General features: G+C 35.7%; 4 protein-coding genes and 1 long non-coding RNA gene across 17 annotated transcripts; 2 read left to right on the top strand and 3 right to left on the bottom strand.

Moving 5' to 3' along the window:
- Nucleotides 1-8,457: 8,457 nt before the first annotated feature.
- LOC125666222 (uncharacterized) lies at nucleotides 8,458-12,638 on the bottom strand. The gene is made up of 3 exons (XR_007366595.2): nucleotides 12,558-12,638; nucleotides 8,733-8,819; nucleotides 8,458-8,559 (listed from the first exon to the last, which is right to left on the bottom strand). It is a non-coding gene; the product is annotated as an uncharacterized LOC125666222 (long non-coding RNA).
- A 34,147-nt stretch (nucleotides 12,639-46,785) lies between these two features.
- On the bottom strand, nucleotides 46,786-70,425 carry LOC125665898 (cyclin-dependent kinase 13-like). The gene is made up of 10 exons (XM_048898859.2): nucleotides 69,776-70,425; nucleotides 63,640-64,308; nucleotides 62,815-62,961; nucleotides 55,416-55,552; nucleotides 53,793-53,963; nucleotides 51,430-51,619; nucleotides 50,749-50,910; nucleotides 49,567-49,761; nucleotides 48,991-49,122; nucleotides 46,786-48,743 (listed from the first exon to the last, which is right to left on the bottom strand). The coding sequence occupies exons 1-10, from the start codon at nucleotides 70,423-70,425 to the stop codon at nucleotides 47,489-47,491; spliced, it is 3,708 nt and encodes a 1,235-aa protein (XP_048754816.2). The 3' UTR covers nucleotides 46,786-47,488.
- Nucleotides 70,426-70,880: 455 nt separating this feature from the next.
- LOC125665901 (inositol polyphosphate 1-phosphatase-like) lies at nucleotides 70,881-101,530 on the top strand. Of its 2 annotated transcripts, XM_048898867.2 has the most exons (8): nucleotides 70,881-71,018; nucleotides 71,102-71,161; nucleotides 80,836-80,934; nucleotides 84,293-84,561; nucleotides 94,359-94,476; nucleotides 94,747-94,893; nucleotides 96,232-96,400; nucleotides 99,259-101,530. In XM_048898867.2, exons 4-8 carry the CDS (start codon nucleotides 84,346-84,348, stop codon nucleotides 99,755-99,757), a joined length of 1,149 nt encoding a protein of 382 aa, XP_048754824.1. In that variant the 5' UTR covers nucleotides 70,881-71,018; nucleotides 71,102-71,161; nucleotides 80,836-80,934; nucleotides 84,293-84,345; the 3' UTR covers nucleotides 99,758-101,530. The 2 variants fall into 2 exon arrangements, with proteins under 2 accessions (XP_048754824.1, XP_048754823.1); XM_048898866.2 differs by lacking the exon at nucleotides 80,836-80,934.
- A 6,312-nt stretch (nucleotides 101,531-107,842) lies between these two features.
- On the bottom strand, nucleotides 107,843-108,490 carry LOC125665384 (uncharacterized). The gene has a single exon (XM_048898028.1). It carries the CDS (start codon nucleotides 108,488-108,490, stop codon nucleotides 107,843-107,845), a length of 648 nt encoding a protein of 215 aa, XP_048753985.1.
- Nucleotides 108,491-111,381: 2,891 nt separating this feature from the next.
- Nucleotides 111,382-143,020, top strand: LOC125665899 (tyrosine-protein kinase-like otk). Of its 12 annotated transcripts, XM_056151125.1 has the most exons (9): nucleotides 118,430-118,486; nucleotides 119,499-119,647; nucleotides 126,188-126,476; nucleotides 128,463-128,626; nucleotides 133,017-133,140; nucleotides 135,058-135,218; nucleotides 135,630-135,954; nucleotides 137,787-138,050; nucleotides 139,390-143,020. In XM_056151125.1, the coding sequence occupies exons 3-9, from the start codon at nucleotides 126,392-126,394 to the stop codon at nucleotides 139,713-139,715; spliced, it is 1,449 nt and encodes a 482-aa protein (XP_056007100.1). In that variant the 5' UTR covers nucleotides 118,430-118,486; nucleotides 119,499-119,647; nucleotides 126,188-126,391; the 3' UTR covers nucleotides 139,716-143,020. The 12 variants fall into 12 exon arrangements, with proteins under 12 accessions (XP_048754820.1, XP_056007103.1, XP_056007106.1 ...); XM_048898863.2 differs by lacking the exons at nucleotides 118,430-118,486; nucleotides 119,499-119,647 and adding an exon at nucleotides 111,382-111,741; XM_056151128.1 differs by lacking the exons at nucleotides 118,430-118,486; nucleotides 119,499-119,647 and adding an exon at nucleotides 111,466-111,741 and having other exon boundaries at nucleotides 137,790-138,050.
- The last annotated feature ends 1,159 nt before the right edge of the window (nucleotides 143,021-144,179 follow it).

Here is a 144,179-nt window from a genome sequence, read left to right as displayed (position 1 = left end):
AATAATAAGGCAGGCTAGTTTCAATTACAGAAGGAAAATAATGATAATAAAAAACAAGAATATGATACATTGTTTGTGATTGCTACACATTCTACCTACAAATGCGCACATGTGAGCTAAATTTGCCATTCTTGATTGCTCGTCATCCTGTTAGCGTTTGGTAAGTAAGAGTCTTGGTGAATTTTGACTTGATAAACAGGACGCAATGTAATATTACACCTATGTTTTAGCTGTACCTCGTACATGGCAGAAGTGAGGTTCATCCAAATAAACTGAAGACGAGAAACAGTACTATTACCACTTGTAGAATTAGGTCAAGTAAAACCTGCAGACAATGGACGATATAAACATCCTTAAAAGACTATTCATGAACGTTAGTGTCGGGGTCTATTGGTTATTCATTCCGCCAATCCACATGAAGGTGCCACTACGTAATCTGAGGTGGGTGTTCGTCCTATTATCCAATATTGTCATCCTTATAATATGAATGACGGTATGACCGTTTGACCGAGCGAAGAGTAGGCACATTCATATGGATTGGCTGAATAGATAACCAATAGATCGGGACACTAACGATCATGAATGGCGTTTTCTAGATGTATATGCTCTATATTGTCTGTGGTAAAGTTAACATATGACATCATATTGACGTGTTCCAAGTGACTGTCAATTAGAAATATTCTCTCACTTTAAATATATATATCCGTAGTCAAAATCGGTGTGCCAAGAACGGTCTATAAATCGGTATGAAACACGTCAGACAGCATTTGACCCAATGATAGGTTGTATGGACAAACTTAATCATGATAACGAGCATAGAATTTGCAAATGCTGACTTTAAACGAGATTGTTGAAACCCCTGAGACATCGTCTTGCTTGTCAGTAACATCCCTCTACTTAAAAACTTGCTCTTGCGTATCGAATCAGTTAAGAGATATAAACATCGTATACAGGTGACGATAGAATATTACTGCATAAATACGGGAAATTGACAACGAAGCTGGAATCATCCCGTTTGTCATACATGTCGCGCTTCGAAATATATGTTCTGCGTATGATCAGTTTTTAAATCGATGCAAGATACTGTAAAAACAAAAATTGACGTTACAGGGATTTCAAAACTCTCGTTGAAAGTCGACATTTCGCAAATTATATGTTCGTTATAACGATATAGTTTGGTAATACAACCTGTCACTGGGTCAATTGCTGTCTGACGTGTTAATATCAATTGTTAGTCCGTTAAGTACACATTTTGATAACGGATTACTCCGTTTATGTGATTAAGATGTAGGACTCACGGCTGGTAAGATCAGTCGACGGGGAATGCTTACTCCTCCTAGGCACTTCTCCCTTCTCTGGTATACCCAGGAGTCCGTGTTTGTCCTACTCTTGATTTTGTATTCCTTAGTGGAGTTTGAGATTTAACACTGTATATAAATATATTGAATAACAGATTCAAATTGTTTTCATCTGAAGATGGTTGTTAAAATTCAGCATGCGCTGTCAGAGTATTGAATACACTTTGGAACTGAATATCTGTCATCTTATTAGCAATCTCTGTGTATGTGTAGCTGTGGTTATAAAATCCTAACAAGTGCATAGTAGCATACATTCATACCGATTGTTATACCGTTCCTGACACACTGTTTTGACTACGGATAACTCCGTTTACCTGATCAGGATATAGGGTTCACGGCGGGTGTGACCGGTCGACAGGGGGTGCTTACTCCTCCTAGGCACCTGGTCCCACCTCTGGTGTGTCCAGGGTTCTGTGTTTACCCAACTATCTATTTTGTATTGCTTATAAATTATGAGATTGATGACTGCTCGTTATATTCACCTTTCATGTACATACGTAATTTGTAGTAAAACTTACTGACACTTGCATATGCCATCCATGATTCGAATTCATGAGGTGTCATTGAAATATTCCAAGTCAGAAAAACGCGATAGCTTCACAGTGATGGCGGCATTTTCTATAGCACTATGGGTGAGCCTTTTCATTTTGCATATTATGAAGTTAATGGCAAGTTCACTGTGAGTGAACTGTGAGAGGTTAACTAACCGCTGTGCAACTGAGTCCAGATATCCCATTTATAATACATGTATTTATAAAATGTTTAGAAATTCTATTGTTTACTCTAAATTCATTGTAAATGAAAAATGGATTCAATTCTAAAATTTTATCATTTTTTTTATGAAGAGGTGAAGAACGAACAATAAATTTCATTAGTTCTTTAAAGAATAGAACAATTACGAGAAGGACAAACAGAACCTCCTGGATATACCAGAGGTGAGAATAGGTACCTAGGAAGAGTAAGCATTCCTGTGCACCGGTCACATCCACTGAGAGCCCTATATCTTGATCAGGTAAACAGATTCATAATCAAAGTCATTACCATTTGAGACTACATAGAATGCCCTAAATCAGAAATCATGATAACCTAAAACAATACCGTCTGTGTATTTGTCGATTAATTAACACCAAACCGCTCATCCTTATGTCTTCTGCGTAAATATCCCGATCAAATGATAGCAGTTTACTATTAACACTTGCAGAAATCGATCAATAAACACCTGCCTAATTATGACATCGGTTGCGGATTGACGAAAGGGATTTGCAGTTTTCAGTCTAGTTATAAAACAAGTGAAAATGAGAATGTTTCGAAGTTACTAAACTTTCTCTCAAAAGCGATCAACAGATACTCCATGAATCGGCGGAGCTGGTCCGGCTCTTGTATTAATTCTGTATCATTCTAGATGTTAGCCGTCAGTTTTACGTTGACAGTGCCAAAGCACATCCAAGGTAACCACTTCTAAAACCATTTCTTTATCTACAGACCCAGAAGCATATTACTACATCCTTTGAACCGTTCCAATCCCAGTAAGAACAGTGCTGCTACCACATCAAACTGTCCCGTTCTAACCGTTCCGTGTTCCGTTCCCAGTTCAAAGTGTTCCGTTCCCCTACCAAGGTGTTCTGTTCTCATTTAAACACGTTCGTTCCCTGAAACCGTTCGTTCCCGCTAAGTTATTCGGAACTCACTCGCCAGTAAGCTATTGTAGTTTAAGATGGCGCTTGATTATATCTCATCTATTCGACACAATATTCTAAAGTTGTACAAGAGTGAAGAATTCTGCAGTTCAAATCCCTAGAAGTTTACAGACAAACAAGATATGATTATAACCAACCGATTATAAAGTATCCCAAATGAAGTACTGGCTTTTTTCTTACTAATACTAAATCCATGCCAATTTTGACTACATTTAAAAAATCTAGATCATGAAGGCTTTGGTTTTGACATTTTAAAAAAAAATCCCCATTTTTTCCTTCAGTAAAACTTGTGTCACTTGGCCTTGATCCAAGTTTGTAGGTCCCAACATCCTCTTATCATTTTCAATTATCCCATGTCTCTATCAGTCTTGATTCTAAAGTTACATAATTTTTTATAATTAAGGTCAAAGGTCAAGGTAAATTGGGATACTAGTTTGTAGGTCACTACACTTTCATCATTTCTGAAGATTCCATGTTTCTATCAGTCCCAGTTATAAAGTTATACCAGAATTAAGGCGTAGGTCAAGCTCACTTGAGTTACTTGACCTTGATACCAATTTGTAGATTCCGTCATCCTTTCAGTATTTCTGAAAATACCATCTCTTTATCAGATCTAGTTCTTAAGTAATACCAATTTTATTCCAAGGTCAGAGGTCAAGGTTACTAGAGTTACTTGACCTTGATATCAGTTTGTAGATTTTATCTTCTTGTCATTAATGAAGGTCCCATATCTCTATCAATTCAAGTTCTAAAAGTATACGAGTTTGTATGTTCAAGGTTAGAGGTCAAGGTCACTGGAGTCACACTTGACCTTGATACCAATCTCTAGATTTCATTATCCTTTCATCATTTCTGAAGACCCCATGTATATATCAGACCTTGTTCTTAAGTAATACCAGTTTTAAGTTCTAAGGTCAAAAATCAAGGTAACTGGAGTCACTTGACCTTGATAGTAGTTTGTAGGTCCTGTCATCCTCTTACCATTTCTGAAGATTCCATGTCGCTATTAGTCCCAGTTTTAAAGTTATAACAGTTTGTATGTTCCAGGTCAAAGGTCAAGTTCACTGGGGTCTCTTGACCTTGATACCAATTTGTGGATCTCATCATCCTTTCATCATTTCTGAAGACCCCATGTCTCTATCAGACCTGTATCTTAAGGATGTACTCTACATCGTCACAATGACTGACTTACTTTTAAAACATGGGTGGAAATATAAATATCAGCAATATTTGTCTATTCATTTAAAAAATTATTGCCTAGCTGAGTAGCACAGTAAATTATCACGTCGACTGTAAATAAAAGGGGAAAAAGCACGTCGACTGTTGAACTGTAGATTACGGGTTCGAGACCAGCAGGGGTTTTAATTTTTTTTTTCACATTGCTTTCTACTAAAACTGCATTTGTTGACTAAATAAAGTATTTGAAAGTTTTCAATTTCAAAATAGTGTTGTACATATCCTCCACTTTTCATCCATATCAAATTTCTCTGATGTAGCATACCTCCTTAAGTAATACTAGTTTTATATTCTAAGGTCAAGGTCACTGGAGTTACTTGACCTTGATACTAATTAGTAGGCTCTGTCATTCTCTATTCATTTCTGAAGACACCAGGACTGTATGTATCAAATTTGTCAAGTTATAGCTGTTGAAATTTGGAATTAATTTTCCCCCATATTGTTCTATGTTAAACCCCACCCCCATTTGATCCCCCTAAAATGTACCATAACCTCCTTCAATCTGAAAACAAAAACATTTCTGCACATCTAGATACATTGGTATATCATATCCTTGACTATCTATTACTTTCATCAACTGGTTACGGAGAACGGTTTCGGACAGTTTTAGGCGCGAGAAAGAAGAGGAAGAAGAACCGAGCAAAAACACACAAGTCTCCACACTTCGTTTGGGAGACTTAATTACCAGTTTATCACGACATGATAGAGGATAGTTTTGTTTTCGTGTAAAAAGCACATTTACTTTCATCAAGATTTTGAATGGACATCAACTTTCAGAAGAAAATATGCGAAAATGGATTATTTATTTTGAAACCAGTAAATAAATGAAAAATGATAATGTTACTGTTGATGAAAAGAAAAAGTTCGTGCAGTGAGGATTCTTTTTTGTTTGTTTTTTTGTTTTTTTTTTTGGTTTTTTGTTTTTTGGTGTCGATAGGAGATTTTGAAACAAATTTTCCTTGAAGATCTACTTTAGGAACGTATTACTCTTAGACTAATATGAATTTGACATGTTTCAAAATGGTGAAAATGTTGGAAAATTAAAACGAATTACTTGTTCGAATTTCAACTCGTGTGGTGTTATCTTCAAAATAAGGTGTGATTTATTATATACCCCTTATGCATTTTAAATCTACATTTATAAGATAGATGTAATCTAAATAAGCAAAAACACAGACATACAGGGAAATTATATTTTGTGTACGCAGTTTTGTTGGTGACGCAGTCAATATTTTCCACAAGAAACATTGCGTTGATGCATTGTGACGTCATCAGTTTCAGAGGATACTGATACGGAATCAGAAAATATCAGTGTGGTGATACGGAAAACCGGATTACACTCTGTGAAATCTACAGTATCGTAAAAAAAAAAAAACACCCACGAAACATTGATGGGTATACAATAAACGGGATGATTTCAGCTTCTCCATTGTCAACTTTCCCTATTGATGTAAAATATTCCATTATCACCTCCATATGGTGTTTATGTCTTTCAACTGATTCGATACGCAAGAACTTGTTGAGTGTATGATCAGTTTCTAATTCGAGGCAGGATACTGACAAACAAATTGATGGTGCAGGGGTTTCAACAGTTTCGTTTAAAGTCAGCATTTCGCAAATTCTATGGTCATCATAACATTCTAATTTGCCGATACAACGTCTGATTGGGTCAAATGCTGTCTAACGTTTCATACCGATTGTTAGACCCTTCTTCTTAGACTGATTTTGATTACCAATAACCCCGCTTACCTGATCAAGATATAGGGCTCACGGCGGGTGTGACCGGTCAAAAGGGGACGCTTACTCCTCCTAGGCGCCTGATCCCACCTCTGGTATATCCAGGAGTCCGTGTTTGCCCAACTCTCTGTTTTGTATTGCTTATAGGATTTATGAGATTGATCACTGTTCTTTAACTTAAAATTCACTTGGTTGGTTAACTTATTTTCTAGTTTTTTCTACCCAACATCTATTAACATATAATAACACGATAATAATTAGATAGTGACAAAGTATTTAATCACACAATACAACTATTACACGTATAAACGGCGGAGTTACCCTCGTCTTTTTAAACATACGCATTGCATCGCCATGCATGTACACGTGGCTTCTTTTCCCGTGTGTTTTCCCCCTGAAAACTCAGCATTTCCTACAGTGTGGGTTCTCTACTTTCAGCCATTAGATTCAATTCCACAGTCATATTATGGTCCATACTCATTTCATAATCAAATAGACGAATATATCACCACATCTTCTAGATGAAATTTGGCATACCTGCACGCAAAGCAAACCTGACCTATCCTAAACACAAAATGTCATTGAGTTTTCAGATAAAAAAATCAATAATACATGATTTAAAATATTTTCTTGAATGATTTCACATTTTACAGGCCTGTAAACAAAAACAACAAATCTTAAAGATTGAAACAAGACATACTGAAAATGTTTATAGTATATCACTGGCAACACATACTGATAATGTTTATAGTATATCACTGGTGGTTAAATCAATTGTAGTTATCTTATTTCTTTGTAGTTTTACAAGTTCTAGCGTGTTCGCAATCTTTCAAAGACATCGATGTGTCATTTCAAATCTTGTCGATTAACAAAATTTTAGAATAACTTAAAACCAGTAGGGAAAGCCGAGGATGTAGGTTATATCAATTAACAACTCGATTCAGATTTAGTTACTATTAAACTGAAGAATGAAAAGGTGAAGATAACAAACAGTGATCAATCTCCTATAAGATATACACAATAGACAGTTGGACAAACACGGGCCCTGGTATATATCAGAGGCGGGATCAGGTACCTAGGAGGAGTAAGCATCCCCAGTCGTTAAGTCAACCCACGCCACGAACCCTACATCTTGATAAGAAAAACGGAGAAATCCGTAGTCAGAATCGGTATTCAAGGACGGCCTTATCAAACACATCAGATAGCATTTGACCCATTGTCAAACTAAAATCTTATCCTATATTGTCATACTCGATGTGACTTTGTCCACTGGAAAGTGGTAAACGTATATTGTGGTTTGGAAACGCCATATGTCAATGAGTTGAAATAGATTATTTTCATCAATTTTAGATAGCCTACCATGGATTTCCATGGTGGGTAAAAATCATTTGATTTACTTACTTCTTGATACATTAACCATTCTTTTCGCCTTTGAAAGTCTACATAGACAACTTCTGTTTTATCTTTATAAAAGATGTACCGCAGGACAGGCTTATACATATGAATGTTAAATCCGCCCGCTTACTCGTTATAGAGTATATACATGACTGGATTTAAGTAACGTCTAATTCAAATTACATTGACCACAGAAAGCTATATTAAATACATGTAGCTCAACATCTGTCGAACAAAAAACATACAAATATGAATACAAATAAGATATCCTTTAAGTACTGTATATGTAGTTTGACAATGCAACCTATCATTGGTTCAAATGCTGTCTGACGTATTTCATACCGATTGTTAGACAGATAACTCCGTTTACCTGATCAAGATATAGGGCTCATGGTGGGTGTGACCGGTCGACAGGAGATGCTTATTCCTCCTAGCACCTGATTCCACCTCTGGCGCGTCCTCACCCGTGTTTGCCCAACTGTCTATTTTGTATTGCTTATCGTATTAATGGGATTGATCACTGTTCGTTATCTTCACCATTCATGTTTCATTATGATGCATTATATTGCCCTTAAACAAAATATTCAATACATTTTGTGGATGGAAATGAAAATTTGAAAAATCAAACATATAAACCAAAACCAAAATACCAAAACCAAAACTCATAATCACAATGAAAAAAGGAAATCAAGGTTACGCTAACACTCAATACCAATGTATAGAAGTTTTGCTATGATATATATATATATATATATATATATATATAATGTATATATATATATATATATATATATATATATATATAGGACACACACACACACACACACACACACACACACACACACACACACACACACACAGAGATATACTTTGTACAAAGCTTGTATGGACTTCTTTCGACAATGTCATTAGAAGGGGATACTTTTCAAGAGAATTGCTCTAATTCTTGTCCTCTCTAGTGATAAAATCTTGTATGTATGAGGTACACTATAATAAGACGAGCAGCTGTACAATGAGGAACGCTACATCATTACTGTGATAAATTTACATAAAGTAAAATATTTAATAATGAAACTATAAGAGAATCAATCGTATGGTCAGGTCCGGATGTGGATAAATCTTTGTCTTTCACAATCCTACAAAACAAAAACATCAGAGATAATAACTACAAAAACATGTTTGATAATCTATGTTTAATGCAATAGCTGTGTAGTATGCACGGGGCACTTAGCATCTTTAATATATATCATTATTGATTAACGAAAAAACTTATAATGTTGATAAAGCTGATAATAAAACTTCCTCATACTTATATTTTGGCTTTGACGTTCTCCTATGGGTCAAAATTCTCTTCTCTTTGATTCCCAGTAGCGAATTGCGTTTTGTACATCTTGTGCTATAAATACAATATGACACAGTGATTATAAATTCATGTCAAATTGCTTTATACTTATATATCCTGCAAGCTAATCTTAACTGATTTTTGCAACACGTGATGAATTTGTTCCTGACAGTTCAAATTGTCTTCTGGAAAATAGGAAACGTTTTAAGAATTCTGAATCGAGGAAAGATTGAGCACAACTCTACAAAATTTCGATAAAGTAATCATTCAGCCCCTTAAGGCTATCAAGAGAAGGTATAGGAGTTGTCTTCTAAAAACATGTGCACGATACAGTTTTATTTTCATAGAAAACGTACAACTATTCTGACAATAACATTATCATTCCAAACTTCGGCTTCTACACCGTCTACTACCCATAGTTATGTAGCAATATCCCATAATCACCTACATAACATTACTGTCTAGTTTTAAAGCGGACCTCAAAACGCATCCTTTAAGATTAGCTTTTAATTAGCAATTTTGTGTGTGAAAAAAACAACAACCTCCAGTTGCTATTTGAACTGTAGTTTGTTATTATACTTATGTCCTTTATATGTATTTAATTATTCCCAAGGGTTGTTTTGAATTGTTTTATAGATTATTAGGGTAATTATATCATTATATTAGCACTATATATTAATAATGATAATTATGCATTTTAATTCTGACACTACGAATATCTTATTCATATGTACACGTATGTTCACATCAATTTCATATTGTCTTTTCTCTCACATTTGTGAAGCGCTTTAGATAATTAATGTTGATAGGGCGCTATATAAATCTTTTAATTACAATTATATATGGTGTTTATGTCTCTCAACTGATTCTATATGCAAAAGCTTGTTCCTCGTATAATCAATTTTTAAATCGAGGTAGCCGACTGAGAAACAAGTTGATAACACAGCGCAGCACAATTAAGGTTCTAGTAAGGAGGCATGTCCTAATCTAATAGAATTGTGTATATGACATCACACATAAACAACAAAAAATCGGAATCCTTCAAAATATCATGAATTAAGATAATTAATGTTCCTAAAATGCACGGAAGTATAGCACTACACAACAACTTAGTATTAAACTTTTTTTTTTTTTTTTTTTTTTTTTTTTTTGTCGTTTATGTAATCTGACACCTTGAGATATAAGGAAAAACTTGATAGCCATGCACTCGTCATTCTGAAGTCATCATGATGCATTCTGACGGTAGTCGGACGTTTCGGCCCAAAGACACGTCGGCCAAAAAGTTGGACACTTCGGCCCAAAAAATTGGACACTTCGGCCCAAATTTTAGAGACATTTCGGCCCAAGACACTTCGGCCCTCATTTTTTTGGTATGAGACACTTCGGTTATTTTAGAACAATGCCTTTCCTATAAGTTCACTGAAATATTTTAAATTTATCCCGTTGGAAAAAGATCAATGCTTTATCTATAGATAAGGAGGCAGATAGGTGGGTCCTACAAATCGATTTATTGTACTCTCAATGCATTACGGTGGGTTTATTAAAGTGAACCAAAGAAATATTAAACTATTTGAAAAGTGCTGCATTCCTAAAAAAAAATTTAAAATATCTTATTTATTTCAAATTAAAATGCATTTAATTGACCGGCAAAAAAATTAACATGTAATACAATATTATTGCAACAATCATCAATCGAAATCGTAGAACTCAGCGGCGTTTTCATAGCTACAGATGTTGTTTAAAACGTTCATGAATTCAAGTCTGAATTTCAACCTTATTATGCCTTTGCAATATCAGAATTCATGGACGACCTCAATATAACAGGTGTATATGATAAAACCACGTGACGCCGAATCACGTGATCAGTCTAAATATAAGATATAATCGTCCTGAATATGTATTTTAGTCCATCATATTTTCATTCAATATCAGTAAAGTTCCAAAATATTCCAGCAGTCGTAATAAATGATGTTTTTCAATTGCATATTTTCGCCGAAATGTCCCTTGGCCACCTTAGGTGCTGCGAAGGGATTGAACAGTCTGATTTAAAGTCAGCATTTAGCTTATTCTATGGTGATCATAATTATCTAGCTTGCCAATACCTATCATTATGTCAAATTCTGTCTGACGCAATTCACACCACTTTTAAGCTGTTCTTTACATACTGATTTTAATCAAGACATAGGACTCACGTCGGGTGTGACCGGTCGTCGGGTAATGCTTATTCCTCCTAGACATCTGATCTTCCGGTATGCCCAGGGGTCCGTGTTTGCCCAACTCTTAATTTTGTATTCCATATAGAAGTTATGAGTTTGATCACTGTTCGTTATCTTGACCTTTACTCATGATTATAAATCGAAATTCGATTTGATTTCTCTTTGTGCAGTTAAGGAGCTAATCGACAATGCGTTTTCTGGGGACCATTTTGTGGTTGATTATTTATGAAATTGATATCCATCAATATAGATTGATTTGCAGCAAGCAAACATTTTAAATTAAACATCAAAGTGGTAAAAAAAATCTTGTATTCTTTATTTTATTTGTTTTCTATGTCCCCGTTTAGATACAATCGTTCATATTACTGGTGTGTGGATATCAATGAGTGTGAATTATGTCTTCATTTGTGTTGGAAAATGTGATCGGCTTAAAACAAATGTTATTGACCGAATGAAGTTGTAATCGTAAACGTTTCATATTGTTTCATATAAGCAACGGATAAATATTCTATGAATCAATGAAAATAAAGAATTACCCACGCAACTCCATACTTGCAGTTTTATCTGATACAAGTTTAAAATTGTATTTATTTCCATTCATTAGTTAAAACTAACAAATTATCAAATAAAATACATAGGTCATCACACTTTTTAAAATGTGAGACGTACATAAACAGAATCATATCACCGTCAGAAAATTGCAATTTTCCTTAAACGGCGTTATTAAAATTCCATACAAACTGGTTATGACGATATAGTAGCATTCATAACAATTTCATGAAACTGTATCTTCACAAAAATATACCATATGTTTGTAAAAATAATAAAGGAAATCTATCGCATAATAGACTCGATAAAGAAATCAATAGAAACAGGGTTATTGCCCCTGGATTCAATATTTTGAAACGTATCATTGATTATTCATCTATAACTTAGATTTTTGAAATATTTTATTTTTAACACGATTTTTTTTTACAATAACTATAGGAAAAGACTCCAATAAAATTGATGTTCCTATCATGCATAAATCTAAATAAATTATTGATTTTGCAAAATCTGATGACATCACAGAAGGGTGGAATTACTTTAAACAGCAAAAAAACCTATCCCCGTTTGGCACACTTGGGTGGTTGGATGTGTGTGTGTGTGTGTGTGTGTGTGTGTGTGTGTGTGTGCATGTATATGTACTTGAGGACAACTGAAATTTAAAAGCTTCTTTATTCATTATTAATGAAAACAAAAGTCCTGAAAAAATTCTTCCCAAGTCTTTCCCTTGCTGTTTTAAAGAAGGGTTCAAGACGCATCTGATCTAACAGAAGACTTAGCAAATAGAGTTTTTGGAAAATGAACAAAAAATAAAGATCAGAAACGAAAATAAAGACAATGATATTAAATCGAACGATTGGATGATGTTGCTATATGACAATAGAATTAACAGTGCATTACATGTATATTCGTTCAAGCAAGTGCATGTAAACCTATGAAACATTTGAAAAAGAATAAAGAATTGAAGTAATTTTTGCAGCAAAGATAAATAGTTATGTTTTAATACATAAAACCAATGTCATGTACTTACGAAACAAACTGATATGCCATGAACGAGGATCCGCCATCAATAATTCCGTTTGAACTCCAATTTCAGAGGTTGAAATGTGACCTAGAATTTAGAACAGAAGTGAACCGCCACGTAAAAATACATTCACAAATACATTTCCCAATAACCTTTGGTTTTCGTTTTGAAAACTGATAGACGCCAACTTGTGTGCTATTTTACTGTACTTACCGCCCGTTACCCTGTGACTTGAGAAGATGTGCTTCTTTACGTAAGTATAACTCTCGGGAAATACACGAAAAACATAATGAGTCTTGAGCACTGGTTTTGTATTTTGCTAAACACCACTGTGATTCATTCAAAGCACAAGTACTTTGAAGTTGATATTATAAAGATGCTAGAGTTCCTCATTGACAATAATTACCTAGTGTATGGTAATCAGCTCTTCCAACACTATGTCGGAATAATCATGCGGCAGCTCCATTCTAAGCTGACCTCTATTTTGTATTCATATGGGGCAGAATTTAGTCAAAATCTTCTGCATGAGCAGAAAAGAAATATCTTGTTGTGACCTTTCATTCGACATTTAGGTACATTTGTATATAGACGACGTTTTATCTATTAACAATAATCATTTTCATTCATATATCGATTCGAAATTCGATATATCTCAGTGACTTTGAAATGAAAAACACCATAGAATCTTACATATCTGCTCTATATTTGGATATTTTATTGAATATAGATGTCAACGGCAAACTAACATAGCAACTTAATGACAAACGATATGACTTCAGCTTCTCTATTATAAAATTCAAATTTCTATGTCGCAATATTCCATTATCACCTGTATATATTGTCTATGTCTCTTAACTGATTTGATATGCGATGGCATGTTCTGCGTATGATAAATATTCTAATCGAGGCGGGCTACTCATCAATAAGTTTATTCTATTGTCATCATAATGATCCAATTGTGAAATACAATCTTTTGCGAGGTCGAATGCTGTCTGACGTTATTCATACCATTTTAGGCCGCTCTTTATAAACTAATTTTGCCTACGATTTACTTCGTTTATCTTATCATAATATAGGGCTCACAGTAGGTGTGACCAGTGAGCAAGGGATGTTTACTCCTCCTAGGCACCTCATCCCACCTCTGGTATGTCCAGGGGTCCGTATTTTCCCTTCTCTTAATTTTGTATTTCTTTTTAGGATTCATTAGATCACCTTTCATCTATCACTTTGCGCTATCTTCATTTGTTCATACATATACTTTATGATTTAAATCTACACGTTCAATCCAAATATGGCACACCTGCCCTTGAGGTCTGTTAGGACGAGATGATAAAAATCCATATATGACCAACAATTTATGTATTTGGAATGAATACTTACTTGTCTTCGCCGTGCCCCCTGAAGGTGAAGGCTGTATAGAATGCACTCTGAAATGTTAATGTAAACGATGTATTAACATGTAACATTTGATATACTGCATTTCAATACTATGCATTGCAGTACGTTCTTCCTAATATGATACTCAGATGTGTGATACACTAACGTTACACAATAGAATAGGATTAACACAAAATAATATGGGATTACAAAGATACGATAAGATTAACACAAGATACGAAGGGATTACAAAGATACGATAGGATTAATACAAGATACGATGGGATAACAAAGATACGATAGGATTAACACAAGATACGATTGGATTACAAAGATATGATAAGATTAACACAAGATATGATAGATTAACACACGAAACGATAGGATTAACACAAGATTCGATGGGATTACAAAGATACGATAGGATTAACACAAGATACAATGGGATTACAAAGATACGATAGGATTAACACAAGATACGATGGGATTACAAAGATACGATAGGATTAACACAAGATTCGATGGAGTTACAAAGATACGATAGGATTAACACAAGATTCGATGGGATTACAAAGATACAATAGGATTAACACAAGATATGATAGATTAACACATGAAATGATAGGAATAACACACGAAACGATAGTATTAACACAAGATACGGTGTGATTACAAAGATACGATAGGATTAACACACGATACGATAGTATTAACACACAATACGATAGGATTAACACAAGATTCGATAGGATTACGAAGATACGATAGGATTAACACAAAATATGATAGCATACACGCACGACACGATACAATAGGATTACTACACAACATGTTACGATTTGAAAATAAAACTTGAGATACGAGAGGTGGAATGATTGTCTAAAAATGAAAGTGTCTGCTTCTGCATGTTCATGTTGAAGTAATATTGAATAAAGTTAAATGTATAATTAAAATTAATTCTAACATGATCATTTCATCATATTCCTGCAAAAATAAGTTCCATGTTTCTAACCTTTGCAATTTGAATAAAACCAGGGACGTTTACTGATACATGTATAAGTATATGAGTCCGTATTCTGAAGTAAAAGCGTGAATTTACGCCCGTCATCACTCAAGTGATCAAAGTCACAACACACAAATCACAGCAGCCAACCTGTCTATTCAACTGAAGTACTGTATCAATTTATCAAGACGTATTGCGTCAAATTTTCTGACATATCTTTTTATCTTTATTTTTTGAAAAGACATATCAAGTGAATTATCATTATCACCACAGTGCTATCTACTCAAAAAGGAGTTAAATACTGCAAGGGGCATTGATAATGTCTGCCGAATTCTGCCATTTTACTTGTATTTCTACACAAGCTGTAGCTGAAAGTGGTAGTACGACCTTATGAAAATATGAATTTTACGTTAAAAGTGCTGCAGTTGCTTCATATTAAACAAATATACAAAATCGTTATCGCAATATATAATGGGCTTGATTTAAGTTATATATATATGGTATCCTTATCTGTCTTTAGTGTCAGTAAATAACACAAATGCTCCGGAAACTATTCAGTGTTTAACTTCAAATTATTCATCATCGAGGGCAATATTTCTCTTCCTTTATAGTTATCTCAATATGTGTTGTAACATAAGTTGCAAGCAGTGTTATTTTTACCTAGTAATTTTCAGGGTAGAAATGGTTAACTATGACACCCCTATTCCTGCAGCACGTATCTTAGATTTGAATTAATAAACATAGAGGTAATAATTATGTTAACTGTGAAATATTAAGTTTTTATATCAAATACATGTAGCATCCAAAATGTCAAATTTTATATCAAATAATTGCCATTTCTATCATATATCATTTTGAAGCGCATACAAAGTAAATTAAGAAAATCTCATTCTGGGGTTATCAGTCGTATATTGTTATTAAAAACAGATTGTGCAATATGATGGTTGTAGCGTTGTTTGTGATCACCCTTCCAAACATTAATGATGCCAAATTCAATACCAATGCATCTAAGATTTTAAAGATCTGTAATTATTGCTTTCACTATAAATTCATTGAACATGCAATATTGATAAAATCTTTCTCGCTAAGTAAGAGGGTTGTCTAAAGATATCATTATTATCTATGTAGCAATATTCCATTATCACCTGCGTATGGTGTTAATCTCTCTCAACTATTCGATATGCAAGAGCTGATTCTGTGTATGGTCAGAATTTATGAGATTTATCACAGTTTGTTATCTTCACCTTTCATTATATATATATATATATATATATATATATATATATATATATATATATAAAACTCTAAACACTTTGTTGAAATTCTGACATTTCTCAAATGTTTTTCGCGCAATATCAACTTTGACGTTTATAATACTTACTAATACCAAATATTTAATTGTATGCATAGTCATATTTTAGGATGTGTCCACAAGATCGGGTGAGTATTTGTTCATTTTATTATGAGACTCTTACCTTTCTCAAATGTTTTTCGCGCAATATCAACTTTGACGTTTATAATACTTACTGTGACGTCATAGCACTTTCGTGTATGCAGTCGTTGCTATGAGAGATAAACACGACTGAAGAAGACCGGTAACACGGTCGAAATATTTCAACAAAGTGTTTAGAGTTTTTTCTATATTTTACTTCCAAAACAGAGACTTTTAAATATATATATATATATATATATATATATATATATATATATATATATATATATTATATAAAACACTTGATAATTTTAATGAATTATATAATAATTATTTTCCCCTTAACCAGGAAACTTTTTTTTTTGTAACAGATTTTGTAGTTTAGCTGTAGTGGTAGTTGCTTTTCTATTTAGTTTTCATTTCTATGTACATATTCTATCGTCCTGAAGATCAGAATTCGTTGTTGTTCGTGTCATCGATCATTTATATATATCAAATATATGATATAATATTTTAAAATTGTAATACCTCAAATATATATATCATAAAGGATATGCATTCTATCATTAAAGAATCGGAACACATATTTTATAAATCCAGACCCCTACGCAAAGCTAATATGCCTTGAATGATCACCTAACAGTAATCGTACATGCATAAAAGCTATAAAATACACGCTACAAGTTAACCCTATATTTTTACAGACATGCCTGATATAAAGAATTATAACTAGTACTGGACACAGCTGAACATGTAAATCTTTGGTTGATATATGCGCATACAATAATCACATGATTCAAATCTTTCAAGCATATTTCAATACATAACATTTTACCGATTTTCACGGCTTTGTTGAGATTTCATTGGAACATTCGGGTGTTGTCCTCCCTCCATTTTTGTATCCCTGTTTATCTCAGACCGGGTCTTCATTCCACAATAGCAGGCAAAGATCACTAAAACAATTTTTACAATGTTTGCCTTTTAGTGAGTAAAAATAGATTATTTAACTAATGTAATTTTGCACACCATTCATATATATTTTTCCAAAGATTCGAATATTTTTAAGGAAAATTTATGAACTTCACTAAATCAATGTTTACAATATTGCCTCATATTGAAGAGTAGAAACATTGAACTATTGTAATTTCACACACTATTTATGTATATTTTTCGAAGAATTCGAATACTTTTAGAAAAATTTATGAACTTCCCTTCAGGATTGCAATGTATTTTCAATATCCATTTTCACTGTAAGAAAATTGTGCAAAATACAACAATATGCGTACTTTTGCAACATAAGATTAACCTCTTTATCTAGCGATAGAACGTGTATATTTGGACGTGTGCTTTCTAAATTTTGCAGTCATCAAAACATAATATACCCAAGAGTTTTGAATTTTAAATTATAAATAATGTGATAAATGCAACTTACTTTTCAAGCCCTATTTTGCAAATACCCTTCCTAAATATAAGGACACCAACTATTCCCATTTTTCAAAACAAATTTCCCTTTAAGATATGAAAGCACGTATGACAATAACTGTATAGAGTATGTTTCAATAATTGACACTTACCTGTAGAGTATCAGCTGGATGCAGTGCTACTAAATGTCACGCGCAATATATACAGGTATGTTCGTTGTTGCTAATTAATCATTATCTACAAATGTCACGTGATTGATGATTGATATATCTATGCATATGGAATCCAGCCCCTTTCGTGAAAAGTTGTCTAGTAATAAAACTGGATAGTGTTGTATATTCCTTTCGGCAGACTCAATGAATTTCTCTGACATTTTGTATAGTAACTCATAGTTCTTCTATCTACATGTATTTCTAGTTAAAACAAATTGTTGTCTGTTACCTGCTTTTCATTAAATACATGTGTATTGATGATAAACAAGATTTTAAATTACAAAAGGGGAAGGATAACAGTATTGATGAAAAGAATACATCATGTATGATTGCTACACACACTATTTATCTATGATAGCTACACACACTATTTATCTATGATAGCTACACACACTATTTATCTATGATTGCTACACACACTATGTATCTATGATTGCTACACACACTATTTATCTATGATAGCTACACACACTATTTATCTATGATAGCTACACACACTATTTATCTATGATTGCTACACACACTATTTTTCTATGATAACTACACACACTATTTATCTATGATTGCTACACACACTATTTATCTATGATTGCTACACACACTATTTATCTATGATAGCTACACACACACTATGTATCTATGATAGCTACACACACTATTTATCTATGATTGATACACACACTATTTATCTATGATTGATACACGCACTATTTTAACTACTAATGCGCAAATAAACATGTCTGGTCCAGTCGGTCTTGAGAAAAGGATTTTAAAAGATTTTCACTATATATTTGTATATGTAAAACTTCGATCTCATATTGTGGCCCCATCCTCCCGGGGGATGACTTTAAACAATTTACATTTGTACTATGACAGGAAGCTTTTATCTTATGTAAATTTCCACTTTCCTGGCCCAGTGGTTCTTGAGAAGAAGATTTTTAAAGATTTCCAAACATATTTGCATGTAAATCTTTTAACCCCTATTGTGGCCCCATTCTACCCCCCGGGGATCACGGTTTTAACAAACTTTAATCTGTAATATGTCAGGAAGCTTTCATATGAATTTCATCTTTTCTGGCCAAGTGGTTCTTGAGAAGATTTTGAAATGACTCCACCCTATTTTTGCATTTTAATAATTATCTCCCCTTTGAAGGGATACGGTAATTCATTTGAACAAACTTGAATTCCCTTCACTCGATGAAGGCTGCATTGTGGCAAGTTTGGTTGAAATTGACCCAGTGGTTCTGGAGAAGATGAAAATGTGAAACGTTTACGACGACAGACTACGATCAGAAAAGCTCACGTCGGCCCAGGTGAGCTAGATAGAATGCACTCTCTATAGTTGCTACGTACACTATTATAACGATCAATGCGCATATGTGAGCAAAATTTGCAATTTTTTATTGTTCATCATCCAATTTGCGTCTGGTGAAGTGAGAGTTCTGGGGATTTTGACTTCTATATGCAGGACACAACGAAATCTTATGTTTACGTCTTACGCTGTAGGTGCGCCGCGTTCATGGCGATGGCTATTCATCCGAGTTAAACGAAGGCGAGTTTTCACAACTATGTCAAATAAAACCTGATAACTTTACCTTAAACAATACCTGGCATAACATCCGTGAAATAGGATTCATAAAGGTTAGAGTCTGGGTTTATTTGCTATTCATTCAGCTAATCCCTATGACTGTGCCTACACTTTTGGAGTGTTTTCAGTACAACGTAAATTAGGATTTGTGTTTGTTTTAAATTCCACAAAGCAATGATTTATCGCTGAATCCTGTAGCCCCATCTTTTAATATGAATAACTGTGTGGCCGTTGGATCATGTGAAGCATGAAATGATCATTGGCGGGTCCCAAGTGACAGTACATTAGAAATATTCTCTGGGGCTATACTCCCAGTAATATCCAAATCTTCCAAGACTATTTTCACATAAAATATGAAACGGGAAAAGGGTTCACTGAGGCTTAAGGGGATATGAAAAAGCATGTGATGTTAAAGTTTGAGATTGCTCGAAGAGATGTTACGGTATGATCAAAATGTATTTTACACTTTGCAAAACGACTTTAGGCATTTGATCCGCCTATTCATTTGACCCATGATAGTCTGTATTAGGAAATTAAATCACTACAACGACTACATCATTTGCGAAATGCTGACTTTAAAACGAGATTGTTGAAATCCCCTGTAATACATGTATCAATTTATTTTTTAGTAGCCTGCCTCGATTTTAAAAGTTGTCAATGTCAATTTACGCAAAATATCCAGTTTTTCTGCAAATTCATTTCCATTTGAAAGTATATTATCTGCTATAAAACACGTATCTTGATAATCTTTAAAAATACCCTCTGCGAAATCCTTGATTAATTAACACCAAACCGCCTATCCCGACGTCTGAAATGAAAACAATTTACTACTGGTAGTTGTATTTAATTCAATCAATGAACACCTGCCCACCTTAATTCGACAGTCGCAGGATGAAGAAAGGGGCTTGCAGATGTTTTCTGTATAAGCTATAATACAATTGATAATGAGAATTTTTAGAAGTAAAATAACTTCCTCACAAAACTGACCGACAGATACAGGATGAAAGGGCGGATCCTGGTTTTTTTTTTCCTTGGAGGAGGGGATCATGCTCTATTAATTGTGTACCAATATGATTGTCGACAGATACAGGATGAAAGGGCGGATCCTGGTTTTTTTTTTCCTTGGAGGAGGGGATCATGCTCTATTAATTGTGTACCAATATGATTGTCGACAGATACAGGATGAAAGGGCGGATCCTGGTTTTTTTTTTTTCCTTGGAGGAGGGGATCATGCTCTATTAATTGTGTACCAATATGATTGTCGACAGATACAGGATGAAAGGGCGGATCCTGGGGTTTTTTTTCTTGGAGGAGGGGGTCATGATCTATTAATTGTGTACCAATATGATTGTCGACAGATACAGGATGAAAGGGCGGATCCTGGGGGTTTTTTTCCTTGGAGGAGGGGGTCATGATCTATTAACTGTGTACCAATATGATTGTCGACAGATACAGGATGAAAGGGCGGATCCTGGGTTTTTTTTCCTTGGAGGAGGGGGTCATGCTCTATTAATTGTGTACCAATATGATTGTCGACAGATACAGGATGAAAGGGCGGATCCTGGTTTTTTTCTTCCTTGGAGGAGGGGGTCATGCTCTATTAATTGTGTACCAATATGATTGTCGACAGATACAGGATGAAAGGGCGGATCCTGGTTTTTTTTTTTTCCCTTGGAGGAGGGGGTCATGCTCTATTAATTGTGTACCAATATGATTGTCGACAGATACAGGATGAAAGGGCGGATCCTGGTTTTTTTTTTCCTTGGAGGAGGGGGTCATGCTCTATTAATTGTGTACCAATATGATTGTCGACAAATACAGGATGAAAGGGCGGATCCTGGTTTTTTTTTTTCCTTGGAGGAGGGGGTCATGCTCTATTAATTGTGTACCAATATGATTGTCGACAGATACAGGGTGTTAGTCGTCAGTTTAACATCAACAAGTCTAAAGCACATGGGGGTCTCCACTTCTAGAATCATTTCTTTATTATCACTTTAGTTTTTTTTTTTTTTATCAAAATAAAAAAAGTTGATATGTGCTTACTTGGAAAAATACTTGACATATACAGCTTTTTATATACCTGAACAATAGCATGAGGTTAATTTTCCTGTGTTGAATCTAGAGGGAGTTAATTTTCCTGTGACGGATCTAGAGGTAGTTAATTTTCCTGTGTCGGATCAAGAGGGAGTTAGGGGAGTTTTAAACCCTTCTGCTCTGGATAAATAACGTAAAGCCAATGGCCATTTTTGCCGTTTTAAGACCTTTTAAAACACTCCCTTTATTTGGTGGAAGAGGTATATATAATCCTGGTTCCAGTCTCTTCTTTGATTTTGTTTCTGGGTCATTGATAATGTGCAGTGAATGATGCAACCCCCCCCCCCCCCCCAACATCTATTGTCACACTACTCAGTCTACTAAGTTTCATTCATTGTCTGTCATCCCATCCTCAGTGGAAATTGACTTGAGGTCTTTTGATGAATAATTCCATGAAAGTGTCAAACGATTTACAGAGGAATCCAACAACTACTAGTGATAATAAATCAACAAAATTAATGATAAATTTTAAATCAACGAATTACATTTGCGTTCCCTGATGCAAAAACGTACATAAAATAAACAAAATGTTTATTCGGCATACAAACCTACATATATAAATACCAAGGATAACCCATGAAAGCTCGAAAGCTTATTTCCAATGGGGTCCTTTGATGCACAGATGTTTGCGCTAGGGGGTCATTTATGTGGGAGGAAACCGGAGTACCCAGAGGAAACCCACGTGTCCCAGCGGGCGACCGCCATACCCTCTTACATACAACCACTGCCAATCACGAGGATCGAACTCGGGTCGCATCCAGTGGCGGATTTAAAGGGGCGCGCGCATCCGGCGCGTCCCCCCCCCCCCCCCATAAATTTTCAAATTTAAGATAAATCGTGGTATCTTGTTTACAAAAATGTACAAAACGATAAAAGAAGCAATAATTTCTTCCATTCCCGGAAAAATGAATAACAAAATCTTTTTATTAATTTCTTGAAATACTTTATTGGGAGAAGTTAATTTTTTCCAAAAACCCTTAAAATTTGTGTCATTTTTATTAATTTCACCTTATCAAAAAAAATGATAGAAAATAGTACAAATGACTAAATAGTTGACATATTTCAAGCTCTATAAAACCTGTAAAATACAGGAGCTTCCTGGGGCCCCACCAGGGCTTTACCCAGGACCCACTGGGGACCTCAAGGCGGCCCCCAGACCCCCTATCTCATAAAGTGGCGCCCCCGTAACCACAATTCCTGGATCCGCCCCTGGCATTGGTAAGAAGCGAGAGCACTACCTCTGCACTACCCGGACACTATATGTATGTTATTAATGGTGCACCATCATAACCGTTAATGATAAATCGTTAACTATATATTAAATTAAAAAAAACTCCATTCATTAGAGAACAGATGAATCGTTCATTAATGATAAAAGTTGAAATTGTCAAATATATACATGTACAGTGCCGTCCATTAATACTGTAATAAAAGAAACCGATTTACATGATTGATAAACGACACATCTATCCTTTAATTTATCTTTCTGAATAAAGAAAGTTGATTTCATTAGTGGTTTATGAATTAGTGGATACAAACATATACAAGAAGCCCATAAGTCTCATCGCTCACCCGAGCAGCGGTTCCTAGCAACACACAATTACCATAAGTCACATCGCTCACCCGAGCAGCAGTTCCTAGCAACAAACAATTACAAGTACTTGGCAAATTGCAGCAAATTATTGAAAATGTTGTTTTAATGTGCAATTAATAGTATCATAACTTGTATATCCATACAGATTCATTACAAACAAAGCCTAGCACTTCTAAGCACTTTAGGTACTTTGATTTCATATTGCATACGAAATTGGTTGGACTTTCCAGATGAAAGGTATGGCACTTCCAGCTTTCCCCCTCCAGCTGCAGTGACAATCATTCTTTTCCTGTTATTGAGTAAACAACTTCAAGGTATACAGAGTTACGTAATTCATTTACAGAAATTCCCCCTGTTGCCTGTACCACGACCATCCTCACAAGTCAATGTTTTGTGATCACGTACTCTCCACACAAAACGATGTACACCACGACCTTCTCTCTTATCATGATAAAGAAGGCATGGACATATTGGGTGTGAGTGCTAATTTGTTGTTTTTCGATGAAAATGGGCCTGCGTTTGTTTTTCACAAAGGCTCGGTTTTCTGACTAATGTATACCACGCACATTGTGTGTCTGAAGATAAATATGATCATTTAGTGTAATGTGTTTAATTATATCTGTTTGAATATGACAAGCAAACCGAAACAACTTAAATTAATATTCTTTTAATTACATCAAAAGGAGTGACGTCCCTTTTGTATTCATAATGTTTTGTTTTGAACATATTTTATTGATGAAATCAAAAGGATTGGGAACAAGTTCTAACAAAGGGGACGTCACTCTTCATCTTTGAATTCTGACGATACTTCGGTTCATTTTGATCGATTTCTTAACTTCCCTACCACTTGGACAAATGTGTACAAAGTAGAAAGGCAGTTAGCATGCAAAAATGATTATGTGGATGTTTTTGAGAAGAAATGGAATGCATTTCATTAATTAAAAGATTTATAGATTTTAGATCATCCAGAATATATAATATGTAATTGTATACATTAGCCTATGTATATCATCGGAAGTTATTATCAATGTCATAACAGTACATTTGTTATACATTTAAAACCTTTAGTTTGTGACAACCTATTAGATTAATATTATTTTGTATAGTGTACATATGATAAGCCAGAGTAATTTCATTCCTTTCTAATCCTCTTCCTTTTCTTCCATCTTTGAATGAATGCTGATTAGAATGGATGTGTGAGTAAATGGTAGGTAAAATACCCTGTACCCCCTAGTCAGGTGGGTTTGTAAGGGCATGATGTTAAAACCCTGACTGTCATTACGTGAATAAATGTTGTGTGAACCTGAAAAAAAACCCAACTTCCCTACCGATTTTGGATGAAATCCAGTTTCGAAAATATTTAAATGATTTCTCTCGGTCGTCTGAAGATTCTTACATGCCGTTTAAAAGAGGCAACTTATCCAGAACGCTCCCGTTACCTATCGCAGGTACTCGAAAACAACGGAAGTGACTATAAATTGCCGCGACGCTTAGTGGATTTTCACAATATAACCATACAAGTATCGCCCTTGTGGAATGATTTTTTGGGGGCGTGAACAGATCTTCATATCTCCCTCACTATCATGCAAGAAATGTATAATGTTGTATCTTGATGGTGTATCTCAAAGGCTGTTTAATTAAATGGTGTCGTCTTCATCCGAGTAAAAGATTCTGGACAATTCTTAAACAATATACAACGAATGGACCAAAATTTCAATTGAATAAAATTTACTTTCACAAGAATTAGCCTATTCCAAAAACCAGGAGGAAAAAGTTATCAGATATCGATCAAAATTCAGGTTTATTAACAAAAACAGTATGTTGAACACCAAGGTCAAAAGATCAAACTCCATGGTATCAAATCAAAGGTAATATATGCAAAAATATGAAAGCTCTACCTTAAATACTTAAGGAGATAATAAATAGTTAGGTTTTCTTAAAAGCAAGTCAAACCCCAAGGTCAAGGTCAAAAGATCTTTGATATTAAAAAAAAGGGTTTTCTCACAATGAATATATGACACAAGTGAGCCCCATCACTCAATATTCAAAAATTACATATGTACAAGAAAGGTTAAAATTTTGAAATTTGAGTCAAACTCCAAGGTCAAGATCATGAGGTCAAAGATAATGTATAAATGTAAGGTTTACTATAAGGAATCTATATGGAAATAATGAAATCCCTACCCTTAACAATGGTTAAGATTTCTTCAAAGTAGGTCAAACTCTATAGGTCACAAGAGTAAAACTGCATCATCCCATGTTTATGCATTAATTTTGTACAGAATTACTTTAAAGCAGATTAATCAGTTTTAAAATCATCAACTTTCTCTTAATTACATGTTTGAAAATATTTGCATGTAAAGCAGAAAGTGAGAAGATTACATAAAAAGTAAATATAGCGGGTAAGCATAAATCATACAATGTCTGTTAGGTGTCTATAAGTAGCCCTATGTGCGTCAGAGGAACCCCAACATGATTCATGATATAATTCAGATGCAACTGTTTAACATTAAGGCTAAAAAAAACCCGTAAAATAACGAAATACTAGGCGGTACTTGATACTTTTTATTTCTCTTAAAGTTATGGCACGGCACTGTTGTAACAAAATACAGTTTTATACAAATAAGACCACTGAAAGTGTGAACTGGACACGTGACTGTCACTTGAAATGGCCGAGTGACTGTTGTTTGTAAACAATGATTTAAAATCAAATAATTCTGGTTAAAACATAAAATAATGTATGACATGTATAGCCTCAGAAATAATGTACGACATGTCACACAGCCTCAGAAATACATACGTGCAATGATTTGACAGCGTTTTTTACAATGTAAAAAAAGCTGTCGAAATTAGAAACATACAACTTTAAAATCTTTGGTACCAAAGAAAATGTCTTGTCACAAGAAATATGCATTTGAAATATGAGAGCCATATCACTCAAATGAAAGGTGAAGATAACGAACAGTAATCAACCTCATAACGCCCATAAGCAATACAAAATAGGCATAGAATAGATAAAAAAAAAAACAAGAATAGATATTTAAAAAACCCACAGACCCCTGGATATACCAGAGTTGGGATTAGGAGCTTAGGAGGAGTAAGCATACCCTGTCGACTTGTCACACCCACCGTGAGCTCTATATTTTGATCAGGTAAACGGAGTTATCTGTAGTCAAAATCAATGTGCCAAGAACGGCCTAACAATCGCTATGAAACACGTCAGACAACATTTGACTTAATGACAGGTTGTATAGGCAAACTAGATAGTTATAACAACCATAGAATTTGCGAAATGCTAACTTAAAACGAGACTGTCGGAACCACTGCATCATCAACTTGTTTGTCAGTAGCCTGTGTTGGTTTAAAAACTTACCATAAGCAGAACAAGCTCTAGCGTATCGAATCAGTTGAGAGATATAAACACCATATGCAGGTGATAATGGAATATTGTTAGTACATAAATATGGGAAGTTGACGATGGAGAAGCTGATATCATTCCATTTGTCATAAAGTTGAGTTGTTATTTTGTTGTTATGCCCCCCCCCCCCCCCTTCAAAGAAGAGGGGCATATTGGTTTGCACTTGTCGGTCGGTTGGTCGGTCGGTAAACCACATGTCCGCTCAATATCTTGAGAACAATTCACTAGATGGTAATGCTATTTCATATGTGGGTTGGTTATGAGTAGAAGAGGATCCCTATTGTTTTTCAGGTCAAAAGGTCAAAGGTCAATCTACTCTGGACATAGGAATATAATGTCCGCTCAATATCTTGAGAACCCTTTGCTTGAAAGACATAAAACTTGGCACACTGGTACATCCTAAGGAGTAGATGACCCCTATTGATTTTCAGGTCACATGGTCAAAGGTCAAGCTGGGCATAGGAATATACTGTCTGTTCAATATCTTGAGAGCCATTTGCTTGACAGACATTAAACTTGGTACATTAGTACATCTTCAGAAGAAGATGACCCCTATTGATTTTGAGGTCACATGGTCAAAAGTCAAGGGTCAAACTGGACATAGGAATATAATGTCCGCTCAATATCTTGAGAACCCTTTGCTTGACAGACATCAAACTTGGTACACTGGTACATGTACGTCTTTAGGAGAAGATGGCCCCTATTGATTTTGATGTCACATGGTCAAAGGTCAAGGGTCAAAAAGGACATAGGAATATAATGTCCGCTCAATATCTTGAGAACCCTTTGCTTGACAGACATCAAACTTGGTACACTGGTACATCTTCAGGAGTTGATGACCCCTATTGATTTTTAGGTCACATGGTCAATCCACTCTTGACATAGGAAGATATTGTCTGCTCAATATTTTGAATTGATGATACTACTCTCAATTAAATGATGTGTGTGTATAACCCGTTTCAATTTTGCACCATGGGGGCATATGTGTTTTACAAACATTTCTTGTTAATATATGCTTTCAATAAAATATATAAGTATGAAGCAGAAGTGGACAACTCTGTGGTGTCTTTTATTTCCAGTTCACTGGCCTTGAGATATATTGAATCAACATATGAGTGAAAATTATAGATAATACATCGTTGATTAAATGTCGAATTGAAGGCCACTGCAAGAGATTATTTCTTTTCACGTAGAAGTTTTTGAATAATTGTTATGAGCAAGTTAAAGTTTCAGACTAACAGGCAAGACAAGTAAAAAAGAAAATGCCTCCACGGGGGCATAAAAAACTTTACTCCACACAACTTAAGAACATTTGATTGATTTCATATTGTTTTACGTCCCTCTCGAGTCTTTCACTCATATGGAGACGACACCATTGTCGGTGAAAGGCTGCAAAATTTAGACCTATACTCATGTCAATTGAGCAGGAAGGGATCTTTATCGTGCCACACCTGCTTCGACACGGGACCTCGCCTCGGTTTTTGTGGTCTCATTCGAAGGACCGCCCCATCTAGTTGCGTCCTACGACAAGCAAGGGGTACTGAGGACCTATTCTAACCCGGATTCCCACGGGATAGAACATTTGAATTTCAATATGATTTAGTGTAGCCCTGCTATTCTTTAATTTGTTTACATTAATTTCCTGTATCTTCCCATATATAACCTAGTTTCTATTGTGGCCCCACCCTATCTCCAGGGCTCATATAGTGAACCAACTTGAATTGGAACTACCTGAAGATACTTGCATATCATTATGATTAACCATGTACCTGTTGTTGTTGAGATGAAGATTTTTTAAAGATATTTCTTTATAAATTCCCATGTAGAACTTTGGTCACTTACTGCGGACCTGAATGCAACTCTGCTTTAAGGGACCACAATTTACACAAACTGGAATCTACATTACCTAGGGATGCTTGCATATAAACATGATTCATCAAGGTCTAAACAAGATACGATTATAATATGCCCATTATAAAGTATTCCAAACGAAGTACGAAGATTCCGTCTATTGGTCCCAGTTCTATAATTAAACGAGATTTTATGATCTAGGTCAAAGGTCACTGAATATACTAGTTTGTAGATCCTTTTATCATTTCTGAAGACTCCATGTCTCTATTCGTCATGGTTCTAACGTAATATGAGTTTTTATGATCAAGGTCAAAAGTCACATTCACAAGGATCCTTTGACCTCTGATCATTTCTGAAGAGCCCATGTCTCTATCAATACCAGTTATAAAGTTATGCATATATTTATTTTCAAGGTCAGGGATCACTATAGTCACTTGACCTTGATACCAATTTGTAGGTCCCATAATTCTATCATCATTTATGAAAATCCATTCCCATGTCTTAAAAAACAGTCATATGCATGTTCATGGTTAGAGGTCAAGGTCACTGGAGTCACTTGACCTTGATAGGAGGTTGTAGGTCCTTTCATTTTCTTTTCATTTATGAAGACCCCATTTCACTATTAATACCAATTTTTAAGTTATATCAAACAAGTTTTCATGTTCATAGTCAGAAGTCAAGGTTACTGGAATCCCTTGACCTTGCTACTAGTTTGTATGCCCTGTTATTCTCTTCTTATTTCCAAAGACCCTAAGACTCTATCATATTTGTCAAGTTGTATCTGTTGAATTTTTGAATTAATTTTTCCCTTTTGAGTTCTATGTTAAACCCATCCCCATTTGATCCCCCAAAATGTACCCTACCCCCTTCACCCTGAAAACAAAAACATTTCTGCAAAACTACATACACTGGCCTACCATGTTTTTGAGTATCTAATGCTTTTATTAACGGGTTACGGAGAACGGCTGCATGCAGAGATTTTTAAGCACAAGAAAAAACGAGAAGTGGAAGAAAGTAAGAACTACATGTATGTTTAGGAGACTTAAATATTTTTCCTATATATGTAAATTTCTGCATGTGTTCATGTAAATTTAAACTTTTCTGACCGAGTGGTTCTTAAAAAGAACATTTTTAAAGGTTTCACATATAGTTGTATATCTGCATGCAAAACTTTGATCTCCTATTGTGGCCCCATTATACCCCCTGGGACCATGATTTGAACAAACTTGAACTTACTTTATGTCAGGAAGCTTTCATATAAATATCAGCTTCTCTAGCCCAGTGGTTCTTGAAAATATTTTAAAAGATGTTTCCCACACATTCGCATGTAAAACTTCCAGATTCCAGATCATCCCCTGGGACCATGATTCGAACAGACTTGAATATAATCTATGAAAAGATGAACATTGAATATTAAGTTATCAATCTCATAACTCTTACAAAGATTAAAAATTATGATTAGGGCAAACACGGATGCCTGAGAATACCATAGGTGGAATCAGGTGTATGGGAGGAATGAGCACCCCTGGTCGACCGGTCACACCCGCCATGAGCCCTTGATCTTAATCAGTCCTAGAGGTTATAAAACTCTTTTGAGCACATTTTCATACTCAAGCTTAAACTCTGTGCTCTAAAATGTACTCATACTCGAAAGTGAAGGTTATAAAACTTTTATAAAATCATTCACATTGAAATAGAGTACATGCTCAAGATTTTTCGAGCATGTTTTGAAGCTTGCTCAGAGTTGTACTCAAAACGAACATGGCCGAGTTTGAGTATGATCACAGTGAAAGTTTTATAACCTTCATGCAAGCCTGGTAAACGGAGTAATCCGTAGTCAAAATAAGTGTGCAAAGAACAGCCCAATATGTCAAGAAATGTTCATGTAAATTTAAACTTTTCTGACCCATTTATTCTTGAGAAGAGTTTTTCTACATGTACATATACCTGAATAAAATAATACTTTACATCTAGGAGGGCCATGATATGAACAAACTTGAATCTACACTGTCAGGAAACTTTCATGCAAATTTCAACCTTTCTGGCTAAGCGGTTCTTGAGTAGATTTTATTAACTCCACCCAACTTTTGCTTTCCTTGATTACTTCCCCTTTGAAGGGGACAGGGCCCTTCATTTAAACAACTTGAAATCTCTTTACCCAAAGATGATTTTTGCCAAGTTTGATTGAAATGTCCAGTGATTCTGGAGGAAATGAAAATGTGAAAAGTTGACAGACAGATCAAACAAAAGTTCATAAAATCTCACTTGAGCTTTCCGTTCAAGTCAAAAGAACTTCGCTGCTTCAGGGAAAAAACTTTTTTGTCTCAGGGGATGTGCATGTTTCAATTTAGGTAACCCATGTATAAGGGGAAAAAAGGAAACAGAAAACCTTTTTTGACAAGAAATGCAAAGGTATTTTCTGTACATAGGTACATGTAATAAACCCCGCCCTGGAGTCTGAACTCTTGACGTTAATTATGAACCCCAGATCTGGAGTCTGAACCCCTGAGCATGCAGTCATAAGATTACCTAGTTTAGTAAAGGTTACTATGGTACTTATTACAAAACCGCCCCAGTAGTCTACAGGTAAAGCACACAGTCGGTCAGGGTTCGAATTACAGCTGCAACAGAACTCAGTCGTTAAAACAGGCAGTGACAGTTCCATCACTAAACACACTGCATCAGGTGTGAATGACATGGGTCCTCGGAGATGACCTTAAAAACGGATGTCCCATAGGTGTGGCACACTAGAAAAGCGCCAAGCATAAGTCTAAATTTGAGGGCCTTCACCGGTATTGGTGATGTCTCCATATGAGTGAAAAATTCTTGAGAGGGACGTTAAAATAGATACAATCAATCATTACTTAATATCACTGCACTCAGTTTGTCTGCTACTGTACATCATTATGAGTCTGGGGTAAAGTCAATTTTTAAACATAAAATATATTATGACATTTTTAGCAATGACTGTCCTAGTGTAGCGTAATAGTTTGATACCGCGAAATATTGAACCCGGGTTCAATATATCGCATATATTTTGAACCCAGGTTTACTTTTTCGCTGCGATATAATGAACCCCTTATAAAATATTGAACCCGGGGTTCATAATATTATGGATATAATATACTGACTCCGTTCAATTTTTCACAGCAAAATATTGACTCCCCTAAATGTTTTCAGATTTGGTAAGTGTATAGTTTGGGGAGGGGCTGATGTGAGGCGTTTCATTGGGGGAAGAGTTTAAGACATACGTTTTTCGTTCAAGAACAGGGGGTTCGTTTTCTACAGGTAAGAGAGGGGGTTAAAGATTTTATGGTCATAAAATTTTGACCTCCCCCCCCCCTACTTTTTCATTTTAGATTGGGGAGGGGGGTCAAGATATTATGGTTGTAAAATATAGACAATCCCCTTCATTTTGATTCTATTTGAGTTGGTGTGGCTGTTTGACCATAAGGTTAATGACCTTCCCATTACACTTCAGCTGTCAAGAACAAGGGGGTTCAAAATATTATGGCTGTGAAAAACGGAACCCCGTTAGTCTACAGGTAAGAGAGGGGTTCAAGATATTATGGCCATAAAATATTGATCCCCCTACTTTTTATTAATGGGGGGGGGGGGGGGGGTCAAGATGTAATGGTTGTGAAATATTGGTTAATGATTCCAATTGCCTTAATGTTTAATTTGATTTTAAGGCCAGAGAGATGATTCACACCCCTCAACATGGGCTACCCAATGTGTGCACTCTATAATGAAACCATCAAGGAGAAAACAATAGACAGTGGGTATATAGTTGACCCAAAAGTTATTAGCAAGGTTAAAGTTTTCAAAAAGTAGGTCAAACTCCAAGGTCAAGGTCACAGGGTCATAAAAGTTGAAACCCACGGAAAGGTTTTGTCATAAGAAAAGATTTTAAGGTAGATCGATCCTCGTGTGATGTCATAGGTTTTGCACATGATGGAAGTATTTTTTCAGAGCAATTTTATTCACTGTATAAAATAAACAAGATGTGTTTGTGAAAGTTGAAACCCACGGAAAGGTCTTGTCATAAGGAATACTCAAGTGAAATATCAAAGCTCTACAACTTACTGTTCAAAAGTTATTAGTAAGGTTAAACTTTCTAAAAAGTAGGTCAAACTCCAAGGTCGAGGTCCCAGGGTCATAAATGTTGGTACCCACGGAAAGGTCTTATCACAAGGAATACTCATGTGAAATATCAAAGCTCTATCACTTACTGTTGAAAAGTTATTAGCAAGGTAAAAGTTTCAGACAGAATGACAGACCCCCCCCCCCCCCCCCCCCCCCCCCCAATCTTCGATCTCCGGGGCATAAAAATTTGGTAAAGTTAAAATTAACTTAAGATTAAAAGAATATTGTCTAGGGTAATAACTCCTATGCTGGTATTTCCTCTACTGTATGTCCACCATGCATACAATGTTTTCCCTAATATTCACAATAAATGTATCCATATATATAGATAAGCAGTTTTCACCATGCATACAATGTTTTCCCTAATATTCACAATAAATGTATCCATATATATAGATAAGCAGTTTTCATCATAAATAAGCAGTTTTCATTAACAGCTGACATCAAAATTTATCATTTTAACAAGTTTTTATCTATTTTTATTATTCTGTTTCACTAAAATGTGTGATTTTCTGATCTTGACCCAAACTTCCGTTTTTGTGTGACTGACATCTTGAACATTGTGGCAACATACACATTTTCTTTGGTTATCAATTAAATTATACTATATTGAGTAGAAATTAATAGATTTTACTGTTTCAACCACTAATATTGACAAGTCATATGATGGTGGAACACCTTAAAACATAAAGTAAGTTTTTTCTGCATGTGTATGTTTTATGTGCATGTGCCATTTTATTTTGAAATATTCTGCCAAATGTCAGATGTACAAATATTATTTATAATTGTATAAACACAAATGAGGTAACCCCTACTTCAATACCAAAGTGGAATGTAGAGTTATCTTCCCATGGTGTCAATGATATATCCATGTTTCAAAACTATATCAGATTCCTCTGTAGTGGCTACAGTATCCAATTCTTCACAGAATTCTTCCTGTTGGCTACTATTCCAAAAAAATTCAAATCAAAACACCAGATGTTTGTAACTTGTGTAAAAAAAACAACAACCCAGAAACTATTCAACATATGTTTAATAGTTGTAATGAGGAATTGGCTCTTTTGAGAGCTTTAAGTTACAGGACTACTTCAAAAAGGATTGGTTTTAATTTTAAGAATATCATTTTGGGAGAATTACCACTTACCAAAGACAACATAAAAATTAACTTTATTATTTTGTATACTAAACAGTATATTTTCAATTATAAGCTCTACAAGGTAAAACACTAAATATTTTAGGTCTTCTGAACCAATTAAAAACAAAATACAGTATTGAAAGGTGTATATCTATTTACAATTCCAATCAATTATTTTTTTAAAAACAATGGAATTTGTGGAACAATATATTTGAACCCACTGAATAATATATTTTTTAACTGCATGTTTTGTATAAATTTATATTTTTTTTTATACTATAGCAACCTCAATAATTATTATTTTGTTGTAATTTCAGCTATTTTTGAAATGTATGAGTGGAGTATGAATGGTTGGTACGAGTGATTATATATCCATTGTACATCTTACCTTTAAAAGTATATATTATGATGTACTTAATTTCTATTTGTACAATGGACAATGCTAATAAAAAGAAAATAAAAAAAGAAGTTTTTTCTGCATTACCTTGGGACCTGAACCCCTTAACAGTCTCATGAATTTCATAATATTGGCAGACGCTTCTGTGCTAATGATAAACTAGTATACAAACAGTTTATCCACTACAGTTTAAGAGCATGGAAGGTTTTTAAATATTGGGTCTTTATCTAATGTTTTGGTCCTTCTCCTAGGGCCTCAAGGAGACTAACCACAAAAATTCATGGATGTTACATGTATGCAACAATTTTAGTCAAAAATTGTGTATTAATTTCTGAAAATGTTCAAAGGTCACCCAAGCAACAGACAATTGCCTGTGTAGTATTTAATAATCAAAGTCCCATAACTCCAGAATGGCAATAGAAAAAACAAGAGGCCCACAGGCCTTTTCAGTCACCTGAGTACTAGTGAAAAAGTACCATTACTCCCAAGGGCTATGAAATCTAGAAAAAATTTCCTGAATATCTAAGCTAAATTCTAATGTTCAGCAACAGTATATAACAAGATGTGTTCTTATAACTTCAATGCCCTCAAAAGTGCATACACTGATGAAAGGCTTTACATAATATAATACATGTGTATTAACATTAAAAAGATATGACTAATCTGGACCCTGGGTTGTGAAATTCATCATTTTTTGTACATCCTTTTCTGCTTTTCCCAAGTATGCATTTAGATTTTATACAGTATCAGCAAAATTAAATAAGTCCTTCAAATCATTAATCTAATTTTGATACCACCCTGAAAACAAACCCTTATCCCTAGGATCATTTATAATTTTGGTAAAGGACTACCTGCTCCTTCTAAATATCCATTTAGTTTCAATTCAGTATCAATAGCACTAAAGATGTTGATTAAATGTTTACACATAAACACTGTATACTAAGTTTGGACCCGCCCTGGGGTCAAAACCCCTAACCCGAGAAACATGAAATTTATAATTTCGGTAGAGGCCTTCCTGCTCTACAACACTATACATTTAGTTTTTCTTGAACATGTGCAGTTCTAGAAAAGAAGATTTTTGAAAATTGGTCAATTTTGGGCAGTTTTTGCCTCACCCCTAAGGCCCCGAGTGTAGGAATCCTGAAATTTACAATTTATGTTCCCCTTGTTCCAAAGATGCTTCGTACCAAATTTGAAAAGCTTTGGAGCGGTAGTTATCAAGAAGCAGTTCAAATTTCTATTGTTCACACATTTAAAATACCAAAGCCCCTACCCTTGGGATCATAAAATTTACAATTTTGGTGAAGGGATACCTGCGCTTTCTAAATATCCATTTAGTTACAATTTAGTATCAATAGCACAAAAGAAGATGTTATGCAAGTGTTTTACACACTATATACTAAATTTGGCCCTGCCATGGGGTCAAAACCCCTACTCCGGGGATCATGAAATTTACAATTTTGATAGAGGCCTTCCTGCTCTACATCACTATGCATTTAGTTTTCTTACATATGTGTGGTTCTAGAGAAATTTTTGAAAATTGGTCAATTTTGGGCAGTTTTTGCCCCACCTCTTGGGCTACAGGAGTCCTGAAATTTACAATCCCTTGTCCCAAAGATGCTTCATACCAAATTTGAATAGAATTGGAATAGTAGTTATCAAGAAGTTAAAAACGTTCAATTGTTAACGACGGACAACAACCAATTGCAATAAAAGGATACATGCATAGCAACAAGAACTACTATAGGTTGTTTCTCTTTATTCAGCTTTCAATCTTTTCAGGATAATACCTAATGATTAAAATACCTACTTACATGAAGTGAATTATGAACATGATAAAAATAAGTACCTTCAGAGTCTTCATATCCCTACTAAATCCCTCGTTGTATGCATACTTCCACCAAGTCTCTCATTGTAAGCAATGATCAGCCTGCATACCTCCACCAAATCATCCTGTGTAGATCCGGGTTAGAATAGGTTCTCAGTACCCCCTTGCTTGTCGTAAGAGGCGACTAAATGTGGTGGTCCTTCGGATGAGACTGCAAAACCCGAGGTCCCCTGTCAACACAGGTGTGGCACGATAAAGATCCCTCCCTGCTCAAAGGCCATAAGCACTGGGCATAGGCCTAAATTTTGCAGCCCTTCACCGGCAATGGTGAAGTCTCCATATGAGTGAAATATTCTTGACAATATTCAATCAATCAACCTCCACCAAATCTCTGAAATCCCTCTTTGTAAGCAATGTTCCCATCTATATATCACTCCCCAAATTTTATCAGCCCCAATCAGATATCAAACATGGATCTTTTGTGCAAACTTAAATGAATTCCAAGCTATAGTCTGTACGTAATTATTGTCGACAGATAAAAACTCCATGCTATAGTTTCTGAACATTATCCACAGATAAACACACACTGTCCATGAACTGAAAACATATCCTTCTTGGAAAATTTAATTACATTATCTATTTCTCTGCACACAGAGCCAACTAGCATCTGAAATCAGACAAATTTTGCACCAGGTGGAATCGAACCACCACCAGTCAGAGTCTGGACACCAGTGTGGAGCAGTTATATAGTCTGCTAACAGATTGTCTCTAGCTCCTAAATGTGTGGAACAGTTATATAGTCTGCTAACAGATTGTCTCTAGCTCCTAAATGTGTGGAACAGTTATATAGTCTGCTAACAGATTGCCTCTAGCTCCTAAATGCATCTTGTGATGATAAAATCAAAATTCAATTTCAGTTTCATTCCATAACATCTTGATCAAAGTGCATAGAAAGCTTCATATTTGTGACAAAGCAAGTACGATGCTCAGACACTTCATATCATGAATATCAACATCCTTGTAGTGCACAACCAAACCCCTAAAATCAACAAATATAAATTGCAATAATTAGTAGCAAATGAGTTGCATTAACTACAACTAGTGATAGAACGATGATCCATTATAATAATTGATTGGTATACTCGTTACCCAAAATTTTGTAACTGAAAAGTTGCTGTAAAATCTGTTGATTGGTTTGCTGTTTTTCGCCACACTCAACAATTTTTCAGTTATCTGGTGGTGCCCAGTTTTTTTTATTGGAAGAGAAAACCCAGATACAATGTACCTGGGAAGAGACCACCAACCTTCCGAAAGTAAACTGGGAAACATTCTCACTTACCGATGCGAGTGGGATTCAAACCCGAGCCGACCAGAGGTGAGAGGCTGTGCGATTTTGAGTGCGATGCTCTAATTACTCAACCACGAAGGCCACTAAAAATAAAAGTAGAATTATATATCAAAGTCTGGGTTGTTTGTTATCTACAGGGTTTCAAAATGGTAACTTCCATCAAACAAGATCATACAGTTGTTGACACTCCATAGAATTATGGGGAGGGGGGGCAAGATAACAATTTCATTATAAACTACTCTACCTCTGAGCTGGTTTTCAGTTTTACTGGAAACTTGGTAAATGCAGAGATGTAAACTTATCGGCTGCCAAGGAAAAAATCAACACATTTGTTGTGTACTATTTGCTTATTGAACTTAATTGGCCAAGATTGTTCTAGAAAGTGATGTTTATTTCATTGACACCTGTGACCGAGATTGTTCTAGACTCTGTGTTATTTTCAATAGAAAGATTACGTAATGGTTGATGTGTCTTATAAACTAGACTATAACCATTTATACAAACCCTACCAAATCTCAATATAACATGTCAAAGAGATCATGTGCTCACTATATAACCATTTATACAAATACTACCAAATCTCAATAGAACATGGTTCCATGGGGATCCAGGTTAGAATAGGTACTCAGTACCTCCTTGCTTGTCGCAAGAGGCAACAAAATGGGATGATCTTTCGGATGAGACTGCAAAAACCAAAGCCCTGTGTAACAGCAGGTGTGGCACGATAAAGATCCCCTTAAGAGCGCACTGAGCACAGTCCTGGATTTTGCACCCCTTCACCAGCAATGGTGAGGTCTCCAAATGAGTGAAAAATTCTCAAGTGGGACGTTGAACAACATACAATCAATCAATACAATATGTCCAAGAGACCGTGTGCTCACTATAACCATTTCTACAAATCCTACCAAATCTCAATATAACATGTTGGAAGAGATCATGTGCTCACATGAATGTGCTACACATCAATTACAACTCCAAACAGGATGCAGAATCATCTCTGATTTCATTGTGCATTTCAAGGTAAATGGATGCCTCATTGAAGATTTTATTTCACTGAAAACAATTCAATAAAGAATACAATTTGGAATTTGACTTTGAGCGCATCAAGAGTACATGAACTGGAAATGCTTCATAACCTCGACTATTTTCACTGAACTCCTGTTTAGCCTAGAAAATCATCAGTACAGAGCAGCATTATAATCAGTATTCCAACTGGTCCCTGTAAATACACCGAAATTCAAAAGTCTACAATCCATACATTACAACTGGTCCCTGTAAATACACCAAAATTCAAAAGCTTACAATCCATACATTACAATTGATCCCTAGAGATACATCAAAATTCAAAAGTCTACAATCCCTACATTACAACTGGTCCCTATAAATACACCAAAATTCAATAGTCTACAATCCATTACAACTACTAGTGTATCACGAGACTCACAACTATAATTACAATAGACTTGCCTTTGATTTTATAGTTTGGAGATTTACTGGACTATGTTTATCGATAGATATCCCAGTTGGTAGAACACCACAAATGATGCTGGGGTCATGAGTTCAATTACCTGTGCACCGGCATATTTTTGAAATTCAAACACCCAGAATAAACCTGCAACATCCCTGTTAAATTCCTTAAGTGAGTTCACAAATCCGACTCCTTACTAGCTATTTCCCAGTATTCAAGTTGCTCCATTTAGAGGTCATACGCAACATTTTTCTAAAAGGAATAATTTTTCACGATACTTGTGGTGCAAATTTATTTGCATCCCATCTTGTTTATACAAGAAAAACCTGGGGTATATTAACAGGTGTTTCAGAGTTTGGCCCATTCTAATAGTTGTGTTATCCAGTGGGGACCCGCTTAGAATAGGTCCTTAGTACCCATTACTTGTTGTTTAATGGTTGTGGGAAGTAAAACTTTAAAGTCAACTCTTATGTAGTACAGAACATTGCATATGAGGACATTACAAGTTATCATGCTTTATTGTAGCAAAGGCAGGGGGAAAATCTTTGGATTAATTGGAAATCAGACCTGGGATCTCTATATTACTAGTTACCTGATCTAACCACCAAGTTAACCCAAAAAATCTAAACCTATTCCAAAAATCATACAAAAACTCCTCATATCTAGATGAAAAAATAAGTTTCAAAGTTTTAATAAAATGGCAGAAATGTTGCGTATTCCCAAGAAACTTTTTCAACAGATTTACTCCCAACTAAAGGCAGCAACCACAATTTTGGTTGGTCAAAACTTCATTATATGAAGAGTTTTTAATATAACTGAGACTTTCTTCTCCTTCAAGAGTTTGTCAGTATACAACAAACATATGGATGCTATCACTAATTTAAGATTTCTTTACATCTTCCAATACCAAAGTTAGAACAGCACCTGACACGGGGTTCAGGGGACCCGAGTTTGGACTGGTCCATTAAATTTCCTCCCAATACTAACATTTGGAGCTATAACCTACTGGTGGTAAAGCATAATAATTAAGGGGCCAGTGTTTGAATCCTGATTTAGTCTGCATAATTTTCTCCCTCACTAATTAGATACTATGAGAAGTGACATTCCGTTCAGCAGAGATGTGCATTACTCAATGTACCTTAACCCAATTCGATACAATTCGTACAGGATATTCATCGGAATCCCTTACCGCTCCTATACACCCAAGTTCATACAATCCATAGGAACATTTATCAGAATCCCTTACCGCTCCTATACACCCAAGAAACACAAGTCAATACAATTTGTACAGGATATTCATCGGAATTCCTTACCAATCCTATACACCCAAGTCAATACAATTCGTACAAGATATTTATCGGAATCCCTTACCGCTCTTATACACCCAAGAAACACAAGTCAATACAATTCGTACAGGATATTCATCGGAATCCCTTACCGCTCCTATACACCCAAGAAACACAAGTCGATACAATTTGTACAGGATATTCATCGGAATCCCTTACCAATCCTATACACACTTCCTAGGCATCTTTGTGACTATCGAACCTATAGCAAATCATTGCAGTGTACTAGAAAACCCCACTAGTGGCTGTTTATGGAGTTAACTCCCTTCACAGATCTCCTTTCAGTCCTTGTGTGCATCAGAATATTACTACCACATCTTAGTTTTAACCACCTTTCACTATTACAAAGACGAAGAATGCCACCTTATTCATTGAAGAAAAGACGACAGTCTAAACTAACCATCATCCTCTTTAGTCCCGTAAACTTTCATCAAACAGAACAAGAGCTGTGCATTAAGGCATGGCACCCCCTTGCAATGTGTGCATACCTACAAGCTTTGTATTTCCAGTCTTCAAGTCCTATAGTGCCCTTGACCTTTGGACCAAAAAATTGGTGGGTTTTTCATTGCTAAATATAGCTGTATGTAAAGTATCAAATTAATGTAACAAAAATGTAGCCGGTAGATTGTCTACAGGATTTTTCTAAGTTTCAAAGTTCCCCCACCGTGACCTTTACTTTTAACCCCAAATATGGCTTTTCCTCTCCTGATACCAAAGCTACATGCAAAGCATCAAAATCGATCCAACAAAACATGTGACAAGGCCTTGATTTCTAGAAAAATACCCGAGTTTGAAAATTTTTCCCCCACAACTTCAAGTCTGTAAAGTTCCTACAATTCAGTATTGCACATGAACAGTCCCATTACTTTATTTGCATGGGAAAATGAACCCTGCTGGGCACATTCAAACCGAGATTCATCTAACCATAAGAACTTTAAAAATTCTGCATTTATAAATTATTTTTTTGACGACATGAACTTAGGTTAGAATTAAGACACATTAAATGTCATCAGCATCTTTTAATGTGGTTCCATTATTGTGGCTCGAGAAACAAGGGTTCAAGAATGATCATCTTATACAGTAGTATAAATTCTCTTATTTCAGAGGATTTCTGTCTTAACTATGGAAACGAGTATCGTTTTGAATTTGTATCCTACTTGGGAGCAAAATTAAAAAAAAAAAATTACTCCTCGTAACCTTGTCCAAATTACCTTAGACTAGGATCTGCACCAACCCTCAAACAAATATCTTCTGAATCATAAAATGTTGTATGATAATATAAAAAGAAATCTTCAAAATAAACATTTAAGGTTTACAAAGGAAATAACTTGAAGGTAAACTATTCAATGACGACTTCTTCACAATTTACATCTGCTGACTTGAACTTCACAACCCTTTCCCTTCCTTCATTAAATAAAGCTTACCAAGAACTTCAGAGTTAAAAAGAAATGGTAGTCAATTACAAGAAACAATATTTCTACAGGATCACTATGAAAATATTTATATAGTGAAGTCTGGTACAGAACTAAAATATAGCGTAGTCAATCTAAAGCTTCAGCAGCTTTATTCAAAGTGTGGTGGTCAGACAAGCGAGAGGAATGGCAGTCAGATGGATTTGATTGGCCAGTTGGTATAGCACCGGACACAAACATCAAGATAAAATCCCAGTCTTGCCTACTGCATTTTTCTCTCTTCATTACAATTCAAATGGGTAAACAGTCTTGCTATCTGTTTAAGAATGTTAAACGCCCATATCATCAGTAAAATACATTACAACTGTTCCTTTACGAATCCAAGACATAAACCATCACACGTTCACGGTTATATGGCCCAAATTGTCTAGCATAGGCAAAATGGATGGAACCATACCTACACCAAGCGAAATCTCGAAACACAATCTTATTCTGAACGAGATGGAACACTGTACCAGAGAAGGGATTTTGTGTGTAAGGTATGGACATTTTGTGAACACCAAAACCGGATAGACTCCACCATGAACTGGTGACCAGAGGCAGCAAACCTGCCATTGGACAAGAAAAGTTCACTTCTTAAAACAAAATAATTTGAAAAAAAAAAAAAAAAAAAAAAAAATCCCTAGAATTTCAAGCAAGACTGTTGAACCCAATAACAATTACAGAAGAATGAAAAATGCAACACACCATAACAAAATATGACACCTAATCCTCACCTGGCACTTACTGACCCCATGTGACCACACAAACCATCAACCAATCCACCACAGAACTATCAACTGTCGTGTCAAGTTCCACTAGTCGCCCAAAACTTTGCATGCTGGACTTTAGATCATGCATAGATTCACTTCCAATTATTATAAAATTATTAATGCATGGATCAAAACATTTAATAATTGCAGGCAACTTAATTTTCAAAATCTCCGAGACTGCATCCCAAATCCACACATAATTCAGCAAAGTCAAGAGACATCCTCCATTCATTTGGAAAATTCTTGGCTACTGCACATCTCAATTGACTTGTGCATAAGCAATTTATTCTTTTATAACTCTACAGCGAAACAATAGAAATGCCCCCCCCCCCCCCCCTTTCCATTAAATTGATCATCAGAAGCAGCTCGTCGACAAGTCACACTTACATGCAATTTCTGATACCCCAACATGAAATAACCTTTCCAAGTGTCTGCCACATATACAATTCTTGTCATCCACATGAAATAACCTTCTCAAGTGTCTGTCACATACACAATTCTTGTCATCCACAACTAAAGTGCCTTCTCAAATCTGAATGGTACTTGGACCATCATATAATTTATAGATAGCATCATTTTTAAAGTCTGCATCTCAATGAATTGAACACCAACTCAAATCAGTCTCTGAACACATGGGACAAATACCTAGACACCTTCCCAAGAACATCTACAAACTACTGACTAAACACATTAAATCAATACAGTTTCAACCAACCAGATGTATAGAAAAAGGACTTATAAAACGTCCTCAATACTCACGTTTGGCTACCGCTCATGCTTCCTCCAATGCATCCACCTCAGTTTCCTTCCAAGTTCTCCTGCTAGCTTTCTTTTTAATCATAGTGATAGAAGCAGCTAATCCTCATTAAGGTATAATCTTATGATCAAATTCAATTCATTCCATAAATTAGTATTTACTGACTTCTTACTGAAGAAGACTACACATTATAGAGGATTAGCTGTCCATGTAAAAGAGCATGCCATATATAAGAGTTATGCCCCTTTGGGGAATGGCATGTTCTTCTCCAGGTCTTTCTAGTTTCTTCTACTTTTGTCATTTTGCTCTCTTCAATCTTTGTTTTCTTGTTCAATTCAAAACCTGTTTTAACATGTTTATGTCTTTGACATTGAATTTATCATTATTTACAAGCTAAGACCTCAATCTTAGCCATTTGATGTTTTGGATATTTTTCATTAAGCCACCATCAAAATATCTGTTTGTCCCTCATTCATTTGGGTAGTCAAAATCTATTTACCTCCCTATTACATTATAATTAAACCAAAATACACATAGTAAAATTAAAGATTAGATTTTTCTTCTCAAATACAATGAATTGATGATAGAATTATTTCACTAGTTAGGCAAGGGAAAGCAAACAAAATTTTCAATGGTAGCCTAACCTCCTAACTTTTATTTGTTCTTTTTTTTTTTCTTTAAAAAACTGATTAGGATTGTTTAAATTCTTTCTCCTTTTTTTCTCTGCTCTTCAAAGTACAATCGGTTTGTGTACTTGTCACTTCATATGGCAAGATTTTTCTTTTGCTTAAAATTTAAAACTGGTAAAAAAAAAATAAAACAGGAAAAGAGGGAGAAATTCCACACTATGAATATCTCCCCATGCATGAAACAATAAGCCCCTAACAGGCCAGTAGGCCTAAATTAGTGGCCAAAACCCACCTTTGTCTTCAATGCTGCCCTGTTACCCGAGCTTCGATACAATAGCAGTTCAACTGTGTTTGTCCATATATCATTAATCTGTCATTACTCAAAATTACAACTTCTTCTAATGTTCATTGGAGTTATCCAGAATGCACCATCACAACTGAATTCCACACAACACTGAATTCAACACAAATCAAAATCCAGGAAAAACTTTTCTTTCTTCTCCACCCTCAGATGCCATCGCTATATATATCTGTATCCCTATGTAGTTCCTTCATCAAGAGTTACATCCCCTTTCTTGCAGCCTGTGGACACCCTGGCCATCCTCATATTTGTTCACTTCTTCCAATGATGCCCAAATTTCTACACATTAAACAGCCATTGTGTTCATACTGATGAAGACATTACTTAAATTTTAATCATAATTGTGATAAAAATCATTAGCTTTCCAAATCATATGCAAAGATTCTAAATTTTTGTTCAAATATATATTCTAATTTTTCTTCAGTTTTTCATAAAAAGATTGTTCCCCCCCCCCCCCCCCCTCCCCATGCTTATGTTTAATCAGAAACTTACGACACAACAGCTTCACATACTTCGAGCTAATCTTGATTCAAGTTGCAGCAACATGGTAACTAAAAGTGCATCTACACAATACATTTATACACAATTTCCAACATTGTACATAAGCAACAATATCACATTTTAATCGAATATTTCTTAAAATATACACACACACAGTAAATAACTATCTTCTTGTGACAATCACATTCATTGTATACTTGGCTCACGAATATGGCAAGCTTTTCTAAAAAACCCTTGATGCAACCATTTGATGCAGCGTCTCAATTCCGTTATCATCATCAAAACTTCATTCTAAGTTGACAAAAAACAATTAATCCTATCAATTTCCCCTGGCAAAGACTAATATTAAAATAGTTCCATTCTCATGTGACATCACAAGCTTTCATCTAATTGAACTTTTCACATGACAAAATTAAAAAAAAATTGAATTTTATTCACTGGATAAAGCCAAAAAACTGGTAAGGCATTGATGCAGAAAAAGTTTACATTTTCCATAAATAATTCATTATTTATGATAAACAAAAAATTGTCAAGGGCAATAACTCCTATGCTGATATTTTCTCCACTGCACCTCCATCATATGATTTCCCTTACATCCACAATTAATTTATACATATTCACTACATATTAGCAGTTCTTTGAAACTGTTGACAATAAAAATTGGTCATGCTAACATTTTAAAAAGAAAATGTTTTAGTATTCCTTTTAATGAAATAAGTGTGATTTTCTGATGTTGATATTTACTGCTGTTTTCTTAAAAAGCTGGCAACATAATCAGTATTTAAGCAGATATTAAGTTTTATTTCATTTTGAACATTAATATTGAGAATTCACATGAAGATGGAGCTACCTTAAACATCCTTACAAACAAAAATGTATGGTTTTAAGAGTAAATACTGCACCTACAAACAATAAAAATATATGTGTAACCCAAATAAAGATTTAGAGGACTACAAAGAAATGTCTCAAGGAATGTCGAGTTCATCAAATGGTGGCATTAGCGAAAGAAGACTTGAGGGAATTCCGAACTTTCACTTCAAATACTACCTGTGCCCTTCAATTATCAAATGTGGAATAAATTTGAAGATTTCATACAAATTTTCGGTGGGTTGAGTAAAATGTATTTCAAACTTGTCTCCAATGAAATTGCAGAGGTTTGGAAAAATCAGTGCCTACAATTATCATTTCAATTCTAAAGAAAAAACTCATGCAGGCATAACTATTTTACTGCACAGCAAGAAGCATTTTAAAGTTTCCATTCCCAAAAGTAGCAATCTGAAATCTGAGCCCAGTAAGATAGACAGCTTCAAAAATATTCAATATAATCTTATAGTACATATTTTTGTATCACATCAAATTGCAATTCAAGATTACAAACAGTTTATGATGACACTAGTTTAGGAATCAAAATAAATCACAGTTCATGTACATAACTTTAAATAACAAATGTTGTAACATTTACTCAAAATATGTTTACAAAATATCTTTCCCAAGTAATAGCCAGAATTGTTTCTATTGTAGCATTAAAAAATTACAATTTTGGAGGGATATAACATAGCTCAAGTTGTACAAGGGAAAACCTGTCCGAAAACAAGGCGATATAACTGCATGTAGAAAAATTTCACAGCACATTTGAAAACTGGTTTAATATCAAATCAATGTTACCTTCTGCATATGGTCAAAATAACTGTAAATGTATTTCATTTGGCTGTGGATGATATTTAGTGCCTTTTGTGGAAAGCAGCTACCACTACATCAAGTACATCACTAAATGTCTTCCATATGTTTTTCTATAGCACATTTAGAATGCACTAAATTAAGTCTACTCAACTAGTTGAAAAATCAATTTCTGCCAAATATCATATATGCTAAATATAATACATCTTCAGTTTCGAGAGCAAGTTCAAATTATCTCGGATACATTTGCATTTTCATTTTAATAACAAAATGATGAAAATCAAATGATGTTTATTACATTTCACTGATAGCATCAAGTAACATTAATTCAGATTTCAACCATAGAAATTTTTACACATTTGCTATAAAAATTCTCAAAATACCCCCTGTTACAGACTTTTCTGAAAGAACAAGATGAAAGGAACAAACAGGTTGAAATTTTATTTCAGCTCACACGTGTACAAAAGATATTTTTCATGTATTAATGTGCCCTTAAAATCATATTTAACACACATTTTAGAGTTCTTTCACTGTTTTCCATATGAAGTTGAGGAGAACTCGTCAAATAAGGATATTTCTTTCAGAGCCATGTTTAAGGAGTTTACAATGCCTACTTGGAAAACGCTAAATAAATAATATCTCTTTTTTTTTTTTTTTTATGTATTGGGCTCACTAAAGGAACGTATACTGCTATTCTTTCTTAACTCTCAACCAAACTTTCTTGCATTACATGCTTAAATACATTCTAAGCCATGAATTCCAATACAATATGTCTTAATAATGTAATAATCACCCAGTCTACATTCACTTTTGTTTTCTCCACTTAGCACTTGGAAGAATGCTTTAAATTTTGAGTGCAGTGATTGGAAACCATGTGCCATATAATTGTCCTGAAGAACAACATGTATGCATCCTTTCCAAATATTTTTCCACACACACAGATCTCCAACACAAGCAAATCCTTTTTAACATAGATTTCTATACAACTGCACGATTCTTTCATACATGAAATTAATTCTAACACATGTGTTCCCCAACGTTCACCCGTCAACTAACTTAACACCAAACTGCATAAGAATTTGAAAACAAACGTCCTACGAGAACATAAATGACTGTACATGGCTTTACACTAATTCCACCCACCCCTTCCACCCCTGGGATTCCCGCTGTGTCCCGAGTGGAGTTGGGAATACCCGCCTACTGGATTTTGATCCAACATGGAAGGCATAGCTGGCTTTGCAGAAGGTGCTGAGCTAGAAGACTTGTTCTTCAGTATACTTTTGGGTGGTTTCGAAACGCCTTGAGCTGCCTCTGAATACGACTTGGGAGGTGGTCTTCCTTCCCCAGAATATTGTCCATAATAGCCAGAGCCCCCAGACCCACTGCTCGGGGGGTTATATTGCCCGCCATAGCTGTCCCCTACAGAAGAGTAACTCCCCCTTGATCCCTCTTCAGGGTAAACTCCTCCCCCTGTATAACTGCTGGGTCTATTGTAGTCGGGTCTGTCAGAGGAATAGTACCCTCCATCAGGTTTACTGTAGGTGTCCGTTTGGCTCATATGGGCTGCTTCAGATGCTGAGATTTCTGTTCCACCCAGACTCACTCGCATTCCTTGTTGAGCTAACAGCTGTGCCAAGGCTGCCTTCACTCCTGCATTTTCTACGCCTGAACTGTTGTTGCTGTCCAGACTGTACAAATTAGAATTACCTTCTCCTGACCCATCCCCCTTTGACCCCCCAAACATATTGCTTGTACTATGATTACCATAATCTTGCCGATATCCATCAGAGGAATATGGACCTTGATTCACAGTTTCCAGGTGACTTGATGGCTCAGAAATTCTCTGGTCCTTAGATAGCTGAGCTGCAAGCATGAGTTGTGCATTGAGATTACTCATCAACTGCTGGGTTTGTTCATCCAGTGTCACATTCACACTCTTGGCCACATCTGGAACGGACATGCCTTTCTGTAAAAGAGCTATCATCTGCGACAGTTGATTGTTAACTGGGGCCACCACCGTCTCCTTCCTATCCTCAGTAGGTGGTGCCTCCGCTGGCTGTTCTTGGGTTGCCACGTCTAGTCCAGGAATTCCTGAGGTACCACTTACTTTGTCTTTCCTGTTGAATATCCCCACTGGAGCTTTGCTAGTGCTATTAGTCCCCGACACTGATGCTTTTGCCTTCACAGGCAATGTCCTATCACTAGATGATGATCTTATTTCCTTTCCTTCCATCTTCCCTATACTGGACTGTGAACTCACTGCATTCCCTTTAGATGTGTTGGATTGTAAAGAAGAAATGTCCTCTCCTCTCTTTTGTGCTTCTTTCATGTGCTTCTTTCTATTCTTGCACCACATTTCATGGCAATCTTGATCTTTAGGCAAACTGATGGGTAAAAGTAATCCACTTATAATACACACTTTGACATACAAATAATCGGAGATCTCTACAAGAAAATGCTTTTTCTTACATTGCCATGTACTTCTAGAAAATGCTCCAGTTGAAAACAGGAAAGAGAAAACATTAAATTCACCAAATTATCGACGAAAGTTCTGCGTGCTATTCAGAAAATGAATTAAACAAAATTGCACATCTAATTTATGAAATTTGAAAGTTTTATCCGATATCTTACTCTGGCGGAGGTATTCTCCCAGGGTCGACCTCTCTCAACCACGGACAGATAAGAGCGGCATCAGCCGTGATTCTCTTGGATGGATCCAACTCCAACATCTGGTCCATTAAATCTAGGGCAGTCTTTGGCAAGCTGCAAGGAAATGACCCAGCAAAATCAGAAGAATTCAGTAAAATTAAGGCTCTCCTATCTAACTGTACACTAGGCAATTTATCCTGGCATTTTCTAATAAATGTTGACTTTTTGAGATTCAGATTGCTGTCCCCTTCAAAATTGCTTAATCACTATTTCTCAAAGTAGGCTCTCATGATTTCTTAACAAAGATACCTTATTCACTGAGGGAATTAAGCCAGAGTCATGTTCCCATAATGATTAAAATTACAAGGGGGGTGGGGGTGGGGAGAGAGGGACGGGGTTGGCTAAAAAAAAAAGGTTATGAGAAACTGGAGTCAAGGGATTTATTTTAGTCTGTCAAGTGAGGCTAAAAAAAATCAACTATTTAATCTCAGTGTGATTGAGCGAAATAATCATTTGAATATGTCAATAGTATTTGCATTACAATGCAACGGTACTTACAATGAGAATTCCTCTCGCAGTCTCCGTCTGTACTGTTTTTTAGGTTTGTAAGTGTGGAATAATGGCAGTTTAATGACATCTGGCCACACCGCTGGACATGGCGATCCACAAGTCTTGCTTATAAGCTCCAACTGGGCAAACTCCTGGCTAGCCTGGAATATCGGCTTCCTGGTGAACAGCTCACCCAATATACAGCTAAAATACAGTCAATTTAAAATGACTATTCATGAAAGATATCAACATGGTCTATACCTCATATCTTAAATTTTAATCAGATATAAACTGGTGTTTCCTCTATCTAATACAATATCACGACTCCATGTGCCCGTGAGGGCATATATACTTTTCACATGCACTGAAAAATTTTTACCACAAGAATATCTTAGTCTATATTTTGAAATCAATTTGTCCATAACTCACAAAATATTGGTATTATCAGGCAATATACCATAAAACATGACTACAGCGAACACACTTGAATTCACTCTTACAGTGAAGTGATTTTCATTCCCTGCAGTTGCACTGGTATTAAACTGATGATAGTAACTATCATTTTACTGTCATGATCACTATCATCCCAAGATGGCGGAAGACAATTCCGGTAAGACCACGCTTACTTATTATATCTACTGTATTTGTATTGTTTATTTGCAAATGATATGTAGGCAAGAAATATCATACACTAGCAACAATTACGATCAGATGTTATTTGATCTTTTATACTGCTCATATGAACAGAAAATTCGTCGTTAAAAAAACAGCAAGGATGATAGTAACGGAAATGAATGATGATAGTAACGGAAGAACTTTCGTTACTATCATCCTCGCTGTTTTTTCAACGACGAATTTTCTGTTCATATGAGCCGTATAAAAGATAAAATAACACCTGATCGTAATTGTTGCTAGTGTATGATATTTCTTACCTACATATCATTTGCAAATAAACAATACAAATAGATATAATAAGTAAACATGGTCTTTCCGGAATTTCCTTCTGCCACCTTGGGATGATAGTAACGACCGTAACGTTACTATCATCAGTTTAATATCAGTGAGTTGTCCAATATATAATGAACTTCATTGGCCATAACAAATTGCATTCATATCGAATCAAAATGTTTGTCTTGAATCCTTTGATATAAGCGTGTTTTACTGTAAGAAAGGGGCGTGTAACAACTTTACCCAATGCTCCAGATATCGATAGCAGGCCCATATCTCTCCTCTCCCAGTAATAGCTCGGGGGGTCTGTACCACAGGGTGATTACTTTGTTTGTATATAATCTGTCCTTGTCATCGGCCTCGTACAGGCGGGCCAATCCCCAGTCTCCTAATTTAATTTGACCCCTGTAACAAAGCACATTTAGTTATGGCAACAACTGTTGCCAAAAGAATATATCATGTAGGCTTCCCTCTGGGAAGTATAACGTGTAGTGAACTAATAGAAAATATACAACATACACATTATACAGACAATGTAATACCCGTCAACAATAGGCCCATGGGCCAAAATGTTCACCTTAGACAACCTGGTCCTGCTTTCACCAGAAGATTTTTAAAAATCTTTTCTACCCTTTTTATTACCATGAAAGTTTTTATCTATTTTACGACCCAACTTCGGCCAAACAGGATCATGACTTGACTGAGCTTGAATCCACACAACACTGGGATGCTCTGTATTCCCCGATATTCATGTATCCTATGAAACTTTCTCTGATTTTAGCTCTCTCTTTACCCCATGGTCCATATTTAGCAGAGCCAGGGGATGACACCCGCACTTTATTCAATACCGACAACTCTTCCTAAACTATTCCTCAAGTCCACAATTCAATTTCAATGTTTTCCTCCCACAAAACATCCCCTTACCTGTTGTTCAGCAATATATTGGAACACTTGATGTCTCTGTGCAAGAAGTTCTTTCTATGACAATAGTTCAAACCATCTAGCAGTTGTTTGGTGAAAGAGGCAACATGTTCTTCTCTTAGGTGACACATTCCTGACTCTAGTATTCCCATCAAGTCATGGTCCATGTACTCAAAGACCAAATAAAAGGCACCTGTAGAAACACAATATATATCTATACATACATATTGTTGAGCCGTCCTCATCAATTTGAGCAATTTGGCTCCCAGAAAAAGTTAAGTGTCAGGATAACTAAGTAAATAAATTCACAGGCAACATATTAAAACTTCCCACGATATTGTCCTCAACCACAAGAATTTGTATTGTTGGCATCCAAAATGCAACTATACATGCACTTTAAATTATTGGAAATTTTCAACTCTAGAATGAAATCCAAGTTCTCCAACAGTACTAGAACTTGATAAACAAGAGGCCCATGGGCCACATTGCTCACCTGAGTCACCTTGGCCCATATCTGAAGACTTTCCATACATATATATATATATATAAATAAATATATATTTGCATGTAAAACATTAGTCCCTATTGTGGCCCCAACCTATCCCTGGAGGACATGATTTATACAAACTTGAATTTGCACTGTCAAAAAGCTTTCATGTACAAATGTCAACTTTTTTGGCCCACTGGTTCTTGAGAAGAAGATTTTTAAAGATTTTCCCTATATATTTCTATGTAAACTTTGATCCCCTATTGTGGCTCCAACTTACCCATGGGGGTCATGATTTGAACAAACTTGAATCTGCACTATATCAGCAGGCTTTCATGTAAATCTTAGCTCTTTTGGCTCAGTGGTTCTTGAGAAGATTTTTTAAGATTTTGCTTAGGGCTGTTCCAGAAATGATCAAATGATATTTTTTTATTTGGGGGGTCGTATTTTTTCATATTTTATTTGGTCCGTGGTTGGACTGTTAAAAAAATATTTATTATGGGTAGTGGGTAGTTTCTATTGTTTTATTTTGTGCCACGTGGGTGTTGAGTTTTCAGAATAATTTTATTGTCGCTCTTGTCGTGTTGGTTACAAAACGTCGGAGGGAAAATTGAAAACGTGCTTTCGAAATGGTGCTTTCGAAATCGGAAATCGGAAGTAACATAGAACTATTCGAGTTGTCGCTCTTTGCAGCGCATAATTTTCCATTACGGCACTCTTCAAATTAGAGGCGCGTTTAGTAGGGTCCCTTTGGACGTGATGGCGGCGAACTCTGTTCTGTAGATTATTACAGTTTACAGTGCATCGATTTTGGGAATATTTTGAAACCAATAGGTATTCCGTTTTCTAATAAAAATAGGCAAACCTTAGTTGATTTATACGAGGGTACCGATGCGTTATATTTATCAGTCAGTGTGATGGCGATATAGAGGACTCCGGGCGCGGGCTCCATTAGAAGACGAACGATTCGTGGAAAAACATATCCATACCCATTTCAAGATAATAGCATCGTTTGGACTCCCAATCTTTCCAACATTCCCGCCATAGATGCCTTTGATTGTTGATGTGACATCGTTTCTTCAGAACTACTGTGATACAATGTTGCACAGGCATTACCGCGTCATTGACTAGAATGTTTGTCCCGAAAACCTCGCGAGATTTGTACCGTTTTCATTTTTAAAAATATTTTTGTGGTGGGTCTGGTTAGTTTTTTTTTTTAAATAGATGGGTCATTGTAAAATGAGTTTATCTATTTTATGGGTCATGGGGTAATTTTTTTTTTTTTTTATGGGTGCTTGGTATATACAAAAGGTGCCTCCCGACCCCCCCCCCCCCCCATGTATCTATTTCTGAAATAGCCCTTATATATTTCTAAGTAAAACTTTGATCCCCTATTGTGGCCCCATCCAACACCTAGGGGGCTATGATTTTAACAAACTTGAATTTGCACTATGTTAGGAAGCTTTCATGTAAATGTCAGCTCCTCTGGCCCAGTGGTTCTTAAAAAGAAGATTTTTAAATGACCCTACCCTAATTTTGCATTTTAGTGATTATCTCCCCCTTTGAAGGGGACATGGCCCTTCATTTGAACAAACTTGAAAGCCCTTCATCCAAGGATGCTTTGTGCCAAGTTTGGTTGAAATTGACCCCGTGGACTGGAGAAGAAAATGAAAATGTGAAAAGTTTACAACGACGCCGACGACCGACAAATTTTGATCAGAAAAGCTCACTTGAGCCTTTGGCTCAGGTGAACTAATAAAAAGGTCCCAGTATACATGTTTAGTACATTAATAACCCATGTGTGTATGTTGTTGTTTCTGTGCAATATCACGTTATTGCAAATCTAGATATCACCACATGACCTATTCCTACAATGTACCTTTGTCTTTTTTGAAGTCTAAAGCATCCTGCTTATCAGTGACAATCTCTTTCAAGTTGACAATGTTGGGATGATTCAGCTGCCGTAGAATTTTTATTTCACGTACAGCTGTGATAGGAAATCCCTCTTTCTCATTCTCTAACCTCACCTTCTTCAAGGCCACCAATTCATCTACAAAAGCAGGAACACTATACAAATCTAAAGCCTGTATAAAATCATACCAGTCTACCTTGAGATAAAGACAACACACATTTTAGACTAATTCTAGTACCAAGACCCCTACACTTGGGATCATGAAATTTACAATTTTGTTCAATCACTAACTGCTCATTCTAAATATCCGTTCAAATTCAGTTAAGTACTGATAGCATTAAAGAACATGTTATTGAAATTTTTACCCATAAGCACTATATGCCAAGTTTGGCCCCACCCTGGGAATCATGAAATTAAAAATTGTTGTAGAAGCCTTCCTGCCTTGCATGACAATGCATCTAGTTTTTCCAAGTTTTTTATTCGATAAATATTTGCCTTGTATCACTGGGAAAGAAACTTATACATGGTACAGTATACATTTGTGAGAACTGACCTGTAGCATCAAGTGTTCAAAATGGATAAAATACCAAAATAAACCAAAGCATGACATTTTAACAGCTTATTTTACCCTATCTAATACATAAGTGCATGTATATCTGTGTAGATCTACTTGTAGAAAGCATGCAAGGCGCCATCTTAATAATTTCTGTTAATTTGAATATTGACCCCAAACTAATTAGATTTTTTTTTTCAATTTGAGAAACAATGCGTACATAAATTAAGGATTTTATAGTGTTTCAAGTAGAATGAAAGAAATATCCGAAGATAACTGTTTTTGTTTTATTTCAAAAAGATTGTTATAACATTGTGATACATGTATTGTAATACAAAATTTATTATCACAATATGATTTTCGAGTCGAAATAACCCGCACCATTGGTTGGGTAACCGGAAACACACCTATAATTTTTTTTTGCCTGACAATGAAACATAGAACATTGCAATACAGAGTGATTTAGGAAAATTTAATATTGTAATACATGTATATCGCAATGCGATTTTCTAGTCGCAATACCCAGCACCATCGGTCAGGTAACCGGAAACACAAATTTTTTTTTTGGCCTGACAATGAAACACAGAATATTGCAATACAAAGTGATTTAGGTGACCTAAAAATGTCTTGGCTTTTTTCACTTTTTACAAATCATCCATTTGCCTTTGGATGTTACCTACTGTATTAAATTTGGAGCTAGTTTGAAAATGACAAGGTACCCAAAACTTGTTACTAGACTGCATTCTTACAAATTCAACAAACTGGAAAAACCTGGTTTCAATGTAACAAGGGCAATATATGCCCCTGCTAAGGATTGAACCCCGAACCTCTGGCACAACATTTCAGAGCTCTGTTGATCTAGCTAAAGGGTTAATCCACTATCCAGAGCTAAAGGGTTAATCCACTAGCCAGAGCTAGAGGGCAGGTCATGCTTACAACACTTCCACATGAACAATAGGACAGGACCTTAGCACACATCAATAAATACTTCCTACACATTCTAAATTCTTACTCGTGAGGGTATTTTAGTTTCTTACCTGTGAAGGTGTCTTTCGCTTTGTACACCTGACCATAAGTTCCCTCTCCAATGATTTCTATGATGTTGAACAAATCCACACATCGCTCCCCCCAATCACCCTTTACTCTCTCATCCAAGCGTCTCTGCTGACAAATTCTACAATGACAATTTTTAACATTTAGAATTGACTCCCTTCAGCATTTGTTTTAGTCAAAACAACAAGTCATGACTCAAAAATCAACCACACCCCACCAAAATATAACATTCTGACCCCACTTAAATACAACTAGTAAACAAGTTACAATATGTATCCTAGGAACAAATTGAGTCAATACCTCTCATCATTAAAGAAAATATCAATTTAACATATATTTTTTTATGTAGCCCAACTCCATATTCAGAAAAGTCAGCCAAACTCTCCGCATTGAACAAGGGCATTAATGTTGCTGTTTGCTTGAGTGTATAAATCACATCATATTTACCACCTCAAAAAAAAACAGCACAACACTAAGAGAAATTATGACACCCTCTCCTACAATTTTTGATCACTTGACTTTCTGAGAACTGTGAATTATTTTTTTGAAGGAAGAAAAGGTACGTCAAGTGACAAAGGTTCGATGTCTGTCTAACAAAGAGTTCACGAAACATTGAGAGGACAATATGTTCCTAAGTCCAGTTTCACCCTTGACCATATGACCTCAAAATCAATAAGGGTAATCTTCTACTGCACCAAGTTTGATGTCAATTAAGGAAAGGGTTCTCAAGATATTGAGCGGACAGTACCTTCCTATATGCTGAGTGGAATAACCTTTTGACCTGAAATTCAATAGTGATCCTCCAATATCCGTAACCAATCTACACATGAAATATCATTACAATCAAGTGAATGATTGAGGGGATAACATATATGGTCTACCAATACGCCGGTTTCGAAATAAGTCTGAGTTATTTCCCTTTGGAGAACTCTCGTACATAGTAAGGCGTGAAAGAATTTGTTTACACGCGGTAGTGGGACAGATATTCATCACAGCGTTTAAGTGAATGTACTCAGTAAGTTTCTCATACGCTGTTCAATAACCCAAATTCGACTGATACACAAACTAAGTAATTAAGTGATAAGTATTTAGGAAGTAATTAAATACATATAATTCTTATCCTATCACGTTATTTCGCTGGTCATAGGTACCATATCCAAGATATTTCTTGCAAATATGACATTGTTTTTATGTATTTCCACTTCAGTAAAACATTTCTTTCGATAGTATTTAGTATTTCCCACATTTACATATTTAAAGAGAAGCCGCTTTTAATACATTTCATCGTCTTCCTCGTTGGCTGTATATCCACTCTGTCCCACTTCGGCATTCAAAGTTCCACTAAATGCACCTCCTATACAGAAGAGTTTGTATCTCGAAACTGGCATATTGACAGACAGGTGCAAAGCAATATGCCCCTCATCTTCGAAGGGGGGCATTATAAATATACATGTTTAGAGGGCATACAATCAAAATTCTAAAGATCAAAGAAATCTGTTGCCCCAGAAATACCTACGATATAATCAATATTAACTGTATTTTGTGGAAAAGTAACCACAGTGATCGACCCAATTTAGTTTACACAGAAGGCCAAAATATGACTCCATCACCAAATGCTCTTATGAAAATTTCATTATGAGAAAACTGATTGTTTTAGTGACAGTGTACCTCTATGAAGGAAATGACTTTTACAGATGGAATGTTTGAATGGACTTATTTTCAAGGTCTCTTTTTAACTTCTATTGATTTCAAAGCCTCCCCTTTTAATGAAGATGTATGAAATCTTACCAATTTGGTAGCTTTCAGCTCGATGCAGCATTGTCAGAGAATCAAATTTTCTCTCTTTAAAGTCTATAGATCGGAATTCCTAATTCCCAGCAAGAAATTGTGCTACTGATTGATTGGTAAGGCTTTATATTTTCTCATTTCAAAATCAACCAAAACAAACTGTCACAGAGTCCAAATGCGAAAGTCTGAAGCATTAGAATGTGAAGAGGTTTGGCCCCAATTCAAGTTTTTGTGATAAGCCCACAGATGAATGTGCTGAACTAGTCCTATAGTTGTCAGACTGAGTTCCATTCTCAAACAAATTTAACAGGTTAAGAAAAGCCCTAACAGCCACAGTACCATATATGAAGCATACAAATGTAAATGTTTAACAAATGACTGTTGCCCAATGCCAGACCCAGAGTAACTGAAGTAGACACCCTGGCGTGATAGAGGGCGTCCATCTAGCTGTTAACTTAATAAGTGTATATACTCATACAATGAATAACACACCTCACACAACAGCAGTCTTATTGCTATCCTTACTCAAAGAGGCAATCTCTTTCACATCAACTTCATTATATTTTTCACTACAGGTGACAACTGAACAGAAATATCCTTAAGCAGAAGGGATTTTCACCACCTTTTTGGGAATGGGACCTTGACCCTTGGAATTGGGAATTTAACAATTTATGTGGAAACAGACCTTCAAATGTTAATTATGAATAAAGTGTGACCGGTGGATCAAGCAGAGCATGAAGTAGGAGAAAACTTGTCAGCTTACCAAACGTTCGTGGTTCTTTACACTTAATTCATTTTATCTTCATGTTTTTCGATGAAGTACCAGTCTAATAATTTTATTTCAATAGAAATTCATGCATTTGGTTATATATTTAGTCGTATTACCATTTTTTAAAATATATATTTCTAATTGTTTCGCTAAAAATTGTTATGATAATAATTATAAATACAATTATATTGAATAAATTGAGTGTTTAAATTACAAACTGCACATCATAGTTTTGTATTTCAGGCAATCTACTTATTAACTTGAATAATAATGGATTTGTTTAGGGGTAATACAAATTAAAACAGAGACAGCTGAGGATACAGATAGTTGAACAAAATGGTGGTGCTTAGTCTGCTCAGAATTTTCCTGTAGAGATCGATTGTATCTTTCTTTTGCTGATTTTGTCTTTCCTTTCACCTGTATGCGTTAGGCCAATCCAACTTAATTGATAGATTATCATCCCCGCCCGCCCCTAAAAAATCGGGCCGCCCTGAATTTTTTTTTAATTTGCAAATTTTGTGATTTCCGGAAAATTTTCATTTCCGACTCTGGTAATTACACTTCTTGTTTACATTTCCGGTATAGCAACGCAAAAAGCCACGTGAAGAAAATAGATATGGTTTTCTTAATTTCTCACATTCTTACGTGCGCAAATGAAAGGAAGGGATTAATGTTCTTCATATCTTGAAGAAGTTTCGTATGTCTTTGTGTTTGAAATTAAAGCTTAACTTTAAATTCGTCTGTGAAATAAGCATAGATTGATATCCATCTGGCATTAAATGATGCACTTCTGTTGACAAGAACTCGTTTGTCATTAATATTTTTCTCAGAAAATGAAAAAAAAATAAAATCCCCCCCACCCGCCCAAAAATTTTTGGTGACCCTGGATGATAATCTACTAATTAAGTTGAATTGGCCTTACCTTTAAAGCCTCATTTCATGGCAGAAGAGTTATAGAAGAAATTGACTCATATAAAATTTATACAAATGTTTCATACAAAGCAATTACAATGTATGAACCTCAAATATCTTCCGAATTGTGTAAAATAATAAAAAAAATAAAAAATATGAATCCTCTTTACAGATCATACATTGTTTTAATTACACCCCATGCAAGTAGTATCATATCTATACAAGGGACGAAAGTCACCATCTTGGGACAAAATAGCCCAATTCAGTTCAACATCCACTTCGCAGTCTTCACGAAAACTCCGTGGTCCCAAGACTAAGGCCAGTGAATTTAAAGGTCTGGTCAGTGAAAATCAAAACTCCAACAAGTCTGATGGGCCTATAGATATTCTTGCACAGCAAGTCACATTACATAATTTGTTGCATGAAGATATTCTTAATGTCATATAATTTGCAAAGATTTATTATCAGAATCAAACGAAGCCAATGGGCTAAATCGCTCACCTGAGTCACCTTAGCCCATATTTAAAGATTTTCTCTATAGATTCACATGTAAATCTTTGATCCTTATTGTGGTCCCAACCTACCGCCAGGGGCTATGATTTTAACAAACTTGAATCTGCACTATGTCAGATAGGTTTCATGTAAACTTCTTTTTCTAAATAGTTCTTGAGAGGAATTATTTTAAAGATTTTCTCTATATATTTGTATGTAAAACCTTGATCCCCTATTGTGGCCCAATCCTACCCCCAGGGGCCATGATTTTCACACACTATGTCAAAAAGCTGCCATGTGAATTTGAACTTGTCTGGCCCAGTAGTTCCCTAGAAGATTTTTAAATGACCCAACCCTATTTTTGCCATTATCTCCCCTTTGAAGAAGGCATTCAAACAAACCTGAACTCCCTTCATCCAAGGATGATTTGTACCGCTCATTCTGGGAAAGATTTTCACATTTGTCAGTATTTTCACCATCATCTCCCCTTGGAGAAGGGTGTTGCCCCCATTTGTACAAACTTGAATCCCTTTCACCCAAAGATGATTTGTGCTAAGTTTGGTTGAAATTGGCCAAGTGGTTATGGAGAAGATGAAAATGTGAAAAGTTTAAGACAATGACAAAGGAAAGTTTTGCTCAGAAAAGCTCACTGAAAGTTTTGCTCAGAAAAGTCTGGAAAACCAAAGAGAAAGATACATTGATGGACAGACAGAGAAAAATCCTAAATAGTGTTTAGTGTATCATTATTTGTGTACTTGTATATCTTGAAGGTTTTAAACTGCTAGGAGGGATGTTATCTCATGTAATTTCTCCACAACTTTACATTCGTTGTTCTTTAGTTGGTTGGTTATATTTAATGTCTCACCCGAGACCTTTTCACTCATATGGAGGCTCCTCATTGCCGGTGAAGGGCTGCAAAATTTAGGCCTATGCTCGGCGCTTACTGCCTTTAATCAAGGAGGGATCTTTATCATGCCACACCTGCTGGGACACAAAGCCTGAGTTTTTGCAGTCTCAACTGCCGGGCCACCCCATTTAGTCACCTCTTAGGCTTATGACCACCAAGGGACACCAAGGACCTGGATCCCCACAGGTTCCTTAGATTGGAAGGCATGATATTGGTTGAAGATATTTATAAATGTTGTGGAATTTTTGAATGGGGCAATGGCACTTATCGACTCTTTCAGGTGGGCAGTCTTTGAAGGTCAGAGATGAAACACTCACTGTTTTCACTCAACCTCCAAAGGCAGGTTCAGTTCCAGAAAAACAAAGTTGGGGTGAAAACTATAGGGTCGGTCAGGTCACCGTTTTTTGCCATATACTAGGTTTTTATTCCCAATACTTTACAATATTCCGCGGTTCAGTAATCTAGATCCAGGTTAATTTGAACAGTCCGATTTAGCTTATGTTGCAAAAATGGCTTCTGGTGATGGAAAACGTGGTGTCGACCATGCCACTAAATTATCCCCCCCCCCCCCCCCCCCCCCATAAATCTTCAGTATGGAAGCATTTTGAATTCCGTGCAATGGAAGAAAACGGTAAATCATGTTATTGTTTTGATCTTTTTAAAGAAAAACATGCAGTTGTAACAATAAGGTGCAATTAAATGACACCCAAGGAGTGTATTATTGTTTATTATTCATAGAATCTTAAAATCATCGTGGTACATATCGTATCGTCATGTCTGTTTCGTGATATGTTATCATACTGTGAGGCAAGCGTATTGGTGCACCCCTATTTAAACATGGAATTTGGACCAGTCATTCTCAAAACCACTGGAAGTGGTCCAAGGGAAAAGCAAAAGTTATCAAAGGACCACTAAAACTGGAAGTTGATAGCCCAAGTGACAGTCCTGACTTAATAATACAAGGCAATTCTTTCCTGATGTAGCTGCACCATTCCCAGTGCCAAGTACTATCAATTTCCCTCAACTCTGAGACTAATAAATGCACAGCGACAAAATCTTCATGATTTTGGGGCTCGTAATTCTACTGTACAAGGTCACTTATTCTTCACTTTCTCAATAGTTCCACGAAATGGTGCTTGTTTGTAAAATTGTAAATAATGAATATTTCTTCGGTTTAATCTTATTTTAAAACAAATGCTTCTGTTGACACAGAAGAAAATCCAATTTGTTCTTTAGGACACTATTTTTTCCAGTTGAACTAATATTGGTACTAGTCCCAAACAGTGGGGAATAAACATGACATTGCCAACCTTCAACATGTAAAAGGAGGGTCATGACCCTCTTTGGAAAGCAAAAAATCTGGTCATAATGCGTAACGACATTTACAACATATTCACTAGGAGTGTTCATATTTCACAAATATTTACAACAGAAATGTGTGTATTGTGTATTCATTGAAGAGAAGCATTGTAAGTAACAGTGGCACATTTTGAATTTTTCAAGACTGATGGAGAATATTCAAAGCAGGACACAGATTCAATTTGATTAAATTCAAATGATAAAAGGGCATTTAAGGTTTCATTGTTTGGTTCAGATCTGAAATTTCAGTGTGTATTTTCTTTACAATATTAACATCCTAAGATGATCATGGCAAAAACCAAAACAACTCATAGGAAATTGCACACATGCTTTGATAACTTATCTGTAATGCACAGGGCTATCGGCATTGTTTACGTAGATCCCAGCTTGAATTGCAAACTGGAAATTACACACATTAACTAATTTACAAAACCAAATCCGGAAATTGGGTGAAAGGTATGACCCATCGGGTCATAAAAATAATCTGGTTACGGATTGAAAAATCGGGTGTAACCCGACAAAATCAGGTGAGTTGGCAACTATGGGAATAAAACAACACTGAAACATGCAGGGAGTTTTTTTAGGTTTTGATTTCAAGGGCCTGGGCCTTTCCAATTGGGAAAAATAGCAACAGTTGCTTGAAATTGTGAAAAATATTCTATGGATAAAGGAAGTAGGGAGAAAACCAAACTAGTGTATGAAGGAATAATTATACTCCTTCTAACTTACACTTTGGTCAAAGCTTACCTCATTTAAGTAATTGAAAGCCAAAAAATTAGCTTTACTAGACAATTTTTAAACCAAAAATTGTAATTTATGGGTCTGTGAAGGAGATTTATGAACAATAAGGCTACCCTGCTTTGATCTGTTTTCATTGTTTGGGAATTTTAAAGCATGAATTGGGAAAATACCTGTTTTTAATCATTTGGAATGGGGTCTTATTTCGACCCCTTAGAAACCCTAAAAAAATCCCCAACATGATAATCAGCACGTACTGACATGTAATATTGATATGGGCATTTCACATGAAACTTCTGGACTCAATATATTTCCCCTATGCAACCTATTCAAATATTTTAAGCCAAGGACTTAACTTCATAAAATCCTTCCGAGAAACCTGAATTAAATTCACTTTTGGGTCTCTGCCTTAACTTACTTTGGTTTTTTAACTTTAGGGACCAATTGCGGAGTCGTATCTCTCTTGGGAGTTGGCTCTGGCTCTATTTCATACTCTGGTTCAGGGTCATCCATCATAGGAGGCATGGGCAAGTCTGTTATTCGCTTCCTGTGTGGTTCCTGCTTCCTATAAACAAGCACACCGATACAAGGTAAAACAAAACGAAACAAATTCAATGCTGAAACCTCTCAAGGATTAATCTTCTGGACAGAAATTCTGTCTCTACGATAATACCATTAGCTTTATAAATGTGTAAATTGTGATATGTGAAACTTTTCTTGGTGGTACCCTACATCGGAATTTATGAAAATCACAAATTATTAAGAGTGCAACGATTAACTGGTACATCATGGTAATATGCTTCGATTCATAATACTTAACACTATACATCAGTCCGGATTAAGATGAACTGTCCAATTTGGCTTTAAAATCATGTTGTAAAAATGATTTCTGGTAATGGTAAACTTGGTGCTGATCTTGTCAATATGATCTCCAATATGGGAGCATTTTAGATGCATTTTAAACAGCAAGGTGCAATTATGATACCAAAATCAGCGTAATTGTTCATTTGTTAATATTCATACAATATAGCATGTTAAAAGTATCATGATACGCATCGTATTGTCAAATCTTTATCATGAAACGCATCGTATTGTGAAGCAAGCCCATCTTTGCACCCCTACTAATTATAAGAATTAAAGGTCTGAAATTTCCTTCAAAATGTCAAATGTTCCACAGAGATATTTCACCTTAAACTGCTGAACACCTTTAATAAGTGATGTACATAATGTAGTTACAAACTACCTATATGGACTGGGGGTTCCCCCATTGTCAGCTGGAGATATGCGGGGAAGAGGTAAACTTGGCCTATGAGCGGGTGGTAAATCTGGCTCCAGTCTGTGCTCTCTGTAGTCTGGTCTGCGCTCCTCGATCTTGCGTATATCTTCTCGATGGTAAGGAATCTCTGGGGGTACACGAATTTCCTCTCGTCGAGGTTCTATCCTTCTTGGCTCTACTTCCCTCACCTCTCGTATTATTTCCGATTTTATATCATCTGGAACCCTGCTCCTTCTTGAATTGGAATATGATGGCGACCTTGATACATAATCACCTTTACTGGAATTTACTGAATTTCTGTCAGGTTTATCCTTTTCAGAGGAATGATTTTTATTGCTAGATCGAGTTTCTTTTGAATCACGTCCTTTGGCAGCAAGTAAGGCTGCTTCTTTAGCCTCCCTTGCACGTCGATGTTTTGAAAGCTCTGCGGCAAGTGTGTTTGTAGCGTATCTGGAATGTCCCAGTTTACTGCTCGAGCTTCGAGAGGGACTTCTAGAGGAAGATCGTCTTTGACGGTTGGAAGTGGAATGCTTGCCTCTTGAAGGAGATCTTGATCTCCGCGAGCGATTGCGAATATTTGGAGAGGGACTACGAGGAGATCGACGATACTTGTCATACTTCTCTGGATATCTTGTACTGAAATAAACAGCAATTGATTAAAAATGCAATGCAGAAAACTGAAAATTATTGTAAAATAGCAGAGAACACTATGGGCATCAGGCCGTCAGACAAAACCAGCATATCTGTGATCGGTCTGGTTCTCTCTCATAAGCATGATAAGCAAGTCCAACCAACTTTCTAAATATATGGCGTAGGCCATTGGCAAGTGGCCGAGATATATTGAAAATGGCTGACTAAAATTTAACAGAAAGACCATTTCAGCATACGAAATTTTCGTTTTTCAGTCAGAATGGCCGATTGTTTTTAAGTGTTTACCGCCACAGAAAATAAATGCAACCTGTCTTGGTTCGTCATTATGAAAGCACTTGTAAAGAATATTTTGATTGGTTTTCCGAAAAACTTCCGTCCACTCAAAATTACTTTGAGAAAAATTATAACAAACTGCCTTTTGATCTTGCTTCTCCATTCGGCAAACTTCGGAAGATTCCAGTACCCTACATCTAGCCTCAAATGTATGCATGTATAAACGCCTAACATTTGTAATGACATGCTGATCTTCCTAACACATGGCGTGCGTTCGAGACTGCCGTTCTTTGCACAAGTACAAATTCCGAAAGCAGAGTATGCATCATGCGAACGGGTTCGAGGTGCAAGAACTCACACCACCTCTGTAAGTAGTGTGGTCGAAGAACACATTCATGCGCACATGTTCTCGTCATTCGTGGCTCTAACACAGGAGTTTGTAGCACTATAGCTCAGGGCTTAATCAATTGAGTGAATTTTATTGACTTTATTGATAAAATTTCAAACTCCTGTGACTCTAAGAACTGAGCATGAGAACAATGGAAACGTCAATCTCGAACGCATATATGGACGTTTATAAAAGGGATTACATGATTAAGTCGGAGGTTAATGTATACATGCTTCTGAAGTTCTTGAATGCAAAATAAAGTATGGTGGTCTTTTTCTTCTGTAGGTGTCAGAAACTGAATTGTTTGCAACTTTGATGTGTCAGGTTTGATAAAATACTATTGAATAAAAAGGAGATCATTTTATATGATATACTGGATGGACTAGTGAAATGCTTTGCAGACTAGTGAACATCAATAGTTACTAGTCCGTACGGACTAGTGCTTGAAAAAGTTAATTTTGAACCCTGTTTTAGCACTTTTTCTTCTTTACACGTGTTTCCGAAGAGAAATACTCCACGGGTGTTTTCCTTGGTTGTACAGGATATATTTACTCTCGCTAGAGAGGACTAATCGCATCTTTGCGAGAATATCTCCAACTCGCTCAGGGTTTGACATTTACTTTTTTAAGCACTAGACCAGTCGGGCTACTTCAAATGATTTTTACTAAACCTGACCTGCGGGTATTTCAGTTCGGGTCTCTATAACTGTTTAAAAAATCTATATACTAACAGTTAACAAAAAAAACCTTTATTGTATTTTGTCAATAATTACTCGGGGACGTGGACTGAGGTTTAGGTACTAGAAACAGAATTGTCACTTCAACTCATTTCCATCCATGATTTGAATGTTTTGTCATTGACGATGTTGCTCCTGTGGTGTATTTTCAATGCGTCTGACATATCTTACATAAACTGACATTATTTACAGTTTTGTCCACAATGCTATCATTTAACAATTGATCAAAATACAGCCACCTTCAGGGCTCAACATTTTTTCCCCTATTTGTCCATTCGGACAAGGGACAAAGATATTTACTTGTCCGAACTTCAACTTCACTTGTCCAAAATATTTTCAAAAAAGGATCTAATATTGTCAACTTCAAAACTGTATTTAAATTTACTTAATATATAGTCTATTTTTATACCTGCTTGATTGATTTTTTTTTATCTTAATATTCTCTTAATAAAAACAACAAACGCATAAAACAAAATTTTATCTAGACTTCCATCTTGAATCAATGACTTCGTAAGATCCATGGATGATTGAAAGTAGTATGCAATAAGTGAACACCAATCCCGATTGAGTTTGACTCAGCTAGTTTACATAGCGATTGATATCAAAGTTCATTTTCCATGCATTACACATGTACTTCCGACTCTCAACTACCGATAAACTTTTCACAAATTTGTTTGGAGACTTCTTTACATAAGAAAAGCATTTGTCCAATCGGACAAGTGCCCATCAATATTCACTTGTCCGAAATGTTTTTCCATTGGTACCGGACAAGCGGACAAACGTTAATGTTGACCCCTGACCTTTGAGGATTTTGACGACATTATGATTCTATTTTAAAGAAACCCGAATCGAAATACGGAAAAATGGAACCAAACCCGACCCGAACAACATGACCCGCGGTTTTCGGGTACACGTTGCAGCCCTAATGACCAATGTCAGTCTATGCGAAAGTTTTTTGGACCACACAGGACATTCGGTCCTGTGTAATCAATGAACACACAGGACCGAACCAAATTTTGTCAGTCCGAAAAACCTAATGTAAAAAGTGAAACACGTGAAAATGCCATGGTCGGCCATTTTTCCAAGTCGTACGTATTAAATCTTCTTGCAGGCCGTTAAAAAAAATTGATGCATAGTCCATATTCTTCTCTTGAGTAGGCCTAACATCTTTTCTTTTACAGGGGATCACTCCCGCATAATACTTTAGACGGTCCATGCAGTTTTAATCACATTTATTTACTTATTTGGATTTGTGTGATGTTTTTTTACTTATAACAGACATTTTAAATGACTCGGCGTCAAAATAGTAAAGTTCAAAACCGGACACTGAGACATCGGACATTCCGGTCTGGTGTAAAGAATGACGTATCGGACCTGAGGCACTGCACATCGATCAGGTCTGACGGTCCGATGTCTTTCGCATAGACTGCAATGTCTTTTTTTTTTTTTTTAATAAAGTGCACCGCCACGGCACATGATACGCCCGTCACATATTGTTAACAGTATAGATGGTACCCATTAAAACATTTTTTTTTATATCACCTTGATTAAATGTCACAGTGACCTTAAAGTAGGATGCGACACACCTTCTACCTAAGATGCATTAGTTGACCAATTTTGGTGATTCTAGGTCTAATAGTTTTCAAGTTATGAGCCGGACAAGTTTTTGCCATATATGGCCATATCTTCTTAATGAAAAGTCACAGTGACCTGGTTTTAATGTGCGACACACCTTCTACCCAAGATGTAGTATCTACAGACAAAGTTTGATGATTCTAGGCCTTGTAGTATTCAAGTTACGGGTCGGACACGAAAAAGCTAACAGACGGACGGACAGACGGATATCTTCTTAATGAAAAGTCACAGTGACCTGGTTTTAATGTGCGACACACCTTCTACCCAAGATGTATCTACAGACAAAGTTTGATGATTCTAGGCCTTGTAGTATTCAAGTTACGGGTCGGACACGAAAAAGCTAACAGACGGACGGACAGACGGATATCTTCTTAATGAAAAGTCACATTGACCTGGTTTTAATGTGCGACACACCTTCTACCCCAGATGTATCTACAGACAAAGTTTGATGATTCTAGGCCTTGTAGTATTTAAGTTACGGGTCGGACACGAAAAAGCTAACAGATGGACGGACATGAACGCCATACCATAATACGTCTCGTCTTAAGACGGGCGTATAAAAAGTAGGTCAAACTCCAAGGTCAACATTTTGGTACCCACAGAAACGTCTTGTCACAAGGAATACTCATGAAATATCAAAGCTCTTGCACACACTGTTCAAAAGTTATTAGCAAGGTTAAAGTTTGCAAGGAGTAGGTCTAACTCCACAGGGGCTGACAAATCCCATTGCCCGACACCCGGGGCGAGTGATTTTTCCAATCGGGCAAGTATAAAATAAATAGGAACTTGCCCGTGGGCAAGTGATTTTTTAAACCACAACTATCGGTTTCGCATTGGAAATGAAAGTAGATTTTCGTACGAGTTAACAATTGACGATTTTTAGTCACGAAAACGCTTTATGAAATGAAGCTAAAGCCAAAAGGCGTAAAAAAACATATACGTATGTGTTGACATTGCAGCACGGATCCAAGTATAGACAAATTTATAACTAAAGTCAAGCGAAAAGGCTCGGAAACACACGATGACTAGCAATTAGTTGACGTTAATAACAACGAAAATCCTGGACCTTCGGTATCAAAGCATGCAAAGTACGAGAAAACTCGGAGGAAGCGGTGTTGCATCAAATCATGGGAGGACACGTGGCCGTTGGTGACATATGATGTTGAAAGTAACAAATTGCACCGCACTATTTGCAGGGAGTTTCCTACTGTTAGTATCGCTTAAGAACAATTCGTTTTTTAAGGGTTGCAAACTCTTTCGCGTGGAATCCCTGTAGTATCACCAAATCAGTGAGTTGTGTACAACTTACTATCGCCAGAGAAATGTGATTCCCGTGGCTAAGAATATGAAGTTTGAGAAAAGTGAAATAAAGAACACAAATATTGTATACATTTTATTTTAATTTGGGTGTTAATTAAAATTTCTACCACAATGTACAATGTTGGTGGGGCAAGTAGATTGAAAAGTTGGGCAAGTAAATTTTGCCTAACTACTTGCCCGAGGGCAAGTGCTTAAAAAAAAATTATTTGTCAGCCCCTGCTCCAATGTCACAGGGTAAAAAAATGTTGGTACCCAAGGAAAGGTCTGGTCACAAGGAATACTCAAGTGAAATATCAAATTTCTAGCATTTACTGTTCAAAAGTTATTGCAAGGTTAAAGTTTTCAAAAAGTAGGTCCAACTCTAAGGTCAAGGGGTCAAAAATGTTGGTACCCATGGAAAGGTCTTGTCACAAGGAATATTCATGTGAAATATCAAAGCTCTAGCACCTGTTCAAAAGTATTAGTTTGTTCCAATTTAGTTTTGCTATAACAGGTTGGGAACACTTCCCCCATAGCAAGATATTCTCGCTAAAATCTGAAATCCAATGCACATCGTGAGTAAAATGTTTTTGTTTTGATTAAGCACAGATTTATTTGCAGAAGTATCAGACATTTTAGCACCATTTCATCTTTTCACGTGAAACACGAAGAGATGTTCTTCGTGGGTGTTTTTCTCGGTTGTACGGGATATATTTACTCTCGCTAGAGAGGAATAATCGCATATTAGCGAGAACATCTTTGACTCACTATTCCCAATAGTGTTCCCAACCTGTACAAATAGTTGGGGAGGGGGGATCACTGATGACAAGAATGAAACTAAAAGTAAACAAGATAACCTTTATGACAAAAATATTTTTGTTTTTGGGCAACGCCGCAAGCGAATTTTGAACTTGGCCTTGGGCAAGTGTATTTCTATTCTAGATAGTACTTGCCCAAGGGCAAGTGACTGTAAAAAAATATATGTCTAGACCCCTGTCTTCACTGTAGTAAAGTACTACAATTCTCTAAAAAACATTCCTTTAGATCATTCTAATTTCATATACCCTGCATTATATCATATACTATTAATATAGAATACCGACTGCTATGACTAGAGGTACCTGTTATTTTTTGATTTTCTGTTGTATGGACTAGGTGACCGTGACCTATAGCGTTTCCTTGGACTGCCTACTGGGCTGGAGTCCCGATGATCTCGGTAAGCTTTGGGGGGATTTGCATATGCTCTTGGAGGCTCTGCATAATGTTTAATAGACTCGCGAGGAACCTGCTCCGGTGAATAAGGTCTTTTCTTTGTTTTCCTTGAGGAGCTCGAGTACGATGGAGGAGGACTGTCCCTGATCACAATAGGAGAATTGCTTTGACTCCGGTCATATTTATACCTGCGGAGTTCAGTAGCTGGCGAGATTTCGTGAAGATCTCGAGAACGAGATGACTGTGCAGCTGGAGGAGGAGTAGTGTTTATTTCCGAGTCTGAACTGATGTCATCATAATCGACGATTGGCTTTCCATGGGTCTGATCATTAACAACGTGTCTCTCCTTAGACCGATCTTTGCGTTTAGATTTCTTTTGCTTTACTTTCTTTTTGCGACTTCGACTCGAGTCGCTGTATTCTTTCTCACGATCACGTTCGTCTCTTGAATCTCTCGAATCTCGGGAAGGCTCGCTATATTCAGTTGTATTCCAACCCCGATATGATCTTGCGTCGTATTCTCCATAATACGACCCAGCTGGTGGAGGTTTGCGGGGCATCCTGTCACCTAATCGTTATTTTCACACGCGGTTATCCATTGTCACACTAAAAAATTAGAGTTACCTCCTCTTAGAAATGATCCTCACTTCCTTGTTTGGTCAAAATTATACGATCTCTCCAAGACTTTTTGTTTGGAAAATATCACACAAATTCCTTCTCATCAACTTCTCCTTCCAAATAACGCTGTGTTGATTGTGTCGTTGTGACAAGATCGTTAAACATTTCCCTAACTGGCCTTCAAATATGGCGACGTAGTACTATGTCGTACACTAAATTTCTAGTGGTTACATTTTCTTTCGAAAATATCTTATTAGAAAGGGATAATTTGAAATATTTTGCCACGAATCGTTTTAATACATTCAGTTTTAGCTATAAACTATATTTCTATCTCGTGATGTCTTTATTTTACGGCGATAATTTCTGATTTTTCAACGATTCATAGTTCTACGTTTGATTCGAGCAGAGAAAAACGCCGAATTGCATTATGGGAGAAGCACACGATCTGATGACGTAGTACTCACGGAAGTGTATGAGAGAGCAGACAGAAACTTAGAAAGCCTATCTTGTCTTTATACTGCGAAAAAGATGCGAGGTGAGTATGGAATTAGATGAATCGATCTCATTATACTTATGTCTCTAATGTTACTGAATTAATAGTAACTCTCTTCTTTTTAGTGATAAAATTGGACCGACACCCAACTGTTCCGCGGTAGTATCAACATATCAACTACTCCAGTAGGTGTTTTTCTGTTTCTGCAGCAGTGTATATGTAATCACTGTACTAGAGCACAGTCATGTTATTGACACTTATAATTCAATACCAAAAATAGTATATAAGACGTTTAATCACCCTTCAAAGGCATAGATAAGGCATCGCAAGGTTCATAGATCACATTTTTGGAAAACATACTTATGGAATCTTAAACAGAAGCACTCTTCTGTAGATATAAGATGAACCAGATTAGTAAATATAAATCTCACATAAGTGTTACGATATTGTCCTGGGCATATCTAGTTAAATTCCGTTATTTTATTTTAATAGCATGATCGAAATATGTTTTAATATTTATTTCTGAAAAACTCTGGTGGACTGGTAAATTTTTATGTGGACTGGTTGAAATCATACCCTATCAGTCTGGCTGGACTTGTGACATAAAAAGTTAGTTTCAAGCCCTGAATTATTATTCATTAATCGTTTGTCAATTCCACAGTGTATGGTTTTATGTTCTTTTCTTAAATGATTTAACACAAAATTTCAAATCATAATCTTAATCTAAATCTTAAATGATTTAACCCAAGATTTCAAATATAGAAATTAATATCTATTTAGATATTTATCATAGTTAAAATTTCTGTAAAAATAATTTCAATACAAATTTCTAAATAACCGCCCTCTGATTCCAATTTTTAGGTCAACTGAGTTTACTCAGGTGAACTATTGCAATTGGTTAATTGTTGTCCGTCCCCATGTGTTAACAATTGAACATTTTTAACTTCTTGAATATGCCATTCCAATTCTTTCTGAATTTGGTATGAAGCAACTTTTGGACAAGTGGGACATAAATTGTAAATTTCAGGACTCTAGCACCTCTGGGGCCCTAGGGGTGGGGCAAAAACTGTCCAAAATTGACCAATTTTCAAAAATGTTCTTCTCTGGAACCGCACATGTGTAAGAAAACCTAAATCCATAATGATGTAGACCAGGAAGGCCTCTACCAAAATTGTACCAAAATTATGATCCTTGGGGTAGGGACTCTGAGTAAAAAAAGTGGTTTCCCGGCCGCTACTTATTAAACATAAATGAGAAGCAGGACCAGTATGTATTATATGCTTATGTTTCTGTTCACCCCTTAGCTGTAATAAAATGTTCCATAATGTAATTACAAATCAGATTATTCCATTTTCAACGGGGAGGGGGGGATCAATTTGATATTTACTTCAATGTACATCATTTTCGTGCAAATTTGGAAAGTCCTTTTTTGAACGATTAAAAATATGTGGAAGGTGCATGCCTTGGAACCTGGAATCAAATGGAAGGCGGTCAGTACAACAAGTTCCAGCAAGGCTAAAGTCGCAGAAAATTATGAGAAAACGAAATGTAGTAGAAGTGACTTAGATGAAGAATCAGACAGTGAAACTGAGCTGGGACAGAATGAAAAAGAAAACGAAGTTCTAATTGAAAAGCTTGTGCATGAAATTGAAAAAGAATATAATTAAACTATGAACGAATTACCAAATCGAATTTGTGTCTATTATTTATTTTTTAATAACAATGAATATTGCATGTTAAATTTCGGTCTATAGGAATTTGTTGTGGTCTATACGAATTGAAATGACTATGGACCGAAAGTCTATAGGATTTTAAAGTTAGTTTCGCAATGATGAAAGCTTTTCATCAGTGTATGCACTTTTGAGGGCAGTAAGGCCACAGTTTTTTTATTTCTTGGTTTACGGATCCGCCGACCCTAATTTCTGGGGAGTCGGGGAAAAAAAATTTAAAAATTTAATTCTGCCGATTCTATCCAAAATGTCAAACCCAAAATAATCATTTTCAATTTTACGAATAGAAAATCGTGAAACGCAAACCTATTGATTTGTATTTGGTAATCACTATTCGTTTTGCGAAATATCTTTATTCCATATTTTTAAAAACCATGTAAACAGATATGGCCACGCACGTTGACAGTAACGATACCTATAATTGTTCTTGTCGACAAAACAGATGCCAGATGGCATTTCGTCATCAAAAAAAAAAAGGATTTGATAGATATAAATATTTTATGGAGCGCCAAATTAACATAAACTCAAATAATTGAAGATATCTTCAATTATTTGAAGATATCATCAATTCAATTATTGCTCTCTTTAATTGAATTAATGCGCGCATTAAATCAATTATTGGTCTCATCAAATGAATTAATGTGCGCTTCAATTCAATTATTGCTCTCATCGATTGAATTAATGCGCGCATCAATTGAATTAATGAGAGCAATAATAGATTTGATGCGCGCATTAATTCAATTATTGCTCTCTTCAATTCAATTGATGAGAGCATCAATTTCGTAGAAATATTGCTCGCAATAATTAATTTAGAGCTCGGTATAAAGAATTTGATGATCTCTTTAATTCAATTGAAGATATCTTTAATTATTTACAATGCTTTTGTATAAGGAATTAATGCGCGCATCAATTCTTTTAAAGAGAGCAACAATTCAATTAAAGAGATCATTAATTCAATTGTGGATATGTTGAATTGAAGATATCTTTAATTATAAAGTTGCTCTCTCTAAAAGAATTATTGCTCTCTTCAAATGAATTAAAGATATTATTAATTCAATTGATGAGAGCAATAATTGAATTAATGCGTGCATTAAATCAATTATTGGTCTCATCAAATGAATTAATACGCGCATCAATTCAATTTTTGCTCTCATCAATTGAATTAATGCGTGCATTAAATCAATTATTGGTCTCATCAAATGAATTAATGCGCGCATCAATTCAATTATTGCTCTCATCAATTGATTTAATGCGCACATTATATCAATTATTGCTCTCTTCAATTGAATTGTAGCGCGCATCAATTCAATTGTTGATATCATTAATTCATTTGAAGAGATCATTAATTTAATTAAAGCGCGCATCAATTCAGCTGAAGAATTAATGATATCATCAATTCAATTAATGTGCTCAATAATTCAGAATTGAAGATATCATTAATTATTTGAAGAGATCTTTAATTAATTTGTTGCGCGCATCAAATGAATTGATGATATCTTCAAATAATTGAAGATATCTTCAATTATTTGAGTTTATGTTAATTTGGTGCTCCATAATATTTCTCATACAATTGTCGGTATTCTTGCTGCTAACATTATAACACGAAATGCAGTGCTATTTGGGTGTTTAAAGATGAGAGGAAGGTACTGTAACAGTTTTTAGCGACTTTACTAGATAGGATGTTCTATCGTTAAAGTGATAATGCCATACGGACCCGGTTTGAGTGTGGTGAGGGCCTGTACCGAGACACAGTTAGATTATTCTTACTAGTGACTTTATACCACAGCAGTACATGTCATATTAAATGTATTTGAATACATGTAGTACTGTACGTGCATCTCTGCTGTCAAAAATCTTAACAGTGTGAGAAATTGTTAGATGCTAATTTCGATATTATAATGAACGCCTGTAAAATTTTGACCAGATAAAACTCAGAAAGGTATGCAATATTTCTCGTAAATTAGTATACCTTATTGTGTAGTGGGGAAAGAATTTGAGTATCAAATAAAAATGAAAAACAAGAAACATTTCTTTCAAAAAGATGGTAGATAATTCCATGGGCATGTCTATGTGGGAAAAATGGGGTTAAGAATTATTTCATGGGGGTATAAACATTCTGAAATTAAAAATGGAATTACTACTGACAATTGTAATAGTGCTTATATTAATTTTTTTCTTATGTTTACAATTTGTAAATGTAAAATCTTTATTGAGCATATACTGCAAAATAGCTGAACAACATTATATAAATACTGGATACTTTACAACATCAAAGAGATATGACCTTATACATTCTTGGCTTATGTTCTACCAACTACCAAAGTGCAACATAGATTTACATGTAATAGTTGTACACTAGCTGAATTTGAAATTGCATTTTTTTTCTTCAAAATTCATAATGTACTAGTCACTCTAAAGAATTTTTTACCTAATATTTTTAAAATACATGTTTTGTTCATTGGTACTCAAAAAATTAAATATTTAACTTAATGATTTATTGAAAATAAAACGATGATAGATATTAAAAATGTTTATTAAGGTCTTCCGTCTCCTGCGGAAGACCTTACGATTATTGTTCGCGTTCTTCTTCTTCATTATTATTAAGGTCTTCCGTCTCCTGCGGAAGACCTTACTATTATTGTTCGCGTTCTTCTTCTTCATTAAGGTCTTCCGTCTCCTGCGGAAGACCTTACTATTATTGTTCGCGTTCTTCTTCTTCATTATTATTATTATTAAGGTCTTCCGTCTCCTGCGGAAGACCTTACTATTATTGTTCGCGTTCTTCTTCATTATTATTATTATTATTTTCCTTGGTAGTACACGCGTTTTTCTCAGCCATTTCTCGATCGATTTTCACGAAATTTTCAGGAAAGATGTCTTTTGGTGACGAGACTTTGCTTACAAAATTTCGTGCTTGACGTCACTTCCGGTCAGGAGTTATCTCTATTTTAGTGACTTTTTGAAGGGCCTTGTTGTCCACACATCTCCTCCGTTAGTTTTGAAGCTAGAGTCTTGAAATTTCTACACAAGATAGAGTAAACATTTTAGAAGATTTGTGGGGGATTCGATTTTACCGGAGGCGATTTGCCTAAACGCTCGCCTGGACCTGAAAAAATGGATGCCAAAATGTTTCGCCGATTTCGGCGATTTTTGACCTTTGATCTCCAATATCTTTTTTTTTGCAAATATTTTGTTAAGACATGTAGAACAAAAGTTGTGCACATTTACGAGATCTTTTCGAAAATATCAAGATTTAGGGGCTAGCCCCTTCAATTAGGGATCTAGAAGGGCTCAAAGTCTAGATCAAATATCTCAAAAATCGTTAATATTTTGGTATAAGTCAAAGAACAAAAAATGTTCATCTCAACAATCCAAATCTATTCATATAAAAATTTAGGTCATATGTTACGTAATAAGGGATTTTAAGGGCCAAAATCATAAATAATTGACGCCTCATATCTTGAAAACGACAAATATTTTGAAAAGCATTATTGAACAAAAGTTGTTCAGAATGATAATCTAAACAATATGTACATTTCGTTTTTTCCCTATGTGGCCCCGTTAGGGAGCTACAGTTTGGCCCCTAAATATTTCTTGTAGAGATAACTCGAGAACGGTAAAGAATTTCTAAATACTTGTTGAGCAAAAAATGTTTAAAATGACAAGACCTTTCTTACGATATCAAGCAAAACGGGCTGGCCCTTTAAATTAGGGGTTCAGAAGGGTCCAAATGTTTTTGAGAATATCTCAGAAACTATTAATATTTGATAATAAGTTGTAGAAGCGGAAATGTTCATCTCAACGAGCTTGATCTTATCAAATCAAAAAGTAGGTCATATGTTACGTAATTAAAGATTTTAAGGGCCAAAATCGTAAATATTTGACGCCTCATATCTTTAAAACGACATATTTTTTGAAAAGCATTATTGAACAAAAGTTGTTCAATGTGTCATAACCTATCGATCAATATCAAAAAATGGGTCTGTGGGCCTCATGGCTCGCCTGTAGAGTCGATTTTTGTCGATATCAGTCGATTTCAAAAACTTGTAACTGGTAAATATTTTGTAAGGACATATTGAACAAAAGTTGTTCAGTTTATCGAGATCTATCGATTGATATCAAGAAATAGGCCTATGGTCCTAATGGGTCGCCTGTAGAGTCGATTTTTTGTCGATATCGGTCGATCTCAATAACTTTTTACAGGTAAATATTTTGTAAAGACATATAGAACTAAAGTTGTTGAGTCTATAGAGGGCTAACAAATGACATCAAGAAATAGGCCCACGGGCCTTATGGCTCGCCTGGAGAGTCGAATTTCAAACGAATTTCACCGCAACTTTGCTTCAGAAGCTTTTGATATGAAAAATTGATTATATCTAAAGTGTCTTAAAGTCGGAAACTAAATTGGGACTCATTTGTCTTTTTTTTTTTTTTTTTTAACTCCGAGTGCATCAACAAATCGGACGGAAGACCTACTCGTTGCTCGCAACGAGATCGTGTCTAGTTATTATTATTATTATTTTCCTTGGTAGTACACGCGTTTTTCTCAGCCATTTCTCGATCGATTTTCACGAAATTTTCAGGAAAGATGTCGTTTGGTGACGAGACTTTGCTTGCAAAATTTCGTGCTTGACGTCACTTCCGGTCAGGAGTTATATCTCTTTTAGTGACTTTTTGAAGGGCCTTGTTGTCCACGCATCTCCTCCGTTAGTTTTGAAGCTAGAGTCTTGAAATTTCTACACAAGATAGAGTAAACATTTTAGAAGATTTGTGGGGGATTCGATTTTACCGGAGGCGATTTGCCTAAACGCTCGCCTGGACCTGAAAAAATGGATGCCAAAATGTTTCGCCGATTTCGGCGATTTTTGACCTTTGATCTCCAATATCTTTTTTCTTGCAAATATTTTGTTAAGACATGTAGAACAAAAGTTGTGCACATTTACGAGATCTTTTCGAAAATATCAAGATTTAGGGGCTAGCCCCTTCAATTAGGGATCTAGAAGGGCTCAAAGTCTAGATCAAATATCTCAAAAATCGTTAATATTTTGGTATAAGTCAAAGAACAAAAAATGTTCATCTCAACAATCCAAATCTATTCATATAAAAATTTAGGTCATATGTTACGTAATAAGGGATTTTAAGGGCCAAAACCATAAATTTTTTACCCCTTGTATCTCGAAAACGACAAATATTTTGAAAAGCAATAAAGAACAAAAGTTGTTCAGAATGATGATCTGAACAATATGCATATTTCGTTTTTACCCTATGTGGCCCCGTTAGGGAGCTACAGTTTGGCCCCTAAAAATTACTTCTAGAAATAACTCGAGAACGGTAAAGAATTTCTAAATACTTGTTGAACAAAAAATGTTTGAAATGTCATGACCTTTCTTACGATATCCAGCAAAAGGGGCTGACCCTTTAAATTAGGGGCCCAGAAGGGTCCAAAGGTTTATGAGAATATCTCAGAAACTATTAATATTTTGTAATAAGTCATTGAAGCGGAAATGTTCATCTAAACGAGCTTGTTCTTATCAAATCAAAAAGTACGTCATATGTAACGTAATAAGGGATTTTAAGGGCCAAAATCATAAATAATTGACGCCTCATATCTTGAAAACGACAAATATTTTGAAAAGCATTATTGAACAAAAGTTGTTCAGAATGATAATCTAAACAATATGTACATTTCGTTTTTTCCCTATGTGGCCCCGTTAGGGAGCTACAGTTTGGCCCCTAAATATTTCTTGTAGAGATAACTCGAGAACGGTAAAGAATTTCTAAATACTTGTTGAGCAAAAAATGTTTAAAATGACAAGGCCTTTCTTACGATATCAAGCAAAACGGGCTGGCCCTTTAAATTAGGGGTTCAGAAGGGTCCAAATGTTTTTGAGAATATCTCAGAAACTATTAATATTTTATAATAAGTTGTAGAAGCGGAAATGTTCATCTCAACGAGCTTGATCTTATCAAATCAAAAAGTAGGTCATATGTTACGTAATTAGAGATTTTAAGGGCCAAAATCGTAAATATTTGACGCCTCATATCTTTTAAACGACATATTTTTTGAAAAGCATTATTGAACAAAAGTTGTTCAATGTGTCATAACCTATCAATCAATATCAAAAAATGGGTCTGTGGGCCTCATGGCTCGCCTGTAGAGTCGATATCAGTCGATTTCAAAAACTTGTAACTGGTAAATATTTTGTAAGGACATATTGAACAAAAGTTGTTCAGTTTATCGAGATCTATCGATTGATATCAAGAAATAGGCCTATGGTCCTAATGGGTCGCCTGTAGAGTCGATTTTTTGTCGATATCGGTCGATCTCAATAACTTTTTACAGGTAAATATTTTGTAAAGACATATAGAACTAAAGTTGTTGAGTCTATAGAGGGCTAACAAATGACATCAAGAAATAGGGCCGTGGGCCTTATGGCTCGCCTGGAGAGTCGAATTTCAAACGAATTTCACCGCAACTTTGCTTCAGAAGCTTATGATATGAAAAATTGATTATATCTAAAGTGTCTTAAAGTCGGAAACTAAATTGGGACTCATTTGTCTTTTCTTTTTTTTTTAACTCCGAGTGCATCAACAAATCGGACGGAAGACCTACTCGTTGCTCGCAGCGAGATCGTGTCTAGTTTTATTTATTATTATTTTTTTCTCCAGACCGACCCTAAAAAAAAAAATTTTTAAATCCGTAAACCAATAAATTAAAAAACTGTGGCCTAAAGTTTTAAGAACACATCTTAATTGTTTTATACTGTTGCTGAACATTAAAATTTAGCTTAGATATTCAGAACAGGGAAGTTTTTCTAGATTTCATAGCCCTTGGGAGTAATGATACTCGGCTTCACTAGTACTCAGGTGACTGATAAGGCCTATGGGCCTCTTGTCTAACTAATGATGAATATGCTAGCATGAGTTGCACTGATCACCCCCTCATTTCTTTGATAGATTACTGAACTTGTGCATGAAAGTGTGTGTCTTGATTTTCAAATATTTTCTCATTTCTTAAAAATGGTGCATGTGATGCTATTGATTTCCAGCCATTCCAATCATGAATAGTGCATGTTTTGATAATGATAATTAAACCTCTGAACGTGGTAATAGGATAATAAAGGCCAGGGACTTACAATGATTAGATTGTTGCTGCTGATATAAGTAGTCAGGTAAAGTACTAATATGTACGTATCGTGCTGATTGCAAAATCAATAAGTGATGGAGAATCACCTATAGTTATCAAAGATTAATGTCATTCGACTGATGCATTAAGTATAATACATTTGAATAGTGGGTATTATATCATTATTAAGGGAATGTTAGTTTGCTTCAGTGTGGGTATAATTTTCGTTGTTTATATTTCTGATGCTCCACAGTGTATCGTAAGTACAACCCAAGAGCTTACACATATATAGGGACTTAGTTAAGGATTTAATTTGAAATAGTGTTGTTAATATGGTGGTTTCATTTTGTCTAAGGAAAACAGTTTTGAAATCTTACTCAGACTTTTTTTTTAAGTATATTTTTTTTTTGCATTTTGAATCTTATTTGTCTTGATGTCGATCAGTCTGTATATAGATTCAATCCTTATTTATGTGTGTGTTAATTAATATTTTGCATGGTTTCCTATACCAAATTGTAAAATTTAACATCGAGCATTGTAGAGATTTGCTATAATTTAAATAACCTTTATAAGGCCAAGTACCTATAACGGAATTCTTGAGTTATATAAGTACTCAATAGCCTTATATTATATAATATAATATGTGTTTTACGGCGTGACCGTGTTTGAGGGCGAAGCAAAAAATATTGGAATTAGTATCTAGATCCATAACAGGGCAAAAATATCTCGAAATATTAGCAGCTAATGTGTGAGGACAGAGCTCAATCAAAGTATTCTAACTTTAGACATTTTTTATCCGCCTATTCATTGAACGTGGGAAACGCTATACAACTGATGTAAACACTGCATTGTGACGTCATATTCATTGTTGGTGTTTAGCAAATACACAAACACTAGGAGACATTGTATTGTACAATCGCGTTTTAAATCGATCGAGGAGTGATTATATATGATTAAGAAAATAAGATTTACATGCTTTTATGGATTTTATGTAACATCTCAGAACGATGTACACGAGATTCAAAATGGAGAAATACATGCCCACGTCGTCGTGCTAGTATCGAATAGATGCCATCGGGACCAAACTTTTCAAGTTTCATAGGTATGGTTTAATTTTTCATTATTGGTAATTGAATACTAAGTAAATTTTCATAATCATTTACTTTCCAATATACATTCAATAATTAATATTCATTTTATTTTAAGTGCAAAAAGGCAAGTGCATCATTCACAGACATGAAATTTATTGTTTTTATCATTTGTTTTGTTTTTATACGTACATCATTCACAGACATGAAATTTATTGTTCCCTCGGTCAAACTAATTCATCTTTAAATTTCATTTGTTGTGTTTTTACACACCCATCAAAGACGGGACGTATTATGGTGTGGCATTGTCTGACGTCTGTCCACAGACCTTATATAGGCAAACTGCAAAATGAATCGTAACCTCCAAGATCTGATCCATAATGAGAGGAAGATGTCTATTGTTTTTCTAGGTCAAGGTCATAGTATCAAGAAAACCTTGTAAGCAGAATACAGATCAAACTAGTGGGGTTACTGGACTAATAATTTTAACTTAATTGGTACACATACCCCAGACCTCATGCCAAATGGAGGATGCATTTTTTCTTCAATGTCAAAGGTCAAGGTCGTAGTATCACTCAGTAGAAAAACCTTGTATGCATCATAAATCAGTTTGTTACTTTTGTTTCACATTACAATATTTTCCAATGTCAAGACTATGATTACTGAAATATATATATAGATATCTTACAAAGGCATTCCATGTTTGGCCATGCAACTCTATTATGTATTGCTTATAGGAATTATGAAATTGATCACTGTTCGTTATCTTCACTTTTCTCTCTTGAAACCCCTGTACATGTACTATCAACTTGTTTGTCAATATGACAGCTTGCCTCGATTTAAAACTGAGCATATGCAGAACAAGCTCTTGCCTATTGAATCAGTTGAGAGATATAAACTCCATATGCAGGTGATAATAGAATATTGCTACATAAATATGGGATATGTTGACGATGGAGAAGCTGAAATCATCCTGTTTGTCATACAGTTGAGTTTATTAAATCATTGACTTTGTGAAATCTTATGAAGTTACAAAAGGGTGGAACTTAAGTACGTTAAATAGTTTGTGAGAATTGAATTCAGAGATCAGTACTTTGTAATATTAATTACCATTCCTTTGCATTGTTCATACCTGAAAGTAAATTTGGTCATAATTTATATTTTATATTATACAAGAAGCTCTATAGATGCAGTTAGTAATTTTACGCCAAATAGCATAACATCATATTGTGTTTATGATATTGCAATGCTATTATGATGTCATGTTACCGAGGTTATGGTATCAAAACATTGTTAGCTTAGGAATCATTTGAAATTAAGGTTTCATAGTGTAAAGACAGTCAGACGGAAGGGTGGGTAAGGAAACAGAAATGTTCAACTTTATTTAATTGTTCCTGAGAAAATTAGTTTTTTAGCAGTTTACCATTGTTTGACATTAAGTGATGATATATTTTTAAAGCAAGTATGATGTTTTTATTGTGTATGTTCATGTATCAGTATAAAGAAATCATATTCATACTTCATCAAAATTAATATTTATAATGCTTATGTATTTATCAGAGAAATGCTATAATATAGCTCCAAGTACTAACACTATATATATATATATATATATATATATATATATATATGTAATCTAATTTAATGAAGATTTAACATAGACATGTTGCAAATTATAAAACATTTTCAATGATCTTGCCTCCAATATCTTGCAAATTACGACTGATATAGTCATTAATTTCCTCTATCATGAATGTGCTACTCTTAAAAATGGAAACAAATGAATGTGCATGCATGGTTATGAATTTTGACAAATTTAGTATATCTATTTTAACAAAAGAGAATTCCAACAAAAATAAAAGTAGAACATAAAAAAATAGATTTTATTTTGAAAATACATGAGGGTAGTTGAACTGCAGTGCTAACACGTTTCATGAAGAAATATGTATGCTGGCTGTGGAAGCAATATTAATTGTTATCAACTGCAATGAATCATGAGGAAATGGCTCTAATCGTAACAATTTGTAAAGGTATATAAATTTTATGATATTATGGATAATACAGTCCCTGAAACGTTCTACTTTACCATTTTTCCGTTCCCTCACTGTTCGTTCAGCGTGCGTTCACCGTTCGTTCAGCGTGCGCTCTCCGTTCACAGTTTTGCGCTCACCGTTCGTTCATCGTTCAGTCTTTTCATTGTCATTTGGAACACCATAGTGAAAGGACCAATCTTGATAGCAAGGCAAAAATGAAAATTGAACGTGTTCTTACTATATCAAAAATTTAATTTTGAAGTACAAAATGTCAGGAGTATCCACTGTGAATTCCGAAAGGTTCATTTGAGCTTTTGTGAAAACAATTCTAAATGAGAGACGAATATAACAGTTTGTCGTTATGAATTTAACCCAAGTACAAAAAATAAGGCAGTTTCAGGTAATGAAAACCTCCTGGTAATGAAAACCTCTTCCCCTGTGTTAACGATTTAGCATTTACAAGTTTGGGAAAAGGCACAAATTATTATAATTATTTTGCATTGCTTGACACGAGTTTTAAACAAGTCACCCCTCCCATACTTTGAAAAATAAAAACAAACGATGCTACATAATGTACATTGTACCGTATGTACGTGTCAGAATGTCAAACTGATATAGCTATTTTTACGCCTATATTTATGAAAGACATTGTCAATAAACTGATATTTACTACTCTTGCCAAATTGGAAACTTTTGTAACATTGGTCCTTAATGCAAAGATGTAATTGTTTATTTTGTACGTTTCTGCATTAGCCTTTAAACATTATACAAATATTGCTCGATCGAACTACAATCTATGATCACATTAATAGTAATTATTAAGTTTTGTACTTACATGTGCATAATTTCTAGGATTATTTCCTCTGGTCGATGTAGCTGTGACAAATGAATGACACAAAACGTAAGTACATGTAGGAATATTTAATACTGTTAGGAGTGTTGAGGTGTTGACACAGGGTATACTGTCCGTATTGCATTCGCTCACCGTTCACCAAATTGCGTTCACCATTCACTCTGCGTTCATTCACTATTCGCTCTGCGTTCGTTTACCATGCGTTCACCGTTCGCCCACCATGCGTTCACCGTTCACTCACCGTTCAAATGGGAAAGAAGAACGTTTCAGGGACTGTATATAGAGTGAGGATATGATGTCATTGAAATTAACATCTTCAATAAATTATTTTTTTATTGTACAATAAATGTTTCAATTTGCATAGCTATTAACAGTCCCATGTGCTACCTAATATAATGTGTCAACAGAACAATATTGGTACATGTGTAGAGTCTAGGGTTCTATAAACTCAGTTGAGAAAGATAAACTTGATATATATATTTCCAGATAGAACATCCAGAGATACTGAAGCTAGTCTGCACAAAGAGCTTGACTAAGTAATGAAGGTTCCAGCCCAAAGCTTGATACAGGCCCTGATAAATGCCTCCGAGAAGGGAGCCCTCATAGCCCGAGTAATAAGAGCCGAGTCAGCACTTCTTGAGCTTCTGGTTCAGGAAAAGAAAGGGGATCAGAAAAATTATCGATTTGTTCAAGATTTTAAGACACTGGCAGATGTTTTAGTGCAAGAGACTGTTAGGCATGATCTTAGTGAACAGGTAATTACATGAACTTAAAGATGCTTAATTGGCATTTATAGACTTAATTAAATCAATCTGATTAAAATCAGCTTCTTGATCCGCTCCTTTTTAGGCCACCTGAGCTGAAAGCTCAAATGAGCTTTTCTGATCGCCTGTTGTCCGTCATCTGTCCATCTGTCAACTTTTCACATTTCCGACTTCTTCTCCAGAACCACTATGCCATTTTCAACCAAACTTGGACAAATGTAAATTGCACTGTAAATCCATCATTTGCACAATGACAAGTTGAGGTTCGAAACATTTGTATGAAGAAACGTACTGTCTGCCTGCAGGTCTGCGACTCGACTGAATGTCTTCTTTTGTTATAATTTCTTCTTGTGAAAGAGCAGGCTCAAATCTATATATTTACATTTGCCAATGCTCTTCCTGATATGACAGTACTGATGAAATCGATGTTCAATTTCGTGTAAAATGAATTTGGACGCATGATCAGATTGTTCTTGCGTATGAATACAATCACCGCTTCAGAAGTCAGTTTCTGTACTTTCACCTGGCTTCTTGCTCATGCAATGCAGTGGGGGATTTAGACCCCCCCCCCCTTTCGCCACAAATTTAAATAATAGAAATAGTGTGAGTAAAATTCCAGATTGGCTTCCAAAATGGCTGAGTATTTTGGCTAATACTTGACTTTCACACACACCCTTTTGTAAACCCTGGATCCGCCACTGCAATGACATCATAACAAAAAACAAACGCAGCAGAATATTTATACAGAGTTTATTTTGTATACAAACTAAAATTTCATCAATTTATAAAAGAGAAACATTAAACATACCATTCTGTTATTTCATTTTAAAGAGTTTGAAATACTGTCTGCAACTATGCCTAAATTGCAACTTTTGCATGGCGAATTTATAAAATAAAGTTCTATGATATTGGAAACCAAAAAATGTAGACAGAGTTATTAGCCTATTTACTTTCTGATGATAAGTTAACCTGTTGTTTCCTGGCAACTTCCATCACGGCTATGACTCAGCATGATCATAAGCAAGGCTGGTTTACGAGGCTTGAAAAATTATGTTCATGTCAGGCTACCGGTGGGAGAATTCATTAGAATCCTACTACAGAAATCTCTCAAGTGAACAAAAACTCTGTCAGTTCGTTTTTATTTTCTCTTACACACACTGAAGGTAAATAAAAGAAGCAACCTACCTGCACTTTGTCTAAATCTGTCCTACTGTGTCAAATCGTCTCCTGCATGGTTACAACCGCGAGTCCTAACGATGAACATGTCATTGTTTCTTTCCAAAAACCTGACTAAGAGCTTAACGTTAACTTGATCCATCATATCCTCCATCAATTCTCTCGGATCCTTTGAATTTCTGTCGAAATCTGTGTTCAACAAACAATTGCATTTTCAACTTAGTAGGCTAGATCAATGCCAGTTTCTCCATCGCTAATCGCAACCAAATCACATCACGGATGTAGTTTACTCCACTCTTCTCATCTTCATTTCAGTTAACTTTATGCTCTAAATTACCTTTCTTTTACACCTGTTTCGTCTTTTTTAACCTATTCAATTAAATATCTATATCTTATATTCTCTTTGATACTGTTCCTAATTTTTTATTCGATAAAACTCTAACGAACTATATTTTGTGTTCTACGATCGTTATTTCGATCATCTCATGGAAGCTCGGTAAGAAAATAAATCAAATTAGAAAATATAAATATAAGAAATAAAATATAATTTTTGAATGTTATTGGGATATGACATGAAGTTAGTACGGGATCAAATCTACTATAATGCCCTTCGGGCGTTATAGGATTTGATCACGTGACCAACTTCATGTCATATCCCAATAACATTAAAAAATGATATCTTGTTTCTTAAATGGCTCCAAACTTAACTTTACGTGACTTGTCATGTTTACAGTGCTGCTGATGAAATAAACCAGAACCAACGGTGTGACGTCATAAATAATTAAATTAAACTTCAATGGCCGTTTTCTTAGCGGTGGGTTATTTGAAATATATGATGGATTAATATGGATTTATTTATTAACCAAGGATTTTTGTTGTCAAAGACTGTCATTTACAATATCAATAAGTAATACTTAATCATAAAATCAACAATGTGGTGACTAGAGCTACATTTCTCTTTAAGATTGTATGTTCGTATATGTCAACCTTGTTTGACTTATGTGGATTGGAGTCCCCTCCAGTTATGAAGCATTTTTTGTTTTTGTAAAGCTGGAAAAAATAATTTTAAAAATCATATAAAATAATTGAGAGTTCAATTTGGATTGTAAAATCTCTTATTTGCAAACAGACAACCTTTTTCATCATTCTGGAAAAAAGTCACAAAAAATTCATATAAAATAATTGAGAACTTATATCACACTTTTAATGGTGAAATCATATTCATAAGGGATATATATTTCTGCTACAGAGTTAATTGGGTAACATTGGATGAATACAAGTTCTTGTTGATTGAAGATTGTAACCTTGTGAAATGTATAGCGCATTCGACCCAAGAGTCTTGTGTGAACTGATGTGTTCATGCAGTAATAATATAGGGTTATTGAACTTATATTGGTGAATATTGGCACGAGTTGGCTGTAAAAATGCACGAGCTTGCAAGTGCATTTTGACTGCCAACGAGTGCCAATATTCACCTATATAAGTTCAATAACCCTTTTATTATATAGCTAAAGTATTCAGTTGTTAAATTATATCCCTTTTCACTCAAACTACTCCAAAATAGACGATAATTCATCAATATTGGCAGTGTGCAATAACAGCATGCATTTCTTAACTGTTCAATATTTAACCCGTCATTAATGCATGAAGCAAACTGATTTTGTAAATGGGCACATCATAATTTATGTACAGTAAAACATTTTGCTCAAGTAAATATCAAATACCGGCTCCGTCAGATTCGGAGGACCGTCGTTTGACATTTTGGCTTGTTTACGTCGTTACGGTAACGTCAATATTGAACGCTCATACTCGGAATGTTTCGGGCGCATACAATTTACGCAATGTAAAGTTAGCGTTCAATAAATTCTCAGGATATTGAACGCTAACATTCTCTAGATTTTACGCAGATTTTATATTAAACTATTTATAAGCTATATAATAATAATAATAATGTCCTTTATTTAAACAGGACAGCACAATTACTTTAAAAACTAGTTTACAATGTGGTCCTGAAAACATATATATATACAGACAGCAGTATTATACAGATACAATCTAAAATAGTATATGAAGGTATGTTGTATACATACATGCATGCTATTTACATATTTAAAACTGAAAATAAAACTGATCAGAAAATTTTTAAAAAATATATAAAACTGAAAATAATCAAAAACAAATCTATATGTTTTTAATTTCCCAAATGAAAAAAATTTCTAAGATAAGAGGATATATTTACATTTGCAACTGTTTTCTCCTACATAACACTATTACGAGCAAACGTATTTATCCCTGCATAAATCCATCACGGGGTCAACAGAAGTCACGGCTGTGCGTATGAACATTTGTTAAAAGTAGGTAACAGGTACTACTTTTACTAAGGCAATACATATCTAGCAATCGCTCTCACTTACTACAGAAATCTATCAATAGATTGAATCAACATCACAAAATGTATATACGGTTTTATTTATATTCCAAGCAGTGGACTTTCATCCATAAATGATAAAAGCATTTCTGTAAACAATATTTTACTATTGTATGTCTAACAATGGGCTTTAGCAAAAAGGTCATTCACAGGATGTATGGCCGATAAGTCGTCAAAGTGCATTAGACCTACACACCACACTGCTTCCGTGCCACAGCAGCCATAGGTGATTGATGTCGGTTTCCAAGTTTATGTCGGGACATCAAAGCGAGGCGTCGTTAAAAACCTATTACAGAAATTTATCGAGTCAAAAGAAGCGTTCAGTGAGCTCATGTTTGTCAACAATTACATATTCAAATCCAAACTGTTCCTTACCTTCGTGCAGTTCCACATTCTCTGCGATGTTCAGTTCTTTCCGGAGATTCATCTGAGCTGCGTCCTCTGTCCTATCTATAAATGATTTAAATTGCCTACACCTGACGACTGCCCCCCCCCCCTCCCCCCTCCCCCCATTCTTCATGTTCCTCCATCTCAGTCTTCTGTTAACTCAGATATCTTTCAAAGTCGGTCTTCAACGTCTTTCACTTTTTAAAAGTGAAAGCGCATCACAACTGTTAAGTGTAACATTGCGCACCCCCGTTTAAATTATAATCCCCCCACCCCCACCCCCTAAAATTAGACATATGGAAGAATTTCCCATTATATACTCCCGAGTTAATGTATAAGTATATGTTGATATACTTGCTTTCTAGCATCTTAATAATTAAGACAGTTCTTCATTTTATGGAACTTTGTGTTGTGTTGTCATTTTGAACATCTATGACGCTTCGCTGTGGACGTCAACAATTTGAAATGTATGGAAACGTGTTGTTAATACAATTCAGCAATGTTACCGACCAAAAAATGTAAATATAAGTAATAAGGTATCATTTTAAAATATTTATCGGGATATAAATACGGGTTGGTACATGATCAAATTTGATCACTTGACCAACCCGTATTTATATCCCGATAAATATTTTAAAATGATACCTTATTTCTGTTAGTTTACATGTATGTTATATGGAAAGAGAAGTAACTCTTGTAATGGATACTTTATCTCCCCCTAAGGGAGCTCTTCATATTGTTTATCTCCCCCTAAGGGAGCTCTTCATATTGGAAGTTAGATAGAGTGTTTAAAGTGATACTGAATAAAGCATGGTCCAACAATGGTAGCAGAGCGTGGTTCCGATCCACGGACCTCTGGGTTATGGGAGAAGAGTCTTCAAGTTTGGAGGGGGAACTCGTCTTAAATCTGAGGGAGAATATGCAATTCCAGCTCGTATAGCCGGGAAAGATGTTACGATAACAACTGATGTTGTTAATTCAGACATTCCATTACTGTTGTCAAGAACAGCTATGAAAACTGCTGGCGTGAAGCTGAACTTAGAAGATGACACAGCAGAGATCCTAGGAAAAACAATGAACCTTAATTTGACCTCTTCTGGACATTATTGTGTTCCCATAGATAAGGCAGAAATGATACCAGTTGAGGAAGTTTGCTCAGTCAGGATCGATGAGATAGACCCTAAGAAAAGGTATTTAACTCTTCTAAAATTGCACCGACAATTTGCCCACCCACCAAAGAAACGACTGGTATCACTTTTGAAGGATGCAGGAGCTTGGCGAGACAACTTCGGCCAGGATATTGAAAATATTGAGCAGAAGTGTGATGTATGCAAGACCTATGCTAGAACACCATCACGGCCTGTTGTTTCATTTCCAATGGCATCCCACTTTAATGAAAAGGTGGCTATGGACCTGAAGTACTGGAGAGGAAAGTGGATTTTGCACATGATTGACATGTGGTCCAGATATACAGTGTCTGTTTTTATCCAGAGGAAAAAGGCAACTGATGTCATCGATAAAATCATGTCTCATTGGATAGGAATATTTGGTGTCATGGGGGCAATTATGACAGATAATGGAGGGGAGTTCAACTCGGAAGAAACTCGAGAAGTGGCATCCATTTTGAATGTAAAGGTGCATACATCTGCAGGTGAAAGTCCATTTCAAAATGGATTGTGTGAAAGAGTGCACTCTGTAACTGACATGATGTTGACAAAACTAGAGCATGACTACAGAGATGTGAATGAGCAGAGTCTGTTATGCTGGGCAAACATGGCAAGGAATGTATTGCAGATGTGGAATGGTTTTAGTAGTCACCAGCTTGTGTTTGGGTGGAATCCCAACCTCCCCAACATCATGACAGACAAATTGCCAGCACTTGAGGGTTGTACATTGAGCGAGACATTTGCTAAACACCTTAATTTGTTGCACAGCACCAGACGAGCTTATATAGAGGCAGAAGCTGATGAAAGAATTAGGCGAGCATTGTTGAACAAAGTGAGAGCAGCTGAACAATTTTATGAAAATGGAGATATGGTATACTACAAACGTGAGGGCAGAGATAGATGGCTTGGACCAGGTAAAGTTGTGTTTCAAGATGGCAAGGTTGTTTTTATACGTCATGGTGGAGTTTTTCTCCGAGTGTCGCCCAATAGACTACAAAAACTATCAGAAAATTGTATACAAACAGAAGAGAAAGTTACAGATTCTGAAAATATTGAGAAGACACAACAACCAAGAAAAGCAAAGAGTGCAGTCTCTGAATACCTGATGGAAAGCAAAATAAATCACAGTCCAGTTTCACTAATTCAAAGCAATATTGCACTGAAAGCACATGACAGCATTCAATACAAGATGGGTTCAGAAGATGATAACTGGATAAAAGCTACAATCCTTGGCAGAGCAGGTAAAGCAACAGGAAATAACAGAAATTGGTATAATGTGCAAGATTTTGAGAGCAAAGAAGAAAAAAGCATAGACCTGGGCAGACTCTCTTGGGAAAGAATCAACCAAAATGATGAAAGTGTGCATTCTACAACATATGAAAATACAAGTTGTGACAATATAGCCCTAGCGAAACAAAATGAACTAGAAAAACTCAAAACCTTTGACACGTACACTGAAGTTGAAGATGAAGGGCAGAATAGATTATCAACAAGATGGGTCATCACTTCAAAGGAAGGACAAGTAAGAGCAAGACTTGTTGCACGTGGATTTGAGGAAGAATTTTGTATCCCTAGAGACAGTCCTACAGTCGGAAAAGGTGGTCTGAAGATATTTTTGACAATAACAGCAAGTAAATTATGGGATGTCAAAACCACAGACATAAAATCAGCCTTCTTGCAAGGAAAAACACTTGACAGAGATGTTTATCTTCAACCTCCAAAGGAAAGCATCACACCTGCTGGAACAATATGGAAGCTGAAACACTGCTTATATGGACTAAAAGATGGTGCAAGACAGTTTTATTTGAGCGTCAAAGAAGAAATTGATAAACTTGGTTTTGAGCAATGCAGTGTGGACCCAGCTCTATTCTGTTATAGAAAAGACAGGAAGCTTCATGGGATTATCTGCTCTCATGTTGATGATTTTCTCCATGCTGGGGATGAAGTTTTTGAGAGACAGATTTGCAAGTTTCGAGAGAGATTTTCTGCAGGAAAAGTAGCTGAATGCAAATTTCAGTACATTGGCTTCTATGTAAAGCAAGATCAAGAGGGGATAGTATTGGATCACACCAATTACATGGAAAAATTACAAAGTTTAGAGATTGACCCTCAGAGAGCAATTCAGAGGAAATGTCAGCGGAGTGGTGAAGAACAGACAGCATACAGACATATTATAGGACAGATCAACTGGGCAGTGCAGGGATCAAGACCAGACCTTGCATTCGAAATGATAGACATGAGTACTAAGCTGAGAACTGCAACTGTAGCAGATTTAACCAGAGCAGCAAAAACCATTAACAGGCTTAAAGACTTCAAAAGTGTTTTGAAATTTCCAACATTAGACCTCACCTCGTTGAAGATTATGACGTTTACTGATGCATCTCTAGGAAATTTTAATGAAGGAGTAGGAAGTACCCAAGGAGTCATAATCTGGATTATGGACAAACAAGGAAAATGCTGCCCCCTTTTCTGGCAGGCTAAAAAGATACGAAGAGTCGTCCGCTCCACTCTAGCTGCAGAGGCGCTTAGCCTACAGGAAGGACTGGAGGCAAGTTTTTACTATCGACACATGTTGGAGGAAATTTTAGGACTCCACAGAAAATCCATCGATATTTATGCATTTGTGGACAATAAAAGTGTCATAGATTCTGTGCATTCTACTAAACTTGTGGAAGACAAGAGACTTCGAATTGATATTGCAGCTTTGGCAGAATCAGTCGCGCAAGGGGAAGTACGGAAAATTCAGTGGTGCTCTGGACAAAAACAGTTGGCAAACTGCTTAACAAAGGCAGGGGCAGATGGTTTGTGTGTCTTGGAGATTCTACAAAGAGGACAAATGTTGTCGGACTTTGTACTTTAAAGTGACAATGTTACTGTTAATTCTAAAACTAGACAAACTTTAATTCTGAACTTTTATTTCATTTTGGTTAGGTTCAAATAAGCCTTAAGAAAAGGAAAGTATAATTAATGTTAGTTTACATGTATGTTATATGGAAAGAGAAGTAACTCTTGTAATGGATACTTTATCTCCCCCTAAGGGAGCTCTTCATATTGTTTATCTCCCCCTAAGGGAGCTCTTCATATTAGAAGTTAGATAGAGTGTTTAAAGTGATACTGAATAAAGCATGGTCCAACAATTTCTTAATTAAAAGTTTCCAATGTTGGGTAATAAATTAAAAATTCTGGCATATTATTCCATAACTGTGAACTGTAAATTGTAAAAGATCTTCTAAAATATTGTGTCTTTGCTCTCTGGATATATATAAATGAATTACTTTGACTTAATTTGGTAGATCTACTGCTAATTTCATGAACATATATATACTGAAAAACATCTAAATAATCAGGGGTTAGACCATGTAAAACTTTGAAAACAAGAATGATAGTTGGATGACCAAGGCATCCATCTAAGTTGCTGCATCATTTCTGTTGTAAAAATTTCTATTTAAAATCACTCTAGCAGCTCCCTTTTGAAGTTTGCATTATTAAAGTGAGCTGCTAGAGTGATTTTGTAAAGATTGTAAAGACCGTCCTTGTTTTTCATATTGCCCCCAAACAGTACAACAGTAGTTAAAATGAGGGAAAACAATTGTATTAAAAATTTTCAGTAATAATTCAGTTGACAAGAATTAACATAATCTAGATAGATAACACACCTATTTTGCTTGCAAGTTTTTGGATAAAATTTCAACATGTTCAGACCACGTGAGACATCTGTCAATATAAACACCAAGTAGTTTTGCACATGATACATTTTCGTAGTAGGGTTAATATCACCCAAGGGCACCCATGCGCCTGAGGGTGATGACCCTACTCAAACCTGATATTTTGTGATGTCTCCGTGCTAAACAGTCCATAATAGTTGTATTATCCTGAAGAATATGAATGTTAAAAAAAAACTATCACACATTTATTGACTTGTACCATATATATATATTTTTTTATTTATTCAAAACATCAACATATTTGTAACAATATTCTCTGCAGAAAATTCTGATTAATTTTCGATTATATGAGTGTCGAGAGATACCCGCAACTACATCCACTATTTTGTTTTACACACGATGTCATATATTTATTATATGTTTATGTTAATGAAAGCAAAACATTGAGGTTTGAGAAAGTTCAACGATAGAAAGCTTTCAATTGTGATGTCACAGTAGAATGACGTAAAAACATAACGTCAAACTTCCGCCAGAGTTCATTTGCTCACAAACCAAATACATATACGTAAGTGACATAATGAGATCTCGTCGGGAGTTTGCGTCAAACGTAAACATTTTGTAACGTATTTCAAAACAACAACGTAAACATCAAGTGAAATGCAAAATTGCATTAGAATGTGAATATTTTTCTTCTCAATTGTTATTTGTGACCGTTATATATTTAAATGTTGATGCTGAAGTTATTATGATTAACGATCTCGCATATTTTCAATTATTTTTAATAGAGCTTTCTTGCTTGTGCCACTAGAAGTAATCTTCTAAAGAGAGACAACACAGTTGTCACCCTGTATGTGAGGGAGACATCACGAATTGTCTCCCTTCGTGTGACCAGTCTTCAACCAATGAAATTAACAGTATTATTCTGAAGGATAATAATATAAATTGTGTATGCTTATCGTTTTACAGTTCCCGGGCATTGGAGAGAATATACATGGGGAAGAAAGCAACAAGTTTACCAATGTTTTAGGGGAGTCCATTTCTGTCAAAATAATGAAGGACCAAGAGGCCACTGCTCAGCTGCTATGTGGGTATAGAATGTCTTGTTTTTCAGTACAATAATCATGGCTTAATTAATCTTGTCCCAATGGAAAACTTATGTACATGTCTCTTACACTAAATCTTTCATTCTATGCACATTGTGATATACTGGAATATTGCCATTCAGTGCCACATCACTTCACATTGGGCAATATGTTATCCCCTAGGGGCTGACACAATTGATGTTGCCTACATCCACAGTCAACATTTGTTTTATTATATGCCATAGTATTATGATTGTACCAATACATTGTAGGCTCTGTATTAGATGACAATATGGCTGCTGCTAGCATGCTTGCCAGAGTTGCCCACGAACAGGTGATGATGGATGCTGGGCCAAAACTGGAGGATGTTTCTGTAGAGTTAGATCTGGAAGACCTGGGAGTTTGGATAGATCCTATTGGTAATTAACAATACAGAATCAGATATCAGAGAATTTGAAAATCACTTACAAGTTTTGAATTGTTGCCAAATGCACAAGTTGCAACTCAAACCTATAATAATAATAATAGCCTTTATTTATCCCGGATAACACAAATAAACATATAGTTAGTTTCCATTGTGGTCCTGCATTAAAACATATACACAAACATAAAATTAATATCTAGAATTAGTATCTAAATATGAAAATTAGTATCCAGATATGAATACATGACATAAAAGGAAAGAAGAAAAAAATAGCATAAGCCACACGCACACACAGTGTCAAATCACAACTACATTATTTGGCACACCTGGACAAAAAGAGGAAAGCACGATGTTTAAGTGCTACTTCTATTACAATATTCCATCAGATACACAGCTTTAAAATGTCAGCCGAACCAGAATTTCGAACTTTTGAGACAGTTTGTTCCAAAGAAATGCAGAAGAGCAGCTGTATGAACGTTTATAATTTTCAGTTTTAGCTCATGGTAAATATAATAAGTTAGACATATAATAGACATATAACCTATTGCATTAATGCTTGCAAATCACTTGATCATGATATTTAATTGCTGCAATGAGATTGCCAGATTTACATGTATTTTAAAAGTGATTTGGGAATTTTGATGCTCTATGATTGGTTTAGATGATTTTTTTATGGTGTGAATCAGTTCACCTCAATATTAACTATGGAAAGTTTATTCAGAATTTCTCTGTTGACCATCTGTGGATTTGCTGAATTTGTATATACATTTCTGTTACAGTTTCTGGGTTTTTACTGTTGAAATTTTGTTATATTGAAAGTGCTATAATGCCAATCTGATTAATTCAGCTCCTCAATCTGCTCCTCTCTTTTTTCAATGACAACATAGAAATAAAGGAGCAGATCGAGAAATAAAGGAGCGAATCAAAAAATAAAGGAGTGAATCGAGAAATAAAGGAGCGAATTAAGGAGCTGAATTTAATCAGATTGTTATAATGCATGTTTTTATTTTAATATTGAAGGAATAAAAAAAAATATGTGAAAACTTTGTAAAATTTCTGATCATATGATAAAGCAGTTATTAACTTTTTATGACGTCCATAAAAAGTCAGTAATCTTATAGATTATATTGGACAAAAAAGTACAAGCATTGTCAAGTATAGATCAAGTATTGCATGATACATGGATATGCAGAATTAGAAATTACAATGTTGGTCCCTCCCAAAATCTTTCAGTCTTTTAGAGACGTCACTAGCCATTCTGTTTGGTTTTTGGAATCTGTTTGCGTATAATTTGACTACTGTTCACTTTCTTTAAAACGTTGCGATTTTTCAGATTCGACAGCTCAGTACATCAGTGGTGAATGTGGAGTTCCTAATACTTCTGGTTTAGTTTCCTGTGGGCTGCAGTGTGTGGTTGTATTGCTGGGGGTTTACAGTCAGTCCTCAGGCCTCCCTCTCATTGGAGTTTGTAACCGACCATTTGTAGAAACCAACGGAGACAAGTCAGTATATTGCAGTTTATTCTGAATTTGTCTTGTCCACTAAAGAAAATGACTATATATTTCATTGTTAAAACTGTTAAATTTATTCAAATGTCTGGCACGTAAATAATCACATTCCAAAAATATGTAAATTGTAAACTTTTGAATATTTTTAGCTTCTTAGAAACTACTGAACCAAATTCATCAATAAGTAGTATCGATTGATTTGGGGTATTGGAAAGTTCCACTGCTCCCTCCTCCTTAGAGATGGTGCCAAATTCTTCAAAATAGTGCAATCTTTAAAACTCTTTTTCATTTTTGTGCATCTAGTTGACTAACTGGGTGCTTAGTTATACATTTACAAAATTCCATCCATGTGATTTCTCATGGATTGTCTATAAGGACAAGGCATTGCAGTCTTATGGCATGAGATCTTAATCTCATAGAACACATCAGATGACAATCACGATAGCAATATTTAACAAAACCAGGGGCGTAGCTTTATAAGGCTTGAGTAGGCATGTGCCTACACATTTTTTCATTTTCAAAACACATTTTTGTCCATAAATGTTTGCAAAAAATATGTTCATATATATTTCTAGTTAGCTCACCTAAGCTGAAAGCTCAAGTGAGCTATTCTGATCACCTTTTGCCTGTTGTCTGTAAAAATGTATAGGTTTATTCTGTCTTTGAGAAGAGGCCTTGCATATACAAATAGCGAAACAGATGCAACTTTTTCAATGAATTTAATAGAGCATGAATAAAGTTGAATAATCAATATTCTATGATAATACAATTTATGCATCATTTTCCGAAGTTAAAAAAACATTCATTTCCTTTTATTCAAACGTGTTTATAAGTCATTAAACTACTCCTTGTTTAAACTAACCCCAGGATGAATCAAATAATGCTGAATAAAATCAAAACGTGCAGGTCGTGCCTAGCGTTTCGTGCAAACCATTCACAACCCTTTCCCCGCCCAAAAATGTTTCAATCTTTCCTGACAAGAAATTTTTTGAAATCATTTTATTGGTTTTCATACAAGTACACATGCATATAAAATGTATAGGTTTATTTAACATCTGTCATCGGGAAGAGGTCTGGAATATACAAATTGCAAATGTATTTCAACGACACTCAGTATTAATGTACTAAAATAGCGAAAAAGACACAACCTTTTCATCTTCAGTTTCAATGAATTTATTAGAGCAATGAATCAATAAAATTTGATTTATCAATATTCCGTGACGATACGATTTTTGCATATTTTTCTTTTATTTCCGAAATAAAAAAAAATATTCATTTGTTTTCATTCCAATGTGTTCATAAGTCATTGATCTAATAAGTAAAAATGAAATTTACCGCGTCGTACATGAGCACTTATTTTGAAATGAGTCATTATCATTTCTTTCTCAACTTTTTCAATATCTAGAGATCTGCCATTAGATTGAAACTATTTGAACCAAATGATGCCAAAAAAATCAAAGCGTTTCGTGCAGACTGTTCACAAAGTGTGCAAGCCATGCCTACAAAGTGGTCAGCATTTCGTGCGAAGCGTTTTGTGCAAACCGTTCAGCGTTTTGTGTAAACCGTTCACCGTTCCATGCAAGAATCGTTTCCTATCGTTCCATGCAAGTGGTGTAGTAGTACGCTTCAGGGTCTGTAATTCAAAATAGCTTTGACTACAGATTACTGTCGATTACTTGAAAAAAGTAATGATAACAGTTGATTATGATTACTCTATTATGATTACCCCATGCCTGGTCTTTAAATTGAAAAAAAAAATTCTGAACCAAGCTGCTTGTATGATGATACTTTTGCTCAAGGTTGTTTATTGCTAGGAACATTCATGTAAGTGATGTGGCTCATGGGCCTCTTGTTTTTTAAAATCGGATGTAAAATTATTATTCCGTCAGATCTTTTCTTGTTAAAATGTATTTTACATGATGTAAATAATAGTTATATATTTTTTGGTAAATTCATGGTGATCACAATGACTCACTGGATTTAACATTTTAACAACTTTGAAAAGTTGTACAATTTTTAATGACTATTGCAATTATTTTGATGATCAGAGTAGTGCAAATGAGATCTAATATTTCATAAAAGGATTTCAAGGTGACCCCTTCCCGCACATACCACCCCCCCCCCCCCCCCCCCCCCCCCCCCCCGGAACAACCAAAGACATCGTGACATCATTCGTTGGACGTCATATAACGGGACGGCAACTCTGTTTAAAGTTATGATGTAAAGAATGTTTTTAAAGTCAAATGAGCCAATCAAATTGTGTGTTACAAGTAAAATTAAATTATTTCAACATATCCATGATATTTGAGAAATTGATATTTGAGTTACCAAATGCATACCCAATATATTGTCCACTGAAGTAAATGCACATGCATGAATTACTAATCCGTGCAATTTGTATGGTGTATTTTGATGCTTGTCAAAAACATGCTACGATAGACCAAATTTATTTTTCTGTCAATGCAGCAAAAAGAAAGAAGGAATGGAAATCTGATTAAAATCATATCTTTAGATCCATGCCTTGTGTAGCAAACTATGGGGAGTGGATCTAACAATATGATTTGATCAGATTGAAGAGACTTTGAGGATAGGCAAGACACTGATATCATGAATGAATTGTCAGAAACTCAGAGTCATAATAGTGGCTCTTTACCAGCTATTTATATAATGATTTGTGATGAGTTGAGTTTTCTCAGATGACAATTTAAATGTCATTGAATCTCTTTTTAAAGTTATCCTCAGATAATGCCGAGCATCTGTATCCACGTGCATGACACTGAAATTGCACTTTGATCCTCCATAGGTAGATACATGTATGAAGGAACAAACAAAGTTTTTATTTTTCTTTGTAGATGGACAGGTCATTTGATGTGGGGTGTTGCTTTGAATGACTGCAAAGTATTCTCCCTTCCTTATGAGAAAACCAACAACAACAAACAAAACCTGGCTGTCCTGATGAGTCAAAGTGAAAAAACTGATGTTCAGAAAAAATTCCGAGCTTCTTGTTCGGTTGACCATGTTGCAGGAGCAGGATACAAGCTTCTTTGTGTAAATCAGGGTCTTGCAGATGCTTATGTTCTATCTAAAAACAGTACTTATATGTGGGACTGTTGTGCACCACATGCAATCCTTCTTGCCCAAAAAGGGGGAGTGATTAGTTACAAGAGTTTGTGTGACTTCAATGATGATCCATCATCTTGTTCAGAGTTAAGCTTGACACATCAGATTACTTATCATTATGACAACACTCATGGCACAGAGTCACAGAAATGGTGCAACCAAGAGGGTATTGTAGCATATAGCTCATTAGAGGCATTGAAAGCTGTCATTCTGGCAAACAGACATATATGATATCATTGTTTGGTAGTAATTAATTGCTTATCACCTGTTACAAGAGCCAACGAGACCAGTAAAATGTTATTTTAGGATTGTGTGAGAATATTCTGACTGAAATATTGTTTTACTCCCCCTGCCCCTGCACAGAATTTTTTTTTTCTGAAGAAGTTAATTCCTTGACAATTGTTCAACTTAGCCCATTGTGATGTTGGTAGATCCATTAGTAGAATATTTACCTACCTTAAGGAGGTATACTACATCGTCATAATGGTCGACTTCTTATTAATAAATACCTTAAAACATAAATGGAAATATAATTATCAGCAACATTTCAATTTGATTACCTTCCATAGTGGCTCAGTAGGTTTTTGTGTCAACTGCAGAACTGTGGATCGCAGGTTCGAGTCCAGCAGTGGTTTTTAATTTTTGTTTAGATTAATTTCTACCAAAACTGCATTGTTTGACTAATTAAAGTTAATTTAAAGTTTTCAATTTCAAAACATTCTTGTACACATCCTTCACTTTTCATCCATATATATTTCTCTGTTGTAGTATTCCTCCTTAATTGTTCTAGAGATCAAAATGTGAGTCATCAAGGGAAAACAAGCAATGTTTTAAAGGTGATAAAGCTTAAATGTAAGAGGTGTAGTTCTTAGAATGCAGACTGTTGCAACAGTTGCTATGATGTTTAGTCGCTGTTGTGTAATATACACATGTGATACTTAACCCATCTTAATTTATATATTGTACTAGTCATTTTTTTGATGTGGCATTATAAACACAGATCTTGCTGTAAGTGGAACAAAATGCACCAATCAATCTGCAAAAGACTGTATTCACAGTACAGCAGTGCACCATCAGTCACGATTACCAACAGTTCCAAAGCAATTTATTTCTTCAGTAATCTTCTTAGTGTATAAAGATGTTATGCGCAAAGATGCTCCATTCAGAAAACTAAAGGTCATCTTTGCTAACTTATTTGAATACTACGACATGGTTACTGGCAGTAGAATGTTGTATTTTGCACTGTTGTAAAGTGTGACATTCTTTACTACCTATCCTATCTCCACCTCAGTAAAGGAACTTTTAATAAATGTGATTGACAGGTGTAAAAAACTGTATTGTGATTTGTTTTGTATTTCTTTTTCAATCATTTTGATCTGTAAACCTCCACAAGTCAAAACATTTCTTATGTGGGCTAATGATTAAGATACGTAATGTAGTATACCAACAAAACCTGAACCAATATCTACGATGTAATACAGCCATGTCTTTTTCTGATGCTTAGATATTTGACTGTTTTATTTTGAAGTCTTAAGTGCTTTACAATCAGCATTCATTATATCATTGTAGGATGATGCAATGTACAGACTGAAATGTGTGAATGAAAAATTATCTTTTCTATTCCTCTTTTAATGTCTAGAGATGCTTGTGCAAGGAATTTATGAACAATTCAGTTTTCTTCAGATATACTGTTATATACATATATACCTGTACATATAATTGCAATTTAGCTTCTCATCACCCCCTCTTTCTGAAGTGCCCCATAGCCCATAGAAATTAGATTAATCAGATTGGGATGTAAAATAATTGACCTGTAGTTGTTGTTCAGTGGTCATTGTTGGATTGATACACTTAAGTCATATTAATTTCACAGAATTATCATAATATTGGAGGCACTTTGAAATGGTTTGGTATGCAGATACAGTGCATATGTGTACATCATACTTTTTGGTATTTGTTCCAGTAGCAATTTTAAATGCACATTAAAATGTTGTTCTTGAGTTATGAAAGAATTTGTTATTTAAATGTAAAGATGTGAAAACCGATTATTGTAAAAACTTGATAGTATTATAAACATGTTACAGATATTCTCAGGGTAGCTTACAAAAGATAAATCCGCCAGAAAAAAATAGAATTTTTACCTCATACTTAAAAAGAAATGTTTTAATACATTGTGTGCTTTAGTATCACTGTTGCTGGGTTTTTTTTTCTGTTTGATGGCGTACTTTACAGTCGATGCTGAAAGATTGATGTCCTACAAATTTATTACCATAATATTCATCCTAATGAGTGCCCCGGGCGCTCAGAAAATTGGAAAAGGTGGACGGTTATTTAGAACTTCGTTTTGAATATATTAAATTCTAGACTTTCTTTTGCAATTCTATTATCCACTCGATTTTTATTCATTGAACTATTATTCTATATATATAAAGAATTTATTCATTTATGAATTAGTTAGATGTTAACTTTAACTCTGTCACCAAAAATTGAAAATTAATCTATAGTATATATTTCAGTTTTTAACACCAGTATTACCAATACGAATTGAGGTGAAAAATCAACAGATACAAAAAAGTCAATTTTATTTCAATGCCGGTTTTTTCATAAATACATACGAATTTCATTTCGTATTAGCAAATGCATGTAAAAATGAGAAAGACATATCATTGGAAATATATTGTCAATGAATATTATGAAGAAAATTTGTCGTATCGGTAATTATAAAATAAATAATGTCTTGAACTTTTGATAACTTGAGATATATAAAGAAAAGGATATTTTGAATTGTGCGTTGACTGTAGATCTTGCTGACAGTCATTATTTTTTATAATATAAGTGATTGAATGTGAAAAGGCGTCTCCATGCAAATCACGGTAGGCGTCATTATGAAGGAAAGGGTTAAGGTAAGTCGTACTGTACTGTTGGAGCTCTTAATTTTTGATAGTTGAAAAAAGTCCCAGGGTGCTTAGTAGGATGAATACGGTAATTATTGATGGTTTTAAACAAAGGGTGCATGGGATCATTCGTATGCCATCACGCTGTGCCTCTTATGCCGTTATAACCCCATCATATTAGTAACCCTTAGTATCCTATCTATCTGTTTTATGAAAGGTGAAGATAACGAACAGTGGTCAATTACTCCTATTAAGCAATACAAATTAGAGAGTTGGGCAAACAGAGACAATCAGAGGTGGGACCAGGTGCCAATGAGGAGTAAACATTACCTGTTGACCGGTCAGCTTTATTTTTGTCCAGTCAAAACAATTGTAATAAACAAACATTGGAATTATTCCATTTTAATGCAAATTATTCATTTTGCTCAATGTTTACGTCTTGGTTTGTTGAGTTGTGCTTTTATTATAAGATTGATTGACCAATTAGGGACTCACAAAAGGCAAAACATTTACGATTATAAGAGACATATACATAAGACATGTAACAAAGACCACCACGTTGGCCTAGAGGTTAGAGCATGTGGGTGGTTGGGGTTTGAATCCCGGCCGCGACAGACCTAAGTCGTTAAAACAGGTAGTGACAGTTCCATCGCCAAACGCTCAGCATCAGGTGTGAATGTCACGGGTCCTCGGAGATGACCATAACAACGGATGGCACCTAAAGAACCCCAACTGCTCAATGGCCGTGAGCGCCGAGTAAAAGCCTAAATTTTAAGCCCTTCATCGGTCTTGGTCTCGGGAGAGTTAAACAAGACACAATCAATCAATTCATAAATTTTTATATTATTGTGATTGAGGAACAATTAAAAGGACTAGATGTAGTGCAAATACAGTACTATTGCTATGACATATAACAAAGCTCAAGAATCTCCTAATATTTTATATACATGTATTTTGGAACATATTCGCTAGCTAAGGGTTTTCGGTCCAGGGAGCAGAGTGGATCGAAAACCCTAGGCTAGCGAATATGATTCGAGTGATTCCCCCTGTATCCAGTGTAAACTGGTTCCCCGCTGATTGGTGCTACCCGTAGAGCAAACTTCCACCAGAGTTCGTTTGCTCACAAACCAAACTCTTCCACTTAGGCATTATGGGATAGCGATTTCTTAGGCCGCGTATACGGTGACGTCACTGTAGAATGACGAAAAAACATAACGTCAAACGTAAACAACTTTCAAAACAAGAACGTGAACATCAAGTTCATTACTGTACACAATAATTTGAACAGAGTCTCCCTACTTTTTAATGATCTTTTGATCATTTTATGTTTAAAATAAAATCCATACTTTTATATTAATGCTCTTAATATTAATATCTTCAAACTTTTAACTGCGAACTACTTCTTTAGTGTAATTTGTCTGCGTGATAATCGCGGACTCACAATATACAAATCTGTATATTGTGGTGCGTCACATAGGAGAGGTATATTCGTAGGTGACGTAATGAGGCCTCGACGGGGAGTTTGCCCGTAGAGAAGCGAGATCAACGGAACCAGTTTATATCCAGTGCAGGATATATGAAATTTGTCACGAAATGTTTTTAACAATGTGTACGACGTTTTTTGCGTCATTCTCTTGTGATTTCAAAAAGGAAAGCTTAAAGATGTTCGCTCCAGAGTTTTGTAAATCAATTAGGTAGGGGGGGGGGTGCAGAAAAAGTCCAGAAAACCATTTGACCTACTTTTCGCCCTAAAGTTAGCCATGGTACACCAATCAGTTGAAGTGTGAACTGATTAGTAAATGTATTCTCAGAGAGAGAGGGGTGGGGGGTTGTGACAAATTTCAGTGTAATATCGGTATTCATATTACCAACGACAAAAATCAGGAAAACTTTGACCTACTTTTACCCCTAAAGTAGGTCAGGGTGCGCCAATCCAGCTGAAATGTAAACTGAACTTGTATTCCTCCGAGGAAGTTTGTGAGGACAAACAAGGTTTCTGTATTAAGTTATAAGTTACGACTTTAACATTTTGCAAAATATCTACATTTCTATATTCTGAAGTAGTAAATACCTGAAATGTACATTACAAGACCAGTCTTTGTGAAATGTACATATATAAGACGACTATGTTCGTCTCCAAAAAAAATTCTACATTTTACACAATGTCATATGGAGCCCATGTAAGTTAAGATCATAGATATAGTTTAGCCCTTAATGAGACAAGTCATGTTATACAAATCGTACACATGTACATAAACACCTCGTACAATTAACCGGTTACTCGGTCGGGAAGATTTACGGCTAACCGGTTACAAATTATTATCCGATTGTCATCCATCCGATTAATATTTGTCAATGTCAACACTAATCAATCATTGCATAGAATAGATACGCACTCATACTAATACCTTCTAACAATTTAGAAAAAAAAAAAGCTCAATGCTAGTAAATTGGAAATAAGTACCTTTACTCTATATACGGAAAAATTCATCCTGTGGAATTTTAAAGTTCAAAAGAACTTACACGATATTTTATCAAATCAGAAAGTCTTGCTTTGAATTTAAGATAGGGCTTAAGAAAGTGGTGGTTATGGATCAAACTGTATTGACCACATGCTGAATTTTTAAACCAAAATTTTTGGTCAATTAATATTGGCGTTCTTTTTACAAAACATCAAACAAATCGATGAATTTACAGCATTTGAATTAGCTCAGTATCCACTATACTTGTACTATGAATTACGTAATTGAAATAAACGCCAAGGGGTATAATTATTGACGATATGTTGCATAAAACAAAAACTGTAAAATCGTCCAAATTTAGATCTTGTAAATTTAAGTATTCTTCCGCCACAAAATGTAGACCTTCACAAACCCTTTCAAAATTGGAATCAACATACAAATTTTCGTTTTCAACTGGATGGGTTTAAGTAGTATAAATATATATCTCTGGACCATAAGAATAAGCAATTGAACCATTATCTACACGGTTATATAGCATTCTGCTCAGTTGTACTAACGTCCTGTCTGTCTCAAACATCATGACATTAGCCAATCAAGGTGCAGATTACAAAACAGACACATTAGATTTAAATAATGGATATCAAAGATGACAACCCGTTACCGCCTTCGTCCGTATTTTGAATTGAATTGTATGCTGATATAAGAGACATGTAATTGTGTTAGACTTTGAACCCTTCCCCGGTTTAGGATGTTGGTTTGCAAAAGTACTACTTAGCAGTGATTTCAAGTGATGGCAATCATTTTTTTCCCCTCAAATTCTCTTAATGGCATAGAGACTGATAAAACACTTTTATTTTGTATTAAACAAAAAAACAAGAGAAACCTATTAAAACTACCTTAGATAACTGTAAAGAAATATATAAGGAAGAATCATCGTCTTGCAAGACGATAATTATTTAATCACCAAAATTACACATTCATGTGTCTGCTTTGCGGTTTAAAAGTGTTTGAAAATATTACATACTGTTGTTCTTACTGAAATATATAATATTGAGCAATTTTCATTGAATTTATTTTTTATTGACAAAATGACAGCTAATGCCCCTTTAATTTAACTCTTCTATTTTAACGTTTAACATTTCTACATTTACATTGAACGAATGGTGCCTTCAACAATCGGTATGAAACACTTCATATAGCATTTGACCCAGTGATAGGTTGTATTGGTAAACTAGATCATATTACTAAGTATCGGAGAGGGAGATTACAGGGATTGCACCCCTTTCATTTTGAGAGAGAGAGAAAGGAGTTGAATAACTGCTGGCCGCCATGTAAATCAAGTGGCGGCCGCCAGTTAATTTATGTGGCGGCCGCCAGTCATAATTTATATGGCGGCCGCCAGACAAATTAATTGGTGGCCGCTAGTTAAATCACTGAAAGCAGAGATGTCGCATCCCCTCCTACATAAGATCTGGGAGCAGGAAACAGTGCCAGAAGACTGGAAGAAAGGACACATGGTAAAGCTGCCGAAAAGAGATCTCTTACCATGCAACAACTAGAGGGGCATTATATGCTGTTATCCATTCCAGGGAAGATGCTAGCCAGGATCATGTTGGAGAGACTAAAGACTGCCCTCGACAAGACTCAGCGTGAAAAACAGACAGGCTTTCGTCAAGACAGATCCTGCACCGACCACACTGCCACAATGAGAATAATCATAGAGCAGTCTATGGAGTGGCAGACCCCCCCACCCCCCTCCACCCCACCCCCACCCCCACCCCTGTATGCAGTCTTTGTTGATTTCCAAAAAGGATTTGACAGTGTTGACAGGGATACCATCTAGAAACTCATGCATCACTACGACTTCCCATGCAAATTTGTCTCCATCATCCAGCAACTTTACGAAGATGTCACATGCCAGGTCGTACATGATGGGAAGCTGACGGAACCCTTCTCTGTAGGAATAGTGATCGACTGGGTAATGCAGCAGTCCGCAGCAGGCCAGACGACAGGAATCCAGTGGACCTAGACTGCAGATGACATCAGTCTTCTCTCCCACAAGCAGCAAGATGCCCGAGAAAAATTGTGCCGTGTTGCAAAAGAAGCAGGAAAGACAGGCCTCCAGATCAACACAAAAAGACAGGCGATGAGAGTAAACAACCGGTAACAGAACCCACTACGATTTGGACATGAAGATATCAAGAAAACAGATAAGTTTGTCAATCTCGGTAGTGTGGTTAGCAAAGATGGCGGGACAGCTGACGAGGACATAAAGAGCCGCATCAACATGCCTTTATTGTCCTCAGACCAATCTGGAATTCCTCTGCACTTTCACTCCACAACAAAATCATAATTTTTAACACCTATGTAAAACCTGTCCTTCTTTACGGCTCTGAAACGTTGCGATCAACGAAAACAAACACCCACAAGCTCCAGACATTCATCAACAAATGCCTCCGACGCCTCATTAACATCAGATGGCCGGATGTTATTCCAAATGCAGAACTCTGGAATAAGACCAAACAAGTTCCGATAGACCTGGAAATCAGAAAACGGAAATGAAGCTGGATTGGCCACACTTTTCGAAAGTCCTCGTCAAACGTCACCAGACAAGCTCTTGAATGGAACCCGCAGGACAAAAGAAAGGTAGGAAGACCCAGACAGACCTGGCACAGAAGCATGATAAACGAAGAAGTGAAGACTGCTGGAGTGACATGGAGCTAAAGAGGATCGCCCAGAACTGTGTACGTTGGAAGAATGTGATTGCGGTACTATTTTCCACAGGGAACCCAGAGGATTAAGTTAAGTTAATAAGCCAGTTAAATTAAGTGGGGGCGCCAGTTCAATGAATATTAATTCTATACCCTGGCACTTATCAGCTTCCGGTCGTAATTAAGACTTTATGAGGTTTGAAACTTTTCATTTCGTTATCCAAACTTACTTACTTAATCCTCTTCGTGCTAGGAAGCACATAAGGCCTTCACCGAGGATCGCCATCTCTGTCTGTCTGCTGCCATGTTCTGAATCCGGCCCCAAGTCCATCCACCCTCCTTCATCTCTTTCTCTACTGATCGCCGCCATGTTTCCTTTGGTCTCCCTCTATTTCTCTTTCCTCCTGGTGTCCATCTCATGGCGATCTTTGGGATTGATGTTGCTCCCATCCTGTGGACATGTCCGATCCATTTCCATCGTCTCATCTTGATCATTTCAGATATTGGTGATGTTGACGTTCTCTGATATAGATCTTTGTTGCTGATGGTGTTGGGCCAGAAGACCTTCAGAATCCGTCGTAGGCATTTGGTCTGGAAGACATCCAGTCTGTGGACAATACCTTTGGTCACCTTCCACGACTCGGCACCATATAGGAGGACTCCAATGATGTTACTCTTGAATATCCTGATCTTGGTCTTGATGCTGATGGCTGTTGACTTCCAGATGTTCCTCAGGCCTGCGAAGGCTGCTCTTGCTTTGGCTATTCTGCTCTCTACATCAGATGTTGAATCCCCATCGGCTGTGATCTTACTGCCGAGGTAAACAAACTCTGAGACTTCCTCTACTACGTTGTTCCCAATATTCACTTCTCTTTCTGTTTTGTTGTTAAGTTTCATGATCTTCGTCTTTCCGGCGTTGATGTTGAGACCTATCTGGCTGCCGTAGTTTGTCAAGTCGGTTGTCTTCCCTGGATGTGTTGGAAACGATGAGCCAGGAGTGCAATGTCATCTGCGAAGTCTAGATCTTCTAGAGACTTTTCAAATGTCCAAAGCAATCCCCTGTTGTTCTGACTGGTTGTCTTCTTCATCACCCAGTCAATACACATCACAAAAAGTAGGGGAGATAGTAAACATCACTGTCTCACTCCAGTCTGTAGTGGGAAGCTGTTCGTGAGGTTTGTGCCACAGATCACTCTGGCCTGGAAGTCCTGATAGAGCATCTTGATGATGGATATGATCTTGTCTGGTATTCCGTAGTGTGCCATGATCTTCCACATTGCAGGTCGATGGATACTGTCAAATGCCCAACTTATCATGTCTCTAATTTGACACCACAAGGCTTTCGTACCATTTCAACTCTTTGAATATACACGTGTGCCAATGTGAACATCACTCGTCCTTTTCCGGGGAATAGTTTATTCCCCGGAAAAGGCCGAGTGATGCCCCGATTAACACGTATGCAAGAATATGCGCCTTCGTACTGTGACGAAAGGCGAAGCACACTGTAAATAAGTGTATCCTCTGTGGAAGTAAAAGATGTTTCAAGCAACTTTGTTTTTTATCATGTGTATACATGTAGTGAATAAGTAGTGTTGTCAAATGTTTGAAAATGATTATACGTAAAATTTGCAATTGAAATTCGGTGATAGAGAAACTATGATCCAGGGATAAACGTGGTCCGCTGATTTATAGAGGAGCTATGGAAGTTTTCTCAACATCTCACAATGACATAGGAATATATTAATGACTGGAAAAAATCCATCTGTTTTGTGCAAAAACAATAGAAACCTAATAAAACTGCGTGTAAAGAAATATACAAGGAAGAATTATTGTCTTGCAACTTACAATAATTATTTAATCATCAAAATTACAGCTAATGCGCATGTCCCTTTAAAGAATAAATGCACATCAGTTATAGATGCAAACAGGTAGATATTGTAATCCTGTAATTCCTAGAGAATTATGGTTGATGAACATGGTTGAAGAATGTGAATATATTGCTGTCTTTTATACTTGCAGAATAACTGCTTGGTGCCACAGTGTAGAAATGACTTGTTTTCAGAATAACTGCTTGGTGCCACAGTGTAGAAATGACTTGTTTTCAGAATAACTGCTTGGTGCCACAGTGTAGAAATGACTTGTTTTCAGAATGAGTGCTGTTCTATTGTGTTCTGTACGTGATATTGTATAATTCACATCCAATATAGCACCGTCTCTTGGTGTCCTTTGCATTTGACTAAAATTTACACTTACACCGGTCTATATTTGATATGAGTTTAAATTAGACGAGGGTTAATGGCCCTGGTTGGTTTCCATGTACGTATATGTTATACTGAGATGTATCACAAGTGAACAACTCTCTCAGATAACTAAGTAACTAAGCAGTTCATGCATACACTTTCTGTTAAAGGTACTGTGATTGTGTATGCTGCTTTGGGTAGAAGTGAATATTCTACATAGCACCGTCTCTTGCTGCCCTCTACAGTTAATTTAGTTAGGTGAGCTACACTCTGTGCTTGTTTTTTGTTTGTTTGGTTTTTTCGGGGTTTTTTTTTTGTTTGTTTTTTATTAGTATTGTTTATGTTGCTTTTGGTGGAAGTGGATATATTTCACTACTGAAATAAATTTGTCCTATATAGCACCATCTCTTGCTACCTTAAAACTACATGTAATTAACAAAACGAGATATTTCATTGTGTTACATATGAATTTCCATTTCAGAGGAGTCTGTAATCGACATATTGCCCCCCCCCCCCCATTTCATGATGTACATTGAGTAGGTCTATTGTATCTATGAACAAACATTGTATTTGTAGAACTCAGTTCTTTATTGTATTCAGAGATGTTCAGTGTTATGCCCAATGAGCTGTAATATGGAATCAATCAATGTATATTTCATTTTATAACTGTCTGAAGAGGCATTAAAGCCGAAAGCGCTAACAGTGAAATGATATTCGAGTTTTGTGTTTCTTGACTTTTATTATTGGATATATATCAAATACTGAATTCTTTATATATATCTTGTCTTTATCAAGAGTCATATATTATATAAACAAATAAAACACACCACGAAAAAACGACAAATATCAATAATCTACAATGTTAACAAGAACGATACACTGTTATATAGACTTACTCAAGTCTCTATGTTTAATAATCATTGCTCTCTTTAATACTTTTTAATAATGCCAAACATCTGTTTGGTGACGTTTAATGATATTTAGACTTCTGAAGCACAGAAAAATGTTAACGAAATGATAAAGCAATAAAATTAAACAACATAGCGACTTGAGCAAGTCTGTTATACTGAATGAGAAAAATGGTTTCATTGTAAGCGTGTTTTTTTTGATAAAGACGCGGGTTGCATCGAAAATTTTAGTTTTAAATAACCAAAAAAACCCCCCCAAAAAACAGTGTCGTGGCCTTTTCAGTGCCTTTATAAATTTCTTTACTGGCTCCGCGGTGTTTCCGTGGCTCCACTATGTTTCCGTGGAGCGTCACCCTTTGCTAGCGAAGATGCCGATATACCTAGAAGTATCAGATCCACTATCTATCTAGAAAAGTTTGTCGTTTAAGTCACATCAGTTTTATACATTTTATTTAAATGAATTTGTAATGGATCCGGAGATTGTCAGGAATTATTGCCCTGGAGTAAATGAAAATGCAATTAATGGATTTTAGGATGCATTCAAAGTCTTGAGTTAATCTCTTTCGTGTTATATTAATTTCCTTGTTCTCCTTAAACGTTTAAGCTTTTGTCAAATGGAGATCAATGTGCCGCACTTGATAATATTACATGATTTAGAGAACAAAGACTAGTATGACATTTTCTGTGAAAAATTACACTCCCTACACAATGTCATAAGCATCGCGTGTAATCACGCAGAGTTAAATGGTACTGAAAACAAACAATTCATCGGTGGAATTTGACAGAAGACTGGGAAGTGCCACAGCACCTGAATACCCTATTATAAATGTGTCAAGGAAAAGCTGACCAGATGAAATTTAAAGGTTCCGTGATTAAATATTGATTGACCCGGCGGGGCGCACTGTGTATTGTATGGGCCCGCCCTTCTTCCCAAATGAACGGTTTACTCAACTGGAACAAAAAGCAGCCACTTGGAAACCTACATTACCAACAAAAAAAGGTACGTCTTGTATCGTTCTTTTTCAATTCAAGACTTTTATTATGAAAAAGTGCGTTTCCTGTCCAATCTTTGATCCTAACATTTGAGATAATCGATGTATTATAACTGATAAAAACTTGCGTTATCATGGGTATTTATTCCTGGCCACGGCTAAATCCAATTAGCTCGCTTTATTATGGGGGCAAGTCGAGAGTCAGGAGTCAATGCTGTAACTGCATATGTCTGCATAATGACAGTTTCTGGTTAAAAAAAAGATGCAAATATTTTCCTTTTTTTCCCCTTAAAACACTCAAATGAGCGCCTGAGCGCACATGCTATATCCCGCACGGTGTGATGTGCAGTGTTAGTGTGATGAACCCCCCTAGGCTCACCGAAGTGAACTTGGCCAAATCTGAGTTACCATGGAAACAAGATCATTTTGTTAGTAGGATGTTTACCTGAATCTATTCTGGGTTAACATCCGGCGGGAATGGAGAGCGTTCTGTGTATATGTATTTTATGACACATTATAAATTTCACATGTAACCCGGGAAATTACACAAAAAGTAGAGAAAATTAACAACTGTGAACGGTAAGTACAAAGCGTGCAGCGGGGTATAAGAAGACCCATAAAACGGTGGTAATTTTTTTTTTTTTTTTACAAGACATACTTCCATTAAGAAACCTAATATCGCTGCGGCGACGGGCTGCTCTTTATCGGGGAAGTTTATATAAATTCTCGCAGGATCAATGAATTTAATTAAAGGTTTACCGGCAATTGAGAATGGGGATTAATTGACCCCTGTTTTCCACTGTAATTTTCTAAAGATTTCATGCAGTACGATAGATAAATCCCAAAATGTTCAGTCTTATCTTTATTTCCGAGCCATCACTCTGTTTGAGTTCTGTGCAGATAAACCCCCATCTTGTGTACGTAATACGTTGAGGGGAGAGGGTCTTTGTTTAGATAGGGAAACCCTTTATGTCAGAAACCTGTGTTTACTCATGTGGAACTACGCCGCTGGGTGCACACACATTCACTGAGATGTAGGAAATGATTGTGAGGGAGGCTACATGATATTGGATTTAGAATGGATTCAGGATTTTTAGCATTACATACCTTTGTAAGTAATTTCATTAATAATACATCGCAGTGCTGTAGATGATGGTTCATTCAAGCTCGGAGTATCATGTAAAAGCCTATAAGCTCGAACTGCCTGATTCAATTTCAAATTGGCTAGATGTATGTTTCAATTTTATCACTTTAATTTGAGTTCACTTCAAAAGCATAAGTGTATGTATAGGGGGGAGATGGAAAGTGTGTGTGTGTTGAGGGGGGGGGGTGTGAATCAGTGAATCATTATACACCTTTGGATACTGTACACCCTCCATCAGGGATTTAGTATAGGTGCTAGCTGGTTGGATTTAGTATAGGTGCTAGCTGGTTGGATTTAGTATAGGTGCTAGCTGGTTGGATTTAGTACAGGTGCTAGCTGGTTGGATTTAGTATAGGTGCTAGCTGGTTGGATTTAGTATAGGTGCTAGCTGGTTGGATTTAGTACAGGTGCTAGCTGGTTGGATTTAGTATAGGTGCTAGCTGGTTGGATTTAGTATAGGTGCTAGCTGGTTGGATTTAGTATAGGTGCTAGCTAGTTGGATTTAGTATAGGTGCTATCTGGTTGGATTTAGTATAGGTGCTAGCTGGTTTTATGGTGTGAAGGTGACGAGATTTCATACAAACTGCCTTGAGACAGTGAAGTTTACTTTCATTTAGTAATATATATTCTTTTAAAATTCTAGGACAAATTTTCTCCAACTTCTGTTGAACTATGATAAAACCCTCCCTTCACTTAACCTGTATGTAAGGTCAACACTTTACCATAGCCACTTAAAATAACTACACCCCATAATCAAAGTATAAATACTTGTAAGTTGATGTACTGTAATATAAAGGAAAGGCTGGACCGGGAATTGAACCCAGGACCTTAGTATTACTTGTCAGGTGCTCTAACCACTGAGCTATCCAGACCGATATCCACGGTTTATGATAGCCCAAAATACTACATTTTCCTTAGACCCTTCTTAAATTATCTTTGCCCTTGAAGAAACAGTCAAACCAGATTATTTTCATGACCAGTCAATCTGAGACCGTTGTATTACTAGTCAGGTGCTCTCCTTAGGCCAATATCCATAATCCATAAGCAATCCTGAATACTTAATTGTAAACAGTACTATTGACATGGTTTTATTTTGTTAATAATTTAATTAGGTGTGTCAGTCTATTAAATCGGTCAGTAATTACTATAGATTTCTAGCACTACTAGTTTAGCTTTCACTTATATTTGATACCCTCCTTGTAACTGGAGAGAGCAGGCCTGGAAGTTATAAAACTTTTTTGAGCACATTTTCATATACTCAAACTCAAATTATGTGCTCTAAATTGTACTCATACTCAAAAAGTGAAGTTCATAAAACTGTTATAAAATCATTCTCATATTCAGATGGAGTGTTTATGCAAACTTTTATAAAACTATTCTCATATTCAGATGGAGTGTTTATGCAAACTTTTATAAAACTATTCTCATATTCAGATGGAGTGTTTTTGCAAACTTTTATAAAACTATTCTCATATTCAAATGGAGTACATAAGGTTTTTTGAGTATACTTCGAAGCTTGCTCAGAGTTGTACTCAAAACAGACATGGCTGAGTCAGAGTATGAGTACGGTAAAAAAAATTATAACCTCCAGGCCTGATCAGAAGTTTGAGTGATCTATCCAGCTTCACAAGGGATTCATTTGTCTCTCAGCTGTTTACACTGTGTACAGAGCTTAACCTTGAGTGAATTAATTCCCTCCACCCCCATAAATTGAAAAGGAAATGTAAGGTAAACAGCTTAAGTGATTGGATTTTTTCTCTTATGGTTTATATAAAAAAGAAATTCTGATTTAAATTCACTTCTAAACACATGTCATTAGATACATCTACCTGTGTCTACACACCTTTATAAGGGGTAATCATAGTTTTGGGGTGCGAAGCATTTTCTGACACATGAGAACCTCTGAGGTTTTGAGATAATGACTGTTTGTATGAGGCTGTTTAAGCCAGGGCTTCTGGCAGCCATCAATCTCATCTGTGGGTGAATTAATCACCCTCTACCTCCATCTTTCTATTCCTATTTAAACACTGCCCATCAAGGTGGTAATGTAGATCTGTCTGCTGCTGTGGTTGTCAATGCAGGTATATAACATCGAAGTAAATTTGCAAGCGCAGGTGGATGGAGTTTAAATTAACCAATGTTAAACCCAGAGTATGATAGTATTTGCTTCTTTAATTTTGCGTGGGTCCCAGAATCAACTTTTTTGGTTTGCTGGTATAAATCCTGCAGTCAGGGGTGAAGTGGAAATATTTAGTACACAGAAAAACCACTGCAATACCTACAGCATGAACAGATGTTTTCCGATGGTTGCCACTGCGCAGCACTATTATAAACAATCTAATTAAAATTAGATGTTTAAGATCCGCTCGCGTACTTGCATTATGTATGCGTACTTGCGTTATGTATGGGAGTACATGAGTGGATCTAACATCTAATTTTAATTAGATTGTATTATACATGTAAACCTGCAAGCTGTTTTGCCCCAACCTAATTTTGCCTCTGACCTCCTTTTAAATGACTCCATAAAACCGTCCATGTGCTTGTTTTCTTTAATGACTTTTATTTGGTTCTCCTTTCTGTAATGGCCACAGCCTTCCTCTTTAATTGATTTATGTATCTCACAAAGAAAAGTGTCCATTTAAAATGTCAAATGCCCCTTGAAGGTCTCCTGTAATTTTCACCTTTATTACAGTCTTGATGGATGGGGGGGGGGGGGGGGGGGGGGGGGGGGTAGGTTTCTCTCTCGCAGAAATGAACACCCTCCTCTTTGGACAAGATTCTGTGACATACTTTAATTATTTTCTCTGCTTAGTTTGGTTTATATTTCTCTGTTAATGACTTTTCATACAGAACCTATCAAACTTTTTATTTCAAAATTTGCTGAAAGGAGGATATTAGCACTAAGGTATTGTAGGTGTATCCAGATAAAGGAAATGTGTCTAATATATTATCATTTGTTGGTGGGGGTGGGGTGGGAGGTAGGGTACTGCCAATTAATGATGGGAATGTGCCACTGGAATAGGTTGAAACATATTATCTATTATCTAAATGACGATCCCCCTATTTTGATCTTCGAATAGTTTGTCTGTTTTGCCATCGAATTTATAGTGGGTTTATGTAGAATTGACACTGAATCTTTAATTACTTCATCTGTCAAAACTCCACCTCCCCACTGAAACCCCTCTGATCATTCTAATAGGGTGATATATGCAAATCAGGACTATACAGTTTGAAGTTCTATACAAATAGTGGAGTGGACAGAGGTGGGGATCCACATTTCCCTCTTCTCATTCCCTTCATCCCTTCGTCTGTCCCTTTCAACTTCCTCTCTTTTCTTTCCTGACTCTTCATTTCTCTGTCCCCTCTTTCCATCTTAATTCTCTTCCTCCCTCCTTTATCCTCTCTGTCCCCTAGCTCTCCATCTTCTCTTCCTCCCTCCTTCTTCCTCTTTGTTTCCTCTCTCTATCTTCTATTCCTCCCTCTTTTTTATCCTCTCTGTCCCCTCTCTCCATCTTCTCTTCCTCCCTCCTTCATTCTCTCTGTCCCCTCTCTTCATCTTCTCTTCCTCTCTCCTTCATTCTCTGTCCCCTCTCTCCATCTTCTCTTCCTCCCTCCTTTCTTCTCTCTGTCCCCTCTCTTCATCTTCTATTCCTCTCTGTCCCCATCTCTCCATCTTCTCTTCCTCCCTACTTTACCCTCTCTGTCCCCTCTTTCCCTTTTCTTTTCCTCCCTCCTTTCTTCTCTCTGTCCCCTCTCTTCATCTTATCTCCCTCCCTCCTTATTTCTCTCTGTCCCTGTATTCATCTTAGCTCCCTCCCTCCTTATTTCTCTCTGTCCCTAGTCTCTCCATCTTCTCTTTCCCTCCTTCCTTCTCTTTGTTTCCTCTCTTTATCTCCTTTTCCTCCTTCCTTTATCCTCCCTGTCCCCTCTCTCCATCTTCTCTTCCTCTCTGTCCCCTCTCTCCATCTTCTCTTCCTCCCTCCTTCATTTTCTGTCCCCTCTCTCCATCTTCTGTTCATCTCTCCTTTCTTCTCTGTCCTCTCTCTTCATCTTCTCATTGTCTCTGTCCCCTCTCTCCATCTTCTCTTTCTCCCTCCTTCATTTTCTCTGTCCCCTCTTTCCATCTTCTCTCCTCCTTCCTTCATTTTCTGTCCCTTCTCTCCATCTTCTTTTCATCCCTCCTTCCTTCTCTCTGTCCCCTCTCTTCATCTTCTATTCCTTTGTCCACTCTCTCCATCTTCTCTTCCTCTCTCCTTTATCCATTCTGTCCCCTCTCTCCATCTTCTATTCATCCCTCCTTTTATACCACTCTCTGTCCCCTCTCTCCATCTTTTCTTCCTTCCTACTTCCTCTTCTCTAGCTGTCTCCTCTCACCGTCTTCTTTTTTTGATAATCCTCATCCACCTTCCCCAGGGGCCTCCCTGGCCAAGTGGTTAGAGCATCGTGCTCAAAATCACACGGCCTCTTACCTCTGGTCGGCACGGGTTCAATTCCCACTCGCATCGGTGAGTGAGAAAGTTTCCCAGTTTACTTTCGGAAGATTGGTGGTTTCTTTCCAACTATATTGTATCTGGGTTCTCTCTTCCACCAATAAAAAACTGGGTGCCAACATATAACTGAAAAATTGTTGAGTGTGGCGGAAAACATCAATCAATCAATCAATCAATCCACCTTCCCTTTAAACCCACAGTATATCCCTGACCTTCACAGTGGTCTGTAGACTGTGTCTCCTTTTGGGGATCAGATGAGGATTCATAGATCTCCTATACATTTCTCATTTAGCCATAATATCATAAGCTCAATTGATTACTGACCAGAATTAGACTAATTAGTGTAATTGGCACCAAATGGAGAAAATATAACAGAGCAAATTGAATCCATGCAACCCCTATATTATTCATTGATTGTATCAAACACTACATTAAGTACTAACTACATGCAATACTACAATTAAGAAATAGATTTCATTTTTGAAATTACATGAGGGTTAGAGAGCTTCATGATCATGTATGCTGGCATGAAGCATTGCAGTTCATGCCCCAATATTTACATCTCCACTGTTTTACCGTATATACTCGCCTATAAGTCGGTTGTATTTTTTAAGGTTATTTTGTAGGAATTTGTCATTGACCCGCTTATAAGTCGGTACAAATTTTTGTCAGAATAGGTTGACAATTTCAAATCAATGCTCTAGTGTTTTTACCTATGTTTCAAAAAATATTTTGAGAAATTAATAATTATGAGGTGTTCAATATCCAAGCCATATCCGTTTGGGGTTTAAAAACATCCCTTGATCTATTATGGACCATGATCCCTTGTTTATATAAGCAATTATGGTCTCCTAATGACCAGTACCTGACACCGTGTTTACTTAGTGGCACGCGCCTCGCGAAAACTGTTATTGTGGGATTCCGGTATAATTCCTTGTATCAGCAATAGACTTTTTAAGAGTCAAGAATGATGATCTAAATTATCTGTTAACAATATTCGATCTTTTATGAAATATATTTCAGCCGGTATACATATGAATATTTCAATATTAAATCGGGTTCGTAATTCAATTTTACCGATAAACGATAGATTAGTTGAATTGAAAGTATTAGTTACCGGTATGTAAATAATTTTAAACTAGATAAAAATATATAAATACTTGTACTTTATCCATGATTTTAAAATACATAAACAATACAATATGTCTAAATATTTGTGAACAATAATCATTTGTGTGGTAGTCCATGATAATCATCGGAGTTGTTTAAAAACACTAAATTACGCCGCCCAGAAAAATACCAATCTTCTTAGGACGCGCCTATAAGTCGGACATAGAGTTTTGGACCAAAAATTGACTCCCAAAAAACCGACTTCTAGGCGAGTATATACGGTATACCAATTGATATGATATAACCTCTTCCTCATGAATGTGAACGGTGTGCATTATATCAACCTTGATAAATATAGTACAACTATTTCAAGAATTGGGAATTCTCTGACAGAAATGAAAAGAGAATGTGAATAAAAGAAATAAGTTTCATTTTGAATATACATGAGGGTCATAAGCAGAACAGCCATGCTTCATGCTAGCATACTTTTCACGAAGCATTATTAATGCATTATTCAAAAATGAAATTTATTTCGTAGATATATTTTCAAAAGTCAATTTTTTTTCTTATATTTACATCCTACTTTCATTTCTGTCAAAATTCCTAGCTGTTAAATAGATGTACTACTCAAATCTATACAAATTACAAGAAATCCAAGTGTATATATCCAACTTTGATAGTTTGATATGATAGAATAGCTTTCTCATGTTGGTTGAATTTTAAAGAGTGTAAAATTGAAAAACAAAACTTTACAATATGCAAAACTCTCTACTGTACTTTTCTCTGACTCAAGCATTGTAGAATTTAAACCAACTAATATAATGATTCACTTTGTGAGGGGCTGCCTGTCTCTCCTGCTGACTGACAAGATGTTTTCAATGCAACACAATTTTCAAATAGGCTACCACCATAATTTTTTTTTTTATAAAGGGAGGGATGAGTGTGCTCAACATGTTTACTGAATGAACACATGATACTAGAAGGGTTGTTGTTTTTTTTCCATGCACATGTCAATTAAAAGGAAGAACATGCCAGATGTTAAGAGGCTTCTTAAGATTCACACTTAGACTTCGAACCAGTTTGATACCAGATGGTAGTGTACAACCTTTAAACTTCTAGATTGCTGCATTTCTATGAAAACCCCTTGTGAAATATTAGGAGGAAATTTTGGTAAGCTATTTGAATTCAGTATGTAAAGTAGAATTGAAATATTCCATTGGTAACTATTCTTTATATTTAATTATGTTCATTGGAAAATGCCAAAAACTAATATGCTGAGGTTTTGGAGCATGTCTTGTTTTTAGTGGATTTTTTCTCATTTTCTGGATGACTTCCATCAATGTGTCATGGCGACGTAGTCATGTTTTGTCTGTATTTCTTTGATGCTGCTAATTTCCTGCAATAGGCCCACCTGACGTGAATCTGCGAACCATGTGCTTAACCTGCCAAATATATGTTACCTTAAAACAAAACACAAATAAAATACATGCTTGTTACTGATGAAAAATTACACTGAGCTTTCATCTCCATGGAGAATAGGCCATCTGTACGGTTTGTATGTTATACTGAGGTCAAGTGTATACACCCCCCCCCCCCATTAGATTGATTGTAAGGTAATTCCACCCTTCTGGAATTATATGTTCAATCTTTATATAATATTTGATTGTTGATTCTTCAAATAATATATCTTAAATTAGTAACAAATAAAAATGATAAAATAAGTATGTTGCAGTATTGATAAATTTTTATCAATATAAGCACGTACATACCTGTATCAACGTCATAAAAGTGCAATTTTCCTCAAACAACATTATCAAAATTTCACAAAAACTGGTTAAAATGATGTAATAGTATTCATAACAATTTCATGAAACTGTTTCTTTAAAAATATACAAAATGTTTGTGAAAAATAAATGGACTTGATAAACAATTTATGAAAACAGAGTTATTGTCCTTGGATTCAATATTTTAAAACATATAATTGATTATTCATATATAACTTAGACTTTTGAAATATTTTATGGTCAAAAAGAGTTTTTACATTAACTAATGAAAAAGACTCCAACAAAATCTATGTTCCTGTCATGCATAAATCTTGTTAAATCATTGACTTTGTGAAATCTTATGATGTCACAGGAGGATGGAACTACGTACGTCATTGTCCCTCGAGAGAATTTTTCACCCATATGGAGACGTCACCATTGCCGTTGAAGGGCCGCAAAATTTAGGCCTAATGTTCGGCACTTAAATTATGACCTTTGAGCAGGGAGGGATCTTTATCGTACCACACCTGCTATGACATATGGGGCCTCAGTTTTTGTGGCCAGTCCACATTTAGTCCCATCTTACGACGACAAGTAAGGGGTACTGGGAACCTACCGTATATACTTGCCTATAGGTCGGTTCACCTATAAGTTGGTTCACCTATAGGTCCGTTTGCCTATAAGTCGCGGTTGTATAGGTTTTAGGTTATTTTATAAGTCGGTCTAAATTTTTTCAAGAATCGGTTGAAAATTTCAAATCAATGCTCTAATGTTTTTACCTGTGTTTCAAATAATATTTTCAGAAATTTCATATCAATACTCTTATGTATTTATCTGTGTTCCAATAATGTTTTGGGATACGACATCGATATTTCACTTTTTATTCTCAACAAATTAAACATGCAGTTACTATTTTATTTATTTCGTCTATGTTGAAATACTAGGCTATACATTACACCATCCAGAAAAATACTAATCTTCTTAGGACACTCCTATAAGTCGGTCATAGAGTTTAATTGGACCAAATTTTAACTCCCAAAAATCCAATTAATTTATAGGCGAGTATATACGGTATTCTAACCCTGATAATATATGATAAGTATGACTGAAATGTGCAGATTGCATGTGAATAAGTTATAAACATTTTCAAAGCATTGTTATATCAATACCCAGAGATTGTACAGGGGCAACTAGTCATTGTTATATCAATACCCGGAGATTGTACAGGGACAACTAGTCATTGTTATATCAATACCCGGAGATTGTACAGGGACAACTAGTCATTGTTATATCAATACCCAGAGATTGTACAGGGACAACTAGTCATTGTTATATCAATACCCAGATATTGTACAGGGACAACTAGTCATTGTTATATCAATACTCGGAGATTGTACAGGGGCAACTAGTCATTGTTATATCAATACCCGGAGATTGTACAGGGACAACTAGTCATTATTATATCAATACCCAGAGATTGTACAGGGACAACTAGTCATTGTTATATCAATACTCGGAGATTGTACAGGGACAACTAGTCATTGTTATATCAATACCCAGATATTGTACAGGGGCAACTAGTCATTGTTATATCAATACTCGGAGATTGTACAGGGACAACTAGTCATTTTCATCTATCTATTACAGTGCCCAGAATTTCATTAAGTCAAGTGCTTTCTTAAGGCAGATGTTGACTGAAAGATACAGATTTCTGTAAACCTTTATTGTAAGTTTATAAACAAAAGCATTTATAAAGACCAATGTGATAATTGAACTGGGCGGAAAAATTTCATTTAGTTTTCACACATATTCATTTAAAAGAAATATCAAATACCAGAGATTGCTTTTTGGCAATGATTTTATAATGCTTGATCATAAAAGTCGGGGTTCTTTAAGACTGTAATTGTATGACCTATAAGAATGTTGCAATGATGGAAAAAATATAAGGTATGACATGTTTATTAATATTCTCATGGCATATTTAGTGAATATTTACAATTTTTGGGTAAAATCTTTGGGAGAAAAAAAAAGCATGTGTAACTTGACTTGATTTTGCTAAAAAAAAATCCACAGTAACTAATTAAGGGTTTAATGAATATGAACCTAACTGCTACAGCAAGTTCTGAGTCTAATATAGGTATAGATATCCTCTGCATGTAACCAGATACAATGGGGGCCGGTTCTGTCAAATTAAAGATCAATACAACCATCACTAATGCAAATATTTCAAATATGGTGATTTTCTTTGTTATAATAAAAGTTGGTGGTGTACAAAATCAGGGGGAGGAGATAATTATCATATAATGATTGGGGGGGAGAGAGATAATCATCATATAATGATTGGGGGGGGGAGAGATTATTATCATATAATGATTGTGGGGGGGGGGGGGGGGTATTATCATCATATAATGATTGGGGGGGGGGGGGGGGAGATTATCATCATATAATGATTGGGGGGGGGGGGGGGGGAGATTATTATCATATAATGATTGGGGGGGGGGAGATTATCATCATATAATGATTGGGGTTGGAGTACACTGCTTAATAGAAGAAATAAGAAGTATTTTTAGACTGTTCATTACATCATCATGTTAATTAAATCAATTAATTTACTTAAACTAGAATCAATTTCTTAACCTAAGTGGTATACAGTCGAACATTGTTGTAGTGAACCTCAAGGGCCAGCGAAAAAAGTTTATTTTATTATAAATGTATCCAATAAAATTGTTATTTTCATGATATAGGGGAATATCACTGCAATACTGTGTGAATTCATGATATAGGGGAATATCACTGCAATACTGTGTGAATTCATGATATAGGGGAATATCACTGCAATACTGTGTGAATTCATGATATAGGGGAATATCACTGCAACACTGTGTGAATTCATTTTATGTTTGTTATCAGTGTATTTTACTATAATTTGCTTGATCTAACGTTAAATATGATGTGGTATTATCTGGTTCAAGGCCTTTCGAAAATCAGATTGACCTTGTATAGTCTGCTTGACCTTGTATAATCCACTTAACCTGATACATGGTTGGTTGCATATTGCTAACATCCCGCTGGAGAAATTTTCACTCAATGACATATAAAGATGTCAAGATTGCCAGAGAAGGGCTGCAAAATTTAGGCCCCTGCTCAGCACTGACAGCCTTTGCATGGGCAGTGGAAGGTGTTTTTAACGTGCCATGCCTGCTGTGATGTAGGGCCCCAATCTCTGTAGTTTCATCTGCAAGACTGCCCCATTTAGTACATGTTGTTGCCTCTTACAACAAGCTAGGGGTACTGAGGAAATTTGCTTGACTTTGGGTATTTTGACCTGTATTTTGATCTCTGTGTGATTATCATGGTTATATTGAACTAGCTGTTCGTGTTGTTCTTTTGGAGAAGATGAACATAACATTATTCACTGAGTTATATATGTGATGTCGGTATTGGAGAAGACGCAAAGAGAAAAAACAAAACATCAAAGTATCTTCACGGGCATCTTGACTTGCTTGCACTTTTTATTCAAGTTTATCAGAAGAGACTTTGAAAAATTGAGCTGATAGAACGTATCTTCAGACATTTTTTTCATCTGACAGTGAAGTGGCTTTGGATTTCAAGACAAAGATATTTTGTTAGACTGTAGAAAATGTCAGAATTTAAAAGCAAAGAAGTGTAAAGAGGGCACTGAATTAAGTTGAAAGATTGAGAATGTGTGTGTGAAACGCACAGTAAATGACATCATTGCTGATAGCCTGAAATCAAAGATTCGGATGAAGCCTAGATAAACAGCTCATCTACATCTCAGGCAGGATTCGGGGTTTTGGTTGGCAGAACGTCAAGAAATTTCTGATAATATTAGCTCAACATCAGGGAAAAAATTGTCATAGGTCAAGGAGGTACATCAATGTTCTATATCCAACTCCGTTTTACACGTATAAAAGTTCTCATTTTGGCAATGAATCGTGATCTCTTAATATTCAGTAGTTTAAAATTTCAATTTGTTGGAAGCCATTCAAAGGATGCATGACTATATAGAAATTCTATTTTGAATTAAGAAGCCACAAGTTTTTAAAAACAGTTTTTAGTTATAAGATAGTTCTCAAATGATTGTTGTTTATATAATGGATTGAGATTTTCTCACCATCTGGTGGCAAGATTCTGCCATTAATGGAGGTGTCTAATTTAGTGTCATCAATATGATGTACACAAAGATGCACATTCTCTGGATCTATCTGAATATTTTGCAGTCTATCTTATTCAAAAGGTTTTAATCATAGAAAGTTTATTGACCAATGGTTCACTTTAATGTGTATAACTTCCTATTAGATTCTTTATCTACCGGTTGAATTGACCACTTTGAAGTCTGCTTTAGAGCTGATAAATAAATGCACCTGCTGCCAACTGAACTACTAAGCTTTTAAAGTGCCAGCTTTTTTTCAGTAGGAAATATGCCATTCCCCATGTATATAAATAATGAATATTTGGAAGCTAAGACTTTAAGTCATTAATGATCCATTTGTGTGTGTGTGTCTGGGTGAGAAGAGGATCGAGGGATCAGTGAGGGGCTGAAATCAGTGCCTTTATATTTTAAGGTTTTTTTTTTACATGCAGTATGCACTATTTGGTTATTTTGAATGATGTTTTCTTTTGGTCTCTGAAAGTGATTTAAGAAATTATATTATCTGACTTGTTGGGCATGTGATAACCATGTAACAGGAAGGGAGAAAATGCAATGGACCAGACCAGGATTCGAACCCGGGCCCACTGAATCTCCAGTCACTTGGTGCTCTACCAATTGAGTTATCTGGCCACCAGCGATCGAAGCTGGCTGACCGCTACCTCCATCCCTCCTTAAATGTCTTCACACTTGAAGACATCAAACCAGGATATTAATCCCCTGGCAGGCATTTTCACCTGTCAGTTCCATGGGCTGGTCTATGGCACCAAATGTAGTATAGGAGAGAGGAGAAAATCTGTGGCTGGACCAGGAATCGAACCCGGGACCCCTTCATTATTATAGTCAGTGCTCTTATCACTGAACTATCCAGGCCGGTATCCATGATCCGTATAGTCTTAACTATTACAACCACAATAAAAAAATGTGACAATTTTTGCAAGTGCAGCCAGCCAGATACCTGGAAGGGGGCCCACTAGTGTGGACACTACCCGTGATACTGCACGGAAATAAAAAGGAACCGACAACAACAATTGTGTAATGGCAATTAAGCTGTACAAATTAATGTTTTATTGTACATATATATTTATAATCACCTCACAAATTTGAATTAAAATGAAATATAAAATTGACATATCAAAAATGAAAATTGAAATACACTTGGCATTCCATGTTAATATCCACCAGGACATAAAGAAACCCCTGGAACACACCACTGGAACACACCACTGGGGATGTTCAAGATCCTGGGAATAAAGATCCTGGGGGTGAAGATGTGAGGGAATTTAAGGAGGGGATAATGTGCATGATGGTCAGAAAAGTTGAATTTCTAGTGCCAGGTAGCTCAGTTGGTAGAGCATTTGAGTAGAGATTCAGACCATTGTATTTCCTTTGGGCAATGATTTGAGGAATTTTAGAAGAGTTGTTTCCCTTTGTTCACATCATACCAACTTTGCACTGGACAAATTTAAATAGCTGTAAGAGAGAAATGGTTCTCTAAGAAGTGAGAATGGCAGGATGAGGCTTATAGAGCTGCAGCTGTTTTTATGTCTGTTTGGTTTCTGAGATTAATTTCCGTTTAACACTACTTATAAGCACAGATTCTGTATTACCCAGTCCTACATAAACAGGATTGCTCATACTTCTGATATTACATGAGAAAATATATCACTACTGAGCTCCAGGTAATGAATGTAAATATACTTGTATGTATAATCTCTTGTTAACATCTTTTTTGTGTATGACAATAAACTCACTGTCAGTTATTTTCCAATTCAGGTTATGCTGAGTCTATGGAGAAGCGGCAGGATGTGAAGTTCTAACCCGTGTACAGTCAGCTTAGAAAATACTCCAAATTTTCAGTGATGTGAATTAAAACAAATTACAACAGTCTTAACGTAAAAAAAAAACAAAAAAACAACACAGTAATTCAAGTCATTATCGCAGCTATTTTTGAATGACCTTGAACTCTGACCTTTGATCATGTCACTGTGTGAACTGTTGTGCACATTGTTATTGGTGTGTGTTTGTCTGTTGTCGTCAGTGGATGGACAAAAGAAAAACAAACGTAAGTAATGACATCATAATGCTGAAACTGCATGTTTCACTGTTTCGTTAATGTGGCGGTCGGACGGGTTCGATCGCCGGTGGCCAGATAACTTGGTTGATAGAGCACCTGACGGGAGATTCAAGTAACCTGGGTTCAAATCAAGGTCTGGTCTGTCGCATTTTCTCCCTTCCTGTTACATTGGATTGAAAAAGCTTCATCAAATCCAATGATCTTACAGACCGTCAGAAAAATATTTGCCTTTGTATCAGCTGATTGTGAAACCCAGTTTGGGTCCCTGGGTGGCACCCTGCAGACCCTTTAGTTACCTACTTAATTTGATGTTGCTTCTCTCATTTTGGACTTTTAGTCTGATCTTGTAATTTTTAATGGAAAGACTTCACTTTCAGTATTTTCAAAGTTAGACAATGTACATATAAGATTTAGAAAGAATTTTGAGATAAAAAGGTCATAATGTGGTTCTGAGTTTGGGATTGTGTGACTTGACAACTGAGTAGTTTCCAACAGACTTGAGATGCCATTTTCACTAGAGCGAAAACTGAAGGTTGAAGAAATGCGGAATTTAATGTGGCGTGATCACTCATCAATATATTGATCAAATTTATATAGATTAGTAACATCATGAATATAGACAAAAATTGTATTAAAAATCCTCTCTAGAACAGCAAAACAACGTTATTAATATAATAATAATTGTTTTGTGTGTTCAAAATCTGGTGAAGTCATGACCCTGTGGGGCTTAAAGTGGGGGGGGGGGGGGGTCATAATGTAGCCTGAAAGTCTCTTGTGGGAATAAAGAGAGTAAACTGTATTACAGATTGATTTGATTAATAATCAATTTGAAAAAAAATGTGTATGTTGTATGTTGTCACCTTTTTAAAGATGTCAGACATTCATAAACAGAGGTATAATCTATATTTACGATAAATCACACATTTTTGTTAATCAGAATGATAAAAATACAGAAAAACTGGTTAAAGTAACAAAACTGACTCAGTTTCAAAAACAACAACTTTATGGATTCTGTATATGTAAAAATGCATTGTCACAATGGGTCATAACCAGGGAAATAAGTCATTATAATACATCACAACTAGACCGTGTACCGGTGAGAAAGGGAGGAAATGTTGGACTAGAATGGGATTCGAACCCAGGCTCCCTGAATCTCTAGTGTTGGGTGCTCTACCATCTGTCATCTCGGGCCACCGGGGATCGAAGCCGTTCAATGACCGCTATAAGAGAAAACACCAGCATTACAGAGTTATTGCCCTTATATATATATATACATATTTTAGAAAATATAACTTTTACAATATCAAATAGTTTATTAGATTTTGTAATTGTACCCATTGAATAAAATTTCTACAAAAGATATATTTCTATCATGCACAAAGTTTAATTGATTCAAGATTTTGCAAAAATGTATGATGTACGACTGTCCATCACATGAGGGTGGAGAAGTTGAATCAAAGGTTACTGACCTGCACTGTCATGTGACATCATACATTTACGGGAAACTGACAGTACACAGTCATTTGTGCTTAATATTAGATTTAATGACATAATAAATACAAAAATTGATATTCATATAATTTTAATTTATGGCCTTGATGAAATTACAGCAAATTAGGTTGGCTGAAAAAAATCTTTTGATTTCTGCATCGATCAAAGAAAACCAGATTTTGGCCTCGTAATGTATATTGATGCATCGTATGAATTTCAAAACAAAATCTTTGAAAAACGTTAAAGCTTTTTGATGAGAGAAACTATTTGTTTTACTATTGAAAAACATAATTAAATGATTAGAAATGAATTAATTGGCCGAAAAACTTTTTCATCAATGCGCTCACTTACTTAACGCGCATTGAAGTTTTCTGTCCAATTTTCCCTCTGATACCGCCATCAAGAAAAGAATTACATGTATAAGATTCATTTCTTAAGTAATGTTATTATAAATGCAATTTAATGTCAACATTAAAATGACAGCCCCACGATGGAAGCCAAAGACCAGGCCTTTCAATGGAGATAACATTATTGCCAAGTCCTCGGGGAGTGATATCAAGCTTAGCTGTCCAGCATATGGATACCCCAAACCAGTTACTACATGGTATAAAGATCAAAGCTTGTTTGACCCGAGTAAACGACCAAAGGTGAGTTTATGTGAAATAGTCAAGAATAATAGTTTATTTAGAACACCTGAGGTGGTGGATCAAGTGAGTTTTTTTCTGATCAATATAAACTTTGTCGGCATTGTTAATAGAGACTTTTCACATTTTCAGCTAAAACCACTGAAAGAATTTCAATCAAACTCTCTGCATTTTTTCAAATGAAGGGATATGCAACCTTTGGTGCAAAAAGGATATAAAATAGATTAGTGAATTTAGGAATTTTTTTTCTAAAAAGATCTTTAGAACCACTGAAACAATATGAGGCTTATATGTGCCATATTACTCACTTGAGTCACCTTTACCCTGTTGTTGTACAGCTGTGGTGATGTTAAAAAGATTTTTGCAAACTTTTGACCTCTGGTGAGCCTGATGATGATATTGTTGTCAAACCTAGCCCTAAAGGGTCACAACAAAACCATGATACATTAGGTTAAACACTTTGATTACAACTACTACAATGTTAACCCAGGTTTAAATGCCCTAGAACACCTTGAACAAATGAAACATCACTTTGAATTAGGTCGCCTCCTCACCATTTTATAAAAGCGGTGGTAAGAGTAAGAGGAATCTCGGATTAAACAGATAGAATAATTCCATTTGTTCCAAGGGAGTAATGGCCTGGTGCTTCTAGCATATCCTTTTGACAAGAGCCAAATTGTATCTCTCAAGTTATTAAAGATTAAATTTGATTACTGATCATTATGTAATAAGGCTGTGGAAAAGATTTGTCACTCCATTAGTTATAGCTATCTTTTTATTATACTTTCATGTAAAATACTTAAATTTGATTGGTCATGCAAGAAGCATTTGAAAAAGCATTGTTACTCTCTGAGAACAGAAAGCACGTGCTCCAGGGTAATAGTACCTAGAACAGGTAACATTACCTGACAACAGGTGTTATTTTAAAAGTTATCACATGCGTCAAAGTTATGCGCATACGGTTTGCTATAGATTGTTAGACGACGTCGTTTGACCGTTTGTAATAAACACTAATACCTGCATCGATATACGAAATATCGCATGACAGTGATTGATCAAATGTAAACAGACATAAGTTTTTCTGCTTTGCTGTTTATATATAACGTTCAATATAATAGAACAAATATTGCATGAAGTTGAGGATAACTTTGAAAAGTTTCACCCTTCGAGAAACCATTGTCAACCTCGGCATACACCTCAGTTGACATTGGTTTTCTTGGGGTGAAAATGTTCGTCTACTTCATGATAATCTGAGCTTGTGAAGCAATTTTTGAAGTCAGAGAAGGTCACCGTCTTGCCACACCCACCATTATTATATAACTCCAGATCTAGCCCCATGCAACTTTTTCCTTTTTCCAAAACTTGAAAAGTTCTTATCTGGTCGTCGTTACAAGTCCCAACAAGCCCTTGGCTCAGCCATCAGTCAGTGCCTCAGAGGTCTACCTAAATCAACGTTCCATGACACATTTCAGAAATGGATTCAGAGATTGAAATTATGTATTTCAAACCGCGGAAAATACTTTGAAGTTCATTTCACTATTTGAGTCGAATGCTTTTGAGATATTGAACAGTACACATTACATATCGAACAGCCCTTGTATAACACTTTACAGTATTGGTATACTAAAATCAGTGTCTATAGAATACATTGTGTATTAACATGGAAATTTAAGGATGAATGCTACACCAGAGAAATCTGATTTGGATTGATGAAAAGTGGAGATATGTACAACAATATTTTGAAATTGAAAACTTTCAAATTTACTTTATTTAGTCAAAAAATGCAGTTTAATAGTAGAAAGCAATCAGAAAAATATTTAAAACACCTGCTGGGCTTAAAATTAAACCCGCAGTCTATACAGTTCAGCAGTCGACATGCTCAGACGTACTGCAGCTACTCAGTTAGGCAATGAAATTGGAAGTGAATGGACAAATATTGCTGATATTTATATTTTCATTCATGTTTTAAAAGGAATATAAGTCAGCCATTATGACCATGTACAGTACCCCCTTAAGCAATGTACTACGCATACTACCTCTTTAAATAAGCATGTTAGAGAGCATTTAAAGACAATATTTACTTTGATCACATCTTGTTGGGAGATTGTTTGGCTGAAAATGTCTGGCATCTGCACATTACTTATACATTCCTACCAATTCTCAGATTTTTTCCAAGTAATGAAATAAACATTTTGGTGACTCAGAATCCCTATTTATTTATATTATCCAACAGATCTTAGAGACTTCAAGTCTTTGAAGAAGAAATTCACAAAGATCTAATATAATCTCTACAGTGAATGTCTTATTGAGGCTGAAGCCAATTTATTCTCTGCCTTTAAGATGCAGTAATCTTCTAGGGTAGGGTGCTGAAAAGAAGGTGTTGGTATGATATACAATTTTCAGTTAATTTTGAATGATGTTATGTGTATGACTTTGATAAACTGCATTAAATCTCCACGGGATGTCCTAATGATCATGCACCTGCAGACTGTAAACACAATGCTGTGAGACGAGTTTTCTGAGGCGCTGAGTATATTAGATGATATTTAATGCAAAAATAGATGCAGTGTCAATTAAATATTTGCTACTTTAATGTTTTTGTGTTTTACTGGAATATCACATAATTATCAGCTCAGACCTTAGCCAGGTCATTGTCCAATCATTTTGCGGTATAGTAACATGAGACAGTATTATCTGGGTCATTGTCCAATCATTTTGCAGTATAGTAACATGAGACAGTATTAGCTGGGTCATTATCCAATCATTTCGCAGTATAGTAACAAAGACAGTATTAGCCATTTTGCCTGATTGGTACAAGACTGGACTGAATTGTGCCACTTGTAGAGGTCTAAACTTGAAACAGAGTGGAGGTTAATACTGTTTTCTGTTACATTTGGCACTCAATCATGTTGGAACAGGGGATTTCTGACAGGTGACAGCAAGTCCCCCGCCCCCCCCCCCCCCCCCCCCCCCCCCCCCCCCCCCGAAACTTCTCCCACAGGTCTTATCACTCTGTGAGAGTTCTGGAGCCTCTCTCTCTAGATGTGGACAATGTCATTTAAGACTTTCCTACCAGCTCCAGTATTGATGTTTAGCAGAGGCTAATACTGTCTCTGCAGGGTTTGACACTAAGGCACGTCCGACCTACTGAGTCTACTAAATGATAGGTCCGGTCGGGTAAAATGTCTATTTACTAGTCCGACTGGTCGTGTTAAAAAAAATATTATATAAAACAAGAAACTTTTCTTTAAACAATAAGATATTGTATTCTTAACTAGAAAAGAATAACTTTAGAGTTTGCAAGCAATTTTAACTGCGTGATGACACAATCTCTATTTTTAGTTCTAATAAATAAGTCGCGGTCGGAAGTAATGTTTTACGACATCTACTCGATGTTAATGAGTGTAAATGAAGTTATGTTTTAGATGAATTTATTTTCATTTTTAAAAAAACCCAGTTTTATTTGAATCAAATATAAGAAAGTGTTTATCGAATTAATAAATTACGTCGTTAACAGCCATTTTTCGGTGTTGACATATGTGAGGGAATGTCTCTATATTTAAATACGACTTCTTGTCCTCAAGGAAAGATGTCCCAAGAGAAAAAAAGTAAAAGGTTGGGAAGAAACAAAGCTAGGGCTTTTGAAATAGAGATTTAAAAAAAAAAACAAAAAAAAACGGTTGAGGTCATTTTATTCTAAATGGACTAGAGTTTCCGTGCTGGGTAGAATTTAAAGAAACAGAAAATGTGTTTGAAAATGAAAGTATTAAATTGAATGACAAGACTCTAAGCTCTTTTTTGAGACAATTAAATACGTTGTAGTTCATGCAAACTAAAATTAATGTTTGTCATTTGAATAAAGTACATTTAAATATGGAGAAACTAGATCAGTTTGTGGAAAGTTGGTCACGACTACTGGATGTAAGGTCAGGTCTAGCAAAAATCATTTCAAGTAGCTGACTGGTCTAGTGCTCAAAAAAGTAAATGTCAAACCCTGCTCTGTTAAAGTGTCCTTGTCCTTGAACCTTTTCTTAATTTAATGTGCATACTGCAAAAGTGGTTATTTACGCTGGGTCTGGTTAAGTGTTTATCCACGTCAAACATTACGCGCGTGGAAAAATATGTGGTAACTTAGAATATAACATATATGAAATATTTATAACAATACGCATGAGGGATTTTACGCGCTTACTACGTGACTGTGTAATTAGTGTAAATTTCCCCTGGGCCACTCGTAAATAACTATTTCACAGTACGTTTTGAATTTCAGAGTGAACTGATTCATGAAGTTTCGGGGACTAATTCATCAATTAAAAATTGTAGTGAGAATCATCATCAGTTGAAAATTGCAGTGAGAATTGTTAAATTATCATTTGCTTGTAATTTGCTTCAGACCAAGGCCCGACACAGTTCTTTAATCCTCAACAATGTCCAAGTATCAGACAAAGGAGAGTATAAATGTGTGGTGCGAAACTCGGAAGGCACTGTCAACTTCACGTTCATTGTGGATGTTATACGTAAGTTAATTCCTCACCGGAAAGTTGTCAGTAAATATGACTGTGCTGTATGAAAGTTGTCAGTAAATATGACTGTGTTGAATGAAAGCTAGTTGTCAGTAAATATGACTGTGCTGTATGAAAGTTGTCAGTAAATATGACTGTGCTGTATCAAAGTTGTCAGTAAATATGACTGTCACAGCGGGGTTAAGGTGTCCTGAGTAAATTACAAGTAATAACAGCATATTCATATAAAAGTAAAATTCTTTCAAGCGTCGCATATTTTTAGTAAAAATCGTTTGTCAATACATTAACAAACATCGTATCACATGGGGAAATCCTTTGCTTACCTATTACGTCGTCATACAAGTGACGTAGAACTATTTTTATCCGCTAGACTTTTAGTTGTTTATCACCTCGTTACAGGTGAAAGATGCACTCAAATCATTTGCAGCTTGGGGTTGATATGTCGACATTAATATGGTAAATTTAAAGAGTGATACGGATCGGTACAATATCCTCTCAAATATAGCAATTTCCATAATCTCAACTCAAATGTTGGGCATTTTCCACATTCACATACAAATCGTATCTAAACGAGGCAAAATATTGTACCTTCCGTATCAAAATCCTAAATCTGCAACTAGTTACCTTTCTGAATATGCCTAGGTCGAAATAAAATATCGTCATCTTTCACCTGTAACGAGTCGATATGTACATGCGTTGGTTTTCTTTATTCCAAATGACTATACACATCGGGGGCGATATCAAGGTCACAAAGTGATGTAAAGATTACTTTACAGTCTTCCGTGCACATATTATATATAAATATATGAGACATATATTATCGAAGAAATTGGGGGGGGGGGGGGGGGGGGGGGGTCATCTGACAAACAGATTAAAACACATACAGCTTGAACACTAGATAAGGGCAATAAATAGCGAGAAAATATTATGACATTTTCCCCGCGATACAACTATAGACCTGTACGTCGTGACGTACTTTTATATTGTGACGTCATATAGTATGAAGTGCACCAAGGTACATTTTATGATGTTTGTTTTAACTTTACTCGGGACACCTTAACCCTGCTGCGGTGCTGTATGAAAGTTGTCAGTAAATATGACTGCTGTATATGAAAGTTGTCAGTAAATATGACTGTGCTGTATGAAAGCTAGTTGTCAGTAAATATGACTGTGCTGTATGACTGTGTCAGAGATAAGATACTTTTTATTTTAAAGATGTGAAAATATAGATGAAAACTCACCCCGTCATGCTCAGCTTTATGTATGACACGCTATATTCATATCTATTCCTCGATCTATAAAGATATCGTAATATATAATTTATGAGATATCTATATATTTTTGATAAGATATCTAATATTTTCAACAATTTATAAGATATCTCATAAGATATATCTAATAGAAACTATATAAGATATCTCATAAACTTTATAATTTAAGATATTTTAAATTGTATAATAAACAAGATATCTTATAAAGTTTATGAAAAATAGAAGATATCTTATTTGTTTTATAAGATATCTCATAAGCTTTATAAGATATCTTAATATATATCTCATAAACTTTATAAGATATTACGGATACATTAAGATACAAGTATCTCATAAACTGTAGTAGGTATAGTTTATAAAATATCTTATAAAAAATTTTGAGATATTTTTAAAGCAATCTAATTAGATTAGATCCTTTGATCCGCTCATCTACTATCACTTAACACATATGCAGGTATGTGTAGCGATAGTAGATGAGCGGATCAGAGGATCTAATTCTATAAATTAGATTGTTTTTAAAGAGGAGTAAATGTAAAGACAGTGTGCCATATTGATTGCTTATAGCTAGGTCTTTAAAGAGTTGTGGCTTTATTGAATAGTTGTGTGTTTTTTATAGCTCATTCTCTTAATAATTACATAGGAACCTCCTGGCCCCTAGTGTTGGAAGAGCCACAAAATGCCACAGTGATTGAGGGGGGAAAGGTGGTGTTTCGATGTCGGGCCCTAAATGACCCAGATGCCACCACTCAGTGGATCAAACGAGACAATCATGCTGATGATCCTAGCATATCCAATAAAGACGTATGTGTTCACTCAACCATTTCATTTTCTACTATATGGAGTTACCTTCCTTTTCAATATGTTTTGGAAACATGATGGACTTACCCATAATTGAAAACTGTAGATTCTTAGATATAAATTGTGAATTTTACAAGAAACATCACTCACAAAATAGAATTACTTGCTTTTATTTTCATATTGGAAAAATACATGTAGAATTTCATGATCAAGAGATGCAAATTCATGTTCTCTGAATTTCATGTCACTATTTAAAGAACTCGCGTATTTATATAGTAATCCACAGTGTTTTGCAAGATAGATATTACATTTAGAATTTAAGAATCCTACACATATACTGATCAAATTGTTTACACTTTGTTTTGGGGGGTTTTTTTGTACAAGAATTGAATTTCAAATTATGTATGATTTTAGTTTCTTCCAAGCAATGGCCCAGAAATAGTTATTGAGAACATAACAGCTGAGGATGCTGGGAAGTACACATGCATGGTGGGAAATTACTTTGGAATAAAGCACGTAGATGTGTGGCTGACCGTTAAACAGCTGACCACTACCACGAAAAAAACCACCACCACAACTACCACCACCACAACCACCACCACAGCTGCTCCTACAACTACCACCACCACCACAACCACTACCACCACACCCAAGCCCACCACCACCACGAGTGCTGTCAATCCATACATCGGTTCATACTTACCGGGCATCAATGATGATGATGAGGATATGTTTGAGGGTAATGTATTGTTCACTATGATAGCAAGTATACCTCTTTAAACACATAGAAATTCTCTTTCAATTAGTATTACCTAATCAATTCCTGGCATCAATTCACATGGTATTATCGAGAGAAAAAAATATGTTGTTTCAATGATTCACAATGTGCATTGAGAGCTACTTTATGTTTTTTCTTTTATGAGCAAAAATTGTATTTCAATGAACATTTGATTTTGTGCTTTGGTACAAACCATAAAAGCATTAAAAATCTTTCTATAAAAAACACAGTATTTTAGGAATTATTATTAATTCACACTTAAACATCTGCGATACCAGTTTATCTTCAGAAGCCAACGAAGAACTACATTGTATACATGATAATGGGTTGTTTTTTTTGCATGATTTACCCAACAAAATTAGCAGTTGTGTTTTAATTTGTTTCAGAATTAAGTGCAATTCATGCAAGAATACTGATGTACAACTCCGTTTTTTACATTCATTTTCATCAAAATGACATGCAATCTAAAATATGACATCATACAGACATAATATATTCTGCATAAGGCCACATAAAATTAATTTTTAGATTCTCATCTTGATTTGCAAATTACTAATTAAGATGAGAGAGGGCTAAATATACTGTGTCTGCTGCCCAATCCCATTCACTTATTTATGGATAAATGTTGTTTGAATAACTATAGAAAGTAAAAACAAATTTCATCTAATTATCACTGTGAGAGCTGTTTGATCTGACATGCAATGGGAGGCAATTATGTCTTGTTTCCTTCTTCAGGGGAAACATATTGTTTTTGTATCCTCTCTGTTTGTCCATCCATCTGCCTATTTGTCTGTCACAAAATCTTGAGATTACTTCTCCTATATGGCAGTCTTATATGGCAGTTTAAAAATGATGAGAATATGAAATTGAGAAAGAAAATAAGGGTCGGAATGCCTAATGAAAAGGATTGCACAGTTGTCAGATTAGGCATTTACACTATACACTTGGGTGTCAGATTTGGCAGTTTTCACTGTAAACTTGGGTGTCAGATTATGCAGTTTTCACTGTAAACTTGGGTGTCAGATTAGGCAGTTTTAACAGTAAACACAGGTGTCAGGTTAGGCAGTTTTCACTGTGAACATAGGCGACAGATTAGGCAGTTTTAACTGTAAACACAGGTGTCAGATTAGGCAGTTTTCACTGTAAACACAGGTGTCAGATTAGGCAGTTTTCACTGTAAACACAGGTGTCGGATTAGGCAGTTTTAACAGTAAGCACAGGTGTCAGATTAGGCAGTTTTAACTGTAAAGACAGGTGTCAGATTAGACAGATTTCACTGTAAATACAGATGTCAGATTAAGCAATTTTCACTGTAAACACAGGTGTCAGATTAGGCAGTGTTAACAGTAAACACAGGTGTCAGATTGGGTAGTTTTAACTGTAAAGACAGGTGTCAGATTAGACAGATTTCACTGTAAATACAGATGTCAGGTTAAGCAATTTTCACTGTAAACTTGGGTGTCAGATTAGACAGTTTTCACTATAAACACAGGTGTCAGGCTAGGCAGTTTTCACTGTAAACTTGGGTGTCAGATTAGGCAGTTTTCACTGTAAACTTGGGTGTCAGATTAGGCAGTTTTCACTGTAAACGCAGGTGTCAGATTAGGCAGATTTCACTATAAACACATGTGTCAGATTAGGCAGTTTTAACTGTAAACACAGGTGTTAGGTTAGGCAGTTTTCACTATAGATTAGGCAGTTTTCACTATAGATTAGGCAGTTTTCACTGTAACTAGTTAAAGTTGTTGAGTAACCAGTGTCTGAGTAGGCATCTTTTTTATCTTTTCTACAAGGAGGAAGTGGAAACAGTATGGAAAAGGATAAAAAGAAGAACAAAAAGAAGAAAAAGAAAAACAAGAAGAAGAAAAAGAAGAATAAAAAGAAGAAGAAGAAGGAACGTCAGAGAGAACGGGAACGGAAGCAGCAGCAGCGGGAGAAGAAACGGCAGGAAGAACTGGACAGGATGAACAAACAGGAGGGGGGTGACATCGATAGGGAGTTCCCTGATATCAGCTTCACCAACAACAATAACCCCATTCTCTTTGAAAATGCTGAAGGTTTGGCTCTGTTTCATTTCTCTGATAATGAATAGGTTTATTGTTATTTCCGTCACCGTTAGGTTCTATAGCCTGAAATAGTTAGAATACATATCTAGAGCATTAGAATCTCTTACTGTACCATTCACTGCAGAATCCAACCCACCCTGTGGATGATCTCACTAGTAACTGACTGTTGAAATCCAATCCATGTGAGACTTATCTTTAGGGAATTTTTTGTTTGAAGTCCATGCAACACTTTCTGCACTACATTGACACACATGTACACATCCTCTTCTGTTCAGAGTGGGGATGAGGGGTAGATTTCACACATGATAAACTAAGAAGTGCAATGAATAGAGTTTGGTGCATTGGAGGGGGGTATGATTGATTGATTGTATATTGTTTAACGTCCCTCTCAAGAATTTTTCACTTATGTGGAGATGTCACTTATAATTACCAACAAAGGGCGTCAAAAGTTGGGCCTATGCTCAGCACTTGTGGTCTTTGAGCAGGAATCCTGGAACCTTTATTGTGCCACACCTTCTATGACATGGGGCCTCAGTTTTTGTTGTCTCATTCCTCATCCGAGGAGGGGAGGGGGTTGGGTGGGGAGGGCTGAATACTTGTGTGATACATATAACATAATACACATATCAACACTTTGCTGCAGGTTACATCAACTTACGATGATAAAATTTTATTTCCTTACATTTGCCTTTATTGTAATTTTCTGATCTGTAGCTTTGACATTTGTTGCTTTTCATTGATTGCAGTCACCTGCAGTAATATCAGAAGAGAGAGGGGGGGCAACCCATAGACTTGTATGAAAATGTTTAAATAATTAGCCATAATTCCCAGTTGTAACCTAATTTGGTAGGGTATAAAGAAGGAAAACTTGGCTATTGACTGATTGACATTTGGTTGACCCCAATCACTGTTTGATAGGTCACCCAGTATTAATTATTTATTAAATTAAGGCATATTCTGAACCTTTGTCAGTGATATTCAATAGTATGAAAAAACATTTATTTATTGAATAGTAGGCTCACCAAGATGTTTTATTAGATCACCATAAACATCAATGGTTACAAACTAATTTTGAATTAAATCTTTGTACATTAAGACAGGTATATTTATATTTTACAAGTAACTTTGGTAGTGTAGCATAATAATAAAACTGTGTATACATAAAAGATATTTCAAATTGGTGTATATGTAAAAGATGTTTCAAAGATATGACACCTATGTTTTGAGAAATCTCCCAAACGTTTCTGGTAATAGGTACATGTAGTACAATTGCTTATGTATTTGAATATGCATATAAGTATCCAAAAATGTTTTAATGTTTTTCCTCCAGATGTTATTGACCCCATTTACCCATTCCTGTTCACAACTCCTTTTCCAGAAGACCACAAAATATCGACTGGCAAGAACCCATTCGAGGACTTCCAGCCCGGAAGAACCGAAAAGGAAGACCACAAAATAATGACTAGCAAGAACCCATTCGAGGACTTCCAACCCGGAACAGCCGAAAAGGAAGAGGGAATGAGTGCCTGGACTATTTACATCATTGTGGGACTTGTGGCGGGCGGTGTTCTGCTGGTTGGATTGGTGGCGATAGTGGTGGCTCTTTGTTGTAATCGAATAGAGGATCAAAACGGGTACAAGCACACTTCTGTGTGACAGAATATGTGAAATTATCGCTTCATCTGATGTCAACCATGACCATGTCTCAATGTAAGTGAAGGTGATGGTTCGAAGGTGTTTTGTCAATGTATGGGGACTGCCATCTTGTACAGAACAGTGTACCAATAGACATCATGTTTTCTGTGAAAATAAACTCTATGCAGAATGGAATGGAAGGGACTTGGTTGATACACCATTATTATACTGCCATGAGAAAACTTTTATATACTGTAATAAGAGGTGTACCTGTCACACACCCAGTCTGGTGTAGTATTAGTGTTGATTTTGAACATTTTGTTTCTCTTTACATTGTGGATTACCTCTAGATCATGTGTCATTTGGTGCATGTTATGTGTGCATTCTGGTCACTGTGCAATATTGTTTGATGTATTATCATAGTTCTGTAGTAGTCAAAATCTGAATTATATTTAGACCAGTCATAAAATGCAATGATCGTTTCATTAAGCATGTGTAATTCATGTACATTGTTTCCTTTGACGTGGATGTTCAGCAGTATGACATACACACAATTTGTGAATGTTTGTACAATCATTTGAATATACTCAGTCTTGCCAGGTGCTTGTAATGCTATATAAAATTGATGATAGATGCTGATTATAATTGGATGATTATCTGATGTTTAAAGAATGTTCTTTATACAGTTAGGACCATGCATGTTTATTTATAAATGGCAGAAAGGCCAAGACATGTATTTACTACTGCAATTGTTCTATTGAAACATTTGGTTAAGAAAGGCATCTCTAACATGTTCAGATCCAGAACTTTTATTTTCCGGGGGTGGGTGGGAAGGTCGTTTATACGGTACTTAGTCACAACTACAACTGCTTAAAGGTAGGCAAATAATCTTTTGGGGGGATATTCAAAATTTTTATTTTTGACCATGTTTTAATTCCTGACAGTTGCCTTTTAACTTTTTTATCATATAGTTTTAACATATTAATCTCTTTAATGTTCATCAGAATGGAATCCTATTTAGACCAAAGAATAGTTATATATATCTTCTGAACTCGAGATCCAAAGTTTTCATTAGAAAACTGGTTTTGACCTTCATATTTGTCACTGATTTCAGTCCCAGTATTTCATTGTAGATACTCCATTGAGGCTTAAGGGTAAAACTTCTGTTTTTGAAGTAACACAGTTTAATTTGTACTCAAAAGGTCACTGAAAAGGTCAATTGTAATTTCCATGTCTACACTTTGGGTAATTAAGTCTATCTCTTGTCATCAATAATCCACAAGTTGCATGTTATGATGTGAGGAATACAGGAGATTCAGAAATACATGTGAAATGAAATGCAGGTCTCATTTTGTTGTTCTAGTTGTAGGGTTAGTATTACCTGTAGTGTACAAAAAGCATGCTATCTCATAGCAATCATCTAGCCTTACCACACAACGAACATATATCCTGATATTCAGCCAATGATCTGTAACTATATATATATATATAATCTGTGTGCAGATCCGATCAGTTCAATTAAATATTTTCAAGGAGCAAATTTAGTACTAGCTGTTCCAAGCATATTGTATGTTTGTGTATATATATATATTTTGGCATATAACTAGGTCATTTTTTTTTTTTACCTATGTTATATCAAATTACTCCCTGAAAATAAATTCACATGTTACTTTGTAACCATCTAATTGTCATATTTGGTGGTGGTTTTTAGTTTTCGTTTTGTATGCCCCCACCATAAAATGGCTGAGGCTTATAGTGTACTTTCCTCCATCATAGCTTCCAGTCATCATCTCTGATGTGCATATTCATGAGAATATGCAGGTCAAATTACTACCCAGTTTCCGGTCAATAAATTTTAGCAGAGTTATACCCCTTGGATAAAGAAAATTTTAAACAATTCATAGTTTCTGCTCATAATATCTCAGCCATACATGGAGATTTTGAATTAAAATTTTGGAAATGGATTTATCATGAGAATCAGTGAGGTAAAGTACTTATATGAGTCCGGATGGGTAGTTTTTGGCAGTTTATGGTTTTGGGCTGGAGCATTTGGGTCACTTTAAACATTTATAATTTTTATACATTTATTTTCTTTCCTAACAGAAAATAGGAAATTAGCAATGGAGAGAATATTTAAACACAAAGTAACGTTCAATTTTTTTTCAAATTTTCTGTTAGAGTTTATTGTTACTAGCCCACATACATAAAGCGAAACACAGTACCTACAGCATTAAGGATTATTTCAGTCGTTAAAGCAATTTTTAAATTTGGCTTGACATTTTTGAAAACAGTGCTTGATGTGGAAATTTCACCAGAGAGGTGGTGCCCTTTTTATACGCCCGTCTTAAGACGGGACGTATTATGGTATGGCGTTCATGTCCGTCCGTCTGTCTGTTAGCTTTTTCGTGTCCGACCCGTAACTTAAATACTACAAGGCCTAGAATCATCAAACTTTGTCTGTAGATACATCTTGGGTAGAAGGTGTGTCCAACATTAAAACCAGGTCACTGTGACTTTTCATTAAGAAGATATCTGTCTGTCCATCCGTCTGTTAGCTTTTTCGTGTCCGACCCGTAACTTAAATACTACAAGGCCTAGAATCATCAAACTTTGTCTGTAGATACATCTTGGGTAGAAGGTGTGTCGCACATTAAAACCAGGTCACTGTGACTTTTCATTAAGAAGATATGGCCATATATGGCAAAAACTTGTCCGGCTCATAACTTGAAAACTATTAGACCTAGAATCACCAACATTGGTCAACTAATGCATCTTAGGTAGAAGGTGTGTCGCATCCTACTTTAAGGTCACTGTGACATTTAATTAAGGTGATATAAAAAAAAAATGTTTTAATGGGTACAATCTATACTGTTAACAATATGTGACGGGCATATCATGTGCCGTGGCGGTGCACTTTATTCATTTTCTCAGAGTTGTAATAGTGGAAAATACCAAGTGTGTTTATAATTAACAAAGGGAGATGAGTAGAGGATGTGTTGTGTTTGTTGTTGATATTACGTGGTGTGTGTAGTCCTGCAGATCCGGTGTTCCCTCCCTTGGTTTTACATATACTCTATGATATAGAAATTAACATTAATAGATACTCATTTCAATCACCTATTTATTTTAAATCTATTCTGATTTTTCATATTTTATTCAAATTGAAATTATCACGAAATATTCATTTCATAGATTAAGAATGTACCACACCAGTTCATGAATGCAGTTTTGTATTTATCATTTAAAGAAAACCCACTATGAGATATCTTTTTTGTGGTCAACAATTTTAGTCAGTCAATAAAGTATTTATACAAAATATTTACAAATGTTGTTTTGTGGTAATATTGTAAGACAAATCAGAGTTTATTCATGCGTGAGTATATATAATACTCGCGAGATATCAGTACAATTCAATTCAATTCTTTATTGTCCTTGAGTAAGAGTTATACAACCCATGGGAATACATCCAGTACATGTACATGTATATACACAATATATCTAATAGTATAAGATAAACAACAGGTGAGTGGACAGGAGAAGAAATTACAAATATAAAATAATATACACAACTGTACATGTAATCACATTATGAGATGCACATGTTATTAGAAAAATACTATAATTACATTATTGACTTACAATGCTAAACATCGTATTTTCACAGCTTCTACTAAGAATGTTCCCCAAGTTATTGAGTTCTTTAGTATTGTCTACACTAAGGAACCTAAATAATTTAATGACACTGATGGTAGTTTTGGGTACTGATTAAAACCCGGTCTTCGGTCTCGGTCCCGTGACTAAAACCCGGTCTTCGGTCCCGGTCCAGATTTTTTTATTCGATAAAAACAGAATACATCAGAATATTTTAGCCCCAATTTCTCGTTAATTTAGATATGACATATCATGCCTGCATTCTGATAGTTGATTGATAATATTATTGTCGTCTTTCGTAAAATAATATGTGAAAACTCCGGGACCGAGAAGTAAAAACAGTGCTAAAAGTCGGTTCCGGTCTCGATATTTTATTTTTATTTTTCCTAATTACCCGCTTTAATCTACTTTTTTATTTTAAAAAAAAAAGAGTGTTATATTCAATGACATTCCTTTGTATGCACATATATGTTTCTGATTTATTGTATGTTTGTGTTTTATTCCAATTTTCCTTTGTATGTCAAAATCGAACTCAACTACGTGATTATTTCCCCTCCCAAATGAACACATTACATTACATTTTCATAAAAAGGCAAGGGTGTAGAAGAGAAATAATATTTATGTACTTATCCTGATGTATTTGTTTGTAATTTACTGTTGGGTGTAGTTTTTACAAAATTAATTCTTTTTTTTTTTTTTTTCATTTAGGCCAAACACCTGACCACACGATTGATAAAATTTTCAAATTCAATGTTGGTGTATTCCGAACCGGGTCTCTGTACATGTATATGAACATGTATACGCGGGTTACTGCTCTCTCTCTCTCTCTCTCTC

Source organism: Ostrea edulis, chromosome 10 (genome assembly GCF_947568905.1).
Source record: "Ostrea edulis chromosome 10, xbOstEdul1.1, whole genome shotgun sequence".
Lineage (NCBI taxonomy): Eukaryota > Metazoa > Mollusca > Bivalvia > Ostreida > Ostreidae > Ostrea > Ostrea edulis.
The sequence above is the reverse complement of the archived record's forward strand: the minus strand, read 5'-3'. Positions and strand labels throughout refer to the sequence as shown.

Excerpts from the sequence above, each read along its gene's own strand:
- LOC125665898 (XM_048898859.2), bottom strand. The coding sequence starts at position 70,425 with ATGCCCCGCAAACCTCCACCAGCTGGGTCGTATTATGGAGAATACGAC. Across the intron at positions 64,309-69,775 it reads AGAAAATCAAAAAATAACAG|TACAAGATATCCAGAGAAGT; the intron begins GTACCTCTAGTC and ends TGTTTATTTCAG. Across the intron at positions 48,744-48,990 it reads GGGAGAATACCTCCGCCAGA|TTTGCCTAAAGATCAAGATT; the intron begins GTAAGATATCGG and ends TTTACCCATCAG.
- LOC125665901 (XM_048898866.2), top strand. The coding sequence starts at position 84,346 with ATGAAGGTTCCAGCCCAAAGCTTGATACAGGCCCTGATAAATGCCTCC. Across the intron at positions 94,894-96,231 it reads AGTTTGGATAGATCCTATTG|ATTCGACAGCTCAGTACATC; the intron begins GTAATTAACAAT and ends GCGATTTTTCAG. Across the intron at positions 96,401-99,258 it reads GTAGAAACCAACGGAGACAA|ATGGACAGGTCATTTGATGT; the intron begins GTCAGTATATTG and ends TTTTCTTTGTAG.
- LOC125665384 (XM_048898028.1), bottom strand. The coding sequence starts at position 108,490 with ATGAAACTTAACAACAAAACAGAAAGAGAAGTGAATATTGGGAACAAC.
- LOC125665899 (XM_048898863.2), top strand. The coding sequence starts at position 126,392 with ATGTCACTGTGTGAACTGTTGTGCACATTGTTATTGGTGTGTGTTTGT. Across the intron at positions 128,627-133,016 it reads ACCCGAGTAAACGACCAAAG|ACCAAGGCCCGACACAGTTC; the intron begins GTGAGTTTATGT and ends AATTTGCTTCAG. Across the intron at positions 135,219-135,629 it reads CTAGCATATCCAATAAAGAC|TTTCTTCCAAGCAATGGCCC; the intron begins GTATGTGTTCAC and ends GTATGATTTTAG.